This window comes from Epinephelus moara, chromosome 20 (assembly GCF_006386435.1).
Source record: "Epinephelus moara isolate mb chromosome 20, YSFRI_EMoa_1.0, whole genome shotgun sequence".
NCBI classification, from domain to species: Eukaryota; Metazoa; Chordata; class Actinopteri; order Perciformes; family Serranidae; genus Epinephelus; species Epinephelus moara.
In genome coordinates, this window is record NC_065525.1 from 28,977,572 (window position 1) to 29,121,420 (window position 143,849).

At 41.2% G+C, this 143,849-nt stretch overlaps 6 protein-coding genes across 13 annotated transcripts in view; 5 read left to right on the forward strand and 1 right to left on the reverse strand.

Moving 5' to 3' along the window:
• The first annotated feature begins 15,605 nt into the window (after positions 1-15,605).
• Positions 15,606-26,523, forward strand: LOC126408446 (neuroepithelial cell-transforming gene 1 protein-like). Its single transcript, XM_050074000.1, has 12 exons — positions 15,606-15,927; positions 18,302-18,368; positions 18,616-18,675; positions 19,366-19,467; positions 21,376-21,543; positions 21,913-21,975; positions 22,066-22,162; positions 22,250-22,326; positions 22,419-22,676; positions 22,795-22,965; positions 23,070-23,256; positions 25,215-26,523. The coding sequence occupies exons 1-12, from the start codon at positions 15,782-15,784 to the stop codon at positions 25,544-25,546; spliced, it is 1,728 nt and encodes a 575-aa protein (XP_049929957.1). The 5' UTR covers positions 15,606-15,781; the 3' UTR covers positions 25,547-26,523.
• Positions 26,524-28,534: 2,011 nt separating this feature from the next.
• On the reverse strand, positions 28,535-35,437 carry asb13b (ankyrin repeat and SOCS box containing 13b). The gene is made up of 6 exons (XM_050074001.1): positions 35,246-35,437; positions 33,746-33,945; positions 33,505-33,655; positions 32,640-32,774; positions 30,618-30,809; positions 28,535-30,523 (listed from the first exon to the last, which is right to left on the reverse strand). The coding sequence occupies exons 1-6, from the start codon at positions 35,286-35,288 to the stop codon at positions 30,270-30,272; spliced, it is 975 nt and encodes a 324-aa protein (XP_049929958.1). The 5' UTR covers positions 35,289-35,437; the 3' UTR covers positions 28,535-30,269.
• Positions 35,438-41,314: 5,877 nt separating this feature from the next.
• On the forward strand, positions 41,315-68,263 carry tasor2 (transcription activation suppressor family member 2). Of its 2 annotated transcripts, none has more exons than XM_050073996.1 (22): positions 41,315-41,743; positions 42,048-42,196; positions 42,522-42,617; positions 42,713-42,785; positions 46,034-46,125; positions 46,226-46,363; positions 46,539-46,672; positions 46,779-46,795; positions 47,020-47,119; positions 47,231-47,325; positions 47,439-47,545; positions 51,447-51,519; positions 51,649-51,717; positions 51,811-54,174; positions 54,587-55,340; positions 55,552-56,011; positions 58,690-62,385; positions 65,049-65,171; positions 65,259-65,412; positions 65,527-65,632; positions 65,886-66,067; positions 66,361-68,263. In XM_050073996.1, exons 1-22 carry the CDS (start codon positions 41,710-41,712, stop codon positions 66,456-66,458), a joined length of 9,114 nt encoding a protein of 3,037 aa, XP_049929953.1. In that variant the 5' UTR covers positions 41,315-41,709; the 3' UTR covers positions 66,459-68,263. The 2 variants fall into 2 exon arrangements, with proteins under 2 accessions (XP_049929953.1, XP_049929954.1); XM_050073997.1 differs by having other exon boundaries at positions 55,025-55,340.
• Positions 68,264-70,711: 2,448 nt separating this feature from the next.
• On the forward strand, positions 70,712-80,780 carry taf3 (TAF3 RNA polymerase II, TATA box binding protein (TBP)-associated facto). 2 transcript variants are annotated; one of them, XM_050073999.1, is made up of 7 exons: positions 70,712-71,103; positions 71,577-71,819; positions 73,287-75,115; positions 75,202-75,284; positions 77,035-77,290; positions 77,410-77,516; positions 79,893-80,780. In XM_050073999.1, exons 1-7 carry the CDS (start codon positions 70,938-70,940, stop codon positions 80,005-80,007), a joined length of 2,799 nt encoding a protein of 932 aa, XP_049929956.1. In that variant the 5' UTR covers positions 70,712-70,937; the 3' UTR covers positions 80,008-80,780. The 2 variants fall into 2 exon arrangements, with proteins under 2 accessions (XP_049929956.1, XP_049929955.1); XM_050073998.1 differs by having other exon boundaries at positions 70,714-71,103; positions 77,035-77,305.
• A 5,768-nt stretch (positions 80,781-86,548) lies between these two features.
• Positions 86,549-120,252, forward strand: LOC126408569 (CUGBP Elav-like family member 2). 6 transcript variants are annotated; one of them, XM_050074198.1, is made up of 14 exons: positions 86,549-86,765; positions 100,068-100,264; positions 103,431-103,513; positions 105,205-105,253; positions 105,799-105,933; positions 106,862-106,941; positions 108,124-108,285; positions 110,809-110,872; positions 112,013-112,147; positions 112,781-112,906; positions 113,282-113,458; positions 113,582-113,728; positions 115,457-115,638; positions 116,582-120,252. In XM_050074198.1, the coding sequence occupies exons 1-13, from the start codon at positions 86,653-86,655 to the stop codon at positions 115,582-115,584; spliced, it is 1,596 nt and encodes a 531-aa protein (XP_049930155.1). In that variant the 5' UTR covers positions 86,549-86,652; the 3' UTR covers positions 115,585-115,638; positions 116,582-120,252. The 6 variants fall into 6 exon arrangements, with proteins under 6 accessions (XP_049930155.1, XP_049930154.1, XP_049930152.1 ...); XM_050074195.1 differs by having other exon boundaries at positions 86,552-86,765; positions 112,010-112,147; XM_050074200.1 differs by having other exon boundaries at positions 86,552-86,765; positions 113,585-113,728.
• Positions 120,253-125,004: 4,752 nt separating this feature from the next.
• dhtkd1 (dehydrogenase E1 and transketolase domain containing 1) overlaps positions 125,005-143,849 on the forward strand; it is a 24,008-nt gene continuing 5,163 nt past the window's right edge. The window contains exons 1-15 of the mRNA XM_050074194.1: positions 125,005-125,459; positions 125,638-125,790; positions 127,931-128,142; positions 128,232-128,426; positions 128,617-128,886; positions 131,754-131,925; positions 132,091-132,289; positions 134,458-134,770; positions 134,861-134,945; positions 136,277-136,416; positions 136,547-136,697; positions 136,792-136,898; positions 141,183-141,347; positions 141,441-141,523; positions 141,762-141,928. Of these exons, the coding sequence (XP_049930151.1) occupies positions 125,288-125,459; positions 125,638-125,790; positions 127,931-128,142; positions 128,232-128,426; positions 128,617-128,886; positions 131,754-131,925; positions 132,091-132,289; positions 134,458-134,770; positions 134,861-134,945; positions 136,277-136,416; positions 136,547-136,697; positions 136,792-136,898; positions 141,183-141,347; positions 141,441-141,523; positions 141,762-141,928 (2,584 nt within the window). The 5' untranslated portion in view covers positions 125,005-125,287. The remainder of the gene's footprint in view (positions 125,460-125,637; positions 125,791-127,930; positions 128,143-128,231; positions 128,427-128,616; positions 128,887-131,753; positions 131,926-132,090; positions 132,290-134,457; positions 134,771-134,860; positions 134,946-136,276; positions 136,417-136,546; positions 136,698-136,791; positions 136,899-141,182; positions 141,348-141,440; positions 141,524-141,761; positions 141,929-143,849) is intronic.

Genomic DNA, 143,849 nt, shown 5'->3' on the forward strand with positions numbered 1-143,849 from the left:
AAACTCGGTGGTCAGACCTTTCTGCCGTTTCTGCTGTGCTTATTTTATGTGCTGTGTTGCTTTGCTTATTGCTTTATCTTTGATAAACCCAATCTACTGTTGTGGAAGCTAAGTCATTTACTGCTATGGACAGGGCCGCAGCAAATCATGTTTTAGCCATTAAAAAAAATGGATCAGTTTAAATGTACGCCATGTTTGAATATTTGCTCTGCACACTGACAAACTAACTAATCAAGACAGCGATAGATCAGCAAGTCAGGTTCTGAAATAACTGTTGTCAGTTGAGTGTGGTGGCTTTGAGGTAACGGCTTCAGTCCCCTGTCAGAAACAATTGTCTGACGGTGAGCAGTAAAAATATTCTAAATATAAGGTATGCTTAGACTGCTATTCATTTTTTTGGTTGGGCCTTTTTTTAGGTGGCTAAAAACTAACTTATTGAGGCAGCATTTGCTCAGTGCTGTTTGATTTTATATTCATGACTCGAGGGTTTTCTACCCTTAAGTTATTGTAAATAAACATTGAGATACGGTCTATCCTCAGGCACCCAGGACCAGTCTTTGAAGCCAATTTTCGTAGAGGCCAAACAGTGCAACTCCTGGGTGATGCCACTGGGCCAAATATGACTTTTTACCATAGACTTATGTTTGGAAAGAGGTGTCTGTAACTCAATGGATGCATTTTTTGAGCATCACAGGCCCCACGAAATGTCTCTTTTCACTATCGGGATTTGATTGATTTAGTTCGATAACATTTGGAAAGTCCAGAAGCACCACAAGATTCAATCATTTTATCTCCATTTAAGTTAGCAGAGTGCTAAACCCGAAGTAGCTGGCTTGGCCGGCGGAAATCTCTAGTGCTCTACGGGCCAAATGATGCAGTGAAACATGGCCGATCATCTGGGTAATTTCATACCACAGAAATAGAGTTTTTTTGGCTCCATTTCATAGGCATGATTGAGGCCCCACCTTCAACACTCTTCAGGTCTCTTTATACATCCGTGAGAAACCTCACCATGACGTCAAGACACAAACCATGACTTGTGATTTATGTACTTTAAGGTTTAAACAAACAAGACATGTCGTGTTAATCATTGAGATTCACAGGTGCTGTTAGGTGGACTTAGACTGAGCCAGGCTAGCTGTTTCCCTTTGATTCCAGTCTTTGTGCTAAGCTAAGCTAACTAGCTTCAAGTTTAACAGACAGATATGAGAGTGGTATCGATCGTCTTATCTAACTCTTTGCCAGAGAGCGAGTAAGCATATTTCCAAAATGTCAAACTCTTCCTTAAATTCCACTCTTCTTCAACTTCTGCCTCATGTTCTTCCAACAAGTACAACCATTGACACCCACCGAGGCAGTCAGGCTGTCTTGATGTAGCTGTAACTTCAGCGCAGACTGTGAAGTTAAACTGAGCTTTTGACAGTTCAGCAGTCTCGATTTAGTTCGTGTCTGTATGCTGGTTGTCAGAGTTACACAAACAGAGCCAGAGAGGAAGAAGAAGGTGCATCAGAGTGAAGAGTGGAGGGATATTTTCAGTGTCTCAGAGTCTTAGAGTTTTCCCTCTGGTGAAGATGAGGGATCGTGCGAGGATGGTCAGGATGTTGGGCAGCGGGCGGAGGCCAACTGCGGACTGTGGACATTTAGACAGGCATTCCTTGCGATGCTGTGGCTGTGGATTCCCACACAGCTGGAAGCAGGCATTAAAGTGAAAGAGAGGTCAGATAGACAGGGAGAGTAGTAACAGGTGCACATGGTGCTGCAGGAAGATGCTGGATGACTGACAGCCGGATCAAACGTGTCGTTATTGAAGCGATGATGAGGAGGGGGTTTTGGAGGAGGTGAGAAGTTGATGTGACTCAGCCGTCAAAGCCACTTCCTTTGGCATCTCCAGGACAGACAGATGAAAGGGGCAACTCATGGTGTGGTCAGCTGACTCACCATATAGGAACGGATGCTGGGAAGGGAAGCACGTGCTGGGTGATGTGTGATGTGGGGGTGGGCTTATGTGTGTGAGTGCGCTCGGCCTTTGGTGTTTGATAGAGGCACAATTATTCCATTTCCCGTCACACCAGAGGAATGCATGTTGAGATTCCTGCTCTGTGAGTCGTGCCCTCTCACCTGCCATCACCATACGGATCCTATTTCACTCTTTCCTTTTCCCCCTCGGCCTGGGAATCCCCTCAAGTTTGTGTGCTTTTACTCATGGAGGAAGTTGCAGCATTTACACAAGCTGCGTTGCTCTGGTAATGATTCCAACTCGTGGTTTAATTTAACAAAGCTGTGTTCCTGTTTTCTCTACGCACAATTTATTTTGCTCATTTAAAGGAGGGTCACGAGTCTAATCAAGTCTAAAATGAGAGTCGAAACGAGGAAAAATGCTGCTAATTTCACAGCATTTCAGAGCTGGTCACTTACAGGCATGGGGGAAATAAATCAGGGCTATAATGTTGATGAAGTGTGTAAACGGAGTAAATTGCTTGTTTGCGTTGGCGAGAGCGAGGATGCTTTGTCATGCTGGGTGTGTAATGTTTGTGTGCGAGAGAGAATGAGCTTTTGTGGTGTGTTTTACTTCCTGTATGGTTAATTATCTTGTGAAAACTGGTTTCCGTATCATTAATAACTCATTGTTTACACCCTTCTTACTTATTGTAAATATAGATATTAACACAGTGCAGTCTATCTACATGCGTGTGTGTTCCTGTGTGTGTTTCTGTGTGTGTGTGTGTGTGTGTGTGTGGGAGCTCGTGTTGACTCACAGTTACAATAATGACTCTGGCAGAGCAGTTGGATGAACAACTCACGCTGACTGTAAAGAGCAGAGAGGGAGTGAGAGAGAGGAGAGGGGGCTGTGCTCTCTCTGGCATCTCCATCTCATAACTCCTCTGCCGCTCAGTGTGTTCACACACACATACACACACAGAGACACACGCGTTCATACAGCCTGAAGACAACCCTGAGGACTACAGCATGTACAGTTCAGTATAATTCACTCCAGTCAGAGCAGCGAGTGTGACAACGTCTTCAGGGAGGAAATAATGCATCATGTGGTAGGTGACGGCTCATTTGCAACAGGTTAGTGTTTGTGTCTGTCTCTGTCATCGTGTGTCTGTTCATTTATTTGGGTATTTAAAGACAAAAATGCTGTTTTTACTTACACTCCTACTGTTTAAATTAAATGTTAGGTTGTATAATTTTATAGGGTGTTACTGAAGGTGACGTAGCAGTTTCACTTTCAGTCTATTTTTGAACCACAGTCAGTCACCTGTAGCCATGCCGAGGGACCGGTTTCTATCGTGTCCTGAAAAACTTGTTTGGCTTTAAATGTTTGCTCTTTTTCATGAGGAGCATTCACTGGAAAAAAGTAAACAACCTCTCTCATGAACAAGATGAACACATTTGTGTTGACAGTGGGAGGATATTAATCAGCAATCTTTCCCAGGATGGAGGCGTCTTCTCTGACTTACTATCTGGTGATCTTGAATGCTGTCAGAGAAACACTTTCTCTGTGTCACTGTGCACTCACAGAAAAATGTGATGCTTCTTGGTGAGTCTGTGAGATTGATTTTCAAGGCTCAACATCCTGCCTTTATGCTTAATACTTGGCTTAATGTGTCTTCGCACAGCACTCTCTGTCTGTACTTTCCTCTCTTGCTCTCATATCTAAGTGTTGCATATGTGAGTGCCAGGTGACCACACCTGGATCCTGTCCTACATCGACGCAGGTATATATATAGCCACAGTACACATTCCCTGCAAACCTCATTCTGTCATTTAAATCCTGCCTGTGATGAAGTTTCCCTTTGTCTGCACAGTCACTGATCTCAGGCGAGGCGATAAAGGTCCACACTAATTAACAGAAGACTGGCAGGTCTCTAAAATCCCCCGGTTACTCATCCTCCGACATCAAATACCGTGACATTTATTTCCATATTTCTTGACGAAAGTAATTCAGTTGCTGCTTCTCTTGCATGCTCGTCTTCATACATAACCATCACCGTGCCGAGGCAGATACATGGTTTCATTAACATGAGACGATGCACTGCTGCCTGTTCGAAATGAAAAGCCCAGGAAATATTTTCTATGACTCAGCTGTCACAAGGTTGATTGCTTTAAGTAAAGGAAGCAGAGCTGTTGTGTTTGCAGATGACGCAGTTTAGGAGTTGACATCATCAACTGTAAGTGGACAAAGAGGTGGACTGACTAATCTTCAGTTCAGTGTCCTGTGATTAAAGACAGTTAGGGATGGGCTTCCTCCATCTGGTCAAATGTCCAGAGCCTTACTGGGTTTCTGATCCTAACAGCATCCTGTAGACCAGTGGTTCCCAACTGGTCCAGCCACTGGTTCCAGATTTCTCATTAGTCATCAGTTCAAGGTCCACACAGATTGATATATTCAGCATCATACTTGTGTTTGGACATGTCGTCAAGCTAGTTTGCTGTCTCTGTCAAGTAGCCGTCCATTAGTCACTGTCTCTACAGCAAGAACCAGCACTTCAAAATAAAAGCTCTGTGCCGTAAATTTACTGTACTTCAAAATAAAGCATGTTTTTTTACAAACTTGACATGTTCACAAGTCACTTGTGGTCCATTCAGAATGGATCCGCGACCCGCTTTTGGACCGTGATCCACCAGTTGGGAACCGCTGCTGTAAAATTAAACTACACGTCTCTTAAAGCAAATTTTAGGAAATATACTTATTCACTTCCTTGTTAAAGTTTGATAAGAAGAGTGATCCCACCGTCCTTCCAATATGAAGCCACAGCCAGCAGCTAGTTAGCCTAGCTTAGCATTATGACGGGAATTGAGGAAACAGCTAGCCTGGCTCTATCCAAAGGTAAGAAACCACAGTTTGATGATTAATATAAAGATATAAAATGGTAATTCAGAGGCAAGCTAGCCGTTTCCAGCTGTTTCCTGTCTTTATGTTAAGCTAAGCTACCTGGCTGCTGGCTATAGCTTCATATCGTAACAAACAGATACATGAGCAGTCTCAAACTTTCAGCAAGAAAGTGAATAAATGTATTTTTCCAAAAAATACAAAAAAAATTAACTTCTCCTTTAATCCAAATGAACCCAGCTAGCACCAGACATTGATATGACAACAGAAAGACACTGGACTCTTACATCGGACAGACATGTTATTTTGTTTGAAACAAAAATTGGGTTTACAATATTTTAATCATCTAAGAGCATTGTGATTTCACGTTCTTCATACCTGACAACTAAATGTTGTCATGCTACGTCAAGATGCAACCCGGTCTCACTCCAAAGTCCTCGAAATCTGGCGCTTGGGCAGTGACTTGCAGTGTCAGACACTGACGAAAAAAGCCGTCTTTTAATGTCGGCATGATACACAGCTGGTTGCCATTATAGTTTAATGGCGCTTGGCGGTGTCAGGGGGAAACACAGCATGGCAAAAACGAAAGTTAATGTGGCGAAAGTCCAGAGTAGGGGGATGGGAGTGGTGGTGGATGTGTCCAACAAACACAGACTTTCAACAGGGAGAGCAGCATCCTGTACGATTCTAAAGCTAAATCCTGTTTTTTGCTAAACCCAACCACGATTAGCTGATATGACTGGCGCATGGAAGAGAAAGTCTTGCTGCACTAAGTCTCCTGAAAAATTGGCCAGTGCCCTCAGAGGCTTTTCATTGTCAGAGTGATAGTCGACGGGTCCTGAGATTGTGATTATGCTAAAATATGTGGGCATGTCACATAAACAAAAAAAGGCGTTTTATTAGGAGTAGATCATCATCAAAATGATCCTCCAGTAATTTTTCTGCTTTGTTCCTGAAAATGGAGGTGTTGTTGTGAAGGGTAAATGCTTTAAATAAATGGTGTGAGTCACCTGAAGGTGTGACTGTCACATGTCCCCCCTCACATGCTGAACTTCAAATTGACTAAATTCATCAGTCAGTACCTCAGGAACCTAAACGTCAATTCTGCTTTGCTTGGGTCAACAAGTCCCCATGCTCGTGTCATGATAAATAGAAAACCTTTCCACTAGATTCACTCCTTCCTCCCTTCCCTCATCTCGCTGCCTCACGAGCACATGATTGCACATATTCATGGGGTTATACCTTCCGCCATTAAGGATAATTGCTCTGCTTGCCCCAGGCGTGAACTCACTTAAGCATGCTGAGGAGCATTCAGTCTGATACGAGCATGAAGCTGCAACGAGAGACGCACCACCTTCGGGAAGAGCTCCAGGGAACAATACGTTACAAGCATCATATCCTCCTCCTCCGTGAGTCTCTACTGGCTCCTGCTCCTCATATCCGACTGACTGACTCACATGCTCTGGATTCTTGGACGCTTGATGACTCCAGACAAAAATATTGAGAGTGATGAGAGATAAATTGATGACTACAGTTTCTGTGGATGCCTCCTGGGGTCACTCTCATTGAGCTGCGTCTCAGTCATCAGTCGCCGTTGGGTGATGCAGAGCATTTACCATCAAACCCAGAGGAGGGTACAATTTAATTTCCTTTCACTTAACTCATCCAGGGTGATGTGGCAGAGACTGCACCGTGGCAAATCATGTCCTTGAATGGAAACACGATTTATCCTTTTGTCTCTGCGTGTTGTTTTTATATTTATTTAGATGGGATTTGGCTCATGAACGTGGTAGAAAAGAAGGGGAAGAGGAGGTGTGATGAACAGTGTGTCATATGATAAACCTTCACCCCCTTCAGCTCCCGTTCAAATTAAGCCATCTGGGAACAAACATGAGTCACAGCATTATTATTAGACCCGCTAGACCTGATACCTTTATGTTGCACATTTAATGTCAACAGTATTTCTATAGCTCAGACCTGGTTATTCAACCATAATGCATGTTTTTAAATCACCTCTCACTTCTCTTCCTGCTGCTGTTACCTCACAATATCTGTTGTCACATATTTTTTTCATATTAAGGCAGCAGTTCACATATGCCAGCAATGTTATAACACTGTTTTGACTAGTGTTTAACTTCACAGGCTGAGCTGTATGGAGGATTTGTCCTTGTAAGATGTCGACTGACACATGAGAGGGGCAGGATGGAGGTGTCCACCCTGCTTCTGCTTCCATTCATCCTCAGTTTGCCCTTTCCTCCAGCGCCTTCTACTCTTAAAGGAATAGCGTGACATTTTGGGAAACACGCCTGTTCACTTTTTCCCGAGAGTTAGAGGAGAAGATCCACACCGCCCTTGTTTCTGTCTGTTAACCCTTTGAAAGCAGCACAAGAAAAGTGATGTTGCTCCAGGTTTCAGATGCCTTTCGCAAATATTTAAACCTTTGAACCTTGGTGCGATTTCTTTTCATTTTAAAATCATGTTACAGAAATACAATAATTTAACTTTTTTTTTTTTTTTTTTTTTTTTTACAAATTTTCTTTTTAATTTTCTCTTTTTACTAATTTCTTGCTATTTTTTTGGGTCATTTCTTCATTCATTGCTCATTGCTTTCTTTCCATGTTTTTAAAAGAAATCAAGACAGTTTGCTCAGGTTTCAAAGAGTTAAACATGAATTTACAGCCAGTGGGCGGAGGTGTTGGTAGGTGGATATTGTTACCTTCAGACAGAGCCAAGCTAGCTGTTGAACCCTGCCTTCTGTCTTTAAGCTAAACTATGCTAAGCTAACTGGCTGCTGTCAGATATCAGCTCCTCTCAGCCTCATTTCCACTGCATGCTTCAGTTCAGCTCAACTCACGTTTGGTACCAGGTGCTTTTCTCAATTTCGTTTTACACTGCAGATAGCACGTGGTCAGTATACAGTGCACCAGGGATGAGGTTTGGCTGAAGGCCGACGCGGAATTTAGCATTGCACTGGTTCCCTCGTCAAAAAGCCTGTGGGATTTTTCCATTGGCTTTTTGATTATTGCCAAAAACAACCTCTGTAACAAATAAACGTTTACGATACAACATGTTTTGTTCAGCAAGATTATCTTCACAAATGAACGCCACTTTCATGATTATTGAAGCCTAAATGCAATCACCAGAGCTAAAAACCTAACCTTAGGCTATACGGCTACAGTTGCGTGACTTAGCATCAAAACCTAACAAGACTGTAAAGTCATGTTCTCTGTGTGATGACATTCTGTAGTCTCATTTAGCCACTTGTTAGCAACTGCCTTTTTAACGATGCATAGAAGCTTCAAAGTTGACGAGTGGGGTGTTAGACAAATTTTAAATCATAGAATAAAAGGTGAAAGCCTCCGAAGCTTGTGTTAACCACCAACCTTATTTCAGACATCTAACCAAAAACCCATTCAAAAAAAACCATTGACTTTGAGACAAGGAAACTGTTGGTGGTAAAATGCTGACTCATTCCAGAGTTTCAGGACTCATTCCTAGAGCACTTTGTAGGCGGGATTCTTTACTGATCGTTACAGCCACACCATGTGAAACTGCCGTGATATTATCTTCAACGCATCGTGTGTTGCTCCATTCAGTTCCTGTTGGATCCTTTCATAGTAGTATTGCCAACTTGCCAACGTGACTTTTCAGACCCTCTTTAACAACTTTATTTCTAAAAAGTGACTAGTAAAAATTTAGCGACTTATCAGGGCCATCAGGGAAAAAGTAAGAAATATATTGTTAGTCAGGAGGAGATGTTGCTAGCTGCAGAAGTGGAAGTTCAGTAGTAGTGAGTTTCCATGGTTACGTTAATGCTGAAATAAAGTTAAATTGGAAGCGCAAGACAGTGGGGCACTATAGTATTACCACCAGAGCTTTCCTTGCATTTAAATGTTTTGCTGATGATTTTTCTGTTGAATCTAATTCAGTGAAGTTTTAATGTTTCCATTGTCTTACGTACAAATTAACGTATGATGATGTCATCAAATATATAAATGGGCATATGAAGTCGTGAAGGCTTTAAGCGACTTTTGGGGCTACTTTTATTGGCAATGTGCTGGCAGCACTTTTTATCAGCAAATGGCAGGTTTGTACTGTGTTATGCAATTGACAATTCTAGTATTGATTCTCTCTGACCGGTCAGTGTTCTGTAGTGTTTTACTGTAACTCCACCTTTAGTATCGTTTCTATCTAAACCTCAACCAAGGTGGTACCCCTACCCCCTCTCAAACATGAGAGTGATTTTAATCTTCTCTTCTTCTTCTAAGAAAGAAAGCCGGTAAGCAAAGTACCAAACTGTTCACTTCAAAACACCTCACCAATGCTAAAATGTCATGTCATGTTCCTGAAGTATCATAAAAAATGACACCATGTCAGTCTGAAACTTGATATGATTGTTTTTTACCGTAATGTTGTTGTTGTGATGAGTTTTGTCTCTTTAGGTGGAGTACCAGGAGACATGCGGGGGTTTCCTCCGCAGCTTGTCTCTACAAAAAATATCCCTTTGAACTTCATGACGTTCGCTTTAAACTCTCCCCCACTGCCGGGTCACTGTTTTGGCACTGGCTTCTAATGTAACCACACCCTCTGCTGTTCGTTTGTAGAATGGGCCACTGTGCAGCAAGAAGAGCAAACACAGGACGGCCTCCCTCTGCAAACAACAGCTACTTTTGACCTACATCTGCATCCAATTAGCAGCACGAGGCCAAGACCAGTCCGTGTTACACAATACCAAGGATGTCTTTTCATGTACCCAACATGTCTTGTTTTGCTTGTCTCACTAATTCACTGTCGATATAAAATCAGAAGACTGCACTCAGAAACTGATTTCATCTGGTGACGTAGATGTTTGTACCCAGTCTCTAGCACCATATGAAATCAGTGCTCTGGGAGGTGGACTGTCAGCATGTATAGACTCTGTACATGAATATCTGAAATATGAGATGTTATTTTTGTAACGTCACAAAGTAGGTCACATTTGTATAAATTACTGTTCATTCACTAACTGCTCACAGCTGCTGTCCTGCTTCTTGTTAAACCTTTTTCTCCCTCTCTCTGTCTCCCATCGACTCAAGCATACTTTTATCATTAATACACTTTCATTGATAAATTCTGAACCCATCTGCGTTGTTGTTTAGCATATTTTTTAATTTTCAAGCCACACTATGTAACTTTTCCTGAACAGTGGCCATAACTGGGATGTAAGAGATGATGGTAAATGTAATGTAACATTCACAACAATACACAGCTTAAGCTTAATAACATTTGCTACAACAGGCCAAGGGCGTATATCTGGTTTGAAAAGTAAGGGGACCCATTTAAATGTCAGGGGGTCCTCCCCCAGAAAAAAATTGCAATTTAAATCCCAATTTCTGCATTCCTACATAGATTTAGGGACTGCTGTAACCAAAACAACATCTGGGAAATATTTAAGTTGGTCATAATAATAAATTCTGCCAGAATAGTATTAAATATCCTGCTCCTTTGTGGCATTTAATCAGATCAAAGTTAGAAGCTCAGTTTACATTCACAGCCAGAATCTGACAGCTAGCCAACCAGTAGCATATTTAGCACAATTTCTGTGGTAAAAAAAATAATACGTTTTTGATATAGACTGTAAAAATAATAGATGTAGCTACTGTGATGTCACCTGCCTGTTTTGAAGCCTTGAGTTTGACATTTCAGCCGTCGCCATCTTGGTTTTTGGGAGCCAGAAGTGACCATATTTGGGTGACAGGCTGACACTGTGGAGGAGGGTTAGGGTTAGGCCGAGAACACTATCATCAGACATCCTGTCACTCAAATCAGCCTGCCCTTCATTATTCGTAACTTTAGGCCTTAATAAAATGTAAATGGGTGAGTTGCATAAAAAAAAAAAAATCACCTACAGTTGTCGTAAATGTTGAAATTAGCTACAGAGACCAATACTGTTTTTGTACCAGGCTGTAAACACGTTTATTACTGCTGTGAAGTTGGGCATTTCAACGTGAGGGTCTACAGGGATTGACTCACTTCCAAAGCCAGCCTCTAGTGGTCATCAGAGGAACTGCAGTTTTTGGCACTTGAAGTTGGCGCAAGTTTTCAGCCTCAGAAGTCAACTTTTTATTTGTAGGAGGGAGAATGATGTGTTTTTAAAAACTACATAGTCTCATTTAAAAGCTTCATTTCCTGACTGCAGTCTGGTACCACCTATCTTCGTGCTTTTCATCCCATTACAAAGTTTTCTCTGTTTTTTTTTCCCAGCTGATTAAGAGATGTGCTATTTAGCATTTATCAGAACAGATGAATGCAAGTGATGGCTACCCGATACAGTTTTAAGACAATTAAATGTTGTTAAAATACTGAAATAAACTTGTATTTTGTGGTAATAAAATTGTAAACTTACATTTAGGTGCCTGTTGTGTCCTTAATAATTCTCACTCTTTGACGCAGCTACAGTACTTGTCCCTGTTTACACTCATCTGTACTCAACAGGAGATGTAACTGCTTTGTTTCTTTATGAGCTCTCAAGGTTTTCTAGCTTCATCTGAAATCAGTTGAAAAGGCTGTACTTAATCCCATCTCCGTTGTTGAAAACATATTACATAACAAACATTAAAAGCCTCGTCACCTCTTTGATGGATTTAATACAACAAAAATGTGTCCAAGTTGAGAGTGAAAGTTCTTTTTTTGGCCTTGGAAAGCTTTTTTTTTTTTGAGCTGTCGATCCCTCAGTCTGAGTTGTCATGGAGTTGTAGGTGTTCAGGTTGCTGCACTGTTCTTCTCGCCTGTGTTGGCTTATAAGGTAAGAGATTAATTGTATGTGACTGAAAGCTCTGGAACAGCCACTGAATGGCCCCTGTGGTGAAATTATTTTGTCAAATGCTGCTTCCAAGTTCAAGAATGAACGTTCACATTGAAGGCTTTCACCATAGAAAGCTGTTCAGTAGTCTTACATTTGCAGCCCAGAAAAACATATTGCTCAGGCGGATTGATAACTCATCACCTACAATTGCCAGATGGCATAAAATAATATTTGCGTTAATACCAATGGAATATCTAACATACAGATTTGAATGTAAAATGAGTCACTTTTTAAAGACTAGGCCATACTTTTTCAGATATACACAGAAAAGACTCAAATACTATATTAAAGGGACTGATGGCATGGCCAAGCTATTTTGCCATGCTCTTTTAAGTGCAGCCCCCGTGGCACGTTGAACTGACATGCACGGAAATTGGTACGCACCTGTATCATGCCCTGACACACAAAGAACCCTCTTGGACCCATAGGCCAAACCCAACAAGAAGTCAGCCATTTTGAATTCCATTGTCATTTTTGGCATTTCCCACGTGTTGTATTATAACAAACTCCTCTGACAAATTTCATCGGATTGCCTTCAAAATTGGTTTGTGCGAGCTTGACTATTTTATGACCAAAAGATATCACAAGATCTACCTCACGTCGAAAGGCCCGCCCGCTGCAGAGCGTTGAATTTTGATGTCTTGCCATGAAACACGAAATTGCTACAACTTTGGAGTAAATGGTCTGATCTGCACCAAACTTCACATGATTCATAATAGTCCCGCCTTGACCACATCTATATGACAATATTCAGTCATAGATATGGTGCCACCTAGTGGTGACAGGAAGTACGTCTTTTCAGACACTTATCTTTTGATTTACCTAAAATTTACACGCTGTGGTCCATATGCTGTACAAAAACATGATGTATCATTAGTGTGTTCTCAGGCGCCCCCTAGTGGATAGAGGAAGTGGTACAAAATGTGAAATAGGTCATTCCAGTGCCCACACTCTGTGAAAGATATGCCATCTCACTCCTGGGTGCAGTGTCCGACTTTGACAGAAATGAACTCCCACATCACCTGGTGTCCTGCCAGCCCCACAAGTTGCGCAGAGGTGCAAAGGCCCGTTCATCGCTGCTTGCAGCTTTAATTCATATTTATTTTCCTATCTCTTAATCAGATGTATTCAGTATATTGTGTGCCTTGGACATTTTGTCTGGGAGAGCTGGGTCAAATGTTTGGTTCTAGTGGCCACTGCATTGTTGTGTTTGTGTTTAAAAACTGTAATAAAAATATTGCAAAATAAGAGAAGGAACTTTCATTTTAAACTTTTTGCCAGCATGAACAAAATTAATAAATAAATAAATAAATAAGAATGATTGATTCCAGGACATCTGCTGAGGAAGAGCGTCAGATACAACTGAAAGCTACTAAATGACCTTCAGGTGAGATTTTGTCAAATACATCCATGTGTTTGTGGGATTGTTTTTATCTCATTCAGCTATAAACACACACTGTGAGATGGTTTCTATGTCTTCTCGCCCATAAATACCCATTACAAAATGCCTTGACTTTATGAAGACACTACAGCAGTGATGTCAGGCACCATATGTCATGTGACTGACATTTATGTTGATTAAAGTGGAGCGGAGGGTCACACTGAGGTGATGATGGGCTCCTGAAGGACAGAGCTGTAGGGTCAGAGGAGCTCACCGTGTCCTGTTTGACTGATGGTCAGGTTGTCCTATGGGAGCTGATCAGACAGGCTTCTGTAAGAGCATCTGTAAGATCTGATCCTGATCCTTATGTGAGGGTAACAAAAAGGTTTATTGCCATCACCAGTCTTACATAAGATTATATTTTCCTTTGATTAAAACCATTTATCCAGTATCACCAAAAGCAATATGCATGAGATGAAAAGGAGCTACAGGGAGGCATCCTGATGAAATATTTATATGACGACATAATTTTCATAATATTTGCATCCTTGCCTCTGAACACAAACACATCTATGTATTCAAATAAAATTCAAAGTATTTTCTTTTCCTTGTAATGTCTTACAAGCTTACAACCTTCTCCAGCCCTCCAGTTCAGCTCACACACTGACTGTCATGGCAAAATTAATCCACAAGGGATAAAAATAAGATGTGGGCCCAGTTTGACCTCCTAAATTAGCTTTAGATCTTGAGCTGGTTTGCTCAGGATTTCTGGAACTTTGGTGCTATCTAATGAATCAGCCTGTGTTTCCACCAGTGTTGATCAGAACCTTTGTAATCAAGGATGAGTCATCAACGGAGGGCGTTGCACGATTCACATCAGAAGCAAACAGTAGTAGCAAGATGGCAAATCACAATGATTACCTCACCTGTAAGCTTCACACCCGTTTTTTTCTAAAGTTCTGGCACCTAATGTCTCTATTGTTGCCTTCAACATCCTCTATTGTTAACCCATAGAATATGACACGCCCTCTGATGTCATCACAGTTAACAGAAAATCTGCTATTTTGTGGTTACGGCTGGAAACTAACTTTTTGAGTTCTGAACCAATTTATTTTTTGTGGACATGCTCTGAATGGTTCAGAATTAGGAACAGAACCCCATTTTGGTGGAACAGGGGTATAAGTGTATGTGCCCTGTCTCCTTTATGGGCCCCTGTACAACACAGACAACACATGGCAGCTGAATTATCAGAATCACAGTCTGAATCAGAATCTAATTTATTGACTGAGTGTGTTTGCACATGCAAGGATTGAGTAGCTCTAAATATACAAAGCAGAGAACAAACATGATGCACAATATGAGATATACAGTGAAACAAACACAGTAAAGTTAAATATATGGCTGCAATGAGGAAAGTTGAAAATAGACAACTTTTTGACAACAAGCATTTAAGCAGCTAAACACAGGTCAAATTATAAAAGTATTTTGTTAATACAGAGTCATGGTCCAGTTGTGCTGCAGGCCTCCAAGCAGTGCAGAGACTAAGACTGGAATAAGTATTGTATTTATTTGGTTTTCACCTTATTGTTATTTTAGTATATTTGCACTCTTTGTATTTGCACTCTTCCCACTTTGTAACTTCTGCACAGCAATTTCCTTCAGGATAGATAGAGTTTTATCTTTTAATATCATATTGCAATTAACAGATGCACAGCGCTATGTGCATTTACTGATGGATAGAGTATATGTGCAGTGTATAATCACTTCACCTTGTGCTCCAGAAACCCTCCAGTGCTCCACCTCAAGCATTTACAAGTAATAATAAATGATTGTCAACTACTTTAGTACCATCTTCATTTTTGAAACTACAACTAAATATGACAAGATTATTTTTTAAAATTATCTATCTATCTATCTATCTATCTATCTATCTATCTATCTATTTTTTTTTAAGAATTGATTAACAATTTGATCTTTAAAATGACACACAGTAGTGGACAATGACCATCACCAGTTCAAGGTGATGTCTTTTGATTGTTTTGTTCAAAACCTAAAGATATATTCAATTTTGCAAAACAGAAGAGCAGCATTACATTTGAGGAGCTGAAATCAAAGGAATTCTAATTATTTTGCTTCATAAATGACTTTATTAATTATAGATTAACAAAAATGTTGACATCTTAATTTCTATAGATCAGTAAGTTAATTATTTCTACTGCTACTCTCTTGATGTAACATACTGTTTTTGGAAAAGAGTTTCTATGTTTGTGTTTATTCATTCCAAGTGGGATAACTTAATATATTTTACACACTGAACTGATAGTGTAGGTTTTATACTGTCCACCATTGTTTAATTCCCTTAATAAGAGTCATTGTATTTGTAAATTATAATATTTTTCATGGTCGGTTTAGTTTCAATCATCCCCCGCTGGTTAGAAACACTGCTGTGCTACATTCAAGGTCGCTTTATATAAGTCTGCCGGGCCCCTCCCACCTCCTGGTATCCTAGCAGCGGAGCTCTGAGCCCTCTCCTGATTGGTCCATTTCCAAAGATCCGCCGCATTCAAACTTCCGCCGTGGTGTGTGTTCTGTTGTCATCGGTCTTGTGCTTTCTTTGTACACATCGGGCCAGTTTTCATACGTCTTTACTTTAAATTTAGTCCGCTTAGCTATCAATACGCCTCCGTAAAAGTGATTTTTAAACGAAGCCTCCTGCAAAATGGAAGAAAATGAAGAAGTGTGTTTAAGGACGGAGGGAAACAAAAAGCCGAAACTTCGCAGGATGTCATCGAGGACGTCCAACACCAGTATCATCAGCGCCGCGGAACCTTCTCCACAAACACTGCGGAGAAACAACTCCAAGAAGTGAGTAGAACACGGCAAATACATTCAATATACATGCATTTATTTATATAGAAGATATATTTGTAGTGTAATATGACTTTAGCACATTGGAGCTAACGTTATGTGTTAAGCTAGCTGTGACGGGCAGGGCTGTTATTGTAACTGGCACATGATGCCTTCAAGTGCACCTCGGAAGCCATTGTTGGATGTTGTCATCACGATTTGCCATGCTCTCAGCTGCGTGTGGTGTAACTAAAAGTAAGTTATAGTCTATTAACACGATACACGTATGTTTTTAGTTGTATGGTTCGTTTAAGAAGGAAGCAGAGACTTTTATATTTATGTCTATGATTTTATAATAATACACTGTTGTTAATTGTTTCTGAATTGTCACTGTCTTGAATTGTAATTGTGGTTTGGCACCACATTAAAATATCATGTCAGTAAAGCTTATTAAATTAAATTTGGAGAAAAGACTATCTACATCATGTGGCTTAACCTATTATAAAAACTACAAGTAAAACTAAGAATGAAGATATGATCACTTATGACTGCAATTACTACATTTTTTTTTATCATTAATTGATGGATGAATAAAGTTAGATTTTGAGTAATCGTTAAGTCAACAAATAAAAAAGAAAAATCCAAAAAATATAACTTCAAATTGCTTGTATTGTTTGAACAACAGTCTAAATCTGAAATATATTCTGTTTATAATGATGTGAAATAAAAACAGCAGCAAAGTTCCACATTTTATGAACTAAAACCAGCAAATGTTTGTCATATTTGTTTGATTGCTTGAGGGTTTTTTTTCTAATAAAATAACTTTTGTGTTGTTTGTCGAACGCACTGACTTATCTTTTTAACAACACAAGAATCAGATTGAAAGTAAGATGCCCCAATAAACTATAAGCATACTTTTAATATCTGCAGATCTCATCTCTACCAGTATGGTATTGTTTAACCTTTTGAAACCTGAGCAAATTGGCTTGGTTTCTTTTGAAAACATGAGAAGAAGGTAATGAGCAACAAAAGAAGAAATTACCCCAAAAATTAGCAAGAAAATAGTAAAAAGAGAGATTTAAAAAATGAAAATTTGTGAAAAAATGAAGAAAGAAAAGAAAGTTAAAAACAAAGTGCTTGAAAAATATTTTTATTATTTTATATATATGCATTATTAATTGTGGAACATAATTTTAAATGTATGATAATAATTGTTATTATTGTGCTGTATAGTTCTTTCCTAGCTTTTTTTTTCTTTTTTCCCTAGCTTTGTTAAAATAATTACATTTTATGCGATTAGTGAAACATTTCTTACCAAGTTGCTCATTGCCTTTTTTCCCACTGTTTTTGAAAGAAATGGCACCAATTTGCTCAAAGTATCAAAGGTATAAGTCCTGTGAAAGGCGTCTGAAAGCAGCCCATGAAAAGTGATGTCACTCCAAGTTTCAAAGGGTTAAACTGCTGTTACTGAGCAACTGTAGCATCGGCACTTTTTGCAGTTTATCTCTGCCTGTATTTAACTTAAAAAGTATCAGAGGCTCTTGAATGTCAACACAACATGTTCCTTGAACTCACTCAGTTCCTGTAGAAGGTCATGTCTGCATTGTTAAACCTGTGCTGCACCTGTGTTTGTTCTTGCAGGCTGCAAATAGAGTTAAGATAATACACAGTATTTACGTTGGCTCGCTGCATTCCCAGAACGCAGTGATTACAAAGTGCCAAAATTAATACAGAAATATTTTAACCTACATGATTGTTAGCTTCTAATTATTACATCTCAATAGCCTGGCTTGCAGATAATTGCAACTTTATTAGTTATTTTTTATCACCTTCTTTAATCTTTCACTCTCCACTCATAATTCATTTCCAACACGATTTGAAGGCACGATTACAAGGAGTAAGTTGTGCAGCAGTGTGTTCAGCTGACCTTGGCCTTGACAGCCCCCTCAGGGTGTTGTTCGCTAAGAAGAAGACATTGTAGCTCTCTGTAGCGGCCTTGTTTTGCCACCATATCTAACTTTTTCCTGCAGCAGCAGAGAGCAGTCCAGCTCCTTTTATGGTTTTAAATATTAACGTCCTTCAATCGTCATCCACGGGGTTTGACATTTTTGAAACATAACAGGGACTGGAGCAGAAATGCGCTCAAAAGACATCCATCATATTAACAGGGCTAAGTGCATTTCCTATGAAAACAATGAATCTCTGCAGTCATGTCTCTGTTCCTTGACTTGATGTTTGCGGTATGTTTGAGCCTCTGTGTCTGCATGTATGATCAGATTCATCTACACAATAGAAGACAAAGAAACATCGTCAGCAGAGTGAAAGACAATGACTCGATATAAACTTGTCGTCATTGTGCTTGACCGTTGCTTATCTGTCCCATTTCCTGTAGACCGCCACTGCAGAGAGGCAGCTCCTTCACCTTTCTCACTCCTGGGACTCCGTGGGACTTCAGTCTAGTGAGTTACTGTTCAAGACATAACACCACCATGTTAGATTGCAGTGGTCACATCCTTGTACCTATGATCTGTTAAAATAAATCCACACGTGACTGTTTATTCAGACCTTCTACATGTATTGCTAATATGTGAAAGTGCTTTGAGCTGTGACCCTTGCATTTATATTACAGATGTTGCTGCCAATATCTTGTTTGAATTTTCATCTGACTTGTAAAAGTAACCACTTTGTGTTCTTATGTTGCCGCAGAAGAGAAAGCGCAAAGAGAAGGAGGATGACACGGTCAGTCTGTCCAGCTTCGACCTCAAGGTGAGAGTCAGGGCAGTTGGGCGCAAGTCTAGCGTAGCACCCTTGACTGTGTCCTCACAACAAACTATAATCCCTCTGCATGACTCAGGGACTCACCTCAGACAGCCATGAGTGCTCTCATGTGTTATGAGCTCAGGATAATCCCGCTGTCTGTTAGACTGGCACAAGTGTCTGTCTGAGGAAATGATAATGGTGACAGAACATCTGAGCCACGTTTTCCCTCAGCATGATCATAGTCTCTTTGCTCTGCGAAAGAGGTTTAATACACTTTCTATACAACATTTACAACTTACATTTTCATTTTGATACCATAACATTAAACTTTTATAATAGAAGCCAGCTGTAATATTTCAAAGCAGAGTTTTTTCTGGTGCATTTAGAGTGGTTTCTCAGCAGTACAAGTGACATCAAACAAAAGCATTGCTTCGTAATATGTCAAATATTATATTGTAAGTGATAAAGCGAAAAAGCAGATCTGCCAGAAACAGAAAATATCCAATTTCTGCAGCTACAGAACAGCACTTTTATCAGGCCTTGAACAAAAAAAAAAACAGTTTTATTCACAGTATGTAACTGAGAGCATTGTTTAAAACAATACTGTTTTATTCAAGGTATTGTAAAACACTTACAGTCTACCCGCCTCAGTATAACTAAGTGGAACTGACGGCATTTTATTTCCTTGATTCCCAGGAACCCAGTAACAAGCGTGTCCGGCCGCTGGCCAAAGTTTCATCCCTCGTCAACTTGATTTCTCCTTCAAAGAATGTGCGCCGCTTTGGCCAGACCATCCAGGTAAATGCCACACCAGGGTTTGTTTCCATGTGTCCTGGGAAACCTTAAACAGCTGACTAATTTTCCAGTCATGGAAAACACATGGGAAATGAGACACAAAGGAAAATTATTTCAACGTTCTCTTATTTTCCTTTAGCTGAGAATGAACTACTAGGCTGTCAGAGCTCCCAAAAACGGATAACATTACCATCTGAAAGAGTGAAATTATATTCAGGATCATGTAAATGTTTTAATGGTTTAAATGGTAGTTTATGGACGAGAGTATTTTGAGTAGGCTGCTCAGTTATGTTGTGGAATCAACACATAGCTCCAAGTAATGCCACATGATCAGGATTCAGTGTTAATGGTTTTTACACTTGTCTGTTCGAGCGAGTGGGTCAGAATTCTACATGCCAAAAATCAATTTTTGCTTGCCTCTGTGCACATTGTTTTAGTTATTAGTGGTTACCTAATAACAACAAAGATGTAAGATTAAACGGCTGCTAATATGGCACTTCACCACCATGCTTCACAAACTTGACGTGCCTTTGTAAAACGACCCTGTTTTGTCCACCTTGCTCTCAGATTTGCAGCAAACTGTGTAATACATAGTCACTTGCGCTTTTGCCCATGCACTTAAACGTATTTATCTGCCCATGAGAAGGAAGTGAGATTGCTCACACCTGAGCTACAACCATTATCAGCTCTGGAAAAAACAATGTGTCTCATTCATGAAACGTGAGCAGAGCAAATTTGTGTTAAAACTGTTAGCAGAAGGAAATTTACATGTATGTCAGCATTCATCAATAGTAGGCCATTGATTTACCTGTCCCTGTCACACCACTACTAACAGAAGAAAATAAAGGACAGGATGCAACTATCCATAGTAATTATCACCTCCATATATGGTGGTCACTGGCTATTCATGGGTGGGGATGTATGCTAATTGCTGACTAGCAGGAGCTGTCAAGTTACAATTGATTGACATACACACATGCCTACGATCAAATCTGAGTTTTCCACAGCATTCGTGAATCCGGTGTAGGTTTTTAGTACCGAGATTTTTTATGTACAAATCTACTCACAGGTTTACTAACATTTCATGAATGAGACACAATGTGTTTAATTCTTTTTTACCACTTGTCTGATCAGTTAAGCTGTAAAAATTCACCTGCTCCTTCAGGCAAGTTTCGTCACGCTAGATTTATTAGCCCAAAGTGGCATTTTACTCGCCCCAGGCAATCCGGCAATCCTTATTGTTGAGCCCTGATGGTAGCAGCACGTGCAGGTTGGATGACATTACAACTTTAGCAGCTGAAACTTTCAATAATGTCAGTAACATAATCCTTCAAATGGAAATTCTAACTGTCACTGCAGGGTGGTACCTGTGGTAGTTACCAGGTTCATAGATTAATGTTGCTTTCTTCCTAACTTGTTTTTAATGGTTAAATAATATTAAATTGGTTGTGTTTGGTTCAGTTAGTAAAATTGATATGCTTGTTATGCCTGCAAAGGTTTGATATTTGTGATTCAGCCTTTACTGGGAGCAATTCAAACGTGTGTCAAATGTTCAGATGTTTGAAATGTGTATTGGGATGTTGGGAATTGTCGATAGAGTTGGATAATAAAAGAATGGAAAGCCAGGGTCTAGGATCAGTTTGCCATAATATCTAAGCCTGTAAGACATGATTTCATAAATACGTTATAGCCACACACCGCACATCTTTTGAATCAGACTTCACAGAGAGGAACATATTAGTCTGTGTCAGGATCCCTGTCTGTCATAAAAGTTACATCATCACTGAAAATGTCTGTGAAAATGTCTATGAAAATCATCTCTAGAAAAGAGAGGGAACCCTGCGTAGTATATCGACACTGAGATCAGCAGAACTTGTGTTTGACTCTAAAACAATTTTTTTTTTCTCCTAGTCAATGTCATTACGTTGTGACAGCAAGTCACCAGGGATGTCCCGCAGAGCCAGCAGCAAGGCAGTATGTCCCACACCCACTAAACGCAGAAACAGCACGCTGTGGTCGGAGACGCTGGACGTCCATCAGAAGAGCGCGTTCTCCACCAAAGAGATCAAGAGACAAGAGGTGCTGCAGTTGTCTTTGTAAAGTTTATAGTAAAGCTGCAACAATTGGTCGAATAATCAATTAGTAGAACAGAAAATTTACTAGCAACTACTTTAATCAATGAATAATCATTTTAGTAATTTATTAAGTAAAAGAAGAGCAAGATTTTCTGGTTTCCTGCTTCTTTATTGTGAAAATGTGATGCTTTTCTTTGTCATACATGATGATACACTGTATAGCTTTGGATATATACCATTTGAAGATGTCACCCTAGGGCATGTTTCAATATTTTCTGACATTTTATTGACAAAACCATTAGGCAAATCATCTTAAAAGTAGAGCAAGCAGAAAAATTAACCTCTGCCGTTTTTCCTTTTGTTTCTTTTTCAGGCAATTTATGAGCTTTTCAGGGGAGAGCAGGATCTCATAGAAGATCTACAACTTGCACGAAAGGTTAGAACATTTTTATTTAAATTACACAAAGAATCCAAAACAATTATGCTCCTTTTTGTGCTCACACACTGCTGCTTTTCTCACATTCAGGCATACCATGATCCGATGCTAAAACTCTCCATCATGACAGAGGAGGAACTAGCTCACATATTTGGGGACCTTGACGCGTACATCCCTTTACATGAGGGTGAGTCACCACTGTCATGCTTGGACTTAAACTGCTTTAATCGATGCCTGAAGTGTGTTTGATCATGTGTGCTTTTTTTATTTGCAGACTTAATGATAAAACTGACGGAGGAAACTGGCCCTGATGGAACAGTGGCTCAGATTGGACAGATCGTTATAGACTGGGTATGTGCTGATTTTTACCTCACACGCATTATCTTCAAATATGATCTCTTTCAGCATGTAAAATGATTATAACTGTTACTGTATCTTCTCAGCTGCCCGGTCTGAACGCTTACAAAGCCTACTGCAGCAACCAGCTCGCAGCCAAAGCCCTGCTGGACCAGAAAAAGCAGGACAAGCGCGTACAGGACTTCCTGCAGCGCTGCCTGGAGTCGCCCTTCAGCAGGAAGCTTGACCTCTGGAGCTTCCTGGACATCCCACGTTCACGCCTGGTGAAATACCCGCTGCTGCTGCGAGAGATCCTCAGACACACTCCTCCTGATCACCCTGATGTAGCCAGTCTGGAGAGAGCTGTAAGATATCCACACTGTGTTGTTGCTTACATCTAGCTGTTGAATCTAATAATAAAACAGCTGTTATTTCACTCTTGGGCATTTTGCCAAACTCACAGATCTTTCTTTAATTATCCAGATCACTATAATCCAGGAGATTCTGTCTGATATCAACGTGAGAAAAGGGGAGTCTGAGTGCCAGTATTATATAGACAAGCTGGAGTATCTGGATGAAAAGCAGCGCGACCCTCTCATAGATAACTGTAAAACCCTACTTTGTCACGGCGAGTTGCGGAACAAGAGCGGCTCGGTGAGAATCAGGATCACTCTCCTTATTATGAACATCCACATACATGTTGTTTGTCTTGTAATAAAACAGGTTTCATTCTCTATAAATGTGTTTCTTCTTCACAGAGGCTGCATGTGTTCCTCTTCTCTGAGCTCCTGGTTCTGACACGGCCGGTGACCCGGAACGACAGGAGCTGCTTCCAGGTGTATCGACAGCCCATCCCAGTGCGGGACTTGGCTTTAGAGGACCTGCAGGATGGGGAGATCCGCATGGGGGGGTCCTTCAGAGGGGCTTTCACCAATGGAGAGAAAGGTGGGTTGGGTTGCTCTCCACCTGGTGGCGGAGTGTGGCTAAGGCGTGATGTGTCGCAACATTTGCAGAATGACTGTTATTCAGAGAAAGCCATTTGAATCAAAATCAGAACAGCAATTGTTGCCAAAAAGATTTTCACTTAAAAGGAATTTGCCTCAGTTTGGTACATATAATAAACATACAATAACGTATAGAGTAGAACATTTACAATGAAATATGCAAAGATACTATATACTTTATTTGCAAAATGATCATTTGTATTTTAGTTACTCAGCACGTTACATTCAAACTTTTTTTTTTTCCTGCACGCCTCCACAGTGAACAGAGAATCCAAATGAGGCAAATATTCCCGATGAAGAAAATGGGATAAGTGTTTGACAACAAGCAAAACTATATGAAAACATCAGTTTACAAACTCACAGCACAACTCATACAGTACCGTTTAAGTTTCATTTATCCAGTCGTATGCTCAGTACCTCCCAAACACATGCATTCTGCTAAAACATTACAGTTTAAGACACATTAGTACAAACAAGCTGTGTCTCAGTTCAGGGGCTGCAGCCCTCGAAGGCTGCATTTGAAGACCAATTGCTGAAGACCAAGGCTGTCCCGTTTCAAAGGCTCCTTCAAGTGCGGCCGAGAAATGCAGCCTTCTTTCCCAGAATTTGGAGGATGCAACAGATGAATCCTTTGTGGCCCAGATCATCCCAAAATGCATTGCACGCTGGTGATGATTATATATTAAGTTAACTAAGGGTTGTTAATTAGCAAACAGATAACTGTTGTTAACATTATAATTAGCAAAAAGCACACAGCTTAAACAATCTTAATTTAACTGAAAACGGTCCATCAGCCTGAAATATATCAAACAGCGGTGTCTCTGCTAGGTAACAGGAACACCAACAGGTCGGTGCAAGAACAACCGGTGATGCAACCAGAAAATCCTCCTCCAAACTGTCCCATTTTGGAGACCGTTTGGTTTGGCTGATGCGGCCTTTAAAGGACCTCAAAGGATCTGATGCACTGCCAAGTGGCATGCCTGGGCACGCAGTCTGCTCAGGTGGAGCTCATATGCATGCTCAGGGTGCACCAATCATAGGTGGAATGCATGTGTTTGGGAAGTACTGAGCATATGACTGGATAAATAAGACTTTGATTTTACTGCAGGAGTTGTGTGAGAGTTTTTACAAAGATATTATAATATAGTTTTGCTGTTGAACGCAGTCCTCGTCTACTTCAATTCATGACGAATGTTTACTTTTTGGATTCTCCGTTCACCGTGGCGGCATGTGAGAAAAAGGTTTTCTTTGTGAATTAAATGTTACACACAGTGAGTAACTGATATTAGGGATGCACAATAATATCGGCACATCATTGTTATTGGCTGAAATCAGCTTTAAAATGAACTATTAGAATCGGTCAATATACTTTTTCTTATTTAACGCAATGAATGAATATTACATACATTAAAAAGCATTCTATTTCATGTCTCCTGCTGGTGGGCCATCATGATAAGAGCATGCATGTCTGATATGATGTTAATTCCACTACATAAGAGACTTAATGATCACTCAAATTAGGTGGGAAAAAGAGTAGATAAATCAAAATTGGGATCGGTCAAATGAGTTGTTATATATCAGCATTTCAGATATCGGCAAAAAATCCAATGTTGTGCATCCCTAACTGATATATAAATGTTCATTTTGCAAGTGATGTATTCTTTTTATATAATATGAAAATATCAACTAAAGTAGCTTAAAATTAAATTTGCTGTTCTGAATTGTGGTCCTTAACATTGTGCTGGAATTAAAATACATACTATATAGAAAGAATATGTGCAGGAGTTTATAATTCAGATGGTATGAGAAAAAAACTGTTCCATTATGCTTGATTTTGTATCCCAGGCTTTGCTGCCTTTAAAGATCCTGTTAACCGTATTTCTTTCTGTGTCCCTGCAGCTAAGAATGTTTTCCGTGTGAGTTCCCTGGATCCGTCCCACGGCCAGTCCCACACCCTGCATGTCAACGATGTCTACCACAAGCAGCAGTGGCTCAACTGTCTACGCACCGCGATGGCCCAACAACAGGGGGCTCCACCCAGAGTTCAGCAGGGAGAAGCTGTCAGAGCCAAGCGTCGCTCCTCCACTATCTCAGCCACCAACTCTGACGAGGAGACAGACGAGAACTGTCCGCCTGTCTCTGGCCCAAAACTCAGGCCCCAGACACTGTCCAAAACCAGACTGGACCAGAAGTTTCAAGGCTCACTAAAGAGGAAGGAGACTGGAGTGTAGACATTTAACCCAGCGCAAGGGTTCCTCTCAGACAGACACGTGCGCAACATGAGTCCTGTTTCCTCACGTGTCTGTCAGTGAATTTTCATGCAAGTGCTGTTTCTGTGCTTTTGCTTCGTCCGTGTAGCTGCACTGAAAAAGTCTTTCCTCATTTCCGTCCACATGAATTGTCAAATTTTAGTCTTTTAAAAAGTGTAATTAGTTTACAAAAAAGTGATGTGTCTGAAATGTATGTTTACACCTAAATGTGTGTGAAGTTAGGGTTTTATTTGTCTACCTACATTTAAACAAAGTTTATACCACTTGTAGCAGAAAAGTAGTTTCATCGTCATTCCAGTGTCGACACTTTCAAACTTTGTGTGTCTTTGCTGCAGTCAAATGCATCTGTGTTATAGGAAGCATGTGTGCAGTTTTAAGTGTTATCTGTGGCTAGATAAGGGATCAAGAAACCAAGAAGCTGTGATGGCCTCAGCTGTCTGTGCAGGAAGCCGTTGGATGAGCCGAGTATAAAAATGTTAAAGATTAGACACGAGATAATGAGCCGAACATGAGAACACTGACCACGATAAGATAAAAACATTTCTCAGAAGAAAAAAAAGATGTATTCAGTGAAACGCTGTTAAATGGAAAAAGATAAAACGTATAGTTTGTACTTTAAAAAACAGTCATGAGTATGAGTGACCGTGAGATTGTATGTTTCAACACACTAACATCCTCCTGGTTGTACTTTGACCCCTCAGCCACTTCCTTCTGCTGTTGACAAAGCTGTTAAGCAGTGTGTTGCAAGATTTGTCACACAAACAGAAGCAGACGAAAGCTGATGTCTGCTCACTTCCACTTTAGTGTGTTGAAATCCTTCATGTCCTTTATGTTTAATAATGTTTCAGTCCATAGTGATACAGTTGTAAAGACCATTTGATGTACTGTCTGGAAACATTAAAAACCCACTGGAAAAGACTATCGTTTTGACTTATTTTCAGGTCAGAAGAACGTTCGACTCCCATTTTTCAAAGCTGATGACTGTTTGGTGAGACTTGTTGACATAAGATCTGCCCAGTCGAGCTTGATTTTGACCTGAAAGGCTCAGAATACTGAAGACAAGTCTATGAAATGATTTGCATTTAAGATAGATTTACATGTAAGTACACTTAAGCTAAATACCCAGTGTTATGCATGTGTTTGTACTCGCTGTAAAGCCGATTATTATCAATGTTTGGTGATGCAACAGCGCTCCAACTATGACGTGATTTTATCAGACTTGTTTACGCAGAGAAAACAGCATTATAAAGTGTATAATCCACACAGACAACAAACTGCAGAGTTTCATTAGGAAATAAAAGCAGTTAAGGAACGGAAACTGAAAGTGCAAAGAGGAACTACCTTTTGAATCAATTCCTTTCTGGAATGTCACAGACTCTAATCATCCTCCTGTGTACAGCTCATAGAGGAAAAGAGTTGGATAGTTTGACTCATTTGGGTTATGAGACAAATTGGGTGTGACAAGATCAGGGTCCTACAGTTAAACCAAAGTGTCCGCAACAACCTGTGGCTTTTACAGTTTCTTTTCACATGAGTTACCTGGCTGCATTCCTCTCCTCCCTGATGCCTGATGGTCCTGCCACAACCCCAGCTGCACAATAAACCACCTAACCATTTGAGTGTAGGGCCTCTCGCACAGTATTTATAGCTCATGGTGAGCAGCCAACTGCTTCTCAACAACCTTGCTGAAACCCTCTTCCTCAAAATGTATTTTTCTGCAGAAGTGAGACACGATATGCAGAATATTGCTGCCAATACAGTCTTTCTCATTGTCCCTGATTATTATTTTTGTTAAAGAGTAGCTCAGTGGTTCCCCAAGTAAAAAATAGCCTGCTGAAACACCTGCTTTCATTGGAGGTGATCAGTGGAAACAGCTGATATGGGTGCAACGGTTCAGGTAGGATCAAATGACAACAACTTCAGGATGTTTTAGGATTAACACCTTCAGATAATGTGGCTGAATTCCCTGTTCACTAATTACTCCCTCTACTGTAACCAAGGCTTGTTTGATCTGCTTACATCTATCTGATCTTATCTTAGCTCTGAACTTGCCCTACTTCCTGTTTTTTGAAAATACCATTTATGTCATGTTTTTCGGTCAGTTAGGACGATATCTTGAGAATTTTATTAAAATTATCATTCAGTATTGATTGGAGTTCATCATTTCAGCGCTATAAATGGGCTGTATAGGTCCAGTTTGTGCATGTGTGTTCGGACCTGTGTGTAATTGACAAACAGAGTGAAAAAAAAATGAAAAATTGAATTTCCCCTCGAGGATTAATAAAGTATATAAAATTTAAAAAAAAAATAATAATAATTCAAGCGTGAAGCTATTGTGTTAGTAGGAACTAGTGTTACAGGTTGTTGTAGTCAGGCCGGTTAAACAGGAAGTAGCACCGAGCTGTTAGCAGCAGGCTAGCAGCTGCGGTGTTAGCTAACATATAAACGATCAAAATACTGACTTAACGCCGATATTGTCAAAACACAAGTGTTATCACATACTTCCACTTAGTCTTTGTTGCAACTGCAGTTTTTCCCGAGTGGTTTTGATGTTGCAGTTGACGTTATTTCTGTATTTATTTCCACTTCCGTAGCCGTCTGCTAGCTGCTAGCTAACGTTTGGCTAGTACTATTAACAGCCATCAGTCCAAGTCTACCCAGTCACTTTGATTTATTAGTATTTATTTTGTTTAACTGTTGAGATATGTCAGTCTTTAATTCCGACAATTTTTACTTTCCAACATGAAGGTTTAAATGTCTTTGTTTTATTCTTGGCAGTAAAATAAAGGGCACGTGGAAACCAGCCTGGGCTGACATACTTGGCCAAACTGATTGAATCCAAATACAGTTTGTATTCCCAGAGAAGAAATACCACATCCATTTTATTACAGCAGGTTGACGTCTTTATTTTTTAATTAAAACTGTTTCTGAAACCCAAAGTAGGGTGTTGTGAAGGCACACATTAATACCCAACTCGTGTCCTCCATCATTTTTCACAGTTTAAACATAACTGGAATCAGATAGACAACAGTTTTTAATTGTAGACTAAATTCCCCCTCCCCCCTTTTTAATATTTATTTTTTATCCTTGAGATCAAGTAGTCTGTAAAAACATCTTTTCTGTTCATGTAATAAGCCATCAATATCAAAGAATGTACACCTGTCAGGCTCTGTGGCCGTGGTTCAAGTTCAAACATGTTTTTGGTGCATGTCAGACTGAATGAATGCTGTCATTGTGCTTGTGGGCACGCCTCACTGAAGTTGTGGCTGCAGGTTGCTCTCATCTAATCTTCTGCAGGTTCCCCTATAACCGACAATCCTGATATCTACACAGGGTATCTGTCTTGTGATGATCTTGCCAAGGACTATGTTTTTTGAGTATTGTTTATTAAAATGAATAAGCAGACTCTTGAAACTTGCTTGAAACAGTGAACGTGTGTCGTAAGTTCTGACAGTGTTACATTACTATAATGGGCAGTAATGCATTTTTTCCGCACAGATTAGTTTGGAAAGTCTGGACTGAACTAACTAATAACAATGTAGTTTTGACAGGTGCAGTCCTTGAGGCAATATACCTCTCAAAGCAACACTGTCATAAACAAACAAAAACAAGACCCAGTTTTGACTTTTGTTCCAACAGAGGACACAACACCGAACAATTCTTTTTAAAACTGTCCTGTAGTGGTCTATTTATTTATACAAATGTGAGAGGAGGTAGAACCATCTGTATTATTTACAAATTTACATGAAAAATAAATAATATATATACAAATACATACAGTGATATAATCTTCATAATCAAACTACTTCATGTTTCATCTGGGTTCAATTCAGTGTTACAGGATCTATAATGAAATGACGCTTACATTCACACTCAACTGGTCAGGATGAGTGAGCCAAGTTAATGTTTATATAGTTCACGCACCATTAAGCAATACTTTTTGACTCAAATGACGTCAAAATTGTTGTGTTGCCAAAGCTTCTTGGAATTCAAAGGCCCTACACACCCACATGGGTGTGGCTGCTCAGTATGAAGGTGGGCTGAGCTATGCTGGAAGTTATTCGAGGTCATCAGACTGGATGAAGCAATAATGAAGAGAATGAACCTTGTAACTCGCTGCTGTTACGTGCAAAAAGATAACAGAACAGTCTGTGTCGATCAACAGTCTGTACATGCCCACACAGTCCTGAGAGGACGTCTGATCATTAAAATGATTAGTATCACCTGTGAACACACAGTTGATGTTAATTATGGGTGTGCATGGCCTTTAATTGCTAGTTGTTAAAGTCTTGTGCCCTTTACACAGACTGTATAGTTGAATTTCATCTCTCTTAACAGTCAGGAACAGCCTTTTCTTTTAAAAGAAGCTAAAGAGAAACAGTCGAAGTGGCTGGTGAGTGTATTTTCCTCAGGAGTCGGTGGACCACACTAGAGGTAACTGCACGTAAATACTGGACTCATCATTCATTCAGTGGCCTTTAACATGACTCCAGTGGGATGCTCCTGTTGCTTCGTGTTTGCTGGATGTCAAAACAGTCTTGATAAACTGATGGTACATATAAATCAACGCTGTCTAATTTACTTGGGTAAACAATCTGATAATTAAAGTTATAAAATCTCTCTGCACCTTACTAGTGCGGCAGTGTTAAGACATTTCATCTGTGCTGCACTTCTGCCAACGTCATCATCCCGTCGTATGACTTTCTGTAGAGAGATCCACAGAGTCAGCAGGCGTAACTGGTCCAGATTTATCCTCCGAGGGGCTGCGGCTTAAGTTCCCTGTGGGTAATTCAATTTCTATAACCGGGGGCGGCATGTGAGAAAGAAAACTTTTAATACGATTGGGCAAGTCCAGCTTGGAAACAACTTCACGTGCTCTTGCGCCGAGGGCCCCTCTCACAGCCACTCTGCTGATCTGCTGTAGACTGAGAGGGGTATCTGAGGAGGAGAAAACAACAGAGATGACGTCTTTATCTGTGCTCTTAGATTATCTACATATTGGCAGTGACAGGATATAAATGAACAGACTCACTCTCATAGTACTCAAGGCAGAGATAAGAGGGAGATCCCTGACTGGTGTAGTGGATGGGTTTCTTGTTCAGGTTATCTCTGGCGTACACGTTCCCCCCAAACTCCACCAGTAGATCGATCAAGCTAACGTTCTTTGTTTTGGCAGCATGATGAAGGGCCGTCTCATGTAGCTTAGCAGCGTTCACATTTGCCCCTATGGGAGAGAAAGACAAGACAATTTAAGAGAGAAGTACTTCTCCTGTCCATAGCATGTGCATGTACACCAATTAATATGGTGATGGTGTCATTATTCTGTGGCCATTAAAGCAAAGTTGTCGCAAAAGTCTTGTATATTTCCACTTAAACTTTTAATCTAGGGCTGCCCATAACTAAGAATATTCCTAGTCGACCAATAGTCATCATTTAGGACCATTAGTCGACTAGTCGCCCGCATGTTTACGATACCAATTTGGGCGGGGCAACACAATGGTTTGAGTTGAAGATGTGAGAAAGAATAGTATCAGTAACATTGTTAACACTGTGCTACATTACAGAGAAATACAAAACCGTACTAATGAACCTTCATTAATATAGGCCTATATTTTATCTACAAGTGCACGTCACACACTGAGTGAGCCGCCTGTTAATGACACTGTCGGCAAAGCAGTAATGATTGTGCTAAGTGGCTAATGGGCATGTAGCTACTAACATGTTTCAGATGATACGTCATGTTTGTAGTCGACCAATGAAGATGAGTTTACATATCACCTTGGGTTCGTCCTTCACCTTCTCAAAATGATCCCACACTTTGGATTTCCTGCCCGACATGTTATTAACTAGCCTGTGGAATAACTGCAGTTACCAGCTCTGTAAATTAGAGGCCGTACACATGCCACATCTTTAACCACCTGAAAAGTGCGAGATCAGGTGCTGGGTGCTACTCTTGTGCCTTTTTTGTGCCAGCTTTCAAGAGCACGGTGGCAGGTAACAAGCATCATATAGCCTGTTTACCTGAAATCCTGAACGCAGAGCTGATCTTCTTCCAGGTGCTGTTTATAAGTGTGTAGGCCTATTGTACGTGGGACAGATGTAAAGCTCTGGCTAGCCCTGCACTAACATGATCAACTTTTCCGTGTTTATCAGACTGAATATTTACAGAAGAAGGGAAAGATATCTGTCAGCTGTGATTGGTTTGTAATGTGGCTCCTGTCTGACTGCTGAGTGTTGCTACTTCCTGTGTCTGTCGTTTCAAATTAAATTCCCACATGGTCCAGTCATATAGGTTTTGATTTATTTTGACAAGGAGCAGCTCCTAACAGAGTTTCACATTTGTTTTTTTCTTCTGTGACTAAGCAACCAATGGAATCTTGCTGACTGATGATTGTAATTAAAGTAATTTAAAAATGAATCCTTACAAAACAAACGTCATCAATACTGAGGGCGGGGGGCAGAAACTGTAGGTAATGTCTGATGACATCATGTCATGAGAAGACTGTGTGCTCTAACCAGTTAGGGCTGTTTTTTGTAGTTACTGCTGTCATAGCTTGCAGGTGTTGGGAAGGGTTCATTTGACATGTAAATATAAACACACATGTTGTCTGGTGTGCCTTAGTATAATACTGAAGGCCTTTACTCTGGTGACTCTCTTTACAGCTGTCTGAATGCAGCAGATATCTGTTTCATCTGCTATCTCTAACTGAAATGATATTGCGCGCTGGCGAACCTCAGATCTGCTGCTTTCATTTAGTGCAACCAGCATCTGACTGTTGTGAAATAAACACAGACCGCCCACCCTGCTATATCTTAAATGTCTTTTCTAAGATAACAAACCTTCAAAACATTTTATGACTGTTCTACAGTTTTTGAAAAAGTGGTTATTTGATCAATCAGTACATAAAATATTCTTCAACTGCAGTCCTAACGACTAAAAAAAGACATCTACACAAAAATTGTTGCTGCCTTGAAATAAATAATATGAAGGAAGCACATTTAAGACATTTAATTATACCCAGCTCTGGTGCGCAGAGGACAAACATGAACTCACCTGCAATGAGGAGAACTTTGGCGCAGTCGTAATGTTGCCTCGCACAGGCCACATGGAGCGGTGTCCCATAGTGGCAGTCATGCGCCTCCATGTAAGCTCCTTGATCAATCATGAGCTGAACACAATCTGAATTCCCTATTGTAAGAGAAGTCACATAAAATCATATCTGATGAGTTAATTTAGATACATTCATTTTCTGTGAGCTATACATGTGCTGTCATTTTTTGCAGGTTCATCCTTCACAGATTAGGGAAACTGTTTTTCAGCATGAATAGATTTTGGCTGGAGTTTCACTAAAGCTTTCTCCTTACTGGTCACTTCAGTTTTCAAATCAATACTGCAACCATCAGTGTGTTCCAGTACCTTCGCCAGTACACTCTTGTCCCATAGTCTTACTGGTGTTTGTGTGATTGGGTTTCTGCTTTATCGCTACATCTTGAAAGGCTTTAAATTAACAATCAAGAGCTGGAGAGCTCTGGTATTGCATTCTGCTTCCCCTGTACTGCTCTCCCTTCCTGTTTTGTCTGCCACGTCCCTGCCTCTGGGAGAAGTTTCCTATCACAGGAGATTTTTTCAAATGTTTTCCAACTGGTTACAACACGAATTAAATGAGCCATGAGCAAACTGTGGTCCCTGCACTATTTAGGAAGAATTCTGAGGAACTCTGTGTAGTTACGGTCTGCCTTGATGATTCATTGATTCACTTTTTCCAGAAAGTTAATTAGTAGTCCCACTTTTCATCTGCATTAACACAGTACAAAAACACTGTGTGAACTCAATGCGAGACTGATAAGCGAATACATGTAGATGGACATGGCTCAACATTTACACATTCCTGTGTGATGTTGTACATAACAAGACACACCTCCCATGCAGGCTTCATGAAGTGGAGAGAAGGTAAACAGTGGAGGATTAACTGTTGCTCCGTACTCCAGCAGCAGCTTGACACATTCAAGGCTACCAGCTGCACAGGCATCACACAGCGGAGTGCTGCCATCGATGTTCCGAGCATCCACCTGGAGGGCAAAGAGCCATAATGAAGTTAAAAAAATATGCCAGTCATGCACTGACGAAGGAAGTCACCATCCTCACTGACGCCATCTCACCTGCGCACCAGCGTCCAACAGCAGCCTGACACACTGGGTCTGTCCCTGTATACAGGCCTCATGCAGAGGGGTGATTGAGTCAACTGCCACGATGTTCACTGCTGCACCTCCCTCGATCAGCTGCTGCAGCTGGAGGGCCCTCCCCTGTGCAGCAGCCTCATGCACTGCTGACCGGTCCGTCCAGAATCCAAGACCGTGAGCTGCAAATATGAGAGGTCAAACAAGACTGAGCCTTCGTATTCATGATGCTTACATTGTCTGGGTTACAGCATGTTGACTTGTGATTAACACGGATCCCTCTTCAAATTCATGTTTATCTTTCTAGTCAAACCATTCAAACACAGCTGAAGTATTACTTATTTTTAGCCAGAGCTTTTCTTAGTATTCGTTCATTTGTTCGTGCATGAGAATTATAAGTGTGTCACTTCAAAAGCCCTGATTGGCAGCCAGTGTGAGGGATGATAACATTTAAAAGGAGAAAGCCATGAGTGGGCCGAGGGATCGCTTTATTGTACGGAGCAATTTGCAGCTACGCACTAGCGAAGATGACCTACCACTGACAGAAAAGTCAGTAGACAATATCACAAAATCTGTCTTATTTTTTATTATTTTTATTGCCTTATGTTGTGGTAAGAGTGATAACACACATTATAGAAGCTATTGTGCACAGATATAAATACAGGTGTGCCTTGAGATTTTGCCGTAGGCTCAAAAGGTTTGAAAACCACTGCTTTACATAATGTATTATAGTGCATACACTGTACTCATATCATACCTTCAGCTGTTTGTTCTGTATTTGTCTGTTGTTAGCATCAACTGTAATTACACCTGCACTATATATTTTGCATTGCTTACCATGTTCATACTGTCTATATCTGTATTCATACACACTATTAATAATGTTCATGCTGCTAATAATGTGTGTATCTAGTGTTCATGTCTCTTACATTTTATTTACACTATATTTGATTGTGAAAATTACTGCTTTTTGCACCTACAGTTAGATGCTTAACTGCATCACTCTCAGTCGTGTCCTGTATTTTATTATGCTATGACAACTTAGTTGTATCTTATCTAATATGATGATGCAAATCCTAATAATAGCATTAGTGTATTGGATTGAATTACACTGTAATGTATGTGTTATAGAGTCCATTCACATGCACATTCATACAGTCTATGTTGTGTAACATCTTTAAGTGTGTCACATTTGCTGTTACAGGGCAAAGCTAAGTGTACCGTTACACTGGTGCCTGCTGCCTAACCTCGATAACGAGCTTACAGCTTGCTGCCATGCTTTCACACTAACGTCGGCCACTTTAATATAGCATGCTAGCTAACGTTAACCTAGCTATACGTCTGGCTAGCACTATAAGTTAGTAACCATGAAATTAAAGCTAATGACAGCTAGTGATAGCAGCTACCTGCTTCACCCGGTCACTCGGTTAGCTAGCTGAGATTTCTTGGGCTACCGTTGGTCACCAACTGTAAGCTACTTACCGATTTCTCCATACAAGGACGGTCTGGTCCGAGTGATCTCCATTTCATGTTACCGTTTTTTTTCGTCTCCGTTAATCACGTAGCTTCAGCCACACATGTCATTCATTTTAAAGCAGAAGAATAAAGACTGAAAGAGCCGCATTACTGTCAACGCTGGGCAGCAGTGACGGCAGCGGAGGCTCAGTCCAAATAAACAATGGCATGGAATTCTGGGATATGTAGGCGACTGGCCTACAGAAGGCAGAATCTAGTCAAGGTTTCCTTCAAGTTAAATAATTAATTAATTTTTTTGTAAAAAGACACCAACTAATAATATTGGGAAAAAAACAAGACAAAAGTGTGAGGTTATTGATTATATTTTTACAATTAAAAAATAAATCCTTGTTTAGCTACTTGGGTTTAGCTAGCTTGCTTAACATTGTGGTTTTGCGCTAGCTAGCATATAAACCCATTCAAATTATATTTTTAACTAAATCAACATGATACAATACTGGACAGATGATAACATTTCCGAGAGCAAAGGTAGGAATTGTTGATTGTATGTGTTTTGTTTACACTAGCTAACATGGCTAACTTTAGCTAGCATTACCCTTGCTGACCTTGCTAACTCATGATTTGTGTCTTTTGAGGCTTTGGATTTGTTGTTTTTTCCATTAATTGCATTTCAACAGCAGCATCATTCATTTTTATGTTTGTTTGGTTTTTTTTAAGTGTCATTTTTAGGCTGAGACAGAGTTCCCACTAAAAGCTATAGGCTAACTTAGGCTAACTTTGTGCTTTATCGCGTGAGAATTCAAAAGTTATTGTTGGGTAACGTTAATGCAAAATGTCTTGTATGGGAACGCATCATTTTTGCAAGTTACCTCAAATAGAGTACTGCAGGAATGGGTCATTAAACCCGGAGACAAGATAGAGTTTTTGCTCTTCCAGTTCCCTCTTCTTGAAGTCAAAAGTTTTTTTAATGGGTTTTTGGTAAGCGCTAATCAGATTTTCACTTAACAGACGGTTCACTTCTCTCCTACTTTCACGTTCTACGACATGAAATATGCCAGACTCATACATTTTGAAGCTTTTCAGGGTCTTTAAAAAGGTGGTTGCTTCCAAGTGGCTAAATAAGACTTCCCAACGTCATCATACAAAACAACGTTGAACACAACTTTATGGCCTCATTGTGGTGGCGACGTTGAAGTCATGCAACCTGGTGTAGTTTGTTTATAGCCTAACGTTTGTTTTTTATTTTTGGCAATTGCAGTTATGCTTCAAAAATCATGGAAATTATGTTCATGAGGATTATCTTGTTGAACAAAATCCAATGGAAAAATTCAATTGGCTTTTTGTCAAGCGAACCAGGGTGATGTTAATTTCCAGGCTGGCCTACAAATAAATATCCTGCACCACTTCATTGCAAGGGAACACAAAACTTTTTCCTGTTGACTTTCAGCAACAGATCTACATCTAGTGTCATGATTTTTAACCTCCTATGGAGACAGAAAGGTTGTTTTTCCCAGTGTTATCACAAATTGAAAATATCCAACATAGTAGATCACAGAGGTTTTTTGGAACTATGTATTTATTACAGTCTTGGTTTGTGGGTCATGTGGTTAACTGTTCCAAAAATGTAGGCTAATTGATCACGCTTTTAAGTTCGATTTACCCATGTTGTTAGGACGGTACCTGGTTACATGTTGCGTCTTAGTAGCAACAGTTAAAAATAATCAAGCTTGAGTTCTAAAGAAAAGCTACAAAAATCCCCATGTCATTCGAGGGGCCAACCTTTAATGGCTACTGGAACGCTGTAACCAAATATGTTTTGGTGGAGCCACAGATGGCCCAGAAACTTTTGGAGTTCCCCCTTTTAAACCATAATGTTTGGGCAGGTATATGCAGTCCTGTGGTCTTACAACTCTGAGGTGTGTGTGCTGGATATAAGAGCTGTAATCCTATCCAAGCAGTAGATTAATTTGCCAGAACTGAATATATTGCGTATTCATTATGTAAGTTTTATGTATTTTGGTTTGGTGGGCATGTGGAAGTTTACATGGTCCTTTTTTAGTGTAGTCTCCATTGCAAGCATCAGGCAGGTGTGGTCATTATAGTATTGTATTTCTGCGGCATTGAAAATGTCCTAACGTTGGTAATTCCAGCCGTCCATCAACACTACAGTGCTGCCAACATTTGTTTGTATTACATATCGGGCAACCAATAAAGCATAAAGTTGAAGGTTGAGGGCATTCCAGTCAGACTTTGTTGTAGCTATCTCATGTCTATACCATAACCCACGTGTAAATGTGAATTGTTGGTTCTGGTCCAACAGCGGCATCAGTCTATAGGTAAAAGAAGGACCAATGTTTGTTTTGGTCTGTCATCGTAGCTCTGCTCTTTTGGCCAAGTTGTGTTTGAAACTGCTGAAACAGTAGTGGCTTGGTTTTATCAGAATATTAACACTGATATCAGAGTAAACAAATATTGTAAGTTGTAACTTTACATCAATCAGTGAAATTTTTTGTCAGAATTTAGCATGACATTGTGGTCTGTGTGAAATTGACAGGCAGTCGCGAAAATTATATAATGCATGCATGAACAACTGAGAGAACTTAAACTTGTATTTACCCATATTTCATTGTGGTTAATAAAAAATGTATATCAATAGACCATCAACGTTTTCACAGCAGGTGAAGATGAGGCTCTGCTTAATGGGTATCCCTGCTACTTCCCGTGTGACTGCAGTAAAACTGCCATATCAGGTAGTGAGAAGTCACTCTAACTGTCCCCACTGTCTACTCCATTGGCCATACTTGAGATAAAATTGCCAACTTTATCCAACTTGCAGTAGCTTAATACTCTTTCTTCTGTCGTCAAAATGTCACACCTGTTTTGTCCACAGCCCTGTCCTGCTGGGTGTCCCATTTACACAGACGTCGTTTCAGCACAGTTCTGCTGACAGCGTAAAGGCGAGCCCCAGAGGTTAATGTTTGGTCAGGCACTACTTCTGACCATTTAATATAGAGTGCTTCAGGAATGAGTCCTAAAAATGAGTTAGCATTTTAGCACTCCCGGTTTCCTTGTTTTGAAGTCAATGGGTTTTTCATTGGATGCCTGAAATAACACAAGGTTGGGATTAACACAAGCTTAAGAGTCTTTCACGTTTTGTTCTACGACATAAAATAAAGATTCTGTGTGTCTCATAAAAGCTGGTTGCTTACAAGTGGCTAAATGAGACTACAGAATGTCATCACGCCAAGCTGCGTCGGACATGGCTTTTCAGTCTATTTATGGTGGTTAGGTTACTACATTAGGTCATGTAACCGTAGTGTAGTTTGTTTATAGCCTAACATTAGCTTTTTACTTTTGGCGTTGCTTTTAGGCTTCAGTTATCATGAAAGTGGTGTTCATTTGTGACGATTAAATTGATGAAAAAATATGTAAGTATCATACATGTTTGTTTGCCACAGAGTTTATTTTCAGCAAAAATCCAAAATGGAAAAATCCTATAGGCTTTTTGACGAGGGAACCACAGGCCCCCAGGAAAGCTGCTCAGCCTTGCAGCACATGTTTCCCAGTGGCCACTTGCGGTATTGCAGCTGAAAAAATCTCTTGCCGCCCAAATAGCATTTTCCCTACAGGCCACTATGAGCCTTGAGCCACGGTGGTTTTATATTTGTAAAACTTTCTTGGACTTTCTATGAAGTCATCACAATGTAAAGTCTGTGAGCCAAATGGGAACTTGTGGGCAGGACCAGTGGGAGAAACATGACTTTTTGATGAGGGAGCCAGGGCGATGCTAACTTCCATGTCAGCCTACAGAAAAACATCATCTTTGGAGCACTCTGGGTGTGTTCTGAATCGCAACCTTTGTCTTTTTACTTCTAGTAGGTTCTGCAGTTGCCCTTAAAAAGTACGTACTGTTGCATGCAGTATGGACACAATTGGGACATACTACTTTCTCATAACATTACGCCCTGAACTTTGACCCCTTTGCTTTTATATCCCTTACCTTAGATATAAAACAAACGCCACTTAGTTCGCTAAAGACGGAGATCAACCTGGAGAGCTCTGCTGTTATTTTGCAATGTATGAAGTTTAACTTTAAAGTTAGAACTGCGAAGATTGTAGATTCTAACATATTATATTTGCGACAGTGAAATTACACTTAGAGTTCTTTTTCATTGTCATTTTATAGTTATGTTTTTTTGTTATATTAATGATTAGTTTGTTCACTTAATTAATATTCCTATTATTACTGTTTGACTGGTCATCAGTTACTTGAATGCGCTGTCATCCATCACCGCGACCTTTGTCCATCAGCTGTCAATGACTTGTCAAGCTGTCATCTCTTTGTGGCTGAGTCAATGTGACGTATGGTCCGCTGTGCAGAGGATTGTGGCTCAGAATAGCCAAAAAAGCATGCTGGCTTGCATACTGCAAAAACAGGCAGGATGTAGTAGAACATCCTGCTATTTTTGGCATTCTGCATTTGACACACTATGTACTAAATCTTTTTTCTGGCATACTATTTAGTATGATAGTATGGATATTGGAACGCACAGCGAGTTACACACAGATTCAAGGTCAACCTGTCAAATACTGCTTGATGGCGCTTTGTAAGGTAACAAACCTCGGACCAGGTTATTGAAGACTTTGAATGATTCTCGCAGAATGGTCTTCAATCCAAATTCAGTCAGAAATCACCTACTAGTTTGTTTACATAAATACTTCACCCTAAATTATACAACTTGGAACTAAGGTTTGGTGGTGCCTCAATGAGTGTTTAAAATGTGTAAAACTAAATGTGTTAGCGCTCATCTCAACTTTCCTTTCAATCTTTATAGTTCAAAAGGTGGTTATTAACAAGTGGCTAAATGTGACTACAGAACGTCATTACACTGAACATGGCTTTACAGCCTTGTGGTGGTGATGTTGAAGTCATGTTCCCATGGTGTAGTTCGTTTATAGGGTTAGCTTTTGACTGAGGGAGCCAGGGATTCAAGGTCAACCTATCAAATATTGTTTGATGGGGCTTTTAAAGGTACTAAACCTCATACTGGGTTATTGAAGACTGGATTGAATGGTCTTCAATCCACATTCAGTTGAAAATCACTTACTAGTTTATTTACATACTGTAAATACCTCACCCTTAATAATGATACAACTGGGAACTAAAGTTAGTTGCTGCCTCACTGGGGGTATTAAAATGTGTAAAATTAAATGTGTTAGCACTTAGACTTTGACTTTTGGAGATTGCATTGAGGCTTCAAAAATCAAAAAAGTGGTATTAATTTGTGACGGTGATCTTGGTAAACAAGACATGTAAGTACCATCAACGTTTGTTCGCCACAGATTTTATTTTTGGCAATAATCCAAAATCCAAAATGGAAAAATCCCATAGTCTTTTTAACAAGGGAACCAAGGATTCAAGGTCAACCTATCAAATATTGTTTGATGGATCTTTTGAAGGTACTAAACCTCATATTAAAGACTTTGAATGATTCTGGCAGAATGGTCTTCAATCCAAATTCAGCTAGAAATCATAGGCTTTTTGACGAGGGAGCCAGGGCGACGCTAACTACAGAATAACATAATCCTTGGAGCACTCTGCGACACAGGGATTCAAGGTCAAGCTATCAAATATTGTTCGATGGAGATTTAAAAGGTACTAAACCTCATATTGGGTTATTGATAATGTTGAATGATTCTGGCAGAATGGTCTAAAATCCAAATTTGGTCAGAAACTTGAATCTTAAGTTTGGTGCTTCCTCAATGAGGGTGGTAAAAATGTGTAAAATAAATGTGTGTAACTCCTGATCCCAACTTCCCCTTTAATCTTTCCAGTTACATTAAACTAGACTATACATAAATGGATATTACAGAATCCATATCATAACCTTCAAAAGACTGTCAGGCTTTACCAAGTTAAGGGTGGAAACATAGGTTTTTATCAATGCCAGATCGTTTAGAGTCAGTAAAAAATAATTTTTCACTGGAAAGAGGAAAACACACTCACACACACACCCCACACACACACACAGTAGAAGTGAACCGCAGGCGCAGACTAGCTTCAACAACTGCCTCACCACCACCAGTTTGGTGTAGACTTTCAAGATGGATGCTTTTGCGTCGATAGGTTTCTGTTTCTTTTTCGAAACGGACTCTACATGCGGCGATCCCCCCCACACGAACACTGAAGATATTTATTCACATTAACGGATTTACCACCCGTGAAACGATAAAAGTGGATTTAAGTGGATATTTTTGTGCCTACGTGTTCGGACTGTCGCTTATTTTGTAACTTCCTGGTTGTCGCATTAATATGTCTGTTGAAACTGCGGCGAGAGCTCAAGTTACTAAAGGTTTTCTGGACCCAGGATACATGGGACTTTATTATTCTGTTGTTATGTTTAAAACCAGACACAGCTGTTTCCACGGATGGGCAAAGGGAAAACGACAGATTTCATAAGTGCTCAGCAATGGAAAGTGGGAATGGTGGTGCCTCGAGTAAAGGTGACTGGCTTTTTTTGTAATGCCCTCGTGTAACTTTCACTTTAGGGTTAACAAGAAAACATAGGTTGGATGTTTATTTCCTTCTACGCATAGCTAGAAGAGGTATAGAGCTGCCGTTGATGCGTGATTAGACAGAAAAGGGACGCGTAGATAAGGTGTCGTGTCTCTCAGTACAAACAGTCCCAGCCTTGTGAAATAATTCGGAAACTTTTCCCCCAGCTGAAAAACGAAAACGCAGTTTGTTGTAATTTCGCCATTATGGCGTGTATATTGTGCTAAAGTTTGCATTTGTGTCCACTTTTAGGTGTTTTAGTACCTGTCTCAGAAACTTCTGTCGTCTTTCAAAACAACATTTTGGCTCCACTCAAAAGTGCGTACTTGTATGAGGAGTCAAAGCAGTCTTTCAGATACAAGTCTGCTGTCCTGGTAAAGAATTCAGCACTGGAAGAAAAGGTCAGTCCACATCCTATTCCTCATGTCCCAACATTAGATGGCATTAAACATTAAGCCATGTGTAATGGTTAACCTTAAATGTGTGCACATGTAATCAACAGCTGCACAGGTTTTTTAATGCCTTTTAAATATCCAGAACACACCCTTATTTCAATTACTGTATCCTTTCACCACTAGCAGTGATTTTATATTATATCCTGTATTTGAAAAGCCTTGGCCAAGAATAAAATGACTGCATGAACATAGGAACTGCCCTTTAATGCTATGAGAGGAGCTTCAAACATGACATTGACAGCTCCCAATCTGATTTCTTCTTTCGTGGTAGTATTATGCTTTCCGAGAAAATAGAAGAGAAGCAGGATACTCAGAGGAGGACCTGAAGGAGTCCTATGGGTTTTTGCTGTTTGATGATGTCAACAAGGTAAAACACTTGAGACGCTGGCACACTTGAGACAAAAACATGCTCCAACAAATCTCGCTGATGTTGCTGATATTAATATTTTTATTTGTTTAAAGGCTAATGCGCTTGGAGAAACCGGTGTGCTTACTGGAAACAGCACATGTACGACGCTGGGAGATCCTTCAAATGGTAAATTATGATGAGTTGAGCGCCCCCCCCCCCCCGACCTCTCGTACTGTCACTGTGTCAACCAGTAGTGTGATCACAATGACATTGACATTTCAGTATGGTCAGCTCAGGCGTGACCAAAATGCAATAGTGAAAACACCAAGTTAAGGTTTGTACACAAGAGTTTGTGTAGCATGTAACTCAGATATACTCAGTGGAGACTTGTTTAAAAAATTCAAAGAACTACATCAAGTCTTTGTCATTTATTTGAAGTATTTTATTCAAAGTTATTACCTTGATGGCCTTATCCAGGACACTGCCCATGCATGCACCCTGTCCTGTCTGTAGTGCAGATCAAGCAAAGGAATAGTCCATGTTGAGTGTCTGGTGCTCCCCTGCCTCTGAAAGTGAAAGCAACTTAAATAGCTGTATGAATGTCTATAAATGAAAGTGGAAGAATTTCTGTTGTGAAACAGAAACTGTTGAGTTCAGGATATGCATTGTGTCGAAGGCAGAAAGAAGTTAACTATGTGTGTGACTGTGCACTGTAACATGGATCTCATTTAACTGTGACAAGTACTCCTATGATTTCTTTGTGACTACACATTTAAAATGTTTCCTCTCAGAGATCCTGTCTAATATCTCTCGGCCTGCTTTAGGCTGTGATAAACATTGGTCAAAGTCCTTGTTTTCTCTGTGTACCGTGGTGTAAAATCACACTGGAGTGGCACATGAAACAAGAGCTCCACTGTGTCACCTGTAATTGAATGTTGCACAGGGTTAATCTGTGTTGTGCGTCTCACTCTGCCTGTTTTGATATGTTTTAGTTCCTGTGCAGATTGCAATGGTGTTATACCTTCTCATAACAGACGCACTCATTCTTAACAGTATGACTGCATTTTAAATGGCTGAAAGAGACAGAGACATCTGGGAAGGTCATACAGCTAGTTTTTTTTTTTTCTTCAAATATGTCGTAACTTTCTTCACTTTGTCAGCACAAAGCTTGCAGGGGAGTATAAAGGCCACACCGAACTTACCAAACCAGTTATTGGCTCTTTGTTTAGCCTCCTACGTTCAGAATTGCAACCTGAGAGACCTTATCTGTACCAGAGAGATCTTACCTGAATGTTGCTCATTGTTAAAAACATATTTCACTGCTTGAAAGATGGTCTTTTCATAAAACTAGGCTGTCTGTGCTGTAGAAAGACACAAATACTTTTGACATTGGTGCTACATGACCATGACCAGAGAAAAAAACAACAGGAAAAGGGCTGTGGCCTTTGCTTTTGCTCAGGAGGTAGAAAACCTACAACTCCCAGAATGCACTGCGCTGCACTGGACCAGAAGTAACAGAATCTTGGTGCATATTTTATCAGCCCTGCTGAGTTTCAACATTTGATCTCAGCTTTTTCAGCCTCCATTTTTACAATACAGGAAATATTATGGCGCCTCCTTCCTGTTCAGAATTTTTTGTATTACAGCCAAACAGTGCACAAAAATATGTTTCAGAAGATATTTTAGGCGAGAAATAGGCAATACAGTAACAGAATCTTGGTTTATATTTGATCAGCAGTGCCTAGTTTTACTGCTTGATCTGAGTTTGGTCTGAGTTTGAGAGGGAGCAATGGGTCTCTCTCTCAATCTGATACTATAGAGTTTTTTTTGTTTGTTTTTTTGTAGGCCGACACGGACGTTGGCGTCACCCTAGTTCCCTCTTCAAAAAGCCAGTGGGATTTTTCCATTGGATTTTAGAGTATTGTAGAAAATAATCTTTGTGGCAAACAAGAGTTTATGATTCTTACACGTTTTGTTCAGCAAGATAATCTTCGCAAATTGACCACTTATGTAATTTTTAAAGCGTAAATGCAATTGCTAACATTTGGCTAAAAACAAACTACACCACAGTCGCATGACTTAATGTCACCACCGCAATGCATTTGTAAATCTATGTTCAAAGTGACAACATTCTGTAGTCTCAGTTAGCCACCTTTTAGCAGCCGCCATTTTTAAGACACCTTACAGTTTAAAAATTCACAAGGGGGTATTTATGTCATTTTATGTCATAGAACAAAACGTGAAAGTCTCTTAAGCTTGTGTAAAGCACAGATCTTATTTCAGACATCCAAACAAAAACCCACTGACTACAAGAGGAGTGAACATGGAGTGCTAAAATGCTAACTCACCTCCTGGTTTTAGGACTCATTCATGCACCACTCTCTATTCTCTGCCTCTGTGGTGGGAAGCATTCAAAAAAGTGCAATTTGTAGTTCAAGCCAGCAAAAATCTACAGGATGACAAAAAACGCCAGTTTGACCTGAGAGATGGGCAGGCCAATCTGGCTGCTGGTAAGATGGAGGGAGGTTTACAACAGTTCATTTACACATACTGCCCACATTGTTATGAAGCTAGTTAAAAAAATCTGCAAAGTATCCCTTAAAGTGTCTTATCTATCCCCATTCAGATGCCATTACATTGTGATTATTTAATTATACTGTGCGTAGTGCTTTTGTGTCTTTCTAAAGCATGATTGACAATAACTTGACTTTTTTTTCTTCTTGCCATAATTGTCTCATGCTTCACCTCAGAAAGTACACTATGTTGTAAGACATGAACAGGCCTGTAAATGTGGCCTTAAATGAGGAAGCAGCAACACCCGCCCTTTGTCCTTCAGCCAGCTCATGTTGGACTCCTGTCAGTAATTTTAATTTTCACCAAGAGACAGTAGAAGAAGTGAAAGTAACTATTAAAGTCCTAGTATCTGGTGGCCATTAGAGGTATTTTCTGCTGATGGGAGACTACACTTTCTCCTTGTGGAATCAATAAAGTTTATTGATTTGCTTTGTGGGAACTGAGAATTAAGAGCTTGATTTTGAGTGTGAGATCTAGTCTGTGTAAAAGAAGCCTAAAGTATCTATAGGGTTCCTTTCTCTTGTTGGTAAGCATAGAGAAATGTATGTATTATCACTTATCTAAAATATTCTGTACAAGAACATAGTGTAACATTGTTTGGCGTTCATGTTCAACTGCAGGAATAAGGTCATTCAGATAGCTGTTAATGGTGTAGTGCGCCCTTGACAGCTGTGACACATTCATCTTTCAAGGTGTGGCCTTGCTGCTGTAGGAGTGTCAGTTGTCTGTAAAGACACTTTGAAGTCATGAGTTAATAATTGTAGCTTTTTTATGGTTTCCTCAAATCTTGATAAGTGACCCTCCCTGTATTTATTTTTAATCGAACACACACTAAATGAAAGTTTTCTGTGTTCACTCAGGTGTTTACATATCAATGTACTCTGACTGTTTGGATCAAAATCGCTGGTATCATGGAAAATCTGGATACATTGCCATCATCAGGCTGACAAAGGTACTGAAGAAGAGCAATTGTGAAATATTTGTCTGAGGCGTTGTGTTTTTGCTCAAAGAAAATAATTAACAACAACACTGTCTTTTTGCATCACCAACAGGGTAGAGTTAAAAAGGTTGTAGAGAACTACACCCAGAATTTCACCGTGCCCACTGTGGGGTTTGACTGTCACGTGTCAGAACAGTTGCCTTCAGTGTCTGCCAATACCAGCTCCTTTCTTGCCTTCGAGAGAACCCAGGTGAGAAGAGACATGTGACTAGCGATGAAACTGTGTTTCTGTCTTATCTGTCTGTGTGTAGATGCATCCTTGTGGGTGCATTATTGTTGAGTACATTAATGGATGAGTGCATGTTAAGAGGGTAAAATTGCAGAGACACCAGGCAGCTCAAGTGCCTCTTGTTTTGTCCTTGCAGTATTACATGTATGAGCGGCTAGATAATGAAAGCAAGGCAACAACTCAATCTCCCAGCGCTGCCTGTCCTTTTGCCATTGTATCATTTTCATATACGGATACCAAAGCAACTTTTGCTGCACCACAGGAGAAAAGGTACTGTATCGCCACAGCACTACATTTACATGACCAAATACCAATTCATACAAACTGAGGGTAGTTAAATCATATTGATTTGTTGTTTCCTTATTTCTCTTTTCAGTGAGAAGAAAAAACTTGGTAAGTAACATGTAATTAATAGCATAGTTGTGTTTCTTTAAACATATTGCTTTCAAAAAGAAACAAAATAGCACTGCCATAAGGTAGATCAACCCAATAAACAGCTCATATGTCCCACTGTTTAAAAAAATATGTCATTGTAATAAATATTTGGCAATATATTAATAAAATATTCTTACACCTACAGTATATCAATGTACTTATTTGATTTTTTTTGCCCCCAGTTCTTCATTACTTCCCGTGGAAGGGTCAGCTTCAAATAGGCACCCAGTTCTATGATGTTGGGCTGAGGTCTACAGCAGGGGCCTTGATCCCTGCAGAACTGTAAGTTACAATGTGCACATAGACATTACAGATGCTTTTTTATTCTTAACTGTCTAACAATTAAGATTATATAACCTATTTTCTGTGCTTTGTCTTATTTTTCCATTTAAGGCCACCAGTGGTGAAAATTGACAGAGCCATTTCCATGGTAGATTTGAGAAAGCTGTTGCCAAGGGCTGTCTTTGAAACCTGCTACTCTGGTGAAGGTGTGCTGTTAGAAAATGTTGAGGGGAAAAAAAACCAGCCTTGTTGCACAGGATTTACATTTTCAAGGAGTGTCTCGACACAATTCTTAGATATACTTTTTGCTGTCTTTCAGTCTTTCTGGACGGCTTGTACTGCACCCTGTGTGAGCTGGTTTCTTTCGAGGCAGAAGAAACCAAATCACTCTCTCTGCTTCTGCGGGAGATCAAGGAGAAAGATCTTGTGAGTTCCTGTTTGTTATCAACCTTTCAGAGTTTGTAGGCCATAGTCAGTCATGCTATAAAATGTAAAAAAAAATAATCACAAATCGTACTAGTCGTACTCGTCGTCCTCCGCTTATCCGGGTCCGGGTCGCGGGGGCAGCAGCCTCAGCAAAGAAGCCCAGACACTTCCGTCAGCTCTTCCGCGGGAACCCCAAGGCGTTCCCAGGCCAGCTGGGTGATGTAATCCCTCCAGCGTGTTCTGGGGTGGCCCCGAGGTCTCCTTCCGGTTGGACATGCCCGAAACACCTCCCAAGGGAGGCGTCCGGAAGGCATCCTTACCAGATGCCCGAACCACCTCAACTGGCTCCTCTCGATGTGGAGGAGCAGCGGCTCTACTCCGAGTCCCTCCCGGATGTCTGAGCTCCTCACCCTATCCCTAAGGCTGAGCCCAGCCACCCTGCGGAGGAAACTCATTTCGGCCGCTTGCACTCGCAATCTCATTCTTTCGGTCACTACCCAGAGCTCGTGACCATAGGTGAGGATTGGAACGTAGATCGACCGGTAAATCGAGAGCTTCGCTTTCTGGCTAAGCTCCCTCTTCACCACAACGGACCGGTTAAGCGCCTGCATCACTGCTGACGCCGCCCCAATCCGCCTGTCAATCTCCCGCTCCATCCTACCCTCACTCGTGAACAAGATCCCGAGATACTTAAACTCCTCCACCTGAGGAAGGACCTCCCCCCTGACCTGGAGTGGGCAATCCACCCTTTTCCGGCTGAGGACCATGGCCTCAGACTTGGAGGTGCTGATTCTCATCCCAGCCGCTTCACACTCGGCTGCGAACCGCCCCAGCGAGAGCTGGAGGTCACTGTTCGATGGAGCTAGGAAGACCACGTCATCCGCAAAAAGCAGGGACGAGATCCTCCCGTCACCGAACCTGACACCCTCCACCACTCGGCTGCGCCTAGAAATTCTGTCCATAAAAGTTATGAACAGAACCGGTGACAAAGGGCAGCCCTGGCGGAGTCCAACCCTCACCGGGAACAGGTCCGACTTACTGCCAGCCACGCGAACCAGACTCATGCTCCTTTGGTACAGGGACTGGATGGCCCTTAGCAAGGGGCCACCAACCCCATACTCCCGGAGCACCCCCCACAGGATGCCCCTGGGGACACGGTCGTAAGCCTTCTCCAAATCCACAAAACACATGTGGACTGGTTGGGCAAACTCCCATGCCCCCTCCAGCACCCTGGCGAGGGTAAAGAGCTGGTCCACGGTTCCGCGTCCGGGACGAAAACCACATTGCTCCTCCTCAATCCGAGGTTCAACTATCGACCGGACCCTCTTCTCCAGCACCCTGGAGTAAACCTTACCGGGTAGGCTGAGGAGTGTGATCCCCCTGTAGTTGGAACACACCCTCTGGTCCCCTTTCTTGAAAATGGGAACCACCACCCCGGTCTGCCACTCCAGAGGCACTGCCCCCGATGTCCACGCAATGTTGCAGAGGCGTGTCAGCCAGGACAGCCCTACAACATCCAGAGCCTTGAGATATCCAGGACGAATCTCATCCACCCCCGGGGCTCCGCCGCCTCGGAGTTGTTTCACTACCTCAGCAACTTCTGCCCCAGAAATTGGACGACCCGCCCCCGAGACCCCCGTCTCTGTTTCCTCACTGGAATACGTGTTGGTGGGATTGAGGAGCTCCTCAAAGTATTCCTTCCACCGCCCGACAATGTCCTCAGTTGACGTCAGCAGCTCCCCGCCCCCACTGTAAACAGTGTGAGCAAGTTGCCGCCTTCCCCCCCTGAGGCGCCGGACGGTTTGCCAGAACCTCTTTGGAGCCGATCGATAGTCTTCCTCCATGGCCTCACCGAACTCCTCCCACGCCCGAGTTTTTGCCTCAACGACTGCCGCTGCTGCGCTCCGCTTGGCCCGCCGGTACCCGTCAGCTGCTTCCGGAGACCCACAGACCAACCATGCCCTGTAGGCCTCCTTCTTCAGCCTGACGGCTCCCCTCACCTCTGGTGTCCACCAGCGGGTTCGGGGATTACCGCCGCGACTGGCCCCAGCGGCCTTGCGGCCACAGCTCACAACAGCCGCCTCGACAATGGCAGAGCGGAACAAGGCCCATTCGGACTCAATGTCCCCCTCTGCCCTCGGGACGCGGTCGAAGCTCTCCCGGAGGTGGGAGTTGAAGATCATCTGGACAGGTTCTTCCGCCAGGCGTTCCCAGCAGACCCTCACTGTTCGTTTGGGCCTGCCAGGTCTGCGCGGCGTCCTCCCCCACCATCTGATCCAACTCACCACCAGGTGGTGATCAGTTGACAGCTCTGCTCCTCTCTTCACCCGAGTGTCCAGAACATATGGCCGCAGGTCAAATGATACGACTACAAAGTCGATCATTGACCTGCGACCTAGGCTGTCCTGGTGCCACGTGCACCGATGGACATCCTTATGTTTGAACATGGTGTTAGTTATGGCCAAACTGCGACCCGCACAGAAGTCCAATAACTGAACACCACTCGGGTTCAGATCGGGCAGGCCGTTCCTCCCAATCACGCCCCTCCAGGTCCCGCTGTCATTGCCCACGTGAGCGTTGAAGTCCCCCAGCAGAACAATGGAGTCCCCGGTCGGGGCGCTGTCCAGCACCCGTCCCAGGGACTCCAAAAAGGGTGGGTACTCTGAACTGTTGTTCGGTGCATAAGCACAGACAACAGTCAGGACCCGTTCCCCGACCCGAAGGCGCAGGGAAGCAACCCTTTCGTCTACCGGGGTAAACCCCAACGTACAGGCAGAGAGTCTGGGGGCTATCAGGAAGCCCACCCCGGCCCTCCGCCTCTCACCCGGAGCAACTCCAGCGAAGGAGAGAGTCCAACCCCTCTCAAGGACTAGGGTTCCAGACCCGGAACTATGTGTCGAGGTGAGGCCGACTATATCTAGCCGGTAGCGCTCAACCTCTTCCACAAGCTCCGGCTCCTTCCCCGCCAGAGAGGTGACATTCCATGTCCCAAGAGCCAACTTCTGTAACCGAGGATCGGACCGCCAAGGCCCCCGCCTTGGTCTGCTGCCCAATCCACATTGCACCGAACCCTTCTGGATCCCTCTGTGGGTGGTGGGCCTACAGGGGGACGAGCCCATGTAGCCGGTTCGGGCTGGGCCCGGCCGGACCCCATGGGCGAAGGCCCGACCACCAGGCGCTCGCCCACGGGCCCCAACCCCAGGCCTGGCTCCAGGGCGGGGCCCCGGTAACCCTCCGGGCCGGGTACATGTGTCCTTGTTCGTGTCCATCATGAAGGGTCTTTTGAACCGTTCTTCGTCTGACCCTTCGCCCAGAACCAATCTGCCATGGGAAACCCTACCAGGGGCAAAATGCCCCCGACAGCATAGCTCCTAGGGTCATTAGGGCACTCAAACTCCTCCACCACGATAAGGTGACGGTTCTCGGAGGAGATAATCACAAATATTTCATTTCATATCTTTCTGACTCTTAGCCACACTGAAAAAAAAACCCACAACTTTGGGCTCTGATGAATTGTGATTGGTATAATCACAAATACCAATCACAATTCATCAGAGCCCAAAGTTGTGTTTTTTTCAGTGTGGCTAAGAGTCAGAAAGATATGAAATGCAGAAAACTAAGCAAACATTTACATTTTTACAAATGTATCAAGGAAATGATTGTTTTTTGTTTTGTTTTTATCAAAGAATGACTTAAACAATTAATTGATTGTTAAAATTACAAGTCATTGTCTGTAAATTGTCTAGTCAATAGTTATGGCACTGGCAATTTCCTTTGCCTTACAACAGTTGGTCTACTTTTTATATCAGTATGCACTGCATGATAATGTTTTTTTTGAAGTTTAATTTTACTTCTTGTCCAACATCCAAAAACTCTAACAAACTTTCTCATATATGCACAGGCTCTCACCATTCAGCTGAATGATGGTGGTTTTCTTATCCTGTTGCACTCATCCCATTTCCTCACATATGATGGTAAGATATGAAAATGATGACATTATTTTGTTGTCAGTGTATGACAAAACTTGGAAAATTCTAACTTTCTTTACAACCATGATTCATCTTTATGTCAGCCACATGCAGTACATTTGTGTTTTTTTCCAGATACTGGGTCCAGTACTGATGTCCTGCAAGGCATGTTTGTGTTTCCAGTCTCACAAGTTATACAAAGAGGTGAATACAACATGTGTGTATTAGTGGATATTTTCATTTGATATGTTGAAAAAAGCAGAGATCAAAAACAAGTACTCTTTCTTGATTTTTCAGGCACAAAATCTGAACAGAAAAGGCCTGCCATGTCATCTGAAATCCTGCGGATTCTACCAGTACTAAGTTATGCAGAGGGTGAGGTTGAGAAAAACCCCATTTATCCAGATGAAGAGCTGTGTGAAGTCTTGGCGCAGCATATGCAGAGTTACGCAGCTCTGATAAATCCTGGGTTGGCAAGTCCCTCAAGGGAAATCAGCATCTTTCCAGATCAGTATGATGTGCTGGATGCTCACAAGCACCTCTATTCTTCCCCAGAGTGGACTAACAGGGCATGGCAGAGCTTCAGGTCATACCTGAGCAAGCCAGTCTCTTTTCAACTGCCAGTGTCAAAGGCTTCTGAAATCCTGGCAGCCGGACAAGAGGAGCGAATGGAAGACCTTGATGATGATGTCTACATCTGTCTGTCGTCTCCTGAGGAGGCACCAGCCAATCCTGTTAGTATGGAGTTAGAAGACAAGCTGACAGGTCAGAGATCTCCTGTAAACATTGAAACATCAGTGGACAGTGGTATAACAAGTGCTGAGGCACAAGAAGACATCACACCTGTGCCCAAGAATGTTATACCAGATGATTTGCAAGATGGTACAATATCTGTGGACAATGGTATAACAAGTGCTGAAGCACAAGTAGACGTAACACCTTTGCCCCAGAATGTTATACCAGATGATTTGCAAGATGGTACAACATCTGTGGACAGGGATATAACAAGTGCTGAAGCACAAAAAGACTTAATACCTGCACCTCAGAATGTTGTACCAGATGATTTGCAAGCTGGAGATGTTACAAAAGACACTGGCAAATCTGATCTGACTGTGCTGATCACAACGGATAAGGGGGCAAGAAATCTTCTGACTCCCCCTACATCAGATGACCTTCCTGCAGAGCTGATTGTCAGCATCACTTCGGCAGAACGAACTGTCACTGATGAGAGTATAAGTATGATCAGTACGGTGTCTGCAACAAAGCATAATGACTTTCAGCTTTCTGGTTTTCCAGCGGCCAAATTGCAAACGGCAGAAGTGAACTCTCTGAATGATGACACTGTTACAACCAAAAAGGTTTTGGACTGCCCTGAGGTCACCAATCTCACAAAAACAAAACGGAGGAAATTACGCAGGGGTTATTACAGAGGTCGGAAGAAAGTATCAAAAGTTTGCCTTGAGACTCCCAGTTTGAAAAAATTCAAAACACCAGTGGAGTATGACAACTTGAACAGTCAGTTGGAAGGCCAGGCCAAGGAATCATCAGCCCAACAAGAGTTGAGTAATCCCTCAGATATTGGTAGAAGGAAAATACAAAGGGGAAGGCGCATATTTGGAAAATCATTGTCAAAAAATGTTGGTTTAGCAGTACAAGAGGAGAAAAAATCTGACGCGGGAAAGCAGACTTTGGAAAACACCATTCTAATGGAACTTGCAGCTTGTCCTCTGAGAAAAAAAACGGAACGCTGGGACTTGAAGCCGATCATCAGTGAATGTGGAAGAATCTTGGTTCCCCATGGTTCTGCAGATATTGCTGATCAAATTAAGTCTTTAAAGGATAAGCTTCAGCCTAAAAAAGATGAAGAGTGCCAAAGTAAAATGTCGATCAGTGCTTCAGAGAATGCTCATTGCGCAGTCGAAATGGAGTACAAGTCTAGCACAGCTCCAGAGACAGCAGTGGATGAAACAGAGGCCACAACATCTAAGGATAGAGGGAACCGTCTTCAAAATGTCAGTGATGTCAATTCTGAACACAGCATTGTGAGACCGTCAGATGATGACAATGGTTCATTGACTTTGAATCAAGAGAGTAGTGTGCATTCTTCAAAGACTGATGGCACATCAACTCCTTCCTCAGAAGCAGTTCAGGAAAAACGCACTGATACCCTCTCCCCAGCAAAGTGTGCTACAAAAGGTGAATTTCTGTTAAGTAAATTAAAATCAGTTCTTCTAAGAGGAAAGAGAAAAACTGATAACCTTGCATCAGAGGAAAGACCTGCAGATACTGCCAAAGACACCGAGCCTTGTCTGAAGAAGGGCAAAATTGACTCAGATACTGGGATGCTGAAGACTAATTATGCAATTACAAGTGTCCAGGATACCAATGTGTATGTCAAGGAAGTTTCAAAGATGCTGTCAGTTGACCCTCTTTTTGCATATGCCCTTGGCCTTACCCCTAAAGCGACACCAGATAGAATACAGAAAACTGAAGGTCAGGACACTCAACAAAGGAAAGACTCATCAGATACACAAGAACAAACCATTCTAGACAAACAACCTCAAATCATACAAAGGCCTCCTTCAATCTTTCCAAGAAGGGGAAGGATTAAAATGCTAAAAAAGCATCAAGGCATCTCTACAGAATATGTTAGAAAGAAATGTAAGTCCTATTTCAAAATTCTGAAATTTGGAATGCTTGTTTTTTGTGCATGATGTGTAAAATCTCTTCAGTATTGTGTATGACATTGAAACTGACTGACCCTGTCTCGGATCTGTCACCTTTGCAACTGTCCTCAGCATGCTATACTTGCGCTAGTTAAGTCTTTGCTAGTTCTTAGTTTGCTTTTGCTTTTCTCTTGCTTGAGCTGCATTATGCCTGTCCTGTGCATCTGCATCCAAACCTAACATTATTGGCTTAATAAACCAATCCCGTTGCTTGAAACGATGGAATATATTACATGTTGGTGACAGTTTCCTAATAGATATACATTGGTATATTTCAAATGCTTTCAATGTGCTACTTTCTATTTTCATGCAGTTTCTCTTTTTTCTCCTCTGTTTTGTCTTCACAGGGTGGTTGCATTTTCAAACCCCAGCTTGTTTTGCCAGTGAAAAACTCAAATACAAAGAGTGTACTAGGGATAATTCTATCAGCAAGACTGATAAGGAAAAAATGAACAGTGCTTGCTCATCTACAGATGCTTTGAACTTACTTGCTGACTTGGCACTCAGTGCCAGTAATGACCAGGTTCCACCACAACCAGACCCAGCACTTGAGAGAAAACCTGAGACAAGTTTGAAGAAAAGTGACCTTACAAATGATGTTACCAGTGCTGAACAAGAGTCAGTCCTTCATGCTCTGCTTAGACAGCCTGCTGCTAGACCCATGCAGCCTCTTGAGTCTCCTTCACCAAGCCATCTTATGGGAGGCAGTGAATTGGTTGGTTTGATATCTAAAGAACATGCTTACTCATTGCCCCCATCTTCCTCTCTACTGTTGGGTTTGCCAGGTACACCATTCCAGGTATCCCCTTTAAGTGGTTCTACAAGACTGCTGCACCATCACCAGACAATGTATGGCGATGGAATTAATACACTACACCCATCTATCAGCCAGGATGATAGAAGTGAACAAAACCATAGGACTCCAGAATACCTGAAAAGATACATGGGGCACAGAAGAAAGTTCAGACAATCCCGTACCTTTGTTAGCAAGGATGGATCTATCCAAGTCACAAAGCAGTGGAAAGAAAACTATGACTTTAATCTAGACAGCAAGTTTACAAGTGACTCAAAGGATAAAACCATTGTCCGAGCCTTGCATGGGTATGTATGTTTTGTTACCTTTTTAAACAAGAAATTGCAACATAAAAGTAAAAGATGCATCTTTTGACATAACTTCAGTACTATTCTTGTTTGTATCTAGTTGTCAAATGTGGGTGATAGTCAGTAAAGTTGACTTTAAGCTCAGATGACATGATCTGATTCACAATTATACTGAAAGAGCTAATTTTTGTGCATCTCACATCTTCGATAGCCCATGGGATTTCTCAATGCAAGACACCAGTGAAGAGGTCCGGCTTATCGTCCACATGTGGATAGGTCTGTTCTACAGCAGGTCAACAGCCAGACTCTTTCATGTTGACTCGAACTCATGTTCAGAAGAGAGAGATTCTTTGGAATTGTCCAGTGGAATGGTACCAGCCCCGAGCCCTGAGCTCAAGGCCAGTTCATTTGCTCCTTTCCCGAGTGTAACAGACACTTCAGACCCTTCATTTTCAAAAGCTTTGGACCTCAGCAAAAAGGATGACTCTGTCTTGGACCAAGGACCTCTGATTTTAGACTTGTCAATGAAAAACTCCAAGGCAGAGATTGTCACTTCAGATCCACAAGTCAACAGAAAAGACACTTCTGTGTCCGGTGATGGGAAAGAAGCTAGTGAAACGTTGAACACACCCAAGTCATCTGTGGGACTAGAGGAGGCAAGCACAATGCAGGTTTGGTTCTAATGTTATTGTTACTTTAAAGACAAACTAATAAGGACCAGGTATGTGAACTTGCGACACAGTAGAAGACTTAGAATCATCAGCATAATTTATGGACAACTAATGAAGAACTACTGAAGGTAATAGGGTGAGTTGGTAGGGCGAATCCACTGTTTTCCGACAGTGATATGGCATCTGAATAGTCACAAGCTCCTCTGCAAATCCCCTCAGACCTTTTGGCCACAGTTCCAAACAATTGTCTCTGCATTGGAGACTTTGAACATGGCTCTCAGACCTCATGTCTCCAGCCTCCTTTGGAATGCTGAAAAATCTTAGGCTGTGATGGACATCCAGAATTTAATTCACTACACCATTTAGGTTTATTCTGTCAATCTACAAGGCTCCACCACTATCTGATATAAAGATTCTGAATTGCTATTTGGCACGTAGGTGCAAACCAATGGACTACCCCTTTCAATTCCCCAGGGGAAACTCAAATGCATGAGCACACAACCAGAACTTGAATATCCTCACACCCACAAGGCCAGCAGCCTGGACGACTCCGAAGAAGGAGAGTCCAGCTTCGATCCACGAGCACAGAAATGAGCCCAACTAGTTGGTGTCATTTTGCCTCGTGGACAAATACCAGGTCTTTCAACACCAAAGGTGACATTCCACATATTGATTGCAAGTTTCAGTGGCTAGTGTTGAACTAGACAAGGCCTGCACCTTTGCTTACTACTTAACATACCATGTACCAGACCCTTTATTCAATTTTTTTGGGCAGTGACTCCAGAACAGAAAAGGCTCTGCCTTTGTTCAGGCTCAGACTGGCAAAGCTGCATGGGGTGAGGCCAAATTACTAGGCAATCCTGTGTAGACTTCTCTCCAAGGCTTGGCTTTAGCAGGGATGCAAATATTCCACATTCCAGATAAGGTGGCTATGCCCTGTTTTAACCTTCACAGAACAACTTTCATATAACTCCTTTTTTGGCCTTTATACATGGACCAGTTTGCAATGGGAGACTCTGACAAAAACTGTTGTCCCTGATAACACAGCTCCCACGTAAAACCTTCAAACATGGATGCATGCTTCTGGTCCAGCAGAAATTAATTATTTACAGTTGACTAAGGTGTGAGCTTCAGAGATGGTCAACATCATCAGCTCCCTTTATCCCTTTTAATCTCCCCTATTGGGTAGTCTATTGCAAGTTCATCCTACCACGCAAAGATGCCTCCTGTGCGCCTTATGGTTTGCGCTATATTAAACCATATACCAGAATAAGTATTGATGTTTGTGTACATTTTTCTAGAGCCCTGTGCAGTGTCTCTCATGTCACATTTGTGCCGTTTTTTGGTAATGCACAAATTCCCCAGATGGACTGCACAATCCATGCTGCTGACAGACTGTATGATAGCTACAGGGATTAAGCAAACTCAAAGTGAATACCTTCATACCCCAATTTGGTTTTTCTGAGCATAAAGTGACTGAATTTGGATGAAAGGTTGGAACTGACTCATGGACTGTGGTGACACCTTGTAGACAGCCTGTCACTTAAAGCAGCCATGCCCTTAATTATGCGTAACTTTAAGCAGTGATACAATTTAAATGGGTGAGTTAAATAAAAATTCACTCCCTGTTCACTAGTCATGTACAGGGAAATTAGCCAAAGAGACCAAAACTGCTTTTCTTTATGAGGCTCTAAACATGCTAATTTTTGCTGTAAAGTTGGGCATTTTAACATGGGTGTCTATGGGGCTTGACTGGCTTTTGAGCCAGCCTCAGGTGGCCATTAAAGGAACTGCAGTTTTTAGCACTTCCTCATTGGCTTCATTTTTTTCAGCCCCGGTGGTAGCCACTTGTTTATGACTGATGCACCTACATGTCAGGTAGTCTCTTACACAGACGCTGAAGACGTCAGCACGCTGGCTGACTCTGTCGTCTGTGGACATTCCCATAGGAGAGTTGTAATAGAACTAGCGCTGGCTCCCAGCGGCAGTGATGTGATTGGATCCAAATCTGTGTACTTCCATACTTCCTCGACCAAGGGCTGATTAGCTTTGCCTTACACCCGCCTACACCGGAATTGCTGTTCCCCGAATTGTTGTCCCTAGTACAACAGAAAGTGAAGTGTTCAGTGCATCGCAAGAAGAGATTAAAATGTATATGATTTCATTTGATTCAGCTATATTGCAGAGCTGCAACATCCACAAGATTGGAGAAATTAAGGATTTACAGCGTGCTGTACCTATGGCAACGCCATCACATGGTCTGGATATCCCTGCCCATTTCTATTACAAAACGAAAGACGAATGTCCCCAGACTCCCATTCTGAAGTAAGGGAGGCTGGTCATGCGAGACTACATGTCAGGCAGCAATTATCTGGCCTCATTACGTCCACCAAGGGAGTTGTGTTTTCAGTTTGTTTTTCTGTTGCTGTTTGTTAGCAGGATTAGGGAAAAACTACTGGTCCAATTTTCATGAAACTTTAGGGTTTACCATGGGCCATGGACGAATTTTGTGTGACAGGGCTGATACACTAATTATTTTTCACTTTGATTAACATTGTAAGATGAGGCATTTGACCTTGGCGGGGGTCTGCCCTCTGCAAGTGCCCCTGTAGTTGAATGAAAGACATTTGTAATAGATAATATGTCATTTTTATTCTGTTTTCTTCTTCATTTTCTAGTGTTACAAAAAGATGGTGCACTCTACAGAGATTCAGATCAGTGAGGGGAATGATGTCAGAAGCACCTTTGAGGATAAGAGGACTTGTACCCCTTCTCAAAAAGCTGGGAGTCTGGACAATACAGATGTACCATCTTGTAAAGGAACATTCATTCTTGAACAAGAGGAAATTAAAAGTGCATCCAGTCAGCAAGAAAATAATCAGACAGGCCCAGGAAGTGGCCACATGTCATGTGAATGCAACGATGAGCCTGTTGGAATTGAAAATTCAGAACATACAGCTAAAAGCATAGTGCAAAAACAAGAAAGGAATTCATCCAAATCTGTGACAGATGAAGAAGTCGACTCCAAAAAGGAAGCAGACGATGTGGTCCATGCTGTTGAGCATGATAAAATTGATTCCAAAGAGGGGGAAAACTTGGAAGTGAAAGAAAAGCCATGGCAAGAAGACAATGTAGAATCTTCTCCAACAGTTGTTGATACAGGTGATGATTCAACAAACACAGAATCCGGTGTACTCTGCAATGGTCCTCTGGAAAATGAGAAGCAGTTATCTCAGGAGAAACCTACAGCAGTTTCCCCAGGCAAGGTTGAAAATGTCAATGAAGATGAGGATTGTTCTGAAGTAAACACAGGTAACGTGATGGAAGATGAAGATCACCTTGGAAAAGAAGACAGACTTGATGAGAAAGACAGATGTGATTCACCTGTGAAAGCTGACAGTGATCTGAGTGATCAACCAGTACCTATGATGTGTGATGGCCCAGACTCAGTAAAGGATGGCATCATAGAGTGTTATCACAAACCACCATTGGATGAGGAACCACCTCAAGTCAACAGCGAAGAAGATGCTTGCCATGATTTACAGTTGAGACAGCTTTGTGCAACCAGCAGTGTGATGACAGACGAACAAGCCATTTCAGAAAAATCTCCTGAAGAATCCTTAAAAATGGAGCCTATTGCTAAAGAAACTGCAGTTGAGGAACATTTGGAAAAAGATGTTTGTTTGGCAGATAAGACACTTCAAACGGCAGCATTAGCCATGTCTGATGAGAACAACTGTTCATTAGATGACTCTAACTCAGCTGGGCTTATTCCCCAGACAAATGACAGTGTTGAAACAGGAAGCCAAATCAAAGTAATGGAAAACTTCAGTCTAAGTTGTGATGACCATGAAGATGGGGATACCCAATCATTTGAGGGAGAGCAAAAGGTTGATAATGTAACTGAGAAAGAGCTGTTTCATCATCAGTCTCATTCACTTTACAGTGAAGCCAAAGTGACACTATTTCAAGAAACAGATCTCAAACAGATTGACAAAATAAATGATGGATTGGAAAAGATCAATGGTCGGGTTGTAATTCCATTTATTGGAATAGACACCTCTGAAGACAATACAGTACAACCACATGGCTCACCCTCACCAGGCAAGGTTGAAGAAGTTGTTCAGGGCCAGGAAGAAATACCATTTATCAGTGGAACTAACTACCCTGAAACTGTCCTACCCACAGAGGTGTGCAGTACATCTCAAATGTACAGTAAAAAGGCAGAATTACCTGCTGGCAGAATATCACTATCACTTCTTCATGTAAGTGAAAACAACCAGCTAGTGGTTTCGGAAAATGAGTATGACGGCCGGTGCTCTACCCCAACTATGGATGAGAAACCATATGAGTACTTACCTTGCTCTGGCCCAAGTGCTAGTGCTTCTGATTTTAGTGGTGGTGAAACCACTGGAAACAAGGCTCATAAATGTCTTGATGTAGGGCTGATATCTCAAAAGGATGAGATGTTACTTGAAAACAAACTTTGTCACAAGTCTACAGTAAACAGTGATGCCATGCCTCATCGCGATCTTCACCCTGATCTTGAGCTAAGGACTCTAAGAGTTCTGCAAAGTATAGACAAGTACCTCCCCAAATCAAGCCACACTGACAAAACCAGCCAAATTGAGACAGCTGATATGAAACACTCTATTGATCAAACCCCTAATCCTACGAGCAAGTGCATGCCCCCTTGCTTAGCCCTAAGACACACCTCAGCTGATGTCATCAACCAGAAAATAAGCAATACAAAGTCAGCAATGGGGGCAGCCCCTACCTCACAAGAACTACAGACAGAATCAACAGGTCACTTTCTCATATCACCTTTCAAAAGAAACTTAGAGGAAGTACTTGGTGTTAAGTTGCAGTTTAAGAAAACAGACTCATCAGTTCCTCAACACTATTTTGAAAGAACAGATAAATTACAGGAAGCCTCGGTAGGGCAAGATTATTGTCATCCCTACAGATCCGTTCCCTCTACTGAGAGTTTGCAAGCTATTAAACCAAACATTATTGACCAAGATAAGCATAAGACAACATCACAGACCAATATAAGTCATGAACCACATTCGTACAGTCAGCGTCCTGTCATGGCAGTAAAACCATCTAAGAGTGATGAAAGTCAAGCAGACAGCATCTCTATAGACAGACTGATTGAAAAAGCTGCAATGTCACATTTCTCCAGAAATAAACAGACTAAAACCCCTGTAGTCACACACACCACACCCACTACAATGCTCTTGGAGAAAAAGACAGAGAAACACAAGAGAAACTCTGAAAGACTAAATGATGACAAGCAAGAGACAAGTGAGCATTCTTCAATAAGCAGCTGGTTATCAAATGTCACTGACAGTAAGTCTTACTCAGATAAAGCTCAATCTGTATGTCTAGATCCTTTCTACCAGCACCAAGGAAGGGGCACTTCAAAATTCAACAAAATGCTTTCATCATCTCTCCCCGTGCAGTCTTTTGAATCTGCAGGAAGTTCCTCTAAACATGTTGATGGAAACCAAGGTTTCATGACCTACAGTTTAGTTGAGAAATTTGGGCAAACAACTAAAGAGGGCATTGCGATGGATCAAACAGGATGCTCAGACACATCGACTTCACGTGCGGATTACAAAGATGGTGGCATGATTGATGACAGTCTCCTCCTCGACCCTCAAAGCTCACTCATCTGTACAGTCTATAACACCACCCGGAAGAGACCTTATTCTTTTCTTGAGCAAGTCTCTCGGAGGTGCCTACAAGATGACATCACTGAGGCATCAATGGAACAGGAGTGCCTTATCTTCTCAGAACAAATGAGACAGCTTTTGAAAAGAAGTAAGAAGGGACCCACCATGGACACACATGACAAATTGCACTTGTCTTGTGCCAGTCCTGTGACTGTGCAGTTTTCGAGTCTAGAAGAGCAGGAGGATGCAGTGGAACACTTGAATGCACACTTGGATCCACTGTCAGTTGTTGGACAAAAAATCAAGGTAGACATGTCAGACAGGAAAGACCTGGCAGACACCACAGAGGAAGAAAAGACTTTTCACTCTCAAAAAACATCTCAAGGAACAGGGAACCCAATGGAACATCCTGGGATATCTTGCCTGACCTCAGAGTGTGCCAGGCTGTATGAGGCAAAGATGAATGATGTTTGTGCTGTCAGAAAGGTTCCATCCACACCCAAGCACTTCAAGATGGATCGAGGTTACCTGAAGACTGAATCAAGTAACCATTTTGACTTCTGTGATCAAATGAAGAGGGAGATGGATGAGAGTTTCCGTAGTAAACTGAATTCAGTTGTGAAGAAATCCTGTAAAACAAAGTACAGATTCTACATATTAGTGACATCAGATGATCCCTTCTTTGAGGAAACGAAGGTAAGACAAGTTTTCAACTAACTTCCAATGCAGTATTTCCTTTAAATATGTTTACTACAATTTTCCAAAGATATACTTTTTATAGCCTACATTCTTGAACTAAACCACCCCAAATGCATTTTTTGACAACGAAACACTTATCCCTTCTACAAAAGGAGCCAGTACAAGTTTGTCTGCTACTTAATGGAGTTTAGAAATCAACTTGGATTCATGTCACATTTTCACGGCCAATTCCACAGCGCGTTTTCACACAGGAAAAAAAAATCTAAATATTCATGCAAACTTCCAAGTCTTACCCTGTAGAACAAGCTATTTTTCTGCTGTCCATCTATATGATAAATTCTTTAAAATATGGCTAAATATACTGCTTTTATCGCAGTCCCTGCAGAAAACACATTCTCACAGACCTCGTCACATATTGACGTGCTTGGTTATGGACTTTTCACGTCCACATACGATGTGCAAGGTATCCTTGGTGTGTTGGTTGTTGATGTTCTGGGACACTGTGTCTAGTTCTGTCTGTTACGTGCATTGTCTTTTTTAAGATACAATTTTGTTATCACGGGAAATTTAACGTTATATACAATCTCTTTTCAAAATAAACGCACTATGTTGTTACAACACCGCAAATTGACGTTTTAGGAAAAAAGAACAGGGTTTGGTGGGACGTGAACACAGCTCTCTCCGGTGAAAGTCAGTGTTTGTTGGACTTACCTGCTCCACTCTGACTTTTGCCGCCTTTACTTTCATCCTTGTCCTGCCGCATTTCCCCCTTACACCGCTGGGTGCTGTTAAACTATAAAGGCAACCGGCCTCGTATCATGCTGTCTTTAAAGAACAACTTTTTTTGTTGGTTTCTGATGCCGCAAGTCACTGCAAGTCAGATTTTGTTCATTTTAGTTTTAGTTCACCTGTTAAAAGCACCTTAGTACAGCCATGTGCTAAGGCTGTGTCCTTACTGCGGCGGATTGAATTCAGTACCAACCCAGGGCCTTTTGTTGCATATCGCCCCCTCTCTTTCTGCCCCCTTTCCTGTCACTCTTTGTCTGTACTGCCCAATAAAGGCAAAATACCAGAAAATAATCTAAAAAAAAGTCAGAGACAAACAGATAAACATTGAATAGGGTGGTAATTTATGCTCGAATGACTAGTCATACTGGTCAGGCATCAAAATGTAGTGTTTCTCCCACATTCTTTAACTTCCGGTGGCCTGTCACGCCTAAACTTTTAGGACTGGAATACCTCTTTGACCATTTCTTAACAATGAATCTGTCACTCAAAGGGCAATGTTGCAGTGAGTTGTTTTCTTTCTTTTCTGTTCACTTGCTGCAGTAAACTAGTCTACTTGTTTACTTGTATAGCTACTGTTAATGTTACCTAATGTGAAAGCAATTCTATGCATTTACTCAGAGTCTACGTAAATGTAACAAAACTACCAAGGTTGGCTTATATAATTAAGATTTGAATCACTAGAGATTACATAAACATTGACTAAAATATTTTTCTGCAATTTTTGGTCAAGAATTATGATCGAAATATCAAAGTCGCACTTGAAGTGTTAAGATGAAATGTTGCACTGCTAACACCAGTTTGCAAGTTTTGACGAAGATTTAGATCATGCAATAAGGCATGCCTGCTTTGTTCTTTCATTGAATTGTCATAAAGATCTACAACGAATAAAACAACTTGTGAACGCACGTCAGAAAAGCCCAGACTCCATCTTGTGGGACTCTTAATGCCCAATGTTGGTAGGTTCTGTGACACAGCCAGTCAAAGTTGATTGGCCACATCTTTTAACTCTGGCAGCAGCATGTGCCAAAGACAGTGACTTAACCAATGTACCGATCTGTTCCACATCACAGAAGTTTCTATGATATCGTCATAATAATGTTCTACAAGAGTCACATAGCCAGCAAATCATCTGTGGTGTTAAGGTGTCTAGTGAGTTCCTCCAGAGCTAAAATATAGTCATGCTTCACCTCTTGAGCACTGATTATCAAATTATGTTTGTCTTTTTTACCACTAAGAGTTGTATTAAAGTGATAGACAACTATTAATGTTTTTTGTGCCATTTTAATGACAATGCTCGCCTTACCATGTGCAAATGATTCATCAAAATAAATTCACCCACAACACTATTTTGCAAAGGCACCATCCAAGCATCCTGGGCTTAGTACTGCCCAAGACGACTGCGATTGGTTTAAAGAAATAAAAACAAACACTCGCAACTCGCTAACACAGCACTGTGTAGATAGGTCTAGCTACATGAAACTAATCAAACACAAATAAGCCTCGCTAAGAAAAGGAGCATTTCTGATATTTTCCCGTAAGCCCTTATTTCTTCCTTTTTTAATAATAAAGAACTTCTGATCATAACATTTAAAAAGGGATGCGTAAATATGAGTTCAGTCTGTCATAACTGGTTTGAATCCAAACTGATCACAGCCTCTGATCTTCTTATGAGTGTTTCATAACCAAAACATACAATTTGGCAGGAGTATCATTAAAAAAACACAGATGGTTTTAAATGGGGTTATGATTCAGACATCCAGTGTGTTTAAACCAAGGCTGACGCATTTCCAGCTTTACATGTCTTTATTAATGTAATGTCTAATGGAAAATGGCTTTTAACGTTTTGGTCATTTCTCCTTGATTTCCAAAAGGCACAGTTAGAAGCAGAGGGCCACACAGCTGTACAGCCATCCGAGTTCTTCCTTAGTGAGGATAGTGCTTCATCTCTACTCATCATTCTCAGGAATGAAGACATTGCAGAGCACATTTGTGAGGTAACTGATCAGCTGGTGAAGAAGATCATGATGGGACTTTTGCAGTAGATAATCATGAATTAATGACTCTGCTCACCACCACCTCAGGTCCCGCGCTTGCTCGAGCTGAAGAATACACCAGGTGTGCAGTTTGCTGGAATTGACGAACCAGATGATGTCGTGAATCTCACCCATCAGGAGCTGTTCACCAGGGGTGGCTTTATAATGTTCGACAGAGCAGCACTGGAGCCCCTCAGCCTTTGTATGTGCAATTTTAACTGAATACCAGCTTACTGTTGTTTAAGATGTTGTCATGAAAGCACCTTATAATTTATCCCAGTTTAACTCACAATATCATCTTTGTATGAATTTTAAGGCAACATTCAAAAAATGGCAGAAATCTTGAAAGAGCTAAGCAGAACGGGGAAGTGGAAGTGGATGTTGCACTACAGAGACAGCCGTAGACTGAAGGAAAATGCAAGGTAGGGGTCAACTTTAGAAACATAACTACAAATAAAACCCAGTTATTTCTTACTTCCCTATATAGCAGGTGACAAGTGTTTTAAAAGTCTGTCTTTTTTCATGTTTTTCCATTCCATATATCACGCTCTTTCACATATTTTCCTTATATTTTCACAGTCATTATACAGAGTGGTTACGCTGATTGTTTATTTTATAAACGCCTTTTCATCAAATTGTTGCCTATCCAAACATTTTGTCTCGTCCCATATCCAGGTTGAGTGCAGAGGCAAAAGAGAAGAAGCAGTTCCTTAACTGGTGCCAAGAAGCTGGAATTATGGAGGTCATGCCGTACCATGAGTGTGACCTCATGTCAAGAGATCGGCCCGACTATCTGACATGTTTGGTCCGTTTGCAGGTCCAGAACATATCAGCCCGTTACCCTGTTTTTATAACTGGTGAGACACTAATGCACTAATACATTAACTGTTCCTTTACATTCAATGAGTCATATGATATTGGGGTTCAATTCGAAGATGTTGTTAGCAAGAATTTATAAACATTACTAATATATAACTAAGAGTGATAGCTTTGAGTGCTCCGGTGCCTTAAAACCAGCAAGGTGAATTTGATCCCCAAAAGTCACATAGTGCTGGTTGAGTTTCGACACTGTCTCTGGGTTAACCTGTAAAGGTTTTATTTATTGTGCAGTGCATAAAGGAATGACATGTTTGTTTTTTTATTGTTACAGATTCAACAACTGACAGCACATTTGGAAGGAATGGAATTTTAACAATGACTTTCAGCTCTTTCCTGACGTGTTCTCCAAGCGAAACATTTACAGCCTGAGCTGGAAAAGGTCTGATGGACACATTTAAGTTGTGCAAATTCAAGAACACAACAATGAAAACACTCACTGAATGTGAGGAGAAACTAGAGATTTACCCACAATTTCAAAAATACTACATTTAAAGGAATACTTCACTCGCAAATGACCATTTGTGTAACAGTCACTCACCGTGTTACCTTGACTTTGTGGAGAAAACTGGTCTTCTTGCATGTCTCCATCGTGAACGGAGAATCCAAAAAAGGTGAACATTCTTCATGAGTTGAAGTAAACAGGGACCACTTTTAACAACAGCAAGACTATATCAAAACATTTGCTGACAAACTCTCACACAACTCCTGCATTATAATTCAAGTCTCATTCATCCTGTCATTTGCTCAGTGCTCCCCACACACATGCATATTCACTAAATTATGATTTAAAACAGGTTAGTACAAACAGTCTCATTCACGGCCGAGTAGCATGCCTGGATATGCTCATGTGTTTGAACTCTGATATGCACACGTGTGCTCAGGCCAAGAGAAAACCTGCTGTGCTGAAAAATGTTTAACGTGCATGCAAAAAAACTGCAGTTCCTCTAATGGCCACTTGAGGCTGGCTCCAGAAGCAAGTTAATCTCCATCGACCTCCATGTTAAAATGCCCAACTTTACAGCAGAAATAAACATGTTTACAGCCTGGTATGGAAACCGTTTTGGTCTACATAAGTAATTTCCTCCTTTATGATAACTGTACAGGGGTGATTTTTTTTATATAACCCCCCAGTTTTCCATTTTATTAAGGCTTAAAATTATGCATAATTAAGGGCTGGCTGCTTTGAGAAAGAGGCTCTCTGCAGATACGGTCTTTGGCATCTCCACTCCTCCACAGCTACAGCCTCTCGTCCAAATACGGTCACTTCTGGCTGCACAAAGCCAAGATGGCATCATCCCAAATGCCAAACTCAAGGCTTCAAAACATGAGTCCACAAACCAATGGGTGACGTCCATCCATTATTTTATACAATCTATTGCTCAGGCACACTCAGGGGTACTACTTGTGGGTGGAGGTGTTTTATATTGTCATGTTTAAGTGCAAATGCATGTGTTTGTAATGTACTGAGCATATGGCTGGATAATTGAGTTTTGATATAGTTTTGCTGTTGTTAAACACGGTCCCCATTTACTTCAATTCATGAAGAATGTTCACCATTATTGGATCGTTCGCTCACCGTAGAGGCATTAGAGAAAAACAGTTTTCTTCACGACTACAAGGTAACACACGGTGAGTAATTGATATACAAATGGTCATTTTGCAGGTTGACAGTTCTTTTATTTTTCTTGAGTACATCAGTTCAGCTTTTTTGTATGAAGCAATAATTATTGATTTATTATTTGACATGTTTTGTGTTTGTTTCATTTCTCAACTAAGTTATCATTCAGTTAATGGATCGTGACAAAATGCCAATATACAGGCAGGTGTACTGTATATAATGTATGCATCTTGTATTATATTTTTTATTGTTTTTTACAGTGTATATTTAGTTTTTCTTTTCAGTCCTGATCTCAAACATTTGCCGCACAATCATTGTTAGTGTTTGTTTTTAGGTATAAATTGACACAATTGCGACAAAGCTAAATTAGCCTGTTTGTATATTTTATATATTTAAGTATACTACTCTTCACTGTTGAGGTTGTTGACAGTGATTCTTAACTCATGAGTGTTGAATAGTTGGTGCACAGCAATGTAACAAACTCAGCACTTGTTTATGTTTATATTTCATGACTCTGTCAAGAGCAGTTTGACTGAGAATAAAGCGGTTTCTGTAATTGTTTTGCTTTTAAAAGAAAGAAAGAAAACATTCATACAAGCTGAAGAATGAACTACTCACACTACACTATGTGTTGCCACTCACAGATCATCCTTCCAGAAATAAGACCTATGACTGTTTACAAAAGGATGAGGTTGCTGCCATCTGGCTGTAAATAGACTCAAATGAACTGTCTTTGTGTGTAGGTAGAGTGACACACATAATGGATACATGCAATGGAAAATGAGAAGTGAGGACTTTAACCAGGAGAGGGCCTCACTGAGAATAAAACTCTCTGGATGAGACAACACTGAATATAAATTGGATTTATCCCAGAAAATCATACAGCACAACTCACCGAAGATCTGTTAAACCTGAGATGTGATTTTAAACCAAATTAGAAAGATCCTTTTGATTTGTTATTCTTAAGTCTAGGTCATATTTTGCCCTCCAAATTTAAATGTTAGATTGAGGTGGTGAATGGTCTGTATATGAATCAGACCAGGTTTGTTGAGGAAAAAAAAAAAAAAAAGAGGGGGGCGGACATGAGTTTTGTCTTGTAAATAAAACAACATGTTTGAAAAACTAATAGAAAATAGGACCTGAAATTAATGGAAATAAGGCAGCGTGTCCAATGTCTGGCCAGAGAGCCCGTTGTGGCCTGCAGACTGCTTATAAACAGCCAGCAGCTTGTCTTTTAAAATATACTACATGTGTCATCACACAATAGTGGTCAATCAGGCAAGATCATTTTGCATTTTTTACATTCAACTCACCATGCCAGGACTATCATACAATTTGGAGAAATGCACCAAGAAGGAAATACATAGGCGGAAATGTGTTTTCATAAATAGATGGTAAACAAGCAAACAAATGGTTACCTAACAACAGACATTTCCTGCTATGCAGAAGACACAGCAGAGAAGCATAAAGTCGACTGCAAGGGTCATCGCTTTCAGGAGAGGTGGAGTGTTGAATACACTGGAAGATGAAACAGTACCATTTGTCTCTTTTTTTTTTTTTGATGACCCACGTGATGCAAGAAGCAGCTAGTCCCCAGGTACTTCCACATTTTCTAAACTGGCCTACATTTATAAAATTTTGAACACCCCTGAAATAATTTTTTTAAAGTTAGGACAAAATTGTCTGGATTTAAATCCAGGACCACCCACTGTAGTTTAATTACCATATTATCATCATTATTCTTGTTCTTATTACTGTTGTTGTTGTTTTTATTTACAGTCAAAAAAAAAGCACATCATATCATATTTACATTCACGTTTATTTTATTTACAAAGCCCAATATTAATATTAATTAATCACAATTTGTCTCAGAGGCCATTACAGCATACGACCTCTCTCTGTCCTCGGACCCTCACAGCCAAAAACATTTGAATACAAATGACAGTATTAACATAACCGAGCAAACTGCAAGACAGAAATAAATTATTATGTATGACAAACAAAAAAGTGCAAGTGGTTATTCAGGAATTAAGGTACAAAGACATAGGGCCTTTCAAATTTTACAGCATTTTACATATTTTTTTGTATAGAATTTTCTCATTTATAAATGCAGGTTTTATAAGGAAAAAAAGTGAAAAAAATATTTTTGCCAAAATAATTAAATTATTAATCCCAAACTCTGCTTTCTTGTCCTCCAGTTGGACATCCTTTATTTTCCTTTTTTATATTTCCTTTATAAACCTTTATAATTTAAAATCATAATATTTTGATTATTATAAGTCACCCAATATTGAAAAAAGTGTCCTAGTTAAATGTCCTAGTTAAATTACAAGTTACAGTTACAGAAAGTACAAACATTCAAATTTAAATTACACCTTTGATGTAAGAAGTCATTACGTGTAAATCTCATTTATTATTTCAAAGTGAACTGCTTAGTTTAGTTACTATTATGAGACTAAATTAGATAAATAGAAATTTTGGCAGCCCAAATTTAAGAGTGTGTCCAAGTCACTGCCTGCTTGTTATTCGAAAACAACACAACAGGAAATGAAACTGGACCCACTCTCTTGCCGCTTTTTAAAAATTAAAATAAGTATAAAGATTAGTCTTCACGCCCTGCACAACAATAACTACTGAATATAACGTTAAACTAAATTAAACTGTTTCTGTAGTTTTGCAGAGGCTTCAGATTCAGAAACTGCAGCCGGTGTTTCCTCCAACTTCAGTGTGACACAGCGGATGTGAAGCGGAAACCGAAACTGATCGTCGGTGTTTTTTACACGTTTAAAACTGGTTTTGAGCAAATTCCTGCCGCCGTTCACGACCAGTCCTCTTTATCCACGACTGCAGTGAACATTTAACACCAGTCCAACACGTTAACTGCGGCAGTTTGTGCCAAATATTAGCTACAAATGTGAACTAACGTGTGTACTATGACAAATGTGCTGCGCATCTTCAGACGTTGATGACCCGCTCGATCACAGCACAGCCGTGTAGGCAGACACTGATTTCTGCGCATGCGCGGTCTAGATTTCGGGGATGGGTCTATCGATGGTATCAAGATGGCGACTCTGGCAAAAGCGCCAATATATTTACTGAAGTAGATGTCCAAAATTAACCGCGGTAGCGGGTTTTCTCAAGCCCCCGAGGGCTTCCGTGAAGCATGAAGACCGGGAACATGTTTTGGAAGAGGAACTGACCGGGATTAATACCGTAACAAAGTCAGCGAGATGTGTGAGAGCTATGCCCGCTCGCTGCTGCGTGTTTCGGTGGCGCAGATCTGCCAGGCTCTGGGCTGGGATGCGGTTCAGCTCACTGCGTGCGATCTGCTGTCCGATGTGCTGCATCGATATATCCAGCAGTTGGCCAGGGTCTGCCATCGGTACTCTGAGCTGTGTAAGTGCTCCCTTTAGTATCCTGATTACTTTTTAAACCCGTAAACCTGAAGTAGTCGATCACGTTGTTGTTGACTGGCTCTGGTGCTGGCGCCCCCTAGCAAAGGTTGATGTGTCAAAAAGTACAGTAGCTACATGGCTAAGTAGCTTCCATGTATTGTTGTTGTTGTTGTGGCTATGATGCCTTGCAGCTGTGGTCACTGCATTGTGCCAGTCTATGTCACGTGCATTAGTTACATAAGTACTCCTGTCTGTGAAATGATTCACTCAGTCAATCCGGGACCTGTTGAGCGTTACTTCTTGCTCCAGGTTTAATGTCAACATTAGTCAGGGCACCTTCTTGTATGTGCAGCACAGCCACCAACATGCTGTCAAACCTTTGTCCCAGGCTTTTGTCAGCCCTCAGCTCAGTGAACAAGAGGCATGCGGAGTGTGTGCTGAGGTATAATGGCTTGTTATGATGCTGCATTTCAGATGGAAGAACAGATCCAGTCCTGGACGACGTCAGCCAGGCCTTCAGACTGCTGGGGGTGAGTCTGAGTGAACTGGAGGACTACGTCCACAACCTGGAGCCTGTGGCCTTTGCCCATCAAACACCGCTCTTTCCTGTCAGCAAAAACAACCTCCTGCAGTTTCCCCAGCCTGGAGCCAGAGATGCAGAGGAAAGGAAGGATTACATTCCAGATCACATGCCACCTCTGGTCTCCTTACAAGAAGGTCAGTGCAGATAACGGCTATATGCACATCTCTGAGTGTGGCTGTGTTCAGTATTTTTTACATGTTGAGATTTTATCTGCACTGTATAGAGAATATACATATTACGGCACACTCACTGGCCAATATTTGTACATCTAGCTGAAAGTGGACTTTATACTGTGTTCAGGATGGTTATAATGATCACTTCTTTTTATACCCACTTCATTTCTATCAATGAAGGTAGAGATACCTCTCAGCCTAACACAATACAATTCAGTAACACCATAAATTACATCAGAAGAAAAAAAATATTTACTACCATGTAGGTTTCCCTTATAAGGAATTGGCTTTGGTGTTTGGTGCATGCAGTACAATAAACCTTCAATAATATGAACAACAATAATTCTTCAAAATGATCAGTGAGTTGAGTCAAACATCTTTCTTACTGCTTTAACAAAAGCTGAACTCTATAACCATCGTGAAGGTGGGATTGTATTATACTTGGGTTTTAGTTTTGGCTAGGGTTACCTAGTAAACTGGAAACTGAGCATATGAAACCATATCTTAAGATCAGGGCAAATTAGTTTGGGTAGGCCACCATAGTAATCTGTATATGTGTCAGAACTACAGATGAAACTGTATGAAAATGTCATGACATGAATTGACCAAATTTATCACAGTTATCAGTGTTATAACAGAAGAAATGTGCTAAAAATAGAGCTGCAGCTAATGACTATTTTCATTGTCGATTAATGTCTTGATTCTGTTGATTATTTTCTCTGTTGATTGATCAGTGGTTTGGTCTATAAAATGTTAGAAAATGGTGAAAAATGGCGATCAGTGTTTTTGGAAGCCTGAGATGATGTCCTCAAATTTCTTGTTTGGTCCACACAACCCTAAAGATATTCAGTATATTGTCATAGAGAAGTAAAGAAACCAGAATATAATCATATTTATGGCGCTGGAATTAGAGAATTTTGACTTTATTTCCTTAAAAAATGACTTAAATCAGTTACTTGATTCTTAAATTAGTTGGCGATTAATTTAATAATTGACAATTAAGCAATAAATTGTTGCAGCTCTAGCTGAAAATGTTCAAATATACTGATGCACATACTGAAATCACCACCACAAGTAAAATCAGCAGCAATTTGCATTTTTGTTTGCATGAACACTAAAATAATAACAATAGCCAATACCTCATGTAAACATATAAGTTGGCACCATTTTGCCATGCATCTGGGACACTGTTGCTACTTTTGGTTTATGCTGGACGGTGAGTTTTTCAAAGCTTGGTGATCAAACACAGTTTTAATGATAATTGAAATTTTAAACAGTAGTGCTTACTGTAAAGAATTATAGCGCAGTTTGTTATGAAACCAGTAACTGTTAAATCCCTTAATAAATCATGTGCTGTGGTTGTGAAAATCCTTGGATGTTAAAATTGAAAACAGAGCTCAACTAATATTTTATCCCTTTCCTCTCCAGAAGAGGAGGAGGAGGAGGTCCTTGCTGACATGGGCACCTCAGCCGAAGCTATGCAGGTGGCGCTGGAAGAGGACGAGGAGGAAATGGACGAAGACGAGACGGTTAATGATGAGAACCACCCACTGAAGAGGCACCTGGACAGTCCTGACGCAGCTATGGGCATGATGCCTACCTCCAAGAGACCACGCATGTACCCTGGCCTCAGCCCAGAATGGGGGGTTGAGCCCAGGGAGCCCCTTACCTCTCTCAACCCTCAACGTGTTCCCCCAGGCATGCTGCCTTCTCATGATAGCCTTGACCCCCTGTCACCTGAAACACCTTCTGGAGCTCTGCCTTCCTTTAGACCTCAGCCAGCAGTACCAAAACACTCTGATCAAAAGGGCCTCACCACTCCAGGAAGAAAGCCTAAGGTCTCATCCCCTGGCAGACAACGGACTAAGTCCCCGAAAGGGGTCATACCGGTTCCGGTGGGTAGTAGTCCCATCCATTCTCCAAAACCGTCTAAGGAAAGGAAGAAATCCCCAGGGAGGACAAAGAGTCCTAAAAGCCCCAAGAGCCCGAAGGTGGCTTCAGCCAAAGCATCTCAAGCCCAGAGCAAGACAGATGGTGTGCACAAGCTACCGCTGTCTGCGCTGAGTGAGAGGATGGGCAAAGAGAACATCCATATGCGTCAGAACATAGAGGACAGGGAGTTGGCTGAGGGCCCCTTCAAGAAACTAGAGCCTGATCACGCAGCTATCGATGACTCCATTGATGCTGTGATTGCCAGAGCATGTGCTGAACGGGAGCCCGATCCTTTTGCTTTCTCTTCGGGCTCTGATTCAGATAGTAATGGATTCTCCAGCCCGAGGAGGCTGACCATCATGGAACCGTCTACACCTAAGCTCCCGACAGGGGCCAGCATCTCTATAAAAGACACGTCAACGCCACTTCACCTACAGACACACACAAGCCTTGGAAATTGGACTATGGATGATTCAATCAATGAGGTGATCCGAAAGGTCAACCAAGGGGGTCCATCCGCACCCCTGCCAAACCTAGGAGATTATGTCTCATCAGGATCAGCCTCACCACCTACTCCTGAACCTCTACTCAAGGTGTTTGAGGAGAAGAACAAGATTGTGTCATCAGTAGAGGTCAAGAAAAAACTGAAGAAGGAGCTTAAAACTAAAATGAAAAAGAAGGAGAAAGACAAGCCGAAAGACAAAGACCGTGAAAAGGATAAGGGCAAGCTGAAAGAGAAGAACAAGGATAAGAACAGGGATAAAAACAAGGACTTTACCAAGGATGGCAAGATGCCCTGGAAGGAGTTTGGACTGAAAGATGATGAGCACTTCCCTCAGCGAGACTTTACTCTGCCTGAGGGCTCCATTAAGATAAAAAACAGAGACGGAGATGGCCCTAAGAAGGAGAAGGAGAAACACAAAGACAAGAAGAAGGATAAAGAAAAAAGCAAAAAGGACAAAGATAAGAGGGACAAAGGTAAAGACCGGAACAAAGAGGACAGGCAGAAACAATCTGCGTTAGCCCCCTTCGCTCTGGGTGAAATCCCGCCACTGTTCAGCCCCTCCGCCTGCCTGCGCATCCCCTCCATGCTCCCTCCTTTGGCCCCCATCCTCCAGGATAAGGACGTAAAGACCAAGGAGAAGGACAAGAAGAAAGACAAGAAGGAGAAGAAGAAAAAGAAAGACAAGGAGAAGGACAAGGAACGCGAGAAGGCCAAAGAAAAGGAGAGGGAGAAAGAGGAGAAGAGGAAAGAGAAGGAGAGGGAAAAGGAAAAACGAGAAAAGGAGAAGGAGAAAGAAAAAGAGAGGATTCGACTGGAGAAGGTAACTTTTATTTTGTTTGGTGTGTCATTATGTGTCCGTGTTAGAGTGTAACTGATATTTAACTTAAAGTCCTTCCTGTCTTCCAGGTGAAGGTGGACACTCCAGCAGCTCTGCCATCTCCAGTCATCCCCAGACTGACGCTCAGGGTGGGAGCAGGCCAGGACAAAATGTAAGCACTGAATGAAAGTTTGTTATTTCTGGTAATATTTCTCTTTGCATGTTACAAGAAATCCTCTTTTTAATCCTCTATTTAAAGAAAAAAAAACATGAAGAAATGTGAAGAAGATGTGAAGTAGCATTATATATATTTTTTTATTATTATCACTAGTATTACAGCAGTTTAGTAAACAATACATAAAGCTTTTATCAAATGCCTGTTCAGTTTCAGTGTTGTTTACTTATTTTTGATTTTAAAAAAGTCCCTGATTTAAGTTTAAAGTGTTACTAATTGTAGGCAAAGTTCTTAACATCTGAAAAAGTTGGGCTTCTTCTGTTACATGGAAAAGGGGATTCTGTAGGACAGGGTATGTTTGTGTTACTTATTGAGTATTTTAAAAAGTATGTTGAGGTATCTATGTCATAACTAAGGCATGATATTGCTCTTCATATAAAAATCAAATATGTAGACTGTGTTTAATCAATGAAGTCATCCTGCGAGAGTCCCACATGTAAAAAAAATAATACGCTGTACTGAAAAAAATGCATTATAATATAAAAAAAGAGTTTATAAAATAGAAAATAATATGAATTAAAACACACATATAAATAAGTTAAAATAGACATCACGTAGTTTAAAAAATTTTCAAAATCTAGCTGAAGTTCTTTATTATCATACACAAAACAGTTATAGAGAAGCAGACATTGGTGATCTTGGATCTCAGGCTCCCTCTAACAATTAAAATTGAATAAATGTTAATTAAATGTATAAAAAGAGAGAATCCAAAATAGAAAATAGCGCAAGTTAAAAATATAAGGATAAAATAAATTTAAAAAAATAATTAATTTTGGTCTGCTAATAGAAATAAGAACAGCATGTATTAATCTACAAATTCATGTAAATAAAGTCACAGCCTCTCACAGAAAATGGCAGATACTTAAATAGTACAGTGCAAAACATTACAATAAAGTAATTTAACATAAATTAGACACTTCTTGGCCCGAAAAAGGTGTCGGCTGAAACTACAGCTTCTATCACCTACCTTTTAAACAACACATCAAATTCAGCAATGAATGACAAAATATAAACATAAATAAAACATACTATAAATGAAATTATTAATGTTATTAAATAATACTCTCATATTAAATAAAAACATACATTTGTGGTAGGTGGTAATTGCAATGAATATACTGAATGTAAAAAGGAACGTAGTAGATGTATATGCATAATGAGAAGCATAAATATATATATCTATATATAATTACAGAGGTAGGGCTGGGCAACATTTAAAAAATTACGGTACCAGTACCCTTAAAAGTGATACTAGTTTACTGATACCAGTAGAGTACGTTAGTTTATACCTTTTTTTTTTGTACTCCATTTGATACCCCTCATGTGAATGGAAGCATTCACTTGCATAAAATGCCACCACTGCCCAAATGCAGGTATTGTTTGACTGGAGAAGTTTAAATACTACTTAGTACTGGATTATTTTGGTCAATACCTTAAAGGTATGGAGTACAGATACCCAGCCCTATACAGAGGTGTAAACAACTTGTGAAACAGTAAGTGAAAGTATATAAATAGTAAAGGGTCAAAACGTGTTGAGCATGTTCGGAGGATATTATCGCTACATATTTCATTCACTTGGTTTTTGAAATTTTGACGATGGCTCATATTCTTTAAATTATATAGCTTACATCGAGATATTCAAGTCTCCTATTTGTATTAACTTGTTTCTGTCTCTGTCCGCCACCAGTGTCATCAGCAAGGTGGTTCCAAATTCAGAGCCCAAGACCCCGGCGCCCAAGACCCCCGCTGCCAAGTCTGGACCTGGGAATCGCCCTCGGACGCCCCCTCCGCCCCCGATGCTCACCCCAGTTGTCCCCACTCTGCCCCCACCTCCGTCTCCGCTTCCACCGGCTCCCGCCCCATCATCGCTGCTCCCCACCGTCCCGATGCTCTCTCCCGCCGCATCCTTCAAAACACCGGTCCGCAGCGTAGTAACTGAGACTGTCAGTACATACGTGGTGAGAGCTCGTACTCTAGACTGCTATTTATTTACTGGTGCACATGATAACAGTATTTTCATATAGAGTGGTTCATATTTAAGAGTTGGATGTTTTTATTTTAGATCCGAGATGAATGGGGAAACCAGATCTGGATTTGTCCTGGATGCAACAAACCTGATGATGGCAGCCCCATGATAGGATGTGATGACTGTGATGATTGGTATCATTGGTAAGAGACTTAATTCTTTTTTCTTTTCTGGCCCAATGACTCACTTTGTACTGTGTTAGTTTTTATATAAGATAATAGTTTTGCATAGTTAACAGTTAAGTTTTAATTGTTACCATGAACTACAGCTTTAATTCACAGATTTTTGTGCTTGTTTTGGGATTTTAATGCTACACAAAGTTCATGGTTTGATACATATTCAGTACAGCAGTTAAAACAAAAGCACTTGTTTTAAAAAGTACCAAAATGATTGCTTATTGGCCATTGAAAGACTCAAGCCCTGTAATAGAACCATTCGAGTGATGGTGTCGCCACCAGTTTAGCTTGTTTGGTTGTTTTCAGAGAGGTAATGTCACCAAACGTCAAGTCACTAGGTCACCACACAGCTTTGTTTCCCTTCCAGTATTTGTCCAGTGTCATTTTATCTGACTGGGGGACCATAATGCTTCCAAATGATAGATCTAAATGACATCTTCAAGCTCTGGTCTCTCATTTGTCATTTGTAATCTTCAATTATCCCACTGCCAAAGATGTATGGATACAACTGTCTCTCTAGAAATGTTCCACACTCGCTAAATGTAATAAATAAGGGCATAAAAATCAAAACAAAGAAGTACTGCATGAAGCATCCTTATATTTTTTTGAATATCTGTAGTTGAATATGACAGCTTTTCCATGGTCAGGCACCTTGACAGGCTCTTCACACATTGATAAACAGCTGATGCTTCAGGTTTTTCCGATTTAAGAATAACTTAAGCTTATTTGACAGTAATTATTTCGTTAACTGGGCCTATCCTGAACTGAAGAAAGTCTCAAATTGAAATTAAACGCACAGTATGTAATTTCGGCCACTTTGGGTTTCTCAATCAAAACAATAACATAGGACAGATTTTGACGATGTCATGAAGTAGCATCACAGGAGTTTTTTGTCTTCATTGTCAAATAACCAACAATGCAGATGCAAATCATGCTCTTGGATGAGTAAATGTATTAAAGTTTTAATCACGTTAAGTTTAGTCAGGTTATGTAATTTCATTCCAGTGAAATAGCTGATAATAACATTAGCTTACGTAACGTTTACTTTCTAACTTACCATAATATAAGTTGACTACCCTAATAGCTACTGTAGCTAACGTTATTTAGGGAATTCAGTCAAGGGGTAGCCCTGCGCCCTCATCTGTGGTCTAAACAGTCATGCTAAAGATACTGTTATGAACGTGTTGAATGGATATAAGATCACCATACCCATTAGCTTGGCAGCTGACATGAACTACTTGTCGTAGTAGCACATTATCATAGGCTGCATCGATATTGAAATAGCCTTTTGTGTCAATAAATTAGGTCTCTGCTGGATAACTGTGTTGCAAAATGGCATGCAGTTAAAAAAAATATATATATATTGTGTGGCAAAAATGCTGTGATACTATTAGTGAGCAAAATTTAGTGACACTGTATGATTTACGATGACATATCATCTGGTGCTTCCCTGGAAGTTAGAGCAAGTAGAGGGGTTAAATGGGATGTGATGCCATTGACAGGCGACCAGATAAATGCACTGTTACTTGGAAAAAAATTACAGATTTGTCTGGGTTTGAATGTTCAAAGGCAAATACACAACTTAAAGTATATAAAACAGGTCTAATCGGTTTTAACATTTTAATGCAAAAATGTACCTTTAATGTCCTTTACCGTTCTGGACTAAGACATGTGGTGTTAGACGTCCATCCATTTTCATCCGCTTATCCGAAGCCGAGTTGTGGAGGCAGCAGGCTGAGCAAAGTACCTCAGATGTCCCTCTCCCCAGCGACACTTTCCAGCTTCTTTTGGGGTATTTTAAGGCGTTCCCAGTTGAGATATGTAATCCCTCCAGCGTGTTCTGGGTCTGCCTCGGGGCCTCCTAACAGTTGGATGTGCCCTGAACACCATTAACCAGAGGCGTTCAGGAGGCATCTTGATCAGATGCCCAAACCACCTCAAGTAACCCCTTTCGACTCGAAGGAGCAGCAGCTCTACTCCGACCTCCCCTCTGATGTCTGAGCTCCTTACCCTATCTCTAAGGTTGAGCCCAGCCACCCCACGAAGGAAACTCATTTCGGCCACTTGTATCCATGATCTCATTCTTTCAGTCACTACCCAGAGCTCATGACCATAGGTGAGGGTTGGGACATAGTTGGACCGGTAAATCAAAAGCTTCGCCTTCCAACTCAGCTCCCTCTTCACCACGACAGTCCAGCACAGTGTCCTCATCGCTGCAGGCGCTGCGTCAAACCACCTATCTATCTTATGGTGTTAAAAACCTCAGTAGAAATGTAAAAACAGCTGCATCCTCTGCATCTTTTCACTAACCTGAACCCTCCTCTTCTTCTCTTGTGTGCTCAGGCCTTGTGTCGGGATCCTCACGGCCCCTCCAGAGGACCAGCAGTGGTTCTGTGTTAAATGTTCCAGCAAGAAGAAGGACAAAAAACACAAGAAACGGAAACACAAACTGCATTGAGACTATGCAAAAAGCACATATTTTGGACTTTTTTTGGACTTGAAGCCATCACTGAACACTCGTGGCACTGCTGTAACATAATAATACAAAAAAAAAAGAAAGTTTAAAACTGTGGCTGAAACTAACATCCGATGATTTTTTTAAAATGACGTCAGCCATGATGCATTGTGAGTTGGTATGAAAAAAAAAAGGCTTTAACCAGCACATATCCAGCCTTAGTTCTCACATGAGCTCTGTGGTTTTCCCCTTTTCACCTGTAAATCGTTTGCTTGTTGTTTTGGATGTCCAGTCGAAGGAGATCATGACAGTTATGTTTGTATAAGGAGGCTTTGACAGTTTGTCTCAGACGAGCTCAACAAAGCAGAGAACCAGAGATCAACAAACATCCATCTTCTTTATTTCTGTTTCCCGACCAACAAGTCAAACCCCTCCCCCGGTTTTCTGCAGTATCATTGAAATGTCATGTATATAAGGATGACGGCATCAGGTGTGTATAAATGTGTCAATACCAACTTCCAAGCCAAGTGCATTTTCTTCTTAGAATTCTGACTTGTTAAAAATCCATTTTCAGATATTGGTTTTTAACTCGAATGATTTTCTGTAATTTCTGTACATTTTTTAAATTTAAAGTTTGTATTTTTATTTTTTTCTTCACATGGATTTGTCCTGGAGTTAATACTGTAGCTGTGCTTGTAATGTAATTCATTTCGCTGATATTTCAATATTAAAGATGAACGGTCTGTGTACTCACAGACTTTACGACGTAAATCTCATTACCATCACAACTGTACCTTTAATTTTCTGTCACCCCCTCTTCTGTGCATCCTTATTTAATTTTTAACCTGGACAGACTTCTCAAAAAGAAACCAATTTCCAGTAGCTGATTGTTTGCATTTGCTTGACAAATAGAAAAGATTGGAAATATTTTAACAAACCGAGTTTCAGATGAATTTTTGTTCTCGCTCATTTCACTCCTGATGACAAAACAATTTGTCTTCGCACTGTGCAGCTGGTTGCAGATCAAATCCAGGATCCTCCCTTGCAGCAGTCTGTGCAATGCATTAGCCTAGATTTGGGGCTATTCTGCTGAGTTGTCATCCTGCATTTCACCTACATGAGATATGTGGGAGAGCTCTTGGCAGTCACGTTGCACCGGGTGGCATTTTTTTAAGAGATCGATTGTGGAAAGCGAGGAGCTGTTTTTTCTCGTCTCTTTCAGTGTCTGACAGTGTCTCCTGTGCCGTTTGCAGCAAAGTTGTTTTTGCTTTTCCCTCCATGACCACACGGTGTCATTCTTCAAGCACACACCCTATAGCACGCCGCTCAGTCATGACATGTACAGACACCACAGCAGGCTCACACAAAAATGTAGGAAATAAGAATGTAAGAAATGTGACAGGTGTCTCCAGTTGATGCATGTGGAATCCATATCTTGCGATAGTATCTATAGATGACTGAGACTACAAATAGGATTTACAGTCCCTCAGCAGCTATTTGGACCTAGATCTCTATAGAACTGAATGTGAGGTCGTAAAGCGTGTCTCCCCAGTTATCAGTGGACTATCATTTTTATGAGTTTTGCACGTCTGATCCAACTTTTTATATTCTTTGAAGTCATATGCTCCGTGAACGGTTTGCAACTGTATATCTATAGCGGACAGTTTTATTACCAGTCAAGCTTGACTTTACATACTGAACACTGAAAGGTCTAGATGTTTATCAGAGTCTCTTCTATTTATTTCTGGGAACAATCAGCAGACCGGTGCTGGCTCGACCTGAGAAGTCTACGTGGTTGATGCTATAGCACATCAGAAGGTTATCTTGGTGCAAAACCTTTAAATGATTTATGAACAGTTGCGGTATAGAGTCAGTTGTGTGACAGAGTGGTGTGAGGTGCAGAGGAGCATTGTTCTGAATGAGCTGCCAGAGAGCTAAAGCCCATTAAAGTCGTTCTACCTACTAAAGGTAAAAGCATGGATTAGTTTAATTCAGTCTTGTTGAAACATTACTCTCCAACTCTGCTATATATAAGGCAGATTTTTGTGTCTTGATTGCTTTTAAAAACTTAAATCATGACCACACTCAGTCTTTCTACTGCGGCTCAAAAGAAAAAAATCAGTTTTATCCTCATTTAATTGCAGACAATTGTGGCAGACCTGATCACTGGCTTATTTGATGTGTGCAGTCACAGACAAGTTGTACTTAAGTAATAAACAGGATTAAACTGCAGGCCCTCAGATCAAGTACAAATGCTTAGTTTCATTTATACCTCCTTTAATTTCCTTTTTGTCAAAATGAGTTTAACTCTTCTGCACGAAAGAAACCTTCCACTGATCCTAACCCTTTCTTTTTGGTTTATACTTGCACGCACCTTTTGGCAAAATGTAGATTAACCTAACTCGCATTAACCTACCATATTCCCAGTTGTTGCAGATCCTCCTATAGGCAACGTAGGCCACAACCTGGAGAGAGTATGAAGGCTCTGACAAACCAAGCTGACGGATGGCTGTCAGTGAGTGGCTTTGCGGTGTGTCCCACACAGTTGGCCCTTGTCGGCCCTTGTCACCTTTTTTTTCCATCTGATTCAGCCTGTTGAATAGATGTCGGAACCTGTCAGTGAATGAAATCACTCTGATTGGCAGTTCCACACACTGCACCAGAAGAGAAACTGAAGTGAGGAACGTAAACAAACAGCAAAGTCAAGATGGTGAGACCAAAACAACCTTGTAACATGAGGTGAGATTATTTTTTTTAGCCCAATGGCTCTGTAGCAGAAATATTTCATGATGGTTTGTGTTTTTGCTTTGTTCTTTCAACAGATAATGTGCTAACTGGCTAACTAGTGCCCTGACGGTCTTCTGGTTTCTCTTTTTGAATGACAATTACAGACTACCACCATCTACTGATGTAGAGAGTTAACTCCTCTCATGCAGGCGCAGAAGGTAAGTGCCGGTTGGCCGTTAGGTGTAGTCTTTGCAGTGTGTTCATGTGCAACTTTTTGGCCAAGACACGTGTGCCGATGCAACACTAGTTCTTTGATCTCAGTTTGGCGGGTCTGGGCCTTTAGAATAAGAGAAAATAAGCAGGCAGAATCCATTCTGGGGTGCAGTTCAAAAGCAAGGAGATGAAAACTCCAGATTTCCAGATATTTAATTCTCTCAATGTTAGTTATAAAGTATTAGTTTGTTAGTGAAGTTGTTTATTTGTGTTGATGTCTTATTAGCTCCTGTTCCTGATACTGATAACAAGATGGAGGGGGATTGCCTGCTTGGGGCATCAAATGTGCTAGGTACAGCACTGCATATAACGACAATAAACCTACCTACATGTACTCAGTACTACATACCTTTATAATTACCTGCAATGCTTGAATAAGAAAAGGATGATTTGTCCAAAAATCTATCAAAACTTGGTTAAAAAATGTCTTGTCTGAAAGGTCGAGTGTGTCGGATGTGGTGGCATTTACTGGTGAGGTTGCAGATTGCCACCTACTTAAACTTGTCCCGTGTGCCAAGTATGTAGGAGAACTACGGTGGCCTGCATGAAAGTGTGAATGGCCCTATCTAAAGCCAATGTTTTATTTGTCTGTTCCATGCTACTGAAGAAACAACATGGCAGACTACATGGAAGAGGACCTGATATTTATGGCTAATTCTATGATAACGAAAACACAAGGACTCCTATTTTCAGGTGATTATAAACGAATGAAAACGTAGTTATGAATATTATATTTCATTTCTGACGATAGGTGCCCCTAGATTTTGCACACTGGACCTTAAAAAGCATTAGCTGTATGTGTCTGATACCTGCAGACACCCTGTCAGATACCTTAATTAAACATGAATGCTTCATTTATCTGACAGCACACCGGACTCATTCACTTATTGAACTTGTGAACTGTTCCTTTTACTTACTCACCTCTCTCTCTCTTTGAGTGTGTTCCTGCCATAAATGGCTCTGATGGAAATCTACTCAGTGTCTTCCGATAACACTGAATCAAAGAGGAAGTGGAAAAAGTGATGTGTGGCCGAAGCAAAAGGGGAAGTAAAATGACTTCTGTCCATGCAAAACAAGCTGACATTTCAATGTGGTGTTGCTTTTTATCATACGAGACGCATCCACTCATGCAAGCCCACACAAACAGTCATTTCACACAGAGTCAGAAATACAGTATATTAATAAATAAATGCGTGATGCAGCACTTCCGTGATGAATTGTTTGCAGATAAGTGAAGTTTTAACCAAAAGGTTATTGTTGCGAGGCCGATGAGACTTTGTGCAAATTAAAATGTCAAGCAGGTCATAGATAGCTGCTTCCTCTAATGCTAAAATGCTAACTGCACTCACTGTCTCTCTCCCTCTTCAATCACACATGCTGGTGTCAGGTCTCATACAGTCGGAGCTTGTTGCTAGCATCTGTTGGATCATAAATTTTGCTGCCCAGTGCCAGCAAAGTTAGAGCTCTGCCACGTCTGACATAAAGAGGATAAAGTCTTTATTTCTTATAAGGTAAAGAATGTTTCCACCTCGTTCAGATGCATCTACTCTGCCTCAGAAACAGTTTTAATTCTGATGTAATGCAGAATATGAATTTAACTTCTTCAATGTCAAAACTCACGTTGTGCAGCGCTGTGCATTAGTGCACGCCACAGAACACAATGTGCATCCGTTCGGAACAGTTTCAGTTTTAATCCACATAAACACAGACGGTATTTGTTTGTGCAATCAGTCCCAAGAGAACCCACAAGTGGTAAAAAGGGAAAGCTAATGGCTGCTTTCACTCATCAGGAGGCCACCTGCAGCACCATAAACATGTGCTGCTATTTGACTTATTATATGACATGCATGGATGCGTTATTTCTTCATGCACTGAGACCCGCTAACAACACCTTTCTCTTCACTGTGGGCTTAAACAGGATGTGGTTGTTCTCTCGCAGCAATGCATCTTTGCTGCTGCAGCTTTCACAAGCTACACATGCGTTCTACGCAGCATTCATGTGCCATTTTGTGGTGTATTATTTTACCTCTGCAGCCTCTTTAGAATGAGGGTTAAGCTGGAGAGCATGCGTGCACACTGTATGATCATACTGAGCGTTTTTTTTATGCTCTTACATGTTGTTAGATCAGAGCTTTCTGAGATTCTGTGCTCAACATGATGCCCGTAGCACTGACAGTCATACTAAGCAGCAACACATCATAAAGAGCTGGATTTCAACATCAGTGTTTAAAATATTCATGTCAGCAGAAAAGAGCAGCGGCTGAAATGAAGAGGGGTTTTTGTGCCGTGATGATCAGAGGAAGTGGAGCCCCTTCATGCTGGTCTTCTCAGCTATGATATGAGCACACACCGCCGTGACCCTGTTTCCGATGACTTTCCTACTTAATGTCACATTACTCTAACAGGACACAGCACCTATGGGAGGATGAGGCCTAGATTTGATTTCTCCTGGGTTTTGTGCAAAGATCATTGTGACAAATTGCTTTCAAATTTTTAATCTCGTGGCAAAGTGACAGCAAAACATGCCTCCACCGTGTTCCCAGCTGTATGGCTCAGAACACAGGCAAATGAGCTCTGTCCAATGCAAATTAACACGCAATGAGTGTTGTTTTAAAGCACTCTGTTATTGAGCCTCTTCAATAGGTCATCCGTTGATGATTCAGGTTTCCAGTAATTTCATTGTAATGTGGAGAACCATTTTGTATTTTAGATCATTCTGCAGAATTGTATGCACGTCATGATGCTTTGGAGTACTGTAGGCGGGCTCATAGGTGGGCCTGGAGCAGAGTCACAGGCAGTGTTTGCAGGTATATCAGTGGTAGATTGGCTTCAGTCTGAAATTGTGAAGAGCCGGGGCTGTACTGTAACCTGTCCTTATTTAACATGCTGACTTCTATGTGCGCTTATATTCTAGCAGGCTATCTTTATCTCTATCCACTCCAGAATAATAATGACAGGGGCTTGTCAGCTCTCTACCTGTCACCCTCTGGTTTATCATCAGCCAGCTCATGGAAGGACAGTGACATGTACGTCCCTACAGGAGCTGAATACAGAATGGTTGCAGTATTAATCTGTGTATGTACAGGTGCTCGGTGATGATAAGCAGAGTGTTTCATGTTAAAAATACTTATGAAGGGGAGAGTTTTTAGGATATCGAGCTTGACAAACCCCCTTTGCAGGAGTGTGCCTTTCCTTAGCCTTTATTTGGAGCAGTTCACTGATTCATACATGCCAACATGCACAGGAGCGTGCCACAAAACCAGGACTTGTGGATGAGATCTTGTGGCAACTGTGTCGATGTTTCCTCTAATTTCCCCCAATCTGACAGTGGGAATAAATCATCCATGTCCAATTTGCTGAAGTTTTCCTAATATGGGTGTCAATTAGTGAAAGAGTGCTACTGTGGCCACAGCTTTACAGCCTGCAAACTGGGCTGCCGCAGGCAGCACAATGCATTAGCGCACGATGAGCTGTCAGAGAGGATTATTTCAGCCACGCCAGTCAGCGAAGGGGGTGGGCGCCGCTCTGCTGCACTAAACCGAGGAGAAAGAGTGGGCGGGAGACAGAGAAAGGGAGAGAAACACGTAGAGGAAAGAGGGAAAGAGAAGAAAGTGTCCATTACACCGGGTGGATTTTTCCAGAGCACCGATGTTGGAACACTCTTCTGAGCTGGCCCTGGTGCAGAGTTTGTATGCCAACAGCATGCGCTGTCCCCCCTCTGCGGCCGGGATCTCTGTCAGGAATGAGGACCTGCCTATGAGGTACGTTGGGGTTGGCCCCTCATTCAAATCTGGGCTAGCTTTTGTGGAGCAGCCCGTATTTGGACTGCTTCTTTGTCTGGGCTGAATATTGTCATAGGATGTATTGTTTCCAGTTGAGGCGTTCTCTCATGCTGTGACTGTGTGACTGTGGGCAGGGTGGTGTTCCTCTGGTGTCCCAATATGGTTTTTTTCCCTCTAGGATCCCAGAAACCATGTATTTGAATCTAATTAATTTGGCCTTTCATTTCAATACCATCTTCCCAAGACTGAAATGATTCAATCAGGAGGTGGTGGATTAGTTTTAAATTGTGTCAGAATAGAAAAATCAATACCTTATAGCATTCTCACATCATTTAATTACCTTCATCCTCTCTGCAAAGTTCCACACTGGCTCAGATACTTGCATGAACTACAAATAAAGAGAGGAGAATCTGTCAGTGATGCAGGTGTTTGTCTCTGAAATGAAAAAGGACAAACCCGTGTGATAAGATAGGCCTTTCTACTGAGACCAGCCCAGGCCTTACTGTACTCCCTCAGTGAAAAACCACAAAAGATATCAATTATCTTTAAAAGAACAAAACGACAATTACATCCATCTTGGAATTTGCATAAATTTAGAGGAACTGGAACCTGATAAGATGCTGTTATCTTGTGTGCTTGGTACGTCTTGACCCAGCAGATTTCCTCTGGAGAGAAAGCATGATAAAATGAAGTTCTCTCTCCATTTTGAGAGCCTTTTGGTTGGTCGCCATTCTGCAAACGCTCTCATGAAAGGCAGAGCTGATGATAAAAAAAAAGTGTGCCTCCAAGTTGGAGGCGACGTGCTCAAAAAGACATGATGTGGCCCATTTGGGACTGAAGCTGGCCTATTTTTAAACCGTGCAGTTTGTCACGAAGGGGTACAAATTTAAATGCTGGATGATGATGATGATGATGATGATGGGTGAGACAAGCATGAGGGGAAAACATTTGATGTAAACAACAAAAGCATGGTACGTGTGGAGGATTATGGTGGGATTACAGTAGTAATAATCTGAGATTAAGAAAAGGAGGCTCGTATTAGAAGGTGCTAACAACTAGGCATCAGCCTCTAGAATCCACGCCAACTAACATCTCTAAGAAAAGACAAGGAGACGCATAAACTGATGGCATTGTGAACTGTACGGACAAACTGTGCCGTATATTTTACATACCCTCGAGAGAAACAGGAGCCGCTCTCCATAAGAATCCTGCTCCTTTTCTAACAAATCTATTCAATAAGATCCCCTGAGATCTAATTGAGTCAAAGGAAATATGTGGATGCTGCAGATGGGATGACATTATTGTATTTTTCCTCCATTTTAATGAAACCTGATTCTCCAGAGAGGTTTAGACTAGCTTTTTATAGCAGCCCCTCGAGCTTAATGGTAATGCATGTTGCATAGTGGGCTCGTCTGCATGTATGGCAAAATAGGTCGCATATCTCATTATGCATACAAACCTCTTTTAGGCACTGTTTAATAGAGCATACTCTGCACTGGTGCCAAGTTGCCTTGAAATTGCTATGGATACAAGGATTAAATCGGATTTCATGAATGGGATGTTTCTTAACACTCGCTATGAATAATATTTTTGGATTGCGCAGCTGCTGGAGCAATAATGACTGATTTGACAATTAGCATAGCCCCCCCTGACTCTCTGCTATGGCAAACACTTGACAACGGCCCCCCTACCTTTCCCCACCAAGTGTAGAGGCCTCGCCCTGCAAGTCCAGCGCAACAAAAGAAGATAAGCCTCCCCCTCCCCCAGGGAAACAACAGCCCAGCACAAAGGGGAACCCATGACCTATGACCCTGAGTGAAGACAGCAAGGAAAAACTGCATTTTAACCACCCCACTTTTGATAAGAACAGATTTATGGACCTAACTGCATTGTAAGGCAAGCTGGAAACAGCCTTGTGTATTTGTGTAATCCAATTTAAAAGAAAAGCACGTGCCTCATTTGGAGTCCTGAGAAAATATGGAAACAAGAGCAGCATTATTAATCTTGATGATAGTGACCTGGTTGCTATATTTAAAGATTCACAGACCTACCAATGGAGCTAAGGAGGATCTGACTCTTCTAAATGTGCCATTTGTGTGTGAGAGTGCTGCAGAATCAGTCATTATAAAAAATATAATGGTGATGCCACAGGAGCTGCACCATCACAAACTACAAATAGGTCACTAAACTCTGTATATGACACCACGTGCCAGTCCCTATAGGGGTATTACAGTGATTTTACATCGGGGCAGAGGCGCTGTGAGGCTCGCTGAGCAGCAGCAGCAGCAGAAGGCAGCATGGTTTCAGACTTTTGTTGAAAAGGCCACGCCTCTGGTTTGCTGCAGCTCGGTGTGCAGTGTGACAGCGGGCTCGCCTGAATTTATTTCAGTCGGGGACGCGAGAGAAATTAGGAGGAAGAAGCGAGGCGGATACCGGTGCCCTCTCTCTCATGCAGTTTTGAAGAAGACGCCCCCTCCCTGCACCTGTTCTGCTTCGTCTTGTCGCCCGTCTCGCAGGAGTTGAGCCTCTTGCGAGTGAGCGGACGTCTCATTGTTAGATAGACGTTGTTTTGAGCATGACTTCGGCGTACAACCTGGATTTCCACCCTCTCACCGAAAGTCGGTTAATGACTTCGAGCGACACAATGTAAGTAATCCAACTATCGATATGCGTCGCGTTCATGTCTCCCTTTGTTAGCAGCGCAAACATTTACGAGTGTTTTAAGCGGAAAAACAACACAGTTCAAGGCGAGTTGGGAGTTAGCTACCGTTAGCTTAACTGCCAACGGGGATGCTAACGTTGCTAGCCAAACGAGCAGTGGACCGTACGCTCACCTGGAGTTGAAGTAGTTTGTCTAACTTGGCTAATAACGGAACTAACCTCAAAAGAAGTCGGTTAAGTAGATATTAACCGACTCTTAACTACAGCTGAGCACACCCAGTCGAGGCTAATACATATTACTCGGAGGGACAGGGGGGAAACGCAGTTCGCTAGCCTCGGTGTCGGATACGAGGCGCGCTACAATAGTCAAGTGACATGTGCCTCGGGAGATCACAGGTTTCGGTATCGGACCAGAAAAACAGCATCGATTAGCTTTTAAAACAACAACTCAGCATGTCTGTTTGTGTTACTTGTACAAACAGAACCACCGTATTATTTGGCGGTTTAGTCAGTTGAACAAGTTTACGTTGACGTGTGCTTAATCGAAACGGTGAGTTAGGTGTTAAAACAGACAAGTGTGAACGGGTTTAAAGGAAGTGCTCCGAATAGAGTCACCGTGTTTATTTCGTGTATAGCTAGCTATTTATATGTTTAGTTGCCGACCAAAGACCGAGTTGTTTTTCAGTTTTATTGGCTAAAGCTCAACAGCAGTAGTGAAGCTTGTTTGTAGGCAGCACACGGGCTATTAGCTCTGCTCGCCTGGCGCACTCCCAGTCCCTCCCTGTCTCTGTGTTAGCCATGCTAGCTAACATCGCTAGCTGCACCTCCTGTGTGCTGTGGTACCCCCCGTCCATGTTGAATATACAAGTGCTTACCCAACGGCAGAAAACACGTGGTTTGCTACATTATTGAGCCATTAATGGAAATCTTGTGACAGGGCATATACACAAGGGAGAGGAGACACTCACCGAGCACAGAGGTCCATATAATAACTCTGTCCTGTCGACATAACGCCGGCTAATCCTGTTTGACAAAAACATTTCCAAAACCACAGCCTGCTTTTACAAGACTGTTTAAAATTTAAATGTTTGCACTTTCAGGAGTGCTATCTTTATGTTGCAGTCAAACGGGCCTGGTCCTTTATGATTTCATCTTCTTGCACTAAAGGAAATGTCACAATCAAGCTGTTTTTTTTTTGTTTCAGTATTTCCCCAAACTATTTTTTAGTTGATATGTCAGTAAGTTGTGTCAGTATGGTTGACATGAATGAGTAAAACTACTGTGATTACTAGTCAAAATGACAAGTAGTGTTTTGATAATTGATTTATTATAATTTTGCAGTCAAAAATACCCAACAGTACCTAGTTTCAACTTCCCAAATGTGAGGATTTTCTGCATTTCTTTGTCTAACAGTCAGCTGTACATCTTTTAGGTTTATGAATGTTAGTGTTGCAAAACAAGCAACTGAAGATGTATTCTTGGGCAAAAGGAAACTGATGGATGCCTTTACCATATTTAACAGTTTAACAATTAATTGAGAAAATAAATGGCATATCAATTGTTCATGAAAATAATTTGTCGCGGCCCTACCTTCTTATGATAATCCTAAATTAAAAACGCTTGGGGAAATTAGTGGGTGTTTATAAATAATGGATGGACTGATTTTTACAATATTTCACACTTTCACAGGATATTCTTTGGAGAGTATTTCACGTGTTGTACGTGGAGATAGTGAGGTGGTGATTAGATCTTGTCCCAGCTGCATTTGATTGATTTATCCCCATGATTGTTGACAGTGAGAGTGACAACGAGAGCTTAAGTGAGATCCTTTGGCAGCCGAAACAGCCATAGTGCTATGTCAGTAAGCTAAGCGTCATAGTGATCCCTTTTGTTGTGGCGGGGGAGCTGTTGATCTGTGCAAAGTGTAGGATCTTGGCAGAGGGTCTGATGGGGGGGGCTGCCCAGGCCAGCTGTTCTGCTCACTGTGAGGGTGGCAGCGGCGGTGGGAGAGTGCTATGCAGCCAGATGTTGAAGGCCAAGAGTAGGAGGGCTCTGATCTGGCCTGTCACCTGTTTCTCTGCTCCTGCTGCGAGCTTGGCGCTGCAATAATTACATGACTGGCTGTCCTGGAGCTGCATGCACCGCCTTGGAACGCTCATAATCACGTACTGTATGTGGGGCGGTGTGATCGAAGGTTGAGCAAATTCCTCTGCAAGCCTCGCAAACAACAGATATTGCGGGACAGGGTTGCATAAGACCAGATGCACCCACCATGTCCATGAAATTGACAGTACTGAGCTGCTGTTTAGTTATTAACAAAGTACATTGCAGGGATGTTAAATCAGCAAAATAAGAAATGGGATGTCTGAGCTTGTGATTCTAAAATTGGATATCAATTAGCGCCTGTGACCTAGAAGTCAGTGTCTGCGGTTCACATGAAGTCGGATGAAAAAGCACTGCTTGAGTGGACAAGTCAAGAGTAGCAGTAATGGATTGGATTGAGGGGATGTGACAACAAGAGAAGCTCTCTTCTGGATTGACGGCTTTGTGGGGGCAGAAAGCTTCTGTGCACAGTTGTAGGCTGTGTTGGAAATCAGTAATTATTTAGGCTACTATAAAGTATAAATGTACGCCTTTTTATTTTAGTGTCCAAACCCAGAGCGGGAATTTTATGCATAACATGTTGACCTCAAAAATGACGGCAATGGAATGAAGAAACAGCATCCATAGTGTGTACAGTGCTCGCTGCTTAGAGTTACACAATTTACTGTGTCAAGTGATACAAAAAAAGATGTTTATAAAAGTGTTTGCAACCTCATTTTACTGACTTTGCTTGCTCATTATAGTGTTAAGTATTGAGTGCCTACAATGTAGATGGTATATTAAGATGGACTCCATGACAGCTCCCCAAAAGTGAAGCTGAAACATCCCAGGTGGCTGGCTGCAGTATCGGTCATCTATGTAAGCAAACAGGACATGGACCACACTAAAAAGTCAATAGTAAAAGGCAGATAATTCCCCCCCAAAGATGGTTTCTGCCATTTTAGGTAGTTCTTATCACACTTATGTAAGTTCAAGTGTTTGTTTATCTGGTAAGTCAGGCTTTAATTAGTTATTTGAGACTATAAAAGGGGATTTGACACCATGATGATGGCTAAGTGTGCTTATGATCAATGGCGCTGCTCGGTTGGATGGTAGTATACGTGGGAACTTAATACCGCAGAGATCACCACTGTGCAAACTTTGGCTCCAAATGATGTCGCTAGTGCTATCACTAGGATGTATCCTGGATATTTGGCTTCATTTTTGTACAGTGGGAGGAAGAAGAGGCACGTTGTTAATTTTTATATGCAGTCTATGGTCTAAAATATAGGAAGTAGTGAACAAGGGAGTGATTTTTGAACGTTCCCATCACTTAAAATTCTGCAGTATTTGTAAGCATAAGCTGAAAGCAAAAAACTGCATGTTAAGTAAGGGGAGTTTTGTATTAATTAAAGATGTTCTGTTTCTCATCACGGGTTAGATTAATGGATGACTGAGTAAGTCAGGGCAGTAAGCACACTCTGTCAAAGTAATCAAGTGTAATTGCTGCTTTTAGTGGGTTATTTGTCTCTTCATTTGAGATGCATTGGTGAGGCTGCTGCCTATTCCAGTGAGCTCCACCTGAAGACTTAAATTCATGCTCCACTTGACGCTGACAGAGGTGTGAGCAGAGTTTATTTTGTCGGATGTGTGACTGTTTGCTCACACAAGCTTATGCTTTAGCAACGTCATCCATAACCGCCAGGGACGCTTGGTGTGATTATGGAGCTAATGGGGCGGGCCTTGTCATCAGATGCTGGCCGTCTGTTAACATGCGGCCCATTCAGAGGCTGATTGAACATGTCTGTCTTCATCAGGGGAAATGCAACAATGAAATCAGGCCATATTGAGCTGAATTGGAGTTAATGCCAGGAGGAAAATATCTTAATAACTTCTCATCATAACCACAATGTGCTGATTAGGGTCGACCACTCGGTATGGAAATCAAACAGCACGCAGCCCTCCTGTTTCTGCTTTCTGGCCTCAAGCAACATCCATCCTTGGTCTTCATTTGTTCTTTCAAACCTGGGCCACGAGTCTGAGTATTTCTTCCTCAGGGGTCCTACAGCAAATATTATGTAAATCCTGCTGCTGTTTTCTGTGACCAGTTTTTAAGTTACAACTCCAAGCCCGTCAGGAGGATATATTTATGCCAAGCTTGTGAAACCCTATTCAACCTGTCAAAGAATATTCTGCCTCTTTTTGTTGGAGTGGAGCAAATAGATGGAGCTAGAAGAGGGAGCCTTCATGTTCTGCTTGACAGCTGTCAAAGATATTACCAAGGCATTAGAGGCATTCTGTGTCTCGTTGAATCAGCTTATAAGGCCACTGGTTTCCTGAAAGAAAAAACAACTCATGATTTTTTTGAGGGCATTACTAGCAAACAGCTGTTTCAGTCGACTGATTTTCCTCTTTTCTCAGAAGCATTACGTGTGTCCATGTGATCTTTGAATATTTTCTATCCCCAATAAAGCATGACAGCAATGTGCTTTCCGAAACAGCCCAAGGCACCGAGTTTTAGTATATTACTCAAAACGGGAAGAGACTCAGAATTATGTGTAACACTGCCCCAACAAGACTTGTTTGCTCAATATTTTAATTAAAGCAACATAGTCATAGTTTAATTGACATTGCACCAAATAGCATTAATAATTAATGATCAGTAATGATAAAAATCCAATTATAGCATTGGATTCTAATGTAGTGACCACAGATTTTGCTTTCCATCAGCAGTGGTGACAAAACAAAATCATGTGGCATGTGTTTCTGCTGTGACCCCTGATGGTTTAGGGATGAGTAATGTCCAAACACACAACGCTGAGCTTTCAAAATCTTGTGTATTACCAGGCAAATTGGCTGGCTTTCTAATATGGGCACAGCAAAGGTGTCGCTGGCATACTTGGCCGGTCAGAGCTCACCAACAGGACAGACACATGGTCCAAATAAATCACCTGTTTTTATGGGTGGTGCAGCAGTAAGCATGCAACTGTCGCTGCTCTGAATGACTCGTCAGCTGCTGCAGGGCGTCTCGGGGCTCGATGAGCTGCCACATCGCAGGGCTGTTTTCTTTTTTGTGGAAGCTCAGCAAAAGACTTCATTATTCCTGTCTGGGAGTACTCTGCTGGAGCAAAGATGGGCAGTTAGGACCGTTTCAGATATAGTATCTTTGAGTCAGTACCTTTATCAGTGCCAACATTTTTTGTATGTCTGTTTTTGCTTTTTATATAATATTAAATTTAAATTAGAGGCGAATGATACGATCAGTGAGGGGGGAAAAGTGAATTAGATGTTCAAGCAGATGACAGTCTGTCAGCAGTCAGTTTAAAAAATGTCATGAGTGTAGTGCAGGCTTTATGTCCAAAAAGTAAAAGGCTTGGTTCACCCAGGTAATAAACATTTTCCTATTCCTAGTGGTATAAAACCACGCAAATAGCATTGGTTATATTTGTTCAGGTTTTGAAGCACACTAATGCACTGTCTGTCTTGATATTTTTGGTCTTACCTCAATACAACAGACAAATGAAATTTAATTCATGCTGCTTTAATCTTTGGGAATTTTTTTTTTTAATAAAGTACCAACAGCAATTTGCCTTTGCTGAAACAATGTCCTGCTTACCCTGACCTCACTGAACCTGTTGTGAATATTTTTCATTGAAACAAATTTATCCTGAAGAAGAAAAATAAATAATTCCTGTGAAAACTGAGAGTTGTTTAGGGTGGATCCCAGCAGCTTTGTATTGGCGTAATGTCACTGCTGTATTGACACAACATTATGCAGCTTTAAAGGCTTGACAGTGTCGTTCCACTGATAGATACTCCTTAGTGTCAGCAGGTGTCACTTAAAACTGATATGCTACTGGCAGATACTGATCCTTGTGGGCAGCTGTCACCTCCTGGTGGCTAAGCTAACAGGGCTAGCCATAGATAATTAGAAGCCCTTTAGAAAGGAATGGTTCAACATTTTGGGAAATGCATTTATTTGATGAGGAGCTGGACTGTTTCTTGGCCTGTGTTTTAGAGGTGTGATAGTTTTTTTTAACTGCCTGTTTGTGTGAGCTTCATATTTCCCTTACAGATAATACAAGTGGTATCAGTACTTGCATCTAAAGCAGCATTCATACTTCTGCGTAAATGCCTACCCACTGTAGCCTGATATGCGCTTCCCCAAAAATGTAACCACACCTTGTTGCGAGTCAGACCTACCCCTGTATATTTCTGTAAGCTTAAAACCATTTATTTCAGTGGAAATTAAGCTTTTATTTACTTGTATTTCGCAGATAAAAACAGTAAATTGTGAAGACGATAAAGCCCCCTCAAAATAGAGCACAGTGTTTCCGCTACATTCATTTAGCAGCGGCATGTTGCCGCTGTTAAATTATTGCCGCCGCTGCTGCTCCTTCAAAACATTTTTGCAAATGCACCACCACTCTTGAGATATCTGTGCACTTGCACAACGCAGCAGCCAGTATAGTGAGGAGCGCAGCGGTGAGGGGAGTGGGGGAAGGCTCCTATTTAGGGATGCACCGAATATATTCGGCCGAATATTGCAAAAAAACACACACATTCGGTATTCGGTGGAATAAGTGAAAAGCAAGGCCGAATAATAGCAGCGTGTTTTGATAACGCAATTAAACAGTGTGCGGTGACGGACAGAGTAAAATGTCGGCAGTGTGGCGATAAACAGTAACAGCGAATCCCGCTGGTTGTGGGTTGAACGGGTGTCACAGACACAGACAGGAATACGTATTCCTGTCAAATACGGCGGCGCATTATAACAGCTTACCGGCGAAGAAGTCCGGCTCCAGGTGAATAACTTGTTGTCATGACTGCCAAAAAGTACCTGAACAGCTGAGCCATGGCGGCACACAGTATGTGGCGTATCAGAGGAAAAACTTTAGGGACTGTTCGTTACTTATGAAGGGACTTGTCAGGGGAGGAGGGTGGCTGGTTGATTTTTATTTCATTTATTTATTTTATTTTGATCCCCCCTATGTTAATCACTTATTGATGCTGTTTTTGAAGTATGAATAAGTCAATAAGTAATTTATTCCATTGAAATATCATTGATGTATTATAGAAAAGTGATTTATCTTTTTATAAATGACAAAAGGCACATCTGCCTCATTTTCGCTGTGGTATCCTGATACTACTCAGAACTATGATACTTTCACTGGTATTGTACCGTGGGTCCCAATTGAGGGATGTCTCTCACTCACAAGTATAAATGCTCACAATGGCTTAGTCTACACCACAGAGTGTACACACAACTATAAATCAGCCATAACTCTCAGCAAGAAAGAGAAGCGTATTTCCCAAAATGTCGACCGATTTGTCGAGGCTAGTGCAGCAGCACAGGCACTTTTGACTTGAAATGCATCCTAAGCTTTTATAGTCACCTTCCTGTCTGTTCTTGCTCTTTCTCTCTTTCCTCCAGTTTTAACAAGAGCGGTCAATACAGCTCTTAATGTGACAGTGCTTACTGTCTGTGCACTCGTCCACTTTACAGTGTAACAATACTTTGAGGCAGACAATTTGAATCAATGCTTTTTATTACTGGAATAGTAAAAATGTACGATATATAGACATTGTTGCAGTAATTAAAGCTGTCATTTTTGTGTGGGTGTGTAGGAAGGCCAAAGAATGTATTATTGCAGTTACATTTCTCTTCAGCAGTCTCTTAAGCTGAGGAGACAATGCACAGCTGCAGGGGGCTGGAGCGTCTAATGAATGTTAAGGAGATACTGTCAAAGGGAGTTGATTTTGAGCCTTGGTGTTTTTGAACGCTGTGACACAAATCTAGTTTTTTTTCCAAGTGAGATTTGCTGTTTTCTACGGCGAGATTTCATCAAAGGGCCCTCAGCAAAATGGCGTCGGAGTGGCACTGGTAAAACTGGATAAATGGTGTCACCCACCAGTGCTGTGGCCTTAGCAGACGTAGCCTTCGATGTGTTCCAAAGCATCTCTCTGACTTGGCCCATTGTGCTGTAGAGGAACGGTGAATAGTGTTCTCCAGCATGGGCGAACAATATGTGATTGTTCCCCTGCTGTGGTGAAGAAGCTGTAGGTTACTCTCTGTACCATCGCCAAAGCGCCTGAGGAGGAGATGTACCGCAAAATCGCTGTCTGCTAACCAGCGATTCTTGTAGGTTTAGACCTCTGCAGTGCTGTTTTCCTTTAGCTGTCGGAGCTAGTGGGAGGGGGGCACTCACCCCTTTTTGGTGGAGAGAGGCTTTTGTTTCACTGGAGCTGTTTTTTTTTTTTGTTTTTTTTTTTTGGTTAACTGTTTATATGTCATCATTCGGATGTATTGACAGCCTCCAGGAAACAAAACATTCATACTGAGGTGTGGAGTTGGATTTCGGAAGAACAAGAACTGAAGTGTGATTTGTTAGCATGTCGTTTAGGTCCCTCAAGGAGTTTGGTGTTTCTGCAGAGCGGCTGGGCTCAATTTGTAAAAGATGGATGGCTCGCGTCCAAAGGTCTGTGTGTGATACTGTTTTTACATTAGTGTATCTTTTTGTCAGTCACATTTTTACAATGTTGTTTTAAGGATTTTAGTACTCTGTGTGCCAGCACATCTTTTGTACCAGTCTACACAGATTTTGTTGCCCTCCTTGATCCTCTGTGGTTCTACATTGTGTGTTTGGATCGAGGCTTTGTGCTTAACATGATTTCTCTGCCTCAACACCCGTGGATGGCTGTTGCTCCGGCCTTATGTCTGGTTTCCAGCATCTCTACACCTGTCTGGAAATGTTCGTGCTTGATTTTGTGTGTGTGTGTGTGTGTGTGTGAGTGAGACAAAGGTGCTGTAGTCGTAGGTACACTGGTGGGTATTGATTCTCTGTCCCTGAGGCTTGCCTCAAAGGAAAATGGCACGATTTAGTATTTCACTCAACTCCATCATTGCTCTACTACCCTATAACACCCAGATTGTTACTCGATATGTTGTTGACTATGCAATTCAGAGTTGTTGCACCATCCATTATTGTAAACAATATATTGTTTCAGCATCTGCTTCAGTGTACACATGTTTAATGGTCACATTGCAAAGGATTTTATGGTCTATAAACCACTTGACTCCTCGGTAGTAAAGTTGAAATATATGAAAACTATCAAAGCACATTGGATTTCCATAAAGACACAAACTAAAGCCCATTAAATGAATCATGATGTAGCCTGATTTCAGTGTGTTTGGGTTATTGTTTTTCACACATTCAGTCCGCCTGCATGGTGACAATGAAAAATCAATCTCCGTGCAGGCCAATTAGCAAACAAAGTGGTGTTAAACTCTCAAAAATAATTGATTAGAAAAGTTGTGTCAGCTATTTGGAAGTATTTAGGTTAATTTATGATAATATGGAGCTTTATTTGTCTTTCTTACTAAAATCATGTAATTAGTTTCACTGATAATTATGTATATTGCCAAAATTGGTGACACCGTTGTTACTACTCTTAATGTCCACAGCCCAGAGATTCACAATTGGTTATAAAATGACATGAAACTGCCTTTCAAAACCATATGCTTTTATTTAGCTGTCAAATGCATTACAATGTCAGTTATTTGGAACCACATGTTACTGACAAAATTTTTGACAGCGTGTGTCAGAAACAATGCAGTTTGGTGATTAAAACTGGGGTAGGCAGTTTTGTGAAGAAGGAGGGTGTCAGAATTTGAAAATCCACCCTCCTCCATTTTTTGTTAAAGGTTGGGAGTTCTGTTGGTTAGTTTTGGCAAATTTACACACTTGAACTGCTAGAGGCACAGCAAAACAGTCGCCGCTCAACAAAAAAGGATTATGGGACTGATGGGAGCACCAAGTTTCACAGTGACCGTGTGCTAGGTCTAACCTGTGTAACAGCAGCAACAGAAAGTTTCCCACTCTCCTCCTGACAACATCATCTATAGTGGCGGGAAGTGAGGCAGATGACATACAGTGATTTTAAGGCTCTAGCTAGCTTCATAAACCCAAACTTATTATTAGCCGCAGCCTTGACCCTTTGGCTAAGGTTAGCAAGCTAAACTATTTGCAACATTTTCCTTCTATCTCTGAAACACTTCGCCGATATCGACACATGCTTTATTTTGTTTATTGCTAGACCCTCTTTTGGATGAGTCTGTCTTCCTTCCTTCTTTGGTTGCTTTGCAGTGTAGGTAGTTGTTGCCACTGCTGGAATAGTGACTTTTCCTGCTTAATTTTCCACCACTGAATCAGGCTTTCACCATCTGAAGGGCCATGCACACATGCCTGCATTTGTGGAACAGCAAATAGTAAAACCCTCTCTCTGAACATGACCTGTGATTGGCCAAAGTTTTCCGTGACAGGCCAGATTTTCTAAAGCCTGAAAACAGAGCCAAGAAGAGGTACAGAAGTCTCATAAGCCACTTGAATTACAATATGTTAAATTTTATTATAGGAAAATAGCAAAATAAAACTGCGTACCCCAGTGTTAACAAAATATTTTAACATCAGAACTGAATATTGTTTTAGACCCGAGTAAACTAACAACAGATTTCTTTTTGTTTTTTTCCTCTCACAGCAACGGCAACGGCAGCAAAATGAACGGGTCGCTGGAGCATTTGGACCAGCCCGACCCAGACTCCATCAAGATGTTTGTGGGCCAGATCCCGCGGTCCTGGTCAGAAACAGAACTTAAAGAGCTTTTTGAGCCCTTCGGAGCTGTGCACCAGATCAACATCCTCCGTGATCGCACCCAGAACCCCCCTCAGAGCAAAGGTACGGTCAGGACACGAAATTATCCGAGTTATTGTTTGTTCTTTCATGCCACAGTGGTTGATGAATGTTAGAATCTTGAAATTATTGTATTTTTAGAATATATCGTTGAGATTAGTTCACTAAGTTATCCGCTGCTTACATTTCACATTATAGATGATTTTATTGAGAGGGGTAAGCAGTTGTAAGAGATTTTAGGGTTTCATAACTTGGCATGAAATGTTCGTATTCTTTACATTATATACAGTAAATTATCTTTTGTTTCCTGCAAAACATAAATCGTTGATTTATTTCATTATTTAATTTGTTATTGCCAAAATAAACTGGCTCATCTAAATACTGGTTGGTTACCTTCCAAAGTGCAGAGAAACGTAGACCTTTATATAGCTGCCGTTGTCCTCTACCTGTATTTGCCTGGCTTTTAGTGGTCAAGCACTATACACAAAACCCTGTTATTGCCACGTCACCCACCATCACATTTCAGCACAATTGCCTTAGGCAGTGCACAGCATTGCTTGTCTGCACACGCAATGCAGCTGTGTTTGTGCTTACAGACGAGATGATTCAATAGTCTTTTGTTTCAGGGTTAAAAAGTAGCACCTTTTTTCCACAACCCTGCATTATGGGAATATTTTATTTCTTTTACTTTTGCGTGCTGGCTTAAAAGCAGCATTGTAAGGAGGAAGTGTTACTCAACTGCAATTTTCCATTAAGACATCTATCGATGCGCTCACCTTAGAAATGGTGCTTGAGTTGAGCGATTCAGTTTAGGTTCCAATTAGAGGAGACGGTGAAGTGGAAGCCTGCTGTCTGCAGAGAGCTGCAAAGTGCCACTGGAAGTGCTCAGTCTCCCGTAACTAACTGCAGGTGAATAAAGTAAACGACAGTTTCCCTGATGTAACTGTCCTAGGTTTACGACATCACCCAAATTTCAATTCCCTTGATGGTTGGATGACTCACCATGGCTAAAGGCACTAATCTACTCTGGGGTTTTAATGTGGTGGGGCCCTGCTTGATGCTGGGCTCTAAATGGAACCAGTTTTGGGCCCTGACTTACCAAGCCAGACAAAGCCGTTTGGCTATCATTAAAGGTTTCTGGCCAACCGATACCAGTAGTATTTGAGGTGTGTCCAAAGCCATTTGCATTATTCGGCCCTTATAAGCTGCTGTTCCGCAGATTGAGTCTGCAAAATTGTTGGTGGAGGCAGTATGAGAGAGTGTTGCCTGACTGGCTGTTCAGCCGAGTGAATCAGAGATTTTACCCATTTAGCGCAGTCTATCCTTACATTTCTTGCCTCTGCCCTTTCTTCTTTTACAAGTGAAAGACATGCTGACAACAACGCTGCTACTTGGAGACAGACATGTTGCCTTTCAGGCGCTTATACTCTCCCTTTTCTGACTTTTTTTCCAGAACTCATTCAAACATCAGTCGTGCAGCGGTAAATCACAACATCTTGTTACAAAAATGTGTCTCAGACAAATCGGTTGCCTTTTAACTGGTTATTAGCAGCACAGTTTGCTTAATGGCTATGAAATGCGAAAAAAGGAACCTTTAGTGCCTGATTTAGATCTTGATTCAGTTTTCAAGGCTCCTCACTTCACTGAGACTGCTTGGTCAAAAAGAGCCTAGTGTGTCAGGGCCCTAATGGCAACCCAGCATGTGACCAGGATAGCACTTGATTCACATGATGATGATTTTTACAAAAACACACACATCTTAGCAACGTGAGTGTGATCAAAGGTATACTAGAAAATCTCTGGGGTGCTTATTATTCTGTGTGTACATAGATATACGGCCAACACTGCAGTTCATTGGGAGGCTGAGGAGTTCAAAGCCCCCTTTTTTTTAGCAGAGCCCTCCTCTGTTCTATGTGGAGTGTCAGCTGTGATGGCCTATTGACATGTTAATGCAATGTTAATGTATTCTAATAGATAATCTGGCCTGATCACAGCGGTCTTTGGCTCACTCAGCCGGTGTGAGGTGAATATGTTGCAGCAGCACCCCCACGCCCATTTATCTCACTGTCGTCCTCCTTTCCCAGTGGTCCTACTCCTACTGGGAGAAATGGGGGCAGTTTATTAAAACACGATGGCCTGATGATATCTGGCTTATGTTTATTTGCATGGCAGATAATACACCCTCCGCCCCCTTCCTGTGTCATCAATCTTGCTTTTGTTTGATTTGTTGGTTGAAATTGCTGTAATCCCACTTCCATTTTGGTTGTTTACTTTGCCACAGATCTATTGAGGAGCCATCAGATTTGCGGTGTTTTTTAGGTCACGTCTACCGCAGGTCATGAAAAAATCATCTGATAACTATCACGCCTCTCTGGATGGTTTATTTAGCTCCAGTAAATTGGAGGCAGGGCTAAGCAGCAGAGAAAGAGAGAGCTCAGCTGGTTGTGAGAGAGAGAAGAGAGCAGCTCGATGCATATTAGAGTTCAACAGCCCTCCCCGCGGCCTGGGAGCTCCAGTAACAGCATAATACACACTATGTAGGTCAGAGACGCTGCAGTGCTCCACTTCCCCAGCCCAGTGAAACTGACAGGCTGGAACGCCACTGGCGGTCTGCTGGGACGGAAGGATGAGAGGCTTTTTTTTTCCCTCCCCCGCTCTTCTTTTCTTCATCCCCCTCCCCCACCTCCTCTCTCCTCCTCCCATGATTCCTCTTCCTTGCTTTCACTTCTGCCTTCTTGTCTCTTGGTGCTGTTTTCATGCCTTCTGTATGTATGTTTGTATGCAACTGGGTTCTTACGTAACAGGGCACCACTCTCTCTGATGTGTTGATGTGGTGGTACGGTGCCATGGCATGCCCGAGCGCTGTTGACCCACGGACTGTGCATCAGTGCCTCCTGACAGCTATCTCACCCCGTGGTCATCTCTATGGCCATGTCACACAACAGCCCTCAGCTATCTCATTACTCCACTGTCCTCGCTGCAAGCTCCTACATGAGCAGTGTTGCACCATCTAACAGTTGGCGCTAAGAATATCCTGTCACATGTTTCTAACATGTGATCTGCGGAGAACATACACTCATCCGTTTAGCTTCTTTCCTGCTCTGCAGCAGTCCTGGTATCACATTCACTGTCTGTATGCGCTGCGTTTTTAATGCTGTTTTTGTCTCCTTCCCCCCGCCCATTGTTTGTCCCTGTTTCTCTCTCTCTGCAGGATGCTGTTTTGTAACTTTTTATACAAGAAAAGCTGCACTGGAGGCCCAGAATGCACTGCACAACATAAAGACTTTAAGTGGGGTGAGTAAGCACAGTATGGGCTGCTTTTAGCTGCTTGAGCCCCTCTACATCCCCGGTGCAGGCTGTGAGCTGTGTGCCGGCCGATAATGAGCTCTCGGCTCACTGAACGCCTGTCTGGCCTGAAAAATATCTCGGCCCCCACTATGCACTAACACCACACAGAGGACTGCCCCTGAACCTCAACACACTGAACTGATAAGCTAGCTGACCCTACACACACACACACACACTCACACATATGCAGGTATCAGGTAGAGTGTGCTTGACCAGGCAGCAGGTTATTCACTGAGGCACAGGACCCGATCGCCACAAAGTGGAACAAATTATTAATGCTTGTCTTCATGAATCATTGATGCACATCTACATTTTTATTTCCCAAAGTTGGAGGTACAAAAAGAGGCGAGTTCAAGTCTTTTTAACAATGAGGCTTCCTGAGAGCGAGTGTGGTCTCTTAATTCCTTACCTGATTTATCTAGAGATTAAAGCCCAGTCAACCGGAATAAGTGCAGTTGCTTGTTAAACGTGTACAAATCTGCCCCGCCTATACACCGCTCTAAACGACTTTCCTTCCAATCAATTAAATCTATAACAAACAACTGCACCCGTCGATTAAATCAATAGCTCAGTCTATTGGAAATGTCAGGGAGGTTACAGGTAAATATTGAACTGGGTTGATAAATGAGTGTAGCAGTCTGAGTATACAGGCCCAGCTCTCTTCACTGGAGAACTATCAATCAGCCAGACATTTCAAATAAAGTGTGGTCTAACAGCTCAGCTCTCAAATCCCAGTCCCCGATCATACTGTTACTGGCATTGACTGCAGGTGACTGAGTTTGGTTTGCGTGACAGTGGGAAAAGCTTGTTTCTGTTCCTGTTTTCTCTCCCTTCTGTGCCTCGCTCTCCTTGGTCAGTGACGCTAGCCAGTACCCATACTGAGCAGGCCATCTGTCCGCTTCTCTTTAGTGCTTGTCAAAAACAAACCCACCACTTTTCATAAGTACAACCTGCTCGGGTATCTCGCGGCTAGATTTATTTCCTCTCTTTCACATCACGTGGCAGGTAAAATGCGCTAAAAATACATTTCACTCAAAGTTCTGAGAGTCGCCTTGCGCCGACGTCTTCATTAAATAGCGTGAAGTGACAGATCCTAAAGCACTTTCTCACATAATGAACACAGCGCGAGGGAGAGCGTCATGTTCAGAGATGTTAGGCTGACTCAAACAAGATTTTTCACAGCTCTGGTTCGCCACACCTTGTTGTGTTTGTATGTGATATAATGGTGTATAGGGGAGGTGAAAGGCAATCATTATCTCAAAAATTTAAACTCACTGTACATTTTAAGACGTACTGAAATGGCTCTGTTGTCAGTCATCTCTGTAAGATTGTTCTAAAGATGATGAGGGATGTTGACAGGAAGAATCGATAAGTTCAATCACAAGTCTACACTACAGCGAGAAGTGAAATTGGATACCGGAGAATTTGATCCCCGCCATCAACTCATAGACACTTCTTCCTGAATCTGGCAGCAGTGAGGGATGATGGTGTTTTGAGTGAGAGAACAAAACAAGAGGCAGAGAGGGATGCTTGAAGATGGAGGGGATGAGTGTGAAGATACGAGACCAAGCACCTGCATAGTTTATAACAGTGACAGGTGCGGTGTTAACCATTTCTCTTCCCCTCTTTATTTCCAGATGCATCATCCTATCCAGATGAAACCCGCTGACAGTGAGAAAACAAGTGGTAAGTGGATGCATGTGTAATGTAGGGTGACATCAGCAGCAGGGCGGGAGGGTACAGAGATGACTTCTGTAGAGGAAAAATCGTTTGAGATTAAGCCAAGACGAATGGGGTATGAGATTTTAAAAGAAGGCGGGGGCTGGATTGTGACTGTTTAATGCCAAAATGAAGGCCGGAGAGGGACTTAGTTCAGGGAATGTACGGCAATACACAATTTCTATATGGTGTCAGGGGTTAGGAGGATTAAGGGCTTTAAAAGGCACCAAGGGGAGAAGAGTAGAGCAGGTACAGAGGATCTGGGCGAGAGCACAAATGGATGATACAGTCATCTGTCTCGAGAAGTAGACACTGAGGGAAAACAAAGCTGCGAGTTGCAGAGATTTGTACAAGAGGCTGGCACCTTGAGTGAGAAGCAGAAAATGTGGTAGCATGACAGGGAGTGAGCTTGAAAAAGAGAAGTGCAAGATTTAACGCCTGATGTAACTGCCGCTTTCATAGCTCCATGATTGTTTGTCTGAATAGCTTTCCTCTTTTCATCCTCTCCGCAGCGGTAGAAGACAGAAAACTCTTCATCGGAATGGTTTCAAAGAAATACGGCGAGAACGAGATCAGAATGATGTTCTCGTCTTTCGGGCAGATCGAAGAGTGCCGAATTCTCCGGGGACCAGATGGTCAGAGCAGAGGTAGGCGTGCTTTCAGCGCTGGCACAGTGTTCTTTGCCTCACAGCCGCCACCTTCAGCGTAGCCGAGTACATATTCTCATCAAGTATTTATGCAGGCCCCTCCCTGCTTCTCCCTTTCAGCCCCCTCCACCCCCAAAATCAAGTGCTATTCACCTCCAGTGGCACCCATTCCAGTCCCCATAGTCTATCCTCCCGTCACTGTTACACTCAGCCTCCACATCTCTCACAGCGAAGGGCCACTGCTCTCGCTGTCCGGCACAATGGCCCGTCGCCTTGGCAACCGCTGGCTGCTGGTGTTCGTGGGCTCAGCTGGCAGGCGGCTCGGCTCAGCTCAGCTCCTCCTTTACCGCCTCCTTCATCACACTCTACAAAGGCAGGAATTAGCTTGTCGTCGCATCTCCTACATAGCTCTCGACTGCATAAAGCCTTAGATAGCAGGCAGCACGAGGCTATGCGATAAAACCTCACTGCAGAGACAGTTGGACATAAATTTCTCTTCCCCTTTTTTTTTTAGTATATGTTCTTAATGTAAGCACAATTTGAAATGGGCCTTAAATATCCTTTGATGTTTGCAGATCTTGCACATTTTACCAAATCAAAGCCTTTCAGTGTGTATATATGTGTGCATTTTATGTGTTTATAATCACGTTGACTGTTTCACCATGACACCACATAGTCAAGCCTCGTTGGGTGGCAATTTAATCCGTCGATCACTGTGCTCATGTGACACGTGTTACTGTTTTCCTTGTTGTGTTCTTTCTCTGTGTGCTAACCAGTGAGGGTGGTTCTGTGTGCTTGGGAGTTGCCATTCTCTGTACTGTAATGTGTTTTTTGGGGTTCATAACGAGTTGTCCAAACCTTTTGTCTTGTTTTGTTTCTTCTTGTCCCTACCTCCCTCCCCCCCTCTCCTATTGTTCCCCCCCTACAGGCTGTGCGTTTGTCACATTTGCTACCAGGGCAATGGCACAGAATGCAATCAAAACCATGCATCACTCTCAGACTATGGAGGTACTGTACCCCTTAGCACCTATTTCTCATTTCCCCTCCTTCCCCCCCCTCATACATTCTGCTGCCCCCTTGTGTTGGAAAGATGAACATGTCCAAGCAGATGGCGTCCATTCATCACAGAGCATGAGTCATTTCCAAAACCACTCTTGCTAATTACAGAATTACATTGTCGTCTGCAAAATAATTCAATAAAACGTGAAACATTACCTCGCATAGCCGCTGAATCCAGAGCTAACAGCACACGACTGTCATTTCCAATTTTGGGCTGAACTAAATGCATCTCATTTATTAATTCCTATCATATTTTGAAACCTAGCTATCACAATCATCCAAAATCAATCTATAATTTGGACCACAGGGAAAAGAGCCCACACTACCAAATATAGGTTGACAAAGATTTTACCCAGATTGGAGCAGCTACCCTATCAGATTTCGTCAAAAACTGGGTCCATGTCATCGTGTAGCCAATGGTATCTTTTTGGAAGTGGAGCAGCAGTAATTTGACAGCTAGCAGGTCAGAGGCTCCCCAGTGAAGCAGCAGACCAAGTCTAATTAGGAGCCCAACCAAACATAACACTCCTCCTCCCGGATTAAACGCAGGCTCCAGTGGTGCTTCCCCCTATATCATAACCTCCCCAGTTCTCAGCTGCCATGGGAGGTGCTGCTGGTGCAGAAGCCATTTTCCCTGTTCAGCCTGGTCCCTGTCCGGCTCTCAACTCTCAAAATACTTTAGCACCGCATGCCTCGTGTCCATGCGTCTGTCTGAACAGTGTGGGACTATCTGTTTGTGAGAGTGTATTGTAATGCATTTTTCTTGTTAATGTCTGCTGACATATCCTCGTTTGAATGTCTGTTTTTTTAAGTGTTGTCTCCATCTGTCGTGTGCTTGTCTGTGGACTCGATTCAGCTCCTCAGAGTGCTAAAAAGATTCACTGTCTGCAGCATTGTCCTGTGCCCCTTTTGGAATGTGGCCTGGCTCAGCTATGCATGGCAGATGTCCTCTGTGTGTTAGCTTTGATATGAATGCAACAGGCATCAGAAAAACTGTCTTGAGGCATAGATGATAACCCCCTTTTCAAAGATTCCTTGCAACGACTGTGTCCTTGCATTGATGAATGAACTGTGGATTCTTCAGTGTGCTCCATAGTCGGTCTAATGTCTCTGACCTCTTCACTGCTTCAGGGCTGTTCCTCACCTTTGGTGGTGAAGTTTGCCGACACACAGAGAGATAAGGAGCAGCGGCGCCTGCAGCAGCAGCTAGTACAGCAGATCCAGCAGCTCAACAGCGCCTCCACCTGGGGGAACCTGGCTGGCCTGGGGAGCCTCACACCGCAGTACCTGGCAGTAAGTGTTGCTCAAACACGCTATCCTGCAGAGCTGCACAATTACTCATATTATCATATGGCACAGTTTTAATTTCAGTATGTATTATGGGTTTAGCCATGCGTTTACCGTGTGGGCCTCTTTAGTTACACAGTACAAGTGTAGAAAGAAACTTCCTGACAATATGAAGGAATATATGTGAGGTAATACATTAGATGTGATGTCTATAATAGTAGATGGAGTATAGATAGAGTCAGATCGCAAAGAGGTGTCAATTTCTGTTGTGGTGTATTGGTGGTTATATTGTGAGGTGTTAAGGTTCATGTTTGAACAGACCACACAGTCTCAACAAAAACTGAAAAAAGGCAGGATCTTTTTCAGGGATATGTTGTGTTAAATCATTTTCAAGTGATCCTGTTTCGTTAACCTGCTGTTTGTTAAACAGTGAGTGTGACTGTTCTGGATGGAAATGCAGCGGCCATTTTGTCTCCAATATAGACTGCCTCGTAGCCCTCAAACCTTTGCAAAAATCCTTATAAGGATATCATAAAGATTAGCTCATCACATGGTAGATACATATAAACAGTGTGATGGTGCGGAATGCAAATGAATTAAAGGTTTAGGGCTCATACACATGCAGTGTTTTTTGCATCCTCAAATCCATTGTTTTCCAATGTAGACATGTGCAGGCATGCTCAAAAGTGAGAGCAATGCCGTGGCAGCACACAAGTGTTACCTTGTGCCTGTTTAACAGGACGCACCGACCTCACCCTTAGATAAACAAAGTTTAACTTTTGGAACACAGCATCGTGCACCACATGTCATGACACAAGGAACAACTAATCACAGATATACCAGATACAAATACAGAGAAGTTGTTGATCATTTCAGTACAGGGATACAGTCTGTCCCACAGACAACATTTTAGGCCTAGTACACACTTAAAAAACATCACCTGGAAGATGATGAGCTTCAAACTTGGGATGGTAAGAAGGATATGATACAGTGCTGTTTATGGTTACTTAGCAACTTCAGGTGCAGCCTGCCTCACGCCCCTGAAAGTTGGCACAGAGTAGCCACATGAATAGCACCCAGCACCCCCGACCTCGCATTTTCCAGGCAGTTAAAGACGCAGCTTGTGTCCCCGCCCTTAAACTGATCGTCTTCAGCTCAGAATAGGAATATCTTGTTTCAGTTTGTGTTCTGGCTGAAGGACACTGGCATGTGACTTGCATGTGCTCACTCTAATTCAGAGCCAATGAGCATGTGACTTGAACATGAACATAACATGAACAGCTGAGCTGTTTGTGTTTCTGGCTGGAAAACTAGAAGTAGTTACAGGCAAGAACGGATTAAAGTGACTGTGCTGGTACTTGATATATCCAAATACCACATACGTTTTGATTAAAGGGAAATGGAGAGCTGTTGTAGCATCAAAAGTATTTGGTGGTAATTTCTTAAGAGAGTAGGGCTGTACCCAACTTAAAATTACGTTAGTTAAATAGGATGTGGCTGTTCAATATGTTAATTAGACTATACGTTCCTTTTTTTCCGTAAATAGCTAGAGACTTGGAACGGGGTCCAGTGGGATTTTCAGGGTAACAGCGATGTTCACGTAATATAGTGAAAAGCCAAGTAAAACCATAGAGCTAAAGTTAACTATGCTAACGATGAATTGAAAATGTGAAACAGCATTTTTTTTATGATACTAGATACAAAACAAAGGCCAGAGACTGTGCAGTATTAAGTTGCTGTGGGCTTTAAATTCACCAATACTAAGCAGGAGGCAAAGATACCATTATCTCTGAGCCTGAACGGGCAGAACCTCTCTTCCTCCAGGCAGCTGCCTCCATCTCACCTCAGCCTCACCCTGGGTCTGGGACGGCAGCTGCCTGTGGCAGAGAACAGCATGAAAGCAAAGAGTGCTCACTCTGCAGCTAAATCTGGGGGGCAAGAACAACTTGAAGAATCTTAAGTTGACTGAGGGGGTGATTTGAACTTTCAGCTTTCAGAGCAGTCATACAAGACAGTGTCCATGTTAGTTTTTGTACAAACCTTGGTTTGCTACTGCACCTCAAACTAAGACCCCATTTACACGTAGTCACTTAATGAATACGATACAGCTTCAGGTGCATTAACACCTCTTCCTGGACTGGAGCAGAACTGACTGGGATTTGCACGTAGCCCGAGAAAACTAAGACAGAAACGCTTTATACATTAAGTGGCTAAGTGTAAATGAAAGTCTCTCAAATCTTATCTGGAAATTATCAGGATATGAAACACTTGAAATATAAATGGGCCCTAACTCGCCAATAAATTCTGCTTCTCAGTAAACACATAAGCAGATCAAAGCATCACATATTAAAAGATGAATGTATGAAAGCCGAGATTTTAACATCCAGTCTTTGTCCTCACATTTACTGTCTAATGGAAACATTTGAATAATCAACGTTATTCTGAAATTCAAGAAAACAAGCAGCTTTGATTACACTGATTGATTTTTCTTTTTTTTTAATCCAGTCTTTCTTTCCTTCTCCTCCACAGTTGCTCCAGCAGGCCACGTCCACCAGTAACCAAGGCAGTTTCAACAATATGCAGAGGCTAGGAGGTGAGTTCACCCTCTCAGATGTCGAGACCACTGTTCTTAAGTCATCCTCTGTAAAGCCGACACTTCTCGTGTCAGCAGCCTTGTGACTCACTGCCTGACGCCCACATGGTTTTAACTACCGAAAATCACATGACTCTTTCAGATCAGTGACACATTGATAATCAGTGCTGTTATTCCAGGCTTGTGCAGGCTGCTTAACGACAAACACGACACACATTACTGTGATTTGGTTGAATAAAAACCAATAGAGCAGTGAGGAAAGATGTGCCATGTTAGAATCAAGAAACGGCAAACACCATCATTCTAATGGGGCCAGTTTTTTTTCATTTTCCCATTGGTATTAATAAAGTACTCGATGTAATACAACCCTGAACCCAGTGTGAAACTACAATAAATGCTATGATTGGATTTGGCCAGAGTGACCAAATGTAATAATTTAAATATGTTTTTTAAAAAAAGAGACTGAGAGAGGGAATATTTTCTAATAGGTGACACAACATTTATTGACTGATCAATTACTGATTCTGCTCATCAGTCATTTTTTTAATCAGTTCCCTTTTTGACTACTGATCCATTTTTTGTGTGGAAAACGTTAGGCCTCCACAGGTTTAATGCATCAACGTCATTTTGTTACGTCTGGGTCTGTAGACGGTGAAATGAGAAAATATTTGTACAGAGTTTGTTTTCATTAAGGTGTTCCTAGTCAAAGAAGAAACCTGCTAAGCCTGCTTGTGTTGTGCTAATGTTACTTGAACATATATATATTTACCCCCAGTAACAGACCAGCACTGTCTATCATCTGTCTTTGTGAAATGAAGCCACACTGTTTCCTCCACTCTGCTATGACTCCTTCTTGTTCCAAGTTTCCAGCAGTTTAGATGCATGAGCTTCATGTCATTATTTTTGCAATGTGCAATTGTCAGAAAACAGGCTGGCACCGATAATGGAAGACAGATTGGACAATTTTAAACCAGTTCTCAAGTGGGACTTGCTCTCAGTTCCCACTCTGATTCTCTGTGCTTACATTCTGGAGAAGTTTTTACCCTCCAAGACTTTTTAGAAAGGCGTATCTCAGTGAGAACTTGAGTATAACTTTGGACGTCTTTGATAATCACCTCTGTTTCTTTGCTCTCGCAGCAGGTGTGAACCCCCTTCAGCTGCAGAACTTGGCCACATTAGCTGCTGCTGCGGCTGCAGCCCAGAGTTCTGGCAGCCCGACCTCCACCAGCGCCCTGTCTGCAAACAGTGCAGCCCTGGGAGCCCTGGCCAGTCCAGGTAATTAAACATGAGCTGTAGTGTGTGTATGTACTGTATATACAGTGTAAAGCAAACACTGCGAGTCAGATCCTGTGATCATGGCTATTGCAGTTCAGTTTTGTTTTGCTTGCTGAGTTTTGTTTACTAAATTCACCTGTGTCTGTTATCTTAAGTTTATATTTACACGTAACATTTAAATCTAAATGTAAATATAAATCCTTCATCCACTGAGATGGATATACGTTTCCACAGTTAGCCCCCAGGCTGCTCTGATAGTATCAGCAAACTGCTCTGCAAACCTCCCTCGTCCGCTATTTGCCTAACGGCCCTCAGCCATTCCTCATATATTTTATGGGAGTTAATCAGCCACATATAAAATTTTATGAGAGCCCCCATTTCCCTTTAATCTGTGTAAATATACATTGGCTCCATCTGTCTGAGTTTAGCATATTGCTGCTGCGGTAATGACCTCTCCTCGTTAAGGGACAGATTTTTAACGGCCCCCCTCACTGCTGTGTCATCCTCTCATAACCATAACAATTTGTGGCAAAGATGCCAGACGTTCAAAGTGATATGAGGTGTTTTGAACATGCGCTAGTCGCCCCTGTAGTAATCTAGATGTCCTTATTTTTGATTTGTGTCTTAAAACAGCTGGTTCTACAGCAGCGTCCAGCGCGGGTGCTGCCATGAACACCTTGGCATCTCTGGGCACCCTGCAGGGTCTCGCTGGGACCTCTGTGGGCCTCAACCTCAACGCTCTCACCAACAGCGTCAGTGGTAAGAATTTCCTTTTCTGAATAGCTGCATAAAAAATATAAGAAAGCTTGTAGGTAACAGTTGCACACTAGTACCAGGAACAGAGCAAGACCTAAAGCATAGCTATATGTTTATTGGTGAGGCTGTAGTTTGCAGTGTTAAAAGAGGTGTTTTTAATATTTTGCAGACTCAATTTAGACTTTACATCAGGTAGGAAGAATATTAGAAATGCATTTCAATTTAATCAAGTTCAGTGAGACATCACTAACTGCAACCTCAGCCTTGTTTTTCTGCCCCCTGGTGGCCAAACACATGTAATTCTTCAAAATAATTTTCTGAAAGTGGTAAATTGTTTGAGTTATGAGTGTACAACACGTGTTTGTCTCTGTTTCATAGGTATGGGGGGCATGAATGGAGGCCTGGGAGCCTCCATGGCCAACGGGTCAGCAGCCAGCTCCATGGACGCTCTGACCCAGGCCTACTCAGGGATGCAGCAGTACACAGCCTCCGCCCTGCCCTCCCTCTATGGCCAGTCTCTCCTGCAGCAGAGCATGGCAGGCAGCCAGAAGGAGGGTGAGCGTGATCACTTTTGGTTCTGTTTTTTAAATAAGATCAACTCACTGATTCTGTAATTGTGTCTGTGTGTGTTGTTGATATAAATTTGACTTGAGTATCTTATTTTCTCTCCTAATGGAGTAGGGCCAGAGGGCGCCAACCTGTTCATCTACCACCTGCCCCAGGAGTTCGGGGACCAGGATCTTCTGCAGATGTTTATGCCTTTTGGAAATGTGGTCTCTGCCAAAGTCTTCATTGACAAACAGACCAATCTGAGCAAGTGCTTTGGTAAGTGTGTTGGCACCGCCGGTCTCTGAAGGCCTCTTTATTCTGATTTGATATACCTGCTGAGTTGTGTTGTGGATATTAGGTTGTTATGGTGCCACCCTGCCTCCCATTGAAATAAAGCTGTACGCACTTTGTCTTCAATATAGTGAACCTGTGACATTAGTCCTTTCCCCTCATTTATCATGCTCATTCTGTGGCATTGCCCTCCCATATTTGCGTCTTTTGTTTAATTGACTAAAGAATCAGGATTGCTGTCATTACTGTTCAAACTATAAATGTTTTTTAATGTATTTAATATAAAATGAGTGCAATATTGCAACTTAAAATTGTGTAGGTCATATGGACAGATTATATTACAGAGAGCAACAGCTGGTCCTCACATAAAAGAAGCTGTAACCAGCAAGAGATTGTTTTTTTTACTTGATAGGTAATGTAACCAGCTTTTCAAAATAATCATCAGTATGTTTTCGTATCAGTTTTATTCACTACTGAGCCAATATTGTGACTTTAGGCAGATCTAAGGCCTGTAATACAAAGCGGGATTTGAGGTTGGTGAGGTAACTTCAGGGTTAACTCTGGGTTTTCAGTACTACAAAGCTGGTTCACTTTTTACCAGGATTTATTAACTTGCTAACTTGCGCTGGACCGCTTTTCTGCTCCGGAGCGAGTTAACTTTTGAGTATCTGATCATAACCTGTCAACACCCAGACAACTGACGAATCAGATCACTTAAAAAAATGTTTGGACATAGTCAAGAGTCCTGACATGTATTTTTCTAGGTCATTAGAATATATTTATCATTTCAGACTGATTCCTGCAGCTCAGAAAAACATGAGGCACCTGTGTGATGAGAACTGGAATTAAAATCGAAAGTGTCTTTCATTAGAAATATTATCCACACGCTGTTAATTGGCTCCTGTGATTATAAATGCAACGTTTCAGTCAGATAGACCTCATCGGTTGTTACATTTCCACTCTTAACCTTTGACGTAGAAACAGTCTGTCGTTTCTTTTAAGTGTTTTTATGTGGCATAGATATATTCTGCATCATCCAACTTAAGAGCAAAAAATACTCACTCTATACATAAATCATATAATAATACCTCCACAAGTATTAAGCCTTGGCCTATTTTTAATATTTGGAAATGATTTCCAGTGTTCCTTCATGTTTGTAGATTATAGGCTATCGTTCAGATGGCACTCTGATGAATCTGAAACCCAGAGTTGACTGAGCTAGTTATTAACCAGCTTTATGACACTGGTTATTATCTAGATGACCAGTGCAGCCATATAACACAAAGATACCCTGGATATGTTGAACTTGTTTCATAGTACAGGCCGCTGTTGCGTTAGCACCATGTAACACATTTTTTTTTTTTTTTTTGGAGTTATTAAATAATATGTGCAGTATCCTTTTTTATACTCTTGGTTGTTTCTGGTCCCAGTCTTCAGTTTTCGCAGCAGTGGCTTTTGCTTTTTCCAAAGAAAATCCAATAACTCTGTCCTCTAGACCAAAAAATATCTGAGCAAAGTCTGTGACGTGTGCACCGTACCCTTGAAGTACAAGGCAAGGTCGCCTTAACTTCAGACCAGAGCTGTAGTTTAAAAACAGAGAGATTGTGACAGACAGTAGTAAGGTTGAAGCATTTTGTTAACAGTGAAGGGAGTGTGTTTAATCGCTCTCTAAATGTATGTGTAACGCGTGTCCTCCGCCGTCTTTGTTCTCAGGGTTCGTCAGCTATGACAATCCTGTGTCTGCGCAAGCTGCCATCCAGGCCATGAATGGATTCCAGATCGGAATGAAGAGGCTGAAGGTTCAGCTGAAGCGCTCCAAGAACGACAGCAAACCCTACTGATCCTAGCCCCGGGGCCTTCCCCCCCTCCCCAGCTCTAATGCTAGCACTGCTAGGGTAAGTTCACCCTCCAGCCAAGGTCACCACAGCAGAGACTCAGTGGGGCAGGGGGAAAGGAGCCCACCACAGGAGGGAGACTCGCTCTATTCCTAAAAAAAAAAACATGGTTGCAATGATCTTTCCATATTTTACTGTATTTCATTCCTGCGGTTTTATCATGTACTTTGAGTCGGATTAAATATTTTAATGTATATGATTATTTATGACTATCACTGGAGTCAGTGTTTCGCTGGAGGTATTTTGTGTCACTGTAATTAGTGGAGAGCATCAGGTGTGTTTCCATGCCATTTCATTGCCTTCAGGTCAAGCTAGACAGGTTGACTAAGGATCAGTAGAAGGGCTGAAGCCAGGCCACGTAGACCCCGAGCCCAGAGCTTCAACCTGCGTTTGGCTTTTCACTTGTAGTCTTGTCTCGTCCGTTTGTCATTCTTAATGTGAAAATCTTTTGCACTCTTCGATCTTTGCTCCCCCTCCCCTGTCTTTCCTCCTCCTGTCCCCCACTCTTTCTCCGTCATTATCTAAGCCATGTTGAGCTAGGCTACCTCTCTCTTTTCTCTATTAACAACCTCTTCCAGTCATTCCATCCATCCTCCAAGTCTCCCACCAGGGGGGCTGGCTCTAGATGGATCTCTTTGGGTGCCAAGTATACAGTTTGTGCATGTTGGAGTCTCTGCCATATGTCCTGGTGGTGTCACTTCCTTAAATCTGTGTTTTTGTGTGTCGGGGGAGAGAGGGGGGGGAAATGTTTACCGCACTGTCCTTACTGTATGTGGTGATTGGCATTGTTTTTGTTGTTTTTTTGTGCCTCATGGCTAAACGATTCTTGTGCTGTGCCCCTAACTTTCTCTCCTCTTTGTCTTCTCTCTCTCTCTCTCTTTCTCTCTCTCTCTCTCTCTCTCTCTCTCTCTCTCTTCCTTTCGTGTTTTTGTTCCTTTTTTAGAACAAATCTCCATGCCTGTTTGCTCATCATTAGCCTAGCATGTCTTCATGATGTTGAAAGCCAAGCCAAACTCCTGGCCTCATCATCCCACCATTGTCTGTGATGTCTCTCTAAGCTCGCCTGACCAATACCTGGCCACCCACTGACCCTTGACCTTAGCTCAACCTGATTTTTCTGCATGTATATTCATTTTTGTTTTTTGTTTTTTTGTTCTGTATAGAAATGTGACAGGTGGGAGAGAGGTCAAGCAAATCAATGTGAAAACTTACCTGCGTTGAATTCATTTAAAAGATCTTTTTTTGTTTTGCGAATGTTTATTTTTTTTCTTCTTTTGCGAATGTTTTAAAAACCTGTGGGATTTCTTATTTTTAATTTAGCTTTGATTTTTTTTTTTTATGTTTCTTTCTTTTTACCTCTCTCAGTAAAGTTCACTTGAAAGTTGAATACAGGGATTGGCACACAGCTGTGCTATTTGGTGCCATTAGCAATATGTTGGCTTCTTAAAAAAAAAAAAAAAAAATGCTACAGACCACTTTCCAACACTTTTGAAAGTCTGACCAGTTAAACCCCTCTCAGTGCTCTGTAATGATCTCTACATTTTGCGGGCAGTGTGAAGATTTACACCAAGGCTATTTAAAACTATATTTTCTTTTCATTTACAAAACTATCCAGTGTATTTACCTTTTTTTGAACTATTGATGGCACAATAAAAAGGTACATTTGCTCTGTTTAGAGAAATGACTACCTACATGAGTCAACTTTTTTAGAACTGATTCACAAATAGACAATCTGTGGTTTAAATGCACACTTAGATTACCTATATTTTATACCATTGAATCTATAGAAGTTTAACTAACAGAACCCAGGCAAAACTTTGGGTTTTTTGTAGATTATGTTGTAATGTCATCTGTGTCGGGGGGGTCTTCAGTGTACTACATTTTTAAAGAGGACTAAAAATCAGTTTGATCAGTGTGACGGTTTGAGGGTCATTTCTAAGTAAATTTAAAAACACTTTAAGTCAAAAAATTTCCTCTGCGTTAATTGTAATTTCAACTTCTGCGGATAAAAACTTTTTTTCTCTTAAGGGTCACTGTATGTAGACTTTTTTTTTTTCCTGTGTTAAAGAAAAATTTAGTGTTCAACTTCCACGGTACGTCATGTTGACTTTCTGTGAATTTATTTTCATTAATTAATTAATTAATGGATGTTTCACTTTGGTTTAGTTTGGATGCCTCATATTGGTGAAAGATGGTGATTTACAATGTCTGTTAATCATACAGATGCCAGACAATGTCTTTTGTTTTAATTTGTTGTTAAAGTGCCCATGTGTCAAACTCAGTGTTTTTGAATTCACACATTATTTTCCTGTAATATTACCTAGTTTTCTTTACACACACACACACATCCACACACACACACACACACACGCACACACAAAACACTTTCTGTGATTGCAAATGTGGGAGCCCCTGAAGAAGAGATCACTTGGACACAACACACGACCCGTGGGTCTCTGCACATTTTCTACACACACACACACACACTTGCTTTTTTTATTTTAGTTTTTTAGCTGATTGTTCTTTTAAGTGACTTCCAGTATCATTGTACACGATGCACAGCACATTACTAACGACTAAACCCACCACAAGTAGTGTTGGTTTACAAATACATTCCATTTTTTCAGCACAAAGTTTACACTTTTTTTTACTGGGGTGGTATTTTGTCTGTTGTACTACGACGTCGTGGAGACAACCCTGGTAAAATAACAACCACTTCACCCCCAAAGAAGGGTTCCCTAAAGCTGCGTACCTGATGGCGCTGAAGAGTTGTCAACTCAGGGGCTTTTTTTGTGTGTGAAAACGAGACACTCACACAGGATTACGATACACAAAATGCACAATTATCACCATTTGACCTTTTCGGTTTGTTTGGATTTTTTTTTCTTTTCTCAAAATACAGAAATATTCCAAAAAAATACATATATATATATATAAAAGAGGTACCAAATTTGAAACAGTGCTCGAGGAAAGTGTTGTTTTTGTAAGGAAACGTTAAGCACAATTGTGGGAGCTAATCACTTTTGCAGAATGTTGTGTGTGTGATTATAATCTCCAAATTTTCAAGGTACCACTGATTTCACTTTTTAATATGGGCATGTGCTTTTTACAGTGTGTTTTTTCTATCCAAATGCAATACAATATTCAAAGTGCCATATATACGTCTAGAAACTGCCTACACATCCTTATCAGGCCTTGGTTTAGAGATTGCTGCAGTTCGCCTTTTTTGTCTATTTATGCCAGTGTCATGAACGCTCTTGTCACCTGCTCATGTCCCTCCCCCTTTTTCTCCTCCCCCCACTCTGTGTGTTGAGTTATTGGTAAATGTGTATTGTGATGTACTCAATTTGAACAGTTGGTTAAAAAAGTTGTAGATAAACAATAAACTTCCCTATACATTTGAAGGTTAAACCTCTTTCTTAGTAAGTGTGAACACGTGTACTGTAACACTTTGCGATACAAACGATTGGTGAGCAGATGTCGGTGGGGAAAAAACTAAAACTCAAGTACACAGACGACTTGGATGCCATGTTAGATCTTTAAATGCTAAAACTGTGTGTCAAACACTGAAATGCAGATCTGTGGTTGGTTTGCAGTGTATGGTGAAGTGTTACTGTGAATGAATTTTTTAAAAAAAAAGCACAATGTACAGTCCACAGCGGTCCGAAACAGGAACTTGACTCACTTCAGGGGCTTCCATCACAAATCCCGTTCGAGCTCTAACAATCACTTTCTTTGTTCTGTTGTTTTCATATTCTGAAGTGCTATTTTTTGACAAGTGTGGTAGCTTTGCATCTCTATAGATATTGTCTTGATCCAAAAGAAAAGAAGGAAAAAAAAAAATCTTTTCCTGTGTTATTTTCTTGTCTGATAATCGGTAGGACTTTGTTCATGTTCCACCAATAATTTAATAGATGTTTTATCTTGTCTTGATGAAAGCCAAAGTGGGTGCATCTTGATGTGATCTGTATTATACATACAGTAGTTTTTTCTTTCTGTTCAGTCAATATCAATTTTTTGAAACTGGGTGGGATTTGAAAAAGAGAAAAAAAAAGACATACACAGGCTTTCCAATTTCTACAACTGGTTGTTCATATGTATTTTGTACCAGTGAAGCTTTTTATATTGGAAATTAAAGAAAAAAAATCTATATTGGAAAAAAATTGTCTGGCCTCTCAATGTGGCCTCGCCTTGACCAGGTCTTGAGTTTGGCCTCTTGGTGGTGTCAAGCAATTTTTTTTTTTTTTTTTTTTTGTCTCTAAAAGATGCCTGATTTTGATTTTACTCGGATCTCTACGTGTTCCTCACTTCGTTAATTTCAGTTTCGGGGGGGTTGGGATCCTCTAAATCGTGGTAAGTTTCATGTTAGTATTTGTGCTGTCCACATAGTTTAATGGTCATCAAGGATTTCGACAACTTCTGTGGATAATTGTCTTAGTTGAAGAGTTAACTATCTGTTTAGTTTGAGCCTTGCTTTTTACCTGTGTAGAGTTTTCTGTTTTTTCCCATAGCGGAGTGTGTAGCCGAAAGACTCTGTGTTCTTTTTTGGTCAATGTTTGTTCATGTGTGGTGTGTTTCTTTGCCTCTGTCTCCAAATTAAACCATTTCCCCTAATATGGACTGTGTGTCTTTGTGTGTTTGTGCTCGTCCAGTGTTGTAAAGGCATTTTACAAACCACCCCTCCCTCCCCCCGTGTGTCATGTCTCGCTAACTTGTTTCTCTTCGTTGTGCTTCTCTTTGCTTATTTCTGAGCAGTGACAGATGAAAGCAGGTTTATCTGAGTCCTAATGTGAACCTTCAGGTGTCTGATGGGTGTTGCAGATTATTATTTTGGGCTTTAATTATAAGACGACATTCTACAGCTAATTTGGGTCTGGTGTACGTCTGTGGAGCTGCACCCTGAGGTGATTCCACAAATGAAGGGACATTTGTGTGAAAATTAAAACCTGCCGATATAAAGCTGAATTAATAATTAACACTTTGAGTTTAGACTGACTTCTAGGGTCGAAACAAGCAACAGAGGATTCAGCTTTTACAGGGTGTCTGCAGGGCCCTGCTGTTAAAAACATGCAATTATCCAGATTTGGAAATTCCATGTTTGGTATCCAGGATCACCTTATCGGTCTTATTTTTGTGCTGGTTTTTCAAAGCAACATTGGATCGGATCACCGTGATCCAGATGCAGACCTCCTGCAATTACCAAATCTAATAAACCAGTGCTTTAAATGGGGCATATCATAATGTAGGCTGCCAGCTATAAACTGGTAAGAGGCAGAAAACAAGAATTAACAAGGTGATAAATTAAAGTTAAAACTAATGCTTTGACGTTCCACCCAACCATTTAGTAGAGCACATTTAGAGTCACTGTCTTGATGAAAAATGTGTTGAATTTAACTCAACCTAATTGGGCTATCTCTACCATTGGGTTAAGGCATGTTATGTTAAAAAATACCAACTAGATGTCGCTGTGTCCGTAAATAGTTTGCCTCTGCAGCTTGCCTCCTGCAGGAAGTTAGTAACAAAGTCACCTTCAGACATGAGGGCTCAGTGTGGTGGGATTTTCAAAGGTAGGCATGTTTATATGACATAGCTTCAGACATTTTACTGAACAGATTCATGTAACTTTATACAAAAATAAAAGCCCAATAAGGGTCAAATAACATTTTTGAAACAGTCAACCAAATGGTTAGTTTGTCCTCTTATAGTAAAGGTAGTGAAGCTAAGCTAATGCCATTAAAAAAAAAAATCTTCTGATTGTTTGTTGTCGTTAAATGATCCATTTAATGTTATCCATTATACACATACTGAAGTAATTTTTTATGCATGATTTTTTTTTAACTGTCTAAAGCCACGATCACTCAAACAGTTGCATTGTGATTTTACGGTAAAGGTAGTGATGCACAGATAATAAATTCACAATTTATATAAAATGAAAACAGGATAAAGTTTCACTGTTGTTAATACCATATATTAAAAGTTATTCCATTATATTTTTGATGAAATAGGGATTAGGGATGTTTTCAAAGCACTGGAATGATAAATAATGCGTAGAAATAATACTACTGCTGGTGTTACTACTAATTCAGTGATAACAAATTGATATATGTTGGTATGCTAACATATTTCAAGTATTATGACAATGCATGATTTTTCATTTAGATTTTTTTCTTTCCTCTGTACCATTACCATGAAGGGCCATCTCAACCGTTTAGTAGAGGCCTATATTTAAAAATCTGTGGGTCTGTTCAGAAAAAAAGACAGGTGTTTATTATAAGTGCCCCAAGAAACTAAAAAATGCATGAAAAATTAAGTTTAAATTTTTTTGCCGCACACAGTGTGTCCAAGGACCATCAAACATTTTTTAAAAATCCAACACCAATTTCTGTTTTTCTCATTTCTGGCTGTGATAAATTGTGTAATTCTGGCGATTTTTAAAGAGTGTGAGAGGCATGTTTCCCTTAAAAATCAGTGGTAACATAAATACAAAATACAGCCATTTAAAGTTGTATGCTCCTCCCCTGAACCAAAATAAAAGCATAAGTCCCTCCCCAGTGCTTAAAAAGATTATTTGACATGTCCTCCTGTTTGCACCACCTGCTCCTATCTCATAAATAACGAACAGTCCCTTATGAAAACACATAAGCTCTACCTGCGTAGTTCCTACTTAATGCATGTCTACAAAAACTGTGCAGAGAAGGGAAGAATGCAGCCATGTATATTATATTTTAAAGTCAAACTGAGGGCCATTTAAAATTGTTCTGCAGGCCACAATTGGCCCCGGGGCCATACTTTGGACATGTCTGCTATAGACCAAACGATTGATCGATAATGGAGATAATCATTAGGTGCAACCCTGAGAGTAAAGATATCAAACATTTCTGAGTTACATCCTCTCAAATACGACCATTTTTGTCTTCTCTATGTTTATCATCACTGTACACTGGAGATATTTACATTTTAGACTGTTGGTCGGACCAGGATCTGATGCTGTCACGTCGAGCTTTGTAAATTCTAGCTTGTCTTTTTCTCTATTTTCTGGCATTTTATAGACAAAATGATGAACACACGATCATCAGATTACCTATTCATGTACATGATTATTAGTTGCAGCTCTACTTCATTGAAAAGCTCCAACAGTAACCCCAGAACATCCTGAATGTTCTCCAAATGTTCAGTGACTCAGAGTACATGCAGTTTCCTGACAGCACACGTGTCACTGATCAGTCGCTCGTCTCCTTTCCAGGTCAGTAATGTCCACTGACTCATATCATCAGTCTGCAGTGTTCTCCCTCTGAGGCTGTTATGAAGTGAAGTGTTCACAGTTTGTAGGTTAGTCACCTGCGTCAGCTACTTGAGACTGTTCCCAGACGGCCCCTATACAGCACCATGAGAATGTTTTTATCTAATTATTATTGTCTGTATGTCTGGAGAACCATAGCTTTAACAGCACAGTGATGTAAGTGGTTTAATAAAGTGTTGCTATTGGGACAAAAAGCCTCACCTGCCTCACCCCTGAACCAAGACACAACATGTCCTGCTCCTACATTGTGCCATGATCTGATGACGTGGGGTGTTTTCAACATGAACTTAACAGTTTCATGTTGAAAACTTATATTAAAACTGTTTATATTGAGCTGATATAAAGTAGTTGCTTTACTCTAGAAGCTTTTTATTCCTACACCAGAGTTTAGGATTCCTGAAGATGCTTTTAAACACAGTCATGCAAACAAAATGGGTGCAGACGTGGCAGCCAGCCAGAATGTGAAAAACACTTTTAATGATGTGAATATTTTCAGGTTGAATTGTCCTTTAAAGGGATTCAATGGAAACATGATATTGTTGTTTCTTTTTGTTTTCTGTTCTGTGCACAGTACACACTCTGGGCAGAGCGGTTTAATGATTTGCTAATAGTCTTTAAAAATGCAAAAACTCCTCATCAGTTTTTCCTTTTCAGCCTCTTAAATTACAACAACTTGACAGATAAATCCTCCCCCGAGTTAATACTTTTATATGTCTTCTGAAAGCAATATAAAGTAACTTATGACTTACTAAATGCCTCTGATGGTTTACTTCTTCTTCTACCAGGAAATACTGTGAAATATCCAAAAGTGGTCGATATCAGAAAATAGCCGTCTCAGTCTACTTTGTAACTTTAGCTTAATGTCTTGTTATTATTTGGAAACACTTAGATACCAGGGCATTTGGGTCAACATCACAGGAAAACTATACATTTACAGTATGGGTAAATCCATGTGTTACAATGGAGCTACTACAAAATACAAAGTATTGAAAGTGTCCCTCCCTTATTAAAAGGGTGGAGATTGTTCCGTGTGTACTCAGGCTGTCCTTAAATACTGATTAAACAAAGATGATGGTGATCTAAAGGAAACAGGAACAACGAATCAGAATAAGGTTTATTGCCAAGTAGATGTTCACTAACAAGGAACTGTCCCTCGTGTTTGTGCCAAGGCCGTAGTCATGGAGTCAACATTTGGTGGGGAGACAAAATCTGCCGGGGAGTCTAGGGGTTCCCCCACAGAAAAAAAGTCAAAATTTGAAAACAAATTTCCTAAGATATTATATTATTTATCGTAAGGGGAGGATCCCCCAACCCCCCATGAGGTCAGGGCTAAGCCCCACATTTCCTCAGTTACTATAAAACTGGCCCCTGGACTCCTGTCATTTTGCATAAGTGTCCCTCAGGCAAAGAAGATGAGTATCCCTGGCTTACTGGCACATTGCTCCATTTTTTTTTATAGCTGTCCAGCTGGGTTGAAATCTGTGAAGGCCATAACATGTGATCCACATAATTTGACTCACTTTACTTCATCATCTATATGATATTTATTTTGTCTCTGTTGTTCTTTCTGTATCATTTTGTCATATGGATTACTGTAAATTTATTATGTTGATCTGCTCTGTACACATGACATGTATTGCACGTCTGTCCGTCCTGGAAGAGGGATCCCACCTCAGTTGCTCCTCCTGAGGTTTCTACCATTTTTCCCTTGTTAGAGGTTTTTTTGGGGGAGTTTTTCCTTATCTGCTGTGAGGGTCCAAGTACAGAGGGAAGTCGTATGCTGTAAAGCCCTCTGACGCAAATTGTGATTAGTGATATTGAGCTTTATAAATAAAATTGAATTGAATTAAAAGTAATGAGAACTGAGAGCAATGAATTACTAGAAAAAAAAATATAGAAAATAGAAAAGGGTTCATTTGTTATTAAAACCACTTAAAATCCCGCTTTCCAACTTTCAACTGTTGAGTCAGGAATTTACAAGGAGCACCTGAATGCAGCAGCGATTGCGTTCTTCGACACTTGTTGCGCTACGTCACAAAAGCTACTTCAAGACTTCGGATTTCTTTATCTAGCTTAAACCTGGGAAACCGTTGCTCCAAAATTTATCGCCGTGAGCTAAAAATATAAAACTAGTGTTTTTTATTATTTATGTGAGATAAACGTGACAGAAAACTTAAAGTAAAGTATTTCTACGTAACAGAGTTGTGAAACGAGTAACGTGAATCTCATCCAATCGTCTTCCGATGCGGCGTCACCTCCCACACCGCCACTCTCTCGGCAGTATGGCCGCCGTCCTGTAGCTGCTGTAGCTGCTGCTGATGTAAGATTATAGGTTAACAGTTTAAAACAATGTCGGCCGTACTTTTCCTGAACAAGTCTCTGAGCAGACTTCCACCGAGTGTGGCTCGGCAGGTGGTCGGCTGCTGTTACCACACCGAGAGAGGTGTTTACGGGTACAGACCCAAACAGACCGAGAGGAGACTGAAGTTAGACAGCGACCGCATCGCAGCGCTGAACCAAGGTCAGTATGGGGTTAATACACAGTGTGGTCAGTTCTACATCACCTGGTGACACGACACACTGTGCTAATGTCGCATAAACGTGCATTATATTGTCACTTGGATCATAGTTAATGTGTGTTAGTGTCTGACACTGTGTTTCCTGCACTGCTCCTCTGACTGCTGCATGCTGTTTTGCAGATCATGGTCTTGCCCGTCTGGTGGAGGCATACAGAGCACATGGACACAAGGCTGCTAAAATTAACCCCCTACTGCCCCAGAAGCCTGTAACTGACAACATCCCGGAGATAAACATGCTGAATGGCACCATCACAGGAAAACTCAACACCTCAGGTACATGACAGTGTGTGTGGACACCTGCAGACAACATGCAGCACAAGTTGGGTTAATGACAATATCCTCTCTTAACCATGTTTTATTGCTTTTATACATGCAACATTGTGTCACCTATCATTTTTATGCATGCATTTTTTCATGCATTGCAGGATAAAAACTACCAATGATTCACAGATAGTATAAGAAGTCATATTTAGATATTTTAACTTTATCTAAATATGACTTTAATAAAAGTGAAAGGAGCAGTACAACCATGTTGAAGGACTCTAATGCAAGTAAAAGTTATGGATTTAAAATTTTACTGATGGATAAATAAAAGTATTTAAGTAGTTTAAGCAAAATGTACTTCTACAAAAAAGTATCAGAAGAAGAGAAGAAGATATACTATAGATATGCTTTATTAATCCCTGAGGAAAATTCAATCATCACTCTGTCATCATATACACACAGGCCTGAAATACACACACATGCACAGGAGGGATTAAATGGAGGGATGTCAGAGCGAGGGGGCTGCCTTGGACAGGCGCCCCTGAGCAATTTGGGGTTCGGTGCCTTGATCAAAGGCACCTCGGCAGTGCCCAGGAGGAGCACTGGCGGCTCTGCATCTACCCGCCGCTGCCCCCAATTATATTATATTATTACTATACAATTATACAGTTATTTTATTCTATTAATATGACAGATGCAGTAATGTGTAAGTAGAATTATACCGTTGTGGGGCGTCGGTGGCTTAGTGGTAGAGCAGGCGCTCCATGTACAAGGCTGTTGCCGCAGCGGCCTGGGTTTGACTCCAGCCTGTGGCCCTTTGCTGCATGTCACTCCCTCTCTCTCTCCCCCTTTCACGCTTGTCTGTCCTGTCAAATAAAGGCTAAAAATGCCCCAAAAAATATCTTTAAAAAAAAAAAGAATTATACCGTTGTGATTGCGAGAGCTGCAGCGATTAATTGATAAATCGATTAGTTGTCAACTATTAAATTATTAACCAGCTAATGTATTATTGATGAATTAGTTTGAGTATTTTTTTAAAGAAAAAATCTCTGATTTCAGCTTCTTAAATGTGAATATTTCTGGTGTCTTTATTCCTCTGTGACAGTAAACCGAAAATCTTTGGGTTGTGGACAAAACAAGACATTTGAGGGTGTCATCTCTGGCTTTGTGAAACTCCACTGACATTTGTCACCATTTTTTGACATTTTATAGACAAAACAACAAAACGATTAATTGGGAAATAATGTAAATAAGCACTAGTTGCAGCCCAGGGAGCCGCTCAAGGTGGAGCTAATTTGAACTATTTTATATAATGTCAGGTAATTGTATTATTACAATGTATTTTGCCTATATGACATAAACAGCTGGATGTCCCTGAACATATGTCATAACAAATTCAGCCGCTCGTCAGCTCCCTCGCTCCCTCGCTCCAAACATAAAATCAGGTGTAAAAAATCTGTGTGTTATTCTGGACAGTAACTTGACGCTGGAGCAACATGTAAAGAATGTAGTCCAGTCTTGTTTTTACCAGCTGTGGAATATCTGCAAATGTAGGTCACTTCAATATCACAGAGAGAGTCATACATGCTCTAATGGAGTTTGCATGTTCTCCTCGTGTCAGTGTGGGTTTTCTCCAGGTACTCCAGCTTCCTCCCACAGTCCAAAGACATGCAGGTTAATTGGTGACTCGAAATTGACCGTAGGTGCTTGTAAAGCATGAATGATTGTCTGTCTCTAAATGACTACTTGAATAAATTTAGTCACAGTAGTTACACTATAACACAGTTAATGGTTACGGATGGGCCCCTTGCCTAGTGAAAATGTAACTCTCACAGACCAGATTTACAGAAACCTGGTAATCCTTTTTAAATTGTTTATTCTTAACTCCACTTTCGAGTTCGAGGGACAGACATTGATTGAAGAGAGCGAGCTGAAGAATACAGGTGAGGTAGTTCAGCCACAGAAGAAGGAGGCTGACTGTGAAATGCTTTGTAAGTAAGGCACTATCCATTACGCTACCGACGCCCCAAGAATGAGCATTTTGATGGATCCTGAACTCAACAGGGAGCCAGTGAAGACATTTCACATCGTACATGGTATTGTTTTATAAACCAGGACGTGAAGAGCTGCATTAAATGTTCTCCTGCAGGTCTAAGACACTTTGGCAAGGCGGAGGCTTCAGTGGAGGAGGTTCAGGCCTACCTGGAAGGAGCCTACTGTGGCCACCTGTCAGTGGAGACCAGCCAGCTGAGCAGCGTGGAGGAGAGGGAGTGGTTCGCTGACCGCTTTGAGGAACTCAAGAAGATGAGTTTCTCCACCGAGGAGAGGAAGAAGCTGGCCAAGCTCATGCTGGAGTCTCAGGTCGGTCCAAGAAGAAAGAGGAGGATGCAGAAAAATGACATGCATGTGTTTTTAATCTGTTTCTTTACTTTCTCTCTCACCACCTGCAGGAATTCGACCACTTTCTGGCCACCAAGTTTGCCACTGTGAAACGTTACGGAGGAGAAGGAGCAGAGAGCATGATGGGCTTCTTCCATGAGCTTTTCCACCACTCAGCCCACAGCGGAGTCACTGACATTGTCATCGGCATGCCGCACAGAGGCCGACTCAACCTCCTGACAGGCCTGCTGAAGTTCCCACCCGAGGTCAGTCAGCCATATTCAGCGAGACGTGTACACTTTGAAATTATCCATGACCTGACAGGATTAGACTGTTTATTTAGCATGACTGTAATCAGCAGTACAAGTAAACAGAAAGCCACAGCCAGCTGCCAAACAGTAAACGGGGGTGCGATAACATCAACCAACACTGATCCTCCATCGTTTCTCTCTGCAGCTCATGTTCCGTAAGATGCGCGGCCTTAGCGAGTTCCCGGAGACCTCGCCTGCCATCGGTGACGTCCTCTCCCACCTCACCTCCTCAGTGGAGCTGGATTTCGGAGCTGAACACCCTCTTCATGTGACAATGCTGCCCAACCCATCTCACCTCGAGGCGATCAACCCCGTGGCTCAGGGCAAAACCCGAGCCAGGCAGCAGCTCAGACAGGAAGGAGACTATTCACCTGAAGACAGCGCCCAGCCCGGGGACCAAGTCGTCTGTCTGCAGGTACGCAACAGCTGATATAGACACGTAGCCAAGAAGTTAAAGTTTACAAAAAGAGGAAGAGCAGTTCAATGCTTTTGCCTTTATTTGACAGTAACAGTAGAGAGACTGTCTAGAAAACATTGAGAGGGACAGAGAGGACGATGACGTGCATATTTATTTTGTGTGATCAAATTTTTATTTCCCATCACTTTACAGCAAAACAAATCTATCCAGCGACTCTGATAATATGCCAGTGATCAGCTTGTGTGTATATACATATGTATTACTGCATATAAAGTATTCTTATTCTCCTTTTAGTACCACCGTCTGTCCATATATCTGTCCATATATATGATACAGTATATAAATGTAGTGATTAGCAGCCCTAAAAGGAGCTCTTCATAGCGTCTTCAGTCTTTAAATCACCCTCCTGACTGTCCATCAATATATTTTACTCAAGATGTCCCGATCCGATCTCAAAAATTGGTGTCGGGGGTGATCAGGTCATTTTTTTCAAGTGATCGTAATCGGCTATATTGAGCATATAGAGCTCGATCCCATCCTTTATTTTACATCTGCAGGTGTTTTTTACTCACGAAGCTTTCATGCACAGCAACGCAATGAGTGCAGCCGTCATCAACTCCCCAACTCTCCACTGCTCCTCTCTCCTCTCCCTTTCTCTTTCCTCCTCTCTGCTGAGCTCCTTTGTGCAAACTGAGCCCCAACCGTGGCAAAACACTACACAGCTTAAACAAAAGCAAAATGCAGAATGAGGCCGTTTATTGTGTTACTAACCAGAGTTATGAGCACTGTTTCATTTCAGTTCAGTGTGACATACTGCTTGTTTGTCATCTATGGCACAAACTCACCACACCACTTCAAACTAAGAGTAATTTCTTAATTACTGTGTGTAAAAGAAGTCCAGATGATGAAAGTAAACACTCAGAGGAACACAGCTGATTCAGGCGGCTCAGACACAGGCTGCACCGAAGCAACCAACACTGGAGAATACTCTCCTACAGAGAATTCCTTCAAGCCAGCGACAAGGCCAAAAAGATTAGCCAGAGGGTTTGTTATTTTATACTTTATCTTTTTTTTTTTAGTCTTTATTTTTATTGTTTTATACAAGAAACGAACAGACAAAACCAGGGACACCAGGCAGGTGTCCCACCCACCATAGGTGAAGGTGAAATGCTTAACAATGTGTAAAACAAACAATGAAAAGAAGAAGGGTTACATTGCAGCATCGAGGACAATCCCAAATGGATCCCTTACCATCAGGTTAAGAGCTAAACTGACGGAGAATTGGGACACCACTTCCCCTCACGTGAATGCTTAAAACCAAGGGGAAGGGCCAAGACCAGGGCTAGTCTGTAAGGGATCCATTTGGGATTGGGGGAGTGGGTCCTTTATGTCCATGATTTTCCCTTAAGATCACAAAGGTCCTTACGGTCCATGACTTTAATTCATGGAAGGATTTTTTTCGTCTTAACACATTGCAGAGCTATTTAATTGTCAAGAATATAGGTCGACACAGGCGCCTTTACAAAATTCTCCATGGTCTGGCTCCGCCTCCGTTAGATGAATTTATGAAAAGGAACTCTATGAGGTCAACGAGAGCCGGCACTAGAGGGGACTGTCAAGTCCCGCTCAGGAAAAGTGTTTTCGGACAGATGGTGTTTTCATATCGAGCGTCCCAGACATGGAACATTCTACCAAGAACTATACAGGATTCGCCAACTCTTGCCTCGTTCACTAGACATTTCAAAACATGGCTACTAGAGAGTCAAATTTGCACTCATGCATCTTAAGAATTTTATTTTATTTATTATTATTATTTTAATGTATTCTCTTATTTTTGTTCTGTGTATCTGTGCAACTGGTTTGTTGGGGTACCATATTTGTATGTGCAAGTGTGTCAAGTGCTGTAGGTGACATTGTGCAATGTGAACTGGCACTTGGCAAATTGGCACTTTACAAACTGCACTATGCACTTTACTCTGTTATTGCACTATGCACTTTACTGCGTTAGGGCATGTGCAATATACCGGGGCGTCTGCAATACGCACTCAGCACTTTGGCACTCTCCACTTTAACTAGCACACCTGCACTTTGTAATCAGATTGAAATTTCTATGGTCGCCCAACTCTTTGTCTGTTGTGTGCTTTGTGGTTTACTTATGTTGTCCTTATGTTGTTCTTCTCTGCGTATTTTATTTTCTTCTGTTGGCATTGTTGATTTGGTGTGTTTGACACCAACCTGCCAATGGGACTGGAGATGGAAATTAGCCACCTGGCTATAATCCTGTGCATTTACATGTAAATGTCCATTAATGCATATTGTCCCATTTAAAAAAAAAAAAAAAAAAAAAAAAAAAAAAAAAGACTAAATCTCAAATCTCAAAATCTCACAATGGATTGAGTTTAATAACTTAAAAGTTCTTATAGTGTGCACTGTGCGGCCGTATCATCTAGGGAAATAGAAGTATCAGATTGGGACTTGGCAGATTCTCAATATTAATTGACTCAGATCAGGGGAAGAAAAACTTGATCAGGACATCCTTACATTTTACTATTTTAAAGCATAATTAAAACAACTTTGCAATTTTCTCCAGTGCAGAGCGTCACATGTCCCAGCAGATTAAACCTAATTCCCAGTCAAAACAGGACAGAAATTTACCCGATCCACAGAGAAATAAACGTGCCCTGACCACAAGCTGTTGATCTTCAGTAATGGACATCTGAGTGTCTTCTGTCCTGATTCAGGGTTCAAACTCTGCAGGGCGTAATGACACTAAACCCCTCTGGGCCTTGTTAAAGGAGTCATTATCAAACTAACCTGCTGTGTTACCGACAGCTTGAAGACACTCTCTGCTCTCCTCTCCACAGGTCCACGGTGACGGCTCTTTCACTGGCCAAGGGATCGTTCCAGAAACTCTGACCCTCTCAAACCTGCCTCACTACAGAGTCGGTGGGAGCATCCACCTCATTGTGAACAACCAAGTGGGCTACACCACTCCATCAGAGAGAGGGAGATCCTCTTTGTACTGTAGTGACGTCGGTTAGTGAAAAATGTGATTTAATATTTGCTTCTTTCTTATAAAGCACAGAAACCTCTGTCAGATTGTACTTATTGTATTGATACCTTCTGAATTGCTGAAGTCTAGAGATTTGTTTTCATGTATCGTGTTTTAATCGGATACTAACGGTCACATTTGCACCACAGGTAAGATGGTGAACTGTGCTGTGATCCACGTAAACGGCGATGATGCAGAGGAGGTGCTGCGGGCCACTCGGCTGGCTGTAGAGTACCAGCGGCTCTTCAGGAAAGACATCATCCTGGACCTGATCTGCTACCGTCAGTGGGGCCACAACGAGCTGGATGAGCCTTTCTTCACCAACCCGGCCATGTACAAGATCATCCGGTGAGTTAAATTCACCTGATAGCATATTCCTCAGGATCCTTAAGCAGATGATAAAACTCTGAAACATGTTCTGATTGCAGATCATCAGTTATTGGACAGTATTCACTTTAAAACATCGCTGTCTGTCTTATCCTATCGATTTTGGCAGTGAAATTGCAGGAGCACCAGAAAATTTCAAAAAATGTAGGGCAGCTTGTTCCAGTGAGAATAAAACCGCACTGCTCTGAGTTTGTGATTCATACGACCCAAATGTTCCCGCTAACTATGCAGATTTAATCTAACTCATCTTGATTCTTTCAGCTCTTGGAGCAGATCTGGATCCTCTGTCATAGTGATTTGTCTTGTGTGCTGTCCATTGTGTTTCAGTCGTTCTCAGGGTGTGTTTTTCGGTACAAAAGTGTTTTCAAATCGAAGTTGTTTGTGTTCCACCACAACGCTGCTCACAGGGAAAACAGTTTATCCCCTCCTTTGTGCAGAACATCAGGAAATTGGTCTGCATGTTCTTTAGCAGTGATTTTTGTTAGTAAATGTGAGGCTGTGTGTTTTTTTGGCATTGTTTTGGCCTAAAATGCCAGTTTCACAGCAGTTTTTCTCAAACATTATAATGCATGTTGAAATGATTTTAGATTTTTTTTTTGCAATTGAATTTCAACAGCAGGAGAAAAAAATATATAATTCATTAAAAAAGGCAACTTGAAACAGCCCTGAAATCAAGTGTAAAACGGCACTGTCCTGAGTGTTTGAAGGAAACGTAACAAAAAGACTAAAAAAGCTTTCACACCATGTTTAAACATTTTTGAGACCTTTTATTCTTAAAATATCTTCTTTATCCCTCACACACACACACACACACACACACACAGTTTGTCAAGCAAACACACCTCCATTGTTTTATTTATCACCGTCTCTTGTATTTTTGTACTTATTTGCATGCCTAGTTATTTAAGTTTTTTAAGTTTAATTTTGAAATCTTTAATCTGACTCTTTCTCCTTGACTGCTGTAACACTGGAATTTCTCAATTATGGGATCAATAAAGGTGTATCTTATCTTATCTTACTTACACCACACTAACTTTGCATTTTTAATCCAATTTACCTTGATTTTTTCAGCACGTGCAGTAGATCTGGATGCAACAACAGCCTCTGTCTGTCATGGCCATTTGTCCTGTCTTTTTTGCCGATGTATTTTGCTGCATAAGTGTTTGTCATTTGATGACTTTTGTGTGTGTTGCACCACAACAGTTGATCTAAGCTTTTGTGCAGAACATAAGGCAATTGCCGTGCACAGTCTTTAACAATAATTTGTGTTGATAAATAAGAGATGTTCATTTCTGAATCTTTACAACCAGAAACAAGAAAGTGAGTTCGCTGATTTGCGGGAAACTACATGATTGTTTAAACTTGCGGAAAAGTTGCGGTAGTCGAACACAATTGCAAGGGCAGTTCACAGGGATGGGTTGAGTATGTGTTAATTGTTGTGATTGCGACATCCTGGAGGGGCTGTGGGTGGTAACATGCTGTCATTTTTATTGTCTGACCATTTTTAAACAACAGTTTGAATACCGACCAAAAGTTCTCTAATTCAAATTCCTGATAATTTATCAATGGTCATCACAGCAGCATTTCCTTAAAAAAATTGTCTCACTCAACAATTTTATTGCAATCGCAACTGCTGTAGAGAAATAATGGTGCAACAGGCTTTTCTATGTGATATGCAGAGGCTACATGTTTGGGCTCTGACCAGAGAGACAGAGTTTATACAAAAAAAGAGGTTTCTGATTAATGTAAATCTTTAAAATAATAAAATACTTTGCATTTAAAAGTATACAAAGTTCCTAATGGCAGACAGACTGCAAAAAAATCCACACTTTTTTTGCTTTAACTGAAATTTTTGTTAACAAGTGGACCTGGTGGTAACAGTAGCACTGGAAGTTGCATCTCGGCTGACGTGGTTTTGAGTATTTTCAATTTTATTTTATTTATTTATTTATTTATTTTTTTTCAAAATAGAGTAAAACTAGCACAGGTGGTTTAGAAGCTTCAGTATCTCCCGAAGCACTTCTTGGATCATTAGTATAGATTAATAAATGATGTTATTCCCCCACAGACATATTGTGTCTATCATGTTCTGTTGACTGAATCCTTGTCACGTTGTTGCGTCCTCATAGATCTCGTAAGAGCGTCCCCGACTCCTACTCAGACCTGCTGATCTCTGAGGGTCTGATGACCGATGTCGAGCGTGACGAGATCAAGTCCAAGTACTACAGCATGTTCAACGACAAGCTGGCCAACATGACCGTGTACAGCCCTCCACCCACCAACCTGCAGGGCCGCTGGGGGGACCTGGTGGAACCCCAGGCCAGAGTCACCACCTGGGACACGGGCGTCCCCATTCCCCTGCTGCAGTTTGTAGGAGCAAAGTCTGTGGACATCCCTGAGCAAGTCCAGCTGCACAGCCACCTTGGAAAGACTCACACACAGGTACGGTCACTGGCTCTGTCATTTCTGTTAGACTGTCTGTTGACACAGCAGCAGGAAGATAATTTCGTTCCTCTTCCTGTGTGAACTCAGGCTCGGCTGAACAAGTTGGAAGAAGGAACCAAACTGGACTGGTCCACAGCAGAGGCCTTGGCTTTGGGCTCTCTCCTCTCTCAAGGTCAATGTTAACCATAAAATATACCAGGTCAAATTTAAATGGAACATTTTCCACCTTTTATGTGGATGTCCAACCAGTGTTGATTGTAATAGAGAAATACAAAACCGTACTAATGAACCTTCATTAATATAGGCCTATATTTTATCTACAAGTGCACGTCACACACTGAGCGAGCCGTCTGTTTATGACGCTGTGGGCTAATGGGCACGTAGCTACTTCCATGTTTCAGATGATACGTCATGTTTGTAGTCGACCAATGAAGATGAGTTTACATATCACCTTGGGTTCGTCCTTCACCTTCTCAAAATGATCCCACACTTTGGATTTCCTGCCCGACATGTTATTAACTAGCCTGTGGAATAACCACAGGTACCAACCCTGGAAATTAATGTGACTCCTGTCTGACTGCTGAGCGTGGTCACTTCCTGTGTCTGTCCTTTCAAATTACATTCCCACATGGTCTAGTCATATAGGTTTTGATTTATTTTGATGAGACGCAGCTCCTAATAGAGTTTCACATTTGATTTTTTGTTTTTTTTCTGTGACTAAGCAACCAATGAAATCTTGCCGACTAATGACCTTTGTGGTCGACTAATGTTTGGTCGACTATCGGGGGGCAGCTCTATTAGTAGGCTATTTTTAGACTGCAAATCAATAGCATTTTATGAATAATGACTAACAGACTGCCAGGCGTCTTGTTCAGTAATGATATGGGGCCTTAATATTGTGGGACACACTTTTTAATTGCCTCTTACAGTATGAAAGCAGAACACGTTATGGTCGAGGATACATTTTACATTTTTTATTGTCCTGACTGACTGAGATATTCAGCCATAGTTGCAGAGATTGAAAACCGTGCCGTTGATGCCAACAGAAACTAAATCATTCTGCTGTAATACATTTCACTGTAGGCATCTTTTGTTGGATGATGTCACAGACACCAAGAGAGCCCGTTTGTGCATGAAAGTTTTACTCCAGGTGTGCTGGAGACCTTCTTCAGGTTCCCGAGGATAAACTGGAAAAGAAAACCAAGACTAGCGGGGCCAAGAGGGAAGACTGGCAGATATTTTTGTCACGCTATGTTTTAGTCAACAAAGTCATAGCTATAGGCTTGTAGACCAGTTAAAGCTCTGGGTGTCAGAAGCTTGCATGCAATGCCGTCATGGCTCCATGAGCAGGAGGACTCAGCTTTCAGCTTCAATCAACTACATTTACCATCAACACTAATTGGACATCCACGTTAAAGGCAGTGATTTTTCCCTTGAGGAGTAATTGAATTTTATTTCTGTAGAGGAAATGGATTTGTAGATTTCAAATTATTGTTGTTACAGGCTTTAATATTCGAATCAGCGGACAGGATGTTGGAAGAGGCACGTTCAGTCACCGACACGCCATGGTTGTTTGCCAAGACACTAATGACATGTACATCCCTCTGAACAACATCAGCCCTCAGCAGACAGGTTTCCTCGAGGTAAAATCATTGTAAACCAAATAAATTGTTCTGAACATAATCTGTCTAAATCATTTAATATCTGTAACCACAATATTAAACAATTTCATCCTCTCCTGTTTCATATTGTGATGTCTTCGTGTGTGTTCAGGTGTGTAACAGCCCGCTGTCTGAGGAAGCGGTGCTTGGGTTTGAGTACGGTATGAGCATCGCCCAGCCGAAGCTTCTGCCCATCTGGGAGGCTCAGTTTGGAGATTTCTTCAATGGAGCGCAGATCATCTTTGATACCTTCCTCTCCGGAGGTAAACTTCTGACCACAGATTCATCATTACTCTCACTATCTTCTATTTCTGGAAGAATGTTCACACATCAGATGTGACGCTGCTGTGTCCCCAGGTGAAGCCAAGTGGCTGCTGCAAAGCGGGTTGGTGATCCTGCTGCCTCACGGGTACGATGGAGCCGGACCTGAACACTCATCCTGCCGTATGGAACGCTTCCTCCAGGTCTGTGGGACTGACATGTAACCAGTGTTAAACCAAGTTACCAGTTTATGATTTGTGTCAGTAGCGTTCATGTCAGCATCCCAGATGTAATTAGAAGTGACACGTCAGACCTGGCACTCAAAGGGTATCCTGTGTCTAAGTGAGTAATGGGATCAACATTTTTTGAAAGTGGTCTGGTATTATAGCGACAGTGCTGCAGTTTGCAGTAGCTAAACAGGCTGCCATGTAACCACTCGAGGTGTTCTCACTGTTTAGTTACGTTTACTAAAAGTGGTTGTTTTTGCCACTGACAGGCTCAGACTGTCATTATAGTTGTCTTACGATATTTTGGAAAGGATCCCTACAGAGTTCGACCTTTTTGTGAAAGAGAATGGACGAATTCACACTGACGCTACTTGGTCCGCTTTAAATGAACCCTCGCCGCTTCCATGGATAGTTTGGTTCGTTTGGAGTGGTGCGAATGCTCATTTGAACTCTGGTGCGGACCAAACGAGCCAACCCTGGTCCACTTGAAAACTGGGGGTCTCGGTTCACTTGCAAGTGAACCCTGGTGTGGTTGTCTTACAGTGGGAAATGCAAACAGACTATCCAGCAAACCAAAGAGAGGAAATGACGTAGAGCGCAGTGCATTTTGGGTTGAAAAAAACAAAAACAAAGCCAACAGCGCAAACCAGGAGAAGCAGAGGTAAAAACAGAACCCCATGACTGCATAAATTTGGTGTTGCTACATTGTTTCTGTGGTGACCAAGCCAGCTGAAGGGGATGGATTTCCGTTTTCAGTCCTGGCCAATCGATGAGCCCGGTTTTCTTCTTCCTCATGATTTTTTTCTTCCTGGTCAGTGGCCATTTCGGGCAATACTGCCCCCACATGAGCATCTGTTGTAACTGCTTGACGTTGTCCAGGCTGTTTGAACCGAACCAAATGAAAGTGTGAAATTTTTTGGCATTCCCCACCCAATCGAACCGAGTCCCCCTGGACTATCCTGGTGTGAATGCGCCCTAAGACCCTTTTTGTTTGACCAGGAACAGCTTTGAAATCGCTATCACCAAATCCACCAAACTGTGATTTTATCATCATAAAACACACTTCATCCAGAGTTTAGAGAAACAAAATAACACATACAAAAACCATCTATGTTCATTTTTCCAATGTTCCAACAATAACCACTTCTGGTTTGGTTGAAATAAACCCTTAATTCACCCAGTTAGATGTTAAAACATGCTGTCCATATACGCACTAAAATTACTGTTTATTTAAATGGAGTCTGGAGGGTTTGGCAGTAGGGACTTCAGGGCTGTTTCTGGTCAAACAAAAAGGATCTTACTCTTTAACAAAAAGATCCTTTCCATACTGTTGTCAGACACTTAAAGTAACAATCTGAGCCTGTCAGTGGACAAAACAAGCGCTTTTAATGGACGTGAATTGACGTTGAGAACATCCCCCGAATGGTTATACTGCTGCCTGTTTCACGGCTGCTGTTGCTGCAGCTCTCGCTCAATACTGGACCAATTTCAAAAACTGTTGTCTCCATTATTCACTTTGACACAGGTTGACACCTAACACTTAACTTACCCTTTAATATTATGTTACTGCTGGAAAACAAAACAAACATGGACGCCTCAGGTCAGACAAAGGTAGTTGAGTCCAAATTACAGTGCGAGTTGTCAGCACACAGTATTTCTTTTCACTCACACAACCAGCTTTGCCGTCATTCAATCGATTTTGAGTAGTCAAATGACGTGAACCATCACAAGTGGTGATCTTTTTTTTATCTCTATTTGCATCCCATGTGACGTGAACACTGCATGACCACATGTTCAAGTTCTGCAGATTCATCTGGTGTCGCTTTATGATACACTAAAAAACCTTGGAAGTTTTCATGGAGGTTTAATGTTTCACCTCAGCCAGAACAGAGGTTATCTTTTCACTTCAGTCCAGTTAAAGCTTCAGTCCAGTTAAAGCTTTGAGGTATAAAGAAGAGTTTTAGATTACACTTTGTGGACCAGCGCCCCTTGGCCCATCGATTATAATGTAACTGTTAAACTGAGTTCATGTGCTGGTGCAAAGATCTAAATAAACAAACAGACACCTGCATACTGGGAAAACTTAAGAAATGAGCTAATGAATCACATTTAAATGAAATACTGTGTCGTGGCCAGTCCATGACATCTTTCTTCAGTGCAAAGGAACATGGTGCAGCTCAGAGGATATAATTAACAGGCCATTAACAGGAGTAATCAATAACAAATCAGCGGAGATAATGTATCCTAATCGTCCATTAGCAATCAGCAGACAACAGGCATCAGATTGTGTCGGAAATCACTCCACTGTTTACTCACATAATAGGCACTCTGTCGTTTACACTGTAGTGAGCGGTAAATAGAGACTTCAGACACTTAATGATCGTCATTATTTTGCGTCATCACAGCTTTAGTGACACAGCTGTAATTTTATTGATCTCTAAGTGTGATGCAGTGTAGGATTGTGAGCTTAAAGTTACACACATGCCCTGCACTCTGCTTGCGCTCCACACAAGACCAGTTTTGGGGCATCAAAGCTTCAGTAAGAAATATCCAGGATTAATAGAAGCAGGGGTGGTAATGAGAGATGAGAGGACATTTTATGAAAACATCAATTTGTCAGTAAGTGCACCTAAAATAGTGTGACGGTTAACCACTTTGTCAGTATGCAGTTCATAGTAACATTATCCATAAGAGCTAGAAAAAGAATACTTTGCAAGATGGCTGCTGTTACTAACAGTTTTCAGGTGATTTGCAAAGCTGGTTGTAGGTTTGTGATTTGCCAGTTTCCTTTGGCTTGTCTGGCGCTCAACTTTTTGAGGTTCATCTTTGTAAATTTTGAAACTGTTTCAGAAGCTTGACTCTTTTGATACCTTGCTAAAGTATCTTTAACCCTGTCATTGGTGGTCAAAGAGCCTGTTTAGACCTGGTATTAACATGAGTCTTGAGTGATCCGGTCACAAGTGGACTGCACTTGTGTAGCGCTTTTCTAGCCTTCTGAGCATTCAAAGCACTTTTACACTACATGTCACATTACATGTCACATTCACACACACATTCATACACTGGTGGCCAAGGCTACCATACAAGGTGCCACCTGCTACTCAGTAGCCACTCACCCACACTCACACCGATGGAACAGCCATCGGGAGCAATTTGGGGTTCAGTATCTTGCCCAAGGATACTTTGACATGCGAACTGGAGGAGCTGGGGATCGAACCTCCGATCTTCCAATTAGCGGACGACCTGCTCTGCCTTCTGAGACACAACTGCCCTGTAGTGTTGTAACAGGTGTAAGCGACCACAGAGATGCATTGTGATCCAATCTGACCACATATCCTCTGTAGTGTAAACTCTAATGCGTCCTGATGCGTCCCCGACAAGGGCTACATCATCAATGTCGGTCATGGCGGTTGCTTTGGTGACAATAGCTTGCCCATTTTACAACAAGTTGCACTAATTGTTGCATGATCGTCCATCATTTTGCCCTGTGGAAGGAGACATGTTGAATTCTGTCGACAGCGATATCTCCAGCTCTACTGACACAACTGCTAATGTGACTAGCGAGCAGCTAGCGAGAGTGTAGACGTAATAACAGTGTGCTGGGCTCTTAAACGTCTAAGGCAAGTGATGTAGCCAGTGATAAAATCTCAACACACACAACAAGAGGTCAGCCGGAAATGCGTAATAGACACAGGTGTGTAAAGCGATGTGCCTCAGCTTTCCACTTGTGTTCAGATCACAGAAACACATGCTAATAACGGGTTTAAATCGGCTCACTGTGTCATAGTCACAAGACTGGGCCTGTTAATACATAATGAGTTATGTTTGATTATTATATCTTAATTTATGAGCTTTTTTGGATTTTCTGGGTAAGGGTATAGAAGAATGGAGCTTTTGAATACTGATTTGGACATCGGTTAACATGGCAACCATCGAAGTTTCGAAGGCTTTAAGTCAGCCCTGGTGCACAATATAATAACTAAGTGGAGATTAAAGACATAGCATTTGTCTGAAGTCGGTGGTTGTTCACGGGATGGTCCACTATGTGGCATGTTAGCTGTATTTTAACATCTAAATGTGATGGAAGATCAAGAATGTGATGGTAGTACTGTTTTCAAAGCCCTGATCTGTCTCTGCTGGTTTACTGATTCAAGTTTAGATGTTTCTCAGCTGATTGGCAGGTTTCTAGTCAGTTACATGTTATGTTAAATGTCAGCTGTATAGTAAATGATTGCTAACTTGTCCTGTTTTGTCTCCTAGATGTGTGACAGTAAAGAAGAGGGTGTGGACGGTGATAACGTGAACATGGCTGTGGTCAACCCCACCACATCTGCTCAGTACTTCCACCTGCTGAGGAGGCAGATGATCCGGAACTTCCGCAAACCTCTCATTGTGGTCGGACCCAAGATGCTGCTCAGATTCTCTGTAAGCACTGCAGAAACACGTAACACGCAAAACAAATTCATTTTCTCAGATATTTCCGCGCAAGCGGCCGAATAATGTGTGTTGTTCTTGCAGGGGGCAGCGTCCAGTCTGGCTGAAATGGCACCAGGAACATCTTTCAGACCAGTGTTGGGTGACACTTCAGTCTCACCTCAAGGGTACAGAGAACTTTGATGGAACTTGTAGACCTCTTCAGTGATTGTAATTTATTCTGTAGTTTGTCCTCAGTGTGGTGAAAAATATTTAAAGGAATAATTAGGTGTTCATGGACTTTTCCCCCCCCAAAACGTGGATGTTTTGAACAGCCCTTTAATACAACCTGCTAAAACAAGGAAGACCCTTAAAAAGCATGTCCCATACGATCCACTGAGCCCATTTTTCTGTTATTCCACACAGTGTCCAGAAGGTGGTGCTGTGCTCTGGGAAGCATTACTATGCCCTGCTGAAACAGAGGGAGACAACAGCAGCCAACCAGAACACAGCGCTCATCCGACTGGAGGAGCTGTGTCCGTTTCCACTGGACGCTCTGCAGCAGGAGCTCAAAAAATACCCCAACGCCAAAGGTATGTGTGGGACCTCCACCTTCACTGTCAGTGGGCACACTTGACTGCAGAAGTGACATCACAACTACAGTTTGATTTCAGTCCAATCGTTGAGGAAAAGTTCCCCCATTTTATTTAGGTTTTTGTCAAATCAAATTAACCCTTTAACAACATTGTTTTTGTTGTGAACAGTTCAGCCCGTGTTCCTCACCATATGTTATAATATCTGGTCTTCAGTAGAGTATGGAGGGTAAAAAATGACATAAATATCAGTAAATAAATAAAGAAATACTGGAACACAGAAATAAAGAAATACATATGGAAATAAAAGAAAAAAGAATAAATAAATGCTGAAATAAATATGGCAATAAAGAAATAAAAAAAAATGCAAAAGTTAGGGCCTTCTACCTCATTAACAAACAGACACAGAAATATAGAAATTAATGAATTCATACAGTGGTAAATAAATTCAGAAATAAATAAATAAATAAAAGAAGAAACATGCTGAAACAAATATGACAATAAAAAATAAATAAATGCAAAGGTTAGGTCCTTCTACCTCATTAACAAACAGAAACACAGAAATAGATACATATGGACATAAATAAAGTAATACAGAAATAATAAAAGAAAATAATAAATACATGCTGATATAAATACATAAATACATTCTAAAATTCTAAAAAGAAAAAAATAAATTAATAAATACAGAGGTCAGGATCGTCTACCCTATAAATAAATTGATTTATATAGAAGTAAATAAATACAGAAATAAATGAATGAAAGCATAAATACATGCTGAAATGAATATGGAAATAAATAAATAAATGCAGATGTAAGGACCTTCCATCTCATTAACATGCACGGAGGAATACAGAAATAAATAAATCCATAAATAAATAAAAAAAATAAAATCTGAAATAAATTAATAAATGCAGAGGTCAGGATCTTCTATCTTATTAACACACAGACAGAAATAAATAGATGAAACAATTAATTAATGCTAAAAAAAAAAGGGAAATAAATTAATAAATACATGCAGATGTTACGACCTTCTATCTCATTAACATGCAGACAAATAAAGAAATAATTAATTAACTAAGGCAGATGTCAGGATCTTCTACTTCATTAACATACAGACAGAAATAAATAGATTCATACAAAAGTAAATACATGAATGAATACATGAAATAATGGCAATAGAAAATAAATAAGATAATATAAACAATAATATAATATACATAAATAGAAATAATTGTGATAAAATGTACTATTAAATTTAAGATATTTATTTATGTCCTGTTTACTTATCAACTTTATTTATTTATGCATTTATCTATTTATTTCCATATTTATTTTACCATTTATTGATTCATTTATTCTTTCATTTGCGTATCTATTCATTTATTTATTTATTCCTATATTTATTTATGAATTTTATTACTTATTAATTGATTCTTCAGTCATTTTATGTCCTCTACAGTAAGACAACTAATTAATAGCCCCTACAATAACCCCAAACTTAATATAAATGTATTAAAGTTCATAATATGTGATTTAGGGCTTCACCTGATGATTGTTTGTATCATCAGTTATTGACAATATCAATTTATCTGTTATATATTTTTTGCCTCAGTTCAGTAAAATGCTTACCTAAAAAACATCAAAGGCCAAATGGACGTTTTTAAGATGCACTGAAATGACTTATAAAACAAATTTTAAGTCCACTGTATGTTCAGTTTTTGTGTATACAGTCAGTATATTCAGCTTGATGGTAATTCTGTCAGACGGCAGTGTGTAATGTAATCTGCTGTCTCTTTGTGTCCACTGTTCCTCTTCCCTAACGTGCTCGCTGTGTTTTGCATAATGTCATAATTTCTAAGGCCCTGTGCATATGCACATTACATCATACTGCGGTCTGACTGGTGCACAAGAGGCAACA

Bases quoted from the DNA above. Each gene is read 5' to 3' on its own strand.
- LOC126408569 (XM_050074197.1), top strand. From the start codon at position 86,653: ATGTTGGAACACTCTTCTGAGCTGGCCCTGGTGCAGAGTTTGTATGCC. The intron at 105,254-105,798 runs GTAAGTGGATGC...TCCTCTCCGCAG, and splicing joins TGACAGTGAGAAAACAAGTG to CGGTAGAAGACAGAAAACTC. The intron at 113,459-113,581 runs GTGAGCGTGATC...CTCCTAATGGAG, and splicing joins GGCAGGCAGCCAGAAGGAGG to TAGGGCCAGAGGGCGCCAAC.
- asb13b (XM_050074001.1), bottom strand. From the start codon at position 35,288: ATGGAGATCACTCGGACCAGACCGTCCTTGTATGGAGAAATCG. The intron at 33,656-33,745 runs GTGAGATGGCGT...TTTGCCCTCCAG, and splicing joins TGTTGGACGCTGGTGCGCAG to GTGGATGCTCGGAACATCGA. The intron at 32,775-33,504 runs GTGTGTCTTGTT...CTCTTACAATAG, and splicing joins TCATGAAGCCTGCATGGGAG to GGAATTCAGATTGTGTTCAG.
- LOC126408446 (XM_050074000.1), top strand. From the start codon at position 15,782: ATGGAAGAAAATGAAGAAGTGTGTTTAAGGACGGAGGGAAACAAAAAG. The intron at 18,369-18,615 runs GTGAGTTACTGT...ATGTTGCCGCAG, and splicing joins CTCCGTGGGACTTCAGTCTA to AAGAGAAAGCGCAAAGAGAA. The intron at 22,327-22,418 runs GTATGTGCTGAT...GTATCTTCTCAG, and splicing joins GACAGATCGTTATAGACTGG to CTGCCCGGTCTGAACGCTTA.
- taf3 (XM_050073998.1), top strand. From the start codon at position 70,938: ATGTGTGAGAGCTATGCCCGCTCGCTGCTGCGTGTTTCGGTGGCGCAG. The intron at 71,820-73,286 runs GTCAGTGCAGAT...TTTCCTCTCCAG, and splicing joins TCTGGTCTCCTTACAAGAAG to AAGAGGAGGAGGAGGAGGTC. The intron at 75,116-75,201 runs GTAACTTTTATT...CCTGTCTTCCAG, and splicing joins AGAGGATTCGACTGGAGAAG to GTGAAGGTGGACACTCCAGC.
- tasor2 (XM_050073996.1), top strand. From the start codon at position 41,710: ATGGAAAGTGGGAATGGTGGTGCCTCGAGTAAAG. The intron at 41,744-42,047 runs GTGACTGGCTTT...GTCCACTTTTAG, and splicing joins TGGTGGTGCCTCGAGTAAAG to GTGTTTTAGTACCTGTCTCA. The intron at 46,364-46,538 runs GTGAGAAGAGAC...TTGTCCTTGCAG, and splicing joins TTGCCTTCGAGAGAACCCAG to TATTACATGTATGAGCGGCT.